At 44.9% G+C, this 121,896-nt stretch overlaps 1 long non-coding RNA gene across 2 annotated transcripts; it reads right to left on the bottom strand.

The window, feature by feature from the left end:
* Positions 1–52,089: 52,089 nt before the first annotated feature.
* On the bottom strand, positions 52,090–121,026 carry LOC109284941 (uncharacterized). 2 transcript variants are annotated; one of them, XR_009459849.1, is made up of 5 exons: positions 120,668–121,026; positions 115,755–115,873; positions 110,119–110,179; positions 53,601–58,692; positions 52,090–53,420 (listed from the first exon to the last, which is right to left on the bottom strand). It is a non-coding gene; the product is annotated as an uncharacterized LOC109284941 (long non-coding RNA). The 2 variants fall into 2 exon arrangements; XR_009459850.1 differs by lacking the exon at positions 120,668–121,026 and adding an exon at positions 116,179–118,817.
* Positions 121,027–121,896: the final 870 nt, after the last annotated feature.

Below are 121,896 nucleotides of genomic sequence, written 5' to 3' on the forward strand. Positions count from 1 at the left end.
CTGGTGTCAGAATGCCCAGTCAGCTTGCCGACCCAGACCAGAGCCTAAAATTTTCAAAGTTTCAATACCGTTTAACTTCAATCTCACAGGGGCGTTATGAGAATTAAACACTGTAAAGTACCTTGAGTTCATGAATTTGTGTAGTGAATGCTGAATAGCTACTTATTACTATGAAAGGATAGCCTGATTATTCAACAGCACAGCTTATATCTCATCATACAATCAATGATATTTTGTCTGAGAGGACTGTAAAATAAAAATCCACAAAAAACAACTGATTTTGAACCATATGGGAATATCCAAGGTCTAAAAATCTGATCAGAATCTTTACTTTATAGTTACATGTGTCAGGTGGTTAAAAAAAGTGTAGTGACATCCTGGCTCTTCATCCAGGTTATATGACACCATCTTCCCTTATCTTAAAGAAATTCCTGCTGGTTAGAACACTAAAAATAAAATAATTTACCTCTAACTCTATAGAAGGAAATTTTCTGAGACGGGGGCTGGAAGGGATATTTTGACTAGTCAAAGAATAAGCATTTTTAAAGGTTAGAATGTTATCAGCCACTTAAAAAAATACAATAGCCCTAGCATGAAGGAAAAGACGAATCCTTTGTTTTCAAGCAAAGATTACATTGTTTTCTTTTCTTTCTTTTTAAATCTTTTTTCTTCCCCCTCTCAAATCTGGACTCTGTAAGAATCAGTTCAAAGCTTGTCTCCCACATCATTGGCTTTATTTCATAAACATCCTCCCTCTTCACATCATCTCTAACTTTGAATATATTTCACCAAATATTTTAAAAGTAAATAATTAGATTATATATACATTGATTATTGTGTGCTGTGGTGGTGAATTAAGCCACAACAGGGTGGAGAGGTGGTTTCTTTTGGCATTTCCAAACAATATTTGACAGCTGATTTCATATTATGAAGATAAACTGCTTCACTAAAGTTCAGGGGTGCGGAAACAGAGAGCTGTATACTTATAACATTAAAAGTTCTAAGATAGCAATGTTACTTCTGACTTGCCAAAAAGAGAAAGTGCATGAGGTAATATTGGGAGTTGAGGAGAGAAAAGGAGATAAAATTCCCAGGGAAGGTGTTCTTTTTGGGTTTTTTACATTCAGGGCGACAGATTCAACCTTGCTGATTTCCTCGTCATCTGTGGAGTGACACCAGGGACAAGTCTGTAATACTTTGCCATGCATTGTAAAAACCTTCATAGAACACTATTGGGGTGGGGGGTTTCAAAAGAAAATACATCTCAGTGCTTAAATTACTAACAGAAATTGCAGCTTGGAATTAACAAGCTATACAAGAAAGGTATTTTGTTTTATTTTTTTAATGTTTTTAGCTTTCCTTGTCTCAGCAGCCCTCCCAAAATTCAGTACTTTGATTCTTATTTGCCTCTCTCAAAAACAGGGTTCCTCGCACCATCTCTCTCCATCTTTCCCATGTCAGATTTCTGTCTTGGTTTTTTATTCCCTTTTGGTCTCTTTGAGCTACATCCTACTACTACTGAAATCAGGGGGAAAGCTTTCAGGGGAGTAAGATGAGAGCCTTTTCTCGATTTCAACTGCCCTGTTTTTTAAAGAGGTTTGAGGTTTTATTTGTGGAATTGGTGTCATCAAGTATGATAATTCTATTGCAACTGTGATCAAGATTTATTATTTCACTTAAGAGTCCTTGCTTCTAGAACCAAAGGCCACTTGTACACACAATGAGGGTTTAGCCCCCTAAATTGAAATGGTGAGTTTTTAATTATGATGGTTAAAAACCCACTGCTTCCATCACCATTATGGTGAGGGGCCCAATTCTTTTTTTTTCCCCTCCGCTGTGGAGCCTGTCCACTTGTCCCACAGCTGGTGGGTGAACTGCCAGGAGGCCAAGCAGCCTCTGGCCTGCAGGGGCCCCTGGTCCTTTCCTCCATGGCAGCGGTGCCCCCCAGGGCTGCCTGGGTAGGCTGCTAGCAGGTAAGTGCTGCCCATGGTGGACTGTTGTCATGGAGAGAAGGTCCAGAGTCCCCCGACAGCTCAGGGCCCACCAGCAACTCGCCCCCAACCATGGAAGAGGCAGGCAGACTCCACAGAAAAAGAAAAGGATCAGGCCCTTCACCACTTTTTTTCTTCCCCCCCTCCCCCCAAGCAGAGCCTGCCCATGCAGCCCCTGAGCTGTAGGGGTCCCCGTCCTTATCTCCTTCTCTCCACAACCTCAGTGCCCCCCAGGCAGGGTGCTAGCTGCACAGGTGATGCCCCAGCTCACAGGCAGCACCCACCAGATCCAACTCTTCCCCAAGCCCGCTGAGCGCTCCTCCCAACATGGGCTTGGGGAAGAGTTGGATCTAGCTTGTGCTGCCTGCGAGCTGGGGCAACACCCGCACAACTAGCACCCTGCCTGGGCAGCCCCAGCGGGCACTGCTGCTGCAAAGGGAAGGACCAGGGTGCTTTGTAGCTCAAGGGCTGCACAGCCCAGCAGCAGCTCACATGGGCAAGCTTCATTGAGGGAAAACAAAAGTGGAGAGGGACCTGATCCTTCCCACTCCCCACCAGAGCCAGGGTCTGAGCTGCCAGCGGGGTCTGAGCTGCAGTGGGCCCAGGACATTCCTTCTATGGCGGCAGCACCCCCCGTGGCCACCCAGGCAGGTGGCTAGTGGGCCCCAGCTCACTGGCTGCCCTGTCTGATTCATCTATTCCCTGAGTATGAGCTGGGGCAGCATCTGCCCACTGGCTGCCCACCTGAGTGGCCCCAGGGGCACTGCCACCATACAGCTCACCCCCAGCCATGGGAAGTGAGGGCAGACTTTGTGGGAGGCGGGGCAGGGTAGAGTCAGGCCCCTCACTGCATCTGCCTTCAGCCTGCCTGAGGACAAATTAAACTACATGTGGATGTGGTTTAGTTTCTAATGTAGCAAGCTCATTTAAATTTGTAAAAACCCCTGCACATGTACAGTGTGATGCAATAAAGCTGCAAAAACGTCCCATTTTTGTCACCTGTATAAGTGCCCAAAGTGTTCACAGGAGACTCCTCACCATTATTTTTGATGAAAAATAAGTTTCTAGGCCCAAATCAAATTAGAAACCCAACTTAAGAACACCCTATAGGCTCAGAAACCAGCAGGCAATTAAATGAACCATGCCAATACAATACACTTTTTAGCCAGTCATTGTTTTTGAATTAACAAAAAAGGAAAAAAGGTCATCTTCAACTAAGCAGCAGCATGAAGGAGAATAAGAGAAGAGAATACAAAGTAGCCAGAATATATGTGCATGTGTGTGCACAAGCACACACACATGGACATACATACATTTCAGGTTTTTAAACAAGGCTTGCCACCCCCTAGAAAATTTAGACGTTTTGATGTGGGGGTAGGGGGGGGAAAATCAAACCAAAAATTTGATTTTAAAATGCTACTGTGGTACATGATAGTAGTTTTAATTTTTTAGTGCTTCCATTTCCCTGTGTTTTCACTCTCTCCACCTCACTGTTGCATTGACTTTGTATTCCATTTTGTTTTCCAAGCATCCATCTTCTTTTTTTTTTTTTTACCACCCAACTGTGCATACTTCAGAATAACATACCCACAGGTACACCTTTTGGTTAGCTTTCTCCATTATAGTACCCAGAGCATCATATCAGATATGTACTCTATAGACTGAATTAGAGCTATTAAACTAGAGCTAGGTGCAGACATTCAAAAATCCCAAGGTGGAATCAATCTAAGTTATGTACTTTTCTTTAAGCGGCGTAGTTTAGATAGGTAGCAAACAGTATAGACATTGGCCCTTTGCCCAAATCTTAGACCGGGTTCTGCCATTTTTAAACCAGTCTGTGTGCTGACCTTCTGTTCTGTTACAGTTATAGACCAGTTTCTTATACTGAACTTCTGTTCTGTTCTGGATATAGACCAGTTTCCAATCACTTACATTGGTAAAAGTATAATGTCTATACCTGGCCTTGCAAATCTACCGAATATCCAGGTTGTCAAGATCTGAAGGGATATCAAGGACTTGCATGGGTAAGAACAGTGGGAAGATCTGGCACTTGGCAAGATTATGACACTTGTTAGATGACAAGAGAATTTGTCCAGATGGAAGGGAGGAAGAAGTGAGCAGGTATTTATGAAGGAGTTTGTAATAATGGGGTTCAGCTCTGGTTACTGGCAGGGAGGAGTGGGGGGAGGGCATAGTGTGGAAAGTCTGTAACTGGTGCAAGGATGAGACCTTAAGCTTTCCCACAAGGTGGTCCAGAAGACAGACAGATAACATAAGGGTCCATGGTGTGGAAGTGCTGCAATAATGTTTATGTTAAAAATGGGCATTTCTCATGAAGAGCACAGGGGCTGCCAAAGAAAACAACAGTTGAAAATAGGGCACTTTGAGAGAATTACCAAAGTTTCAGACCGAGTGCTTCTCTGTGAATTAACTACAGCAGGGTTGGCAAGAAAGAAAGCAGACCTAGGGAAGTAAAATGTGTAGAGACAGCTCAGTAGAACCTACAGGAAAAGCATGGAAGAAAAAGAGAAAAGGCATACCTGAAAACAAGCAGCTTCATCATGCCTTGTTGATCTCAATAAGGGTTTTGCTATTGACTTGAGTAAGAGCACTATGAAATGAAAGAGTGCTCCTGAAAACAGAGAATAAATTAATGAGAGAGAGAGACACACAGAGTCTCATGGGTTAAACAGGAACAAAGAGTGAGAAAGAGTGAAGCCTCACAAAATGAAGTCAGAAACAGAAGAAAAACGATCTCTAAGAATTTGATTACTGCTGTTTTCGTTTGTTTTTATTTGTTAAATTATGCAACCCTCACCCACATCTCCAGGCAAGCACGCACATTGCAGATGGAGTTCATACAATAATAAACCTATATTTTGTGGCATAATTCAAAGACCTCGTTTTCAACTCTGCAATGGATCTTGCCCAATCTGTCCTGCCTCAGTTTCCACTTCTTGCTCAGCTCAAGGTTTTCTTTTTTTGTTTGATAATTGATGCCTGGTTACCTCACCCAAGTGCAGGTCCAAGTAAAACACTCAGCAAGGAAGGAATGACAAGCTACAGGTGAGTCTGAGTCCAAATCCCTTAAAGGGCTAGCCCTGTGTCAAACTGCATTGACTTCAATGTGGCAATGAATCAGGCCCCCATATCTACAAGATGTAGAATACAAAGCAACATTCAGAAACTCTGTAAACAGTTCACATTGATAGAGAGAATGTTTAGTTAGTGTTAGCATGACATTTAGGACTAACGTAATTGGTTGGTGGTCTCTTCTAGGCTAGTCAGCTTTTTCTGTAATGCTTCTCTTTTGACAGCAATTTAAAAAAAATATGAAAACTGAATATTTTGTTAAGCCATTTAATAAAAAGCCTAATTTGTTAAATAGCGTTTTTTAAATGTCAACACTACCTTTAAAGAAAAATAAGAACTAGAGTTGGCTGAAGCCAATGGAGTTTTCCATTTACTTGTGTGAATAAAATATAAAAACATAGGTCTAACAATTAAAAAAAAGGAACTTATTTTTATTAAAAATGATTAATGCTTAGAGAATAAGTCAAAGGCTGGAAAATAAACTATTCAGTGCTATTGGCTACTGGAAAAGTCATTTTTAATAGTTAACCCTCAGAGCTACTCAACAGCTGGAAAAGCAACTTATTTTATTATAGACTTACTGTTAAACTTCATGTAGTTTAGTTTAAAAAATAAAGTTTTAGATCTAAAGTCACTAAATGGCCTTGTGTATTAAGACAAGTTGTAGATATGTCTATACATAGATATAAAGAACCTTTAATGTTAAAAGAAGTGTTAATCAATTGTAATAAAATGACAAATGCTCCAGAGAACTGCTAACATCATTTCTCAGATAATGCTCTTTTAGAGATCACCCTTACCAGGTGCTGAGCATCCCTGAGAAGCACTTGCTGGTATAGGAGGATGTTCCTCTGGAGCACAGGAATAGTAGCATCTTGCATAATTATGCAGCAAGGGCAAGTTTCTTCTGCATTTGCGCAATTACTGAACTGACAAACACTATGCATCTTATAGGATACTGCCCTACTGTGGTAGGTCCATGCCCCAGTGGTGGTCATGATGCCCCCTGTGGCCATGATGCCCCCTGTGCCCAGCTCAGTCTCTATTGGAGCCCTCCCTTGATTGCTTGCCCACCACATCGTGTTCTTACTAGAGGTTGAATAAGGGAGGTTGCCCATGGGCTGTAGAATGAGCCTTAGTCCATTTGTAGCACCACCAGGTCCCTCCTGGACACCCAATAGCATTGATTCAACCCTTAAGCTCAGTGGGCTCTTTTGGCTGATCTGTGCCTCTGCAGGGTGCCTGTAGCTACTTGTCTACCTGTGCCTCTCCAGGGCACCCATAGCCTTAAGGGTTCAATGTGTAGCTCCGTTCCTACCCTATACTACACCCCAAACATTGCAGGTATTCACAGAAGTTTAGGGCAGGAAGGGACCTCGTGAGATCATCAGGTCTCCACTGAGCCTCTAAGTGTTCTCTCTCTTTGATGCTGCATATTTATACAGTCAGCCCCTTGGGTCCTCAGCTCCCTTGGCCCCTTACATAGTCTCCCACTGGGCTTCCAGAGCCTCTAGTCCCACAAGCAGCATGCCTCTTCTGGGATCCTGGACTCTCTAGTCCAGTTTAGCCCCTTCTGGACTTGTGGACCGTCTGGTCCGTTCAGCCCTTCCCTGGGCAAGTGGCCCCTTTGGTCCAGGTCTCAGCCTTTCCCTAGGTTCCCTTGAGGCACAGCAGGGCTCAAGGCTAAACCTCCAATGCCACTTAAATTTAAAAAAAAAAAAGCATCTCAGCCCTCTGGCAGGCACCTCAAACCCTCTTGGGGTTTAAGATAAAACAAAGGCCACTTGCTTGTGAAGTGCCATCTTTCTCCACCCAGGTGACCTACCTCTGCTCCCACACCTGCAGAGTTGCTTACATAAATCCAAGTCCCTTCAGGAGCCCTGCTGGCAGAAGCTCCTCACTTCATGGCTGCTAGGTAAAGACTGCCTGACCAGTTCAGACTCTGGGCTTATTATATAGCTCAACCCTGAGCACTCTGCCAGGCAGGTGAGTCTCAGACATACATTAAAAAAAATCCCAGTTTGAAATCACTTAATTACACCTAATTTGTCCTTGTTGGCAGGAGTGACAACTTCGTGTACCTAGATTAAGGCACTATATGAGACAGACTTTCTTTTTCTAACCTGGTTTTTATTCATATTCATAAATGCAACCGAACCTTGGAAATAAGTTACTTGCTGTGACTGGTGTTTAATGTTAGGAAGTGGCCACTACTGATGAATATGCAATATGATGCATAAAGCAATAACAGTATAAAGCATAAAGCAAGGAATGAAAACAAGGCTCAAATTTTGGGAGGCACATAAGGAAGTTAGGCCACATGCCATTCAGTTCCAGCCCAAGAGCTCATATCATTCCAACTAGTCATTAAATACCCAGGAAATTCTGTGCATCCTAGAGCGAGGTTGCTTAAGTAAAAAATGTTGAATTGATGCTCCTGCATGCTATTAACAGATTCTGGGAGTTATTCTGACCAACTAAACTATTGTAAATCTAAAACAATTCCACTGGCACGTTGTACAAATCAGACTTTCTGGGAAGCATTCTGTGCAACAAATGAAGTGGGTAAGACTATGCTGAAGTTGTGAAAATGTCTCCCTACCGATATGATATATCATGATTTATTCACAAATAGAGCAACAGATAGCAATTTAACCAAATGCACTCATCCTAGGATACATTTTCTGCAGTCATTTAACCCACAATGTAATCACTGTGGTTTGCAGAGTTGCAGGTTGGAGTGTTTGTATATAACATGGTTCAGCATTAAGCAAAACTGATCCATACAAAGAACTCAGCAAATTCACCACAGAGCTTCAGCATCCAGGTCCCTATGTGACTTCTATATCTATCCATAGAAAAGTACAAGGCACATCTAACGGGTTTACCAAAGGCAGAAACTCTCCTTCTAGTGTCTATTTTCATTTCTCCCAGGAACTAATACCATAGTAATGAGCACAGTATAAATAGATACTTCCTAATGCTCTAAAACAGGGCTTTTCATCCTTTTTTAAGGAGTGTATCCCTTCTGGGTACACTTCTGAAGGAGTTGGGGGGGGGGGAGGCTGGCAGTGGCCAGACACAGAGCAGGCAGGGGGGTGAGTTGTGGTGGCCAGATGCAGAGCAGGGGGTGGGGGGGGCGGTGGGTGGACACAGAGCAGGGGTGGCTTGCACATAGCAGCAGCACAGCGTGGTGGATGACACATGTGTAAGCTCTCTTCCCTGTGTCTGGTCAGCCAGGCAGCGCCTGTGTGGCCTGCAGAGGGGAGCCGCTGCCCTTGCACCCCCCCCCCCCCAATTCCTGGGAGGTGGCAGCGTGGTGTAGTGGGTGGCAGCACTCCATCCCTGCCCACCCACATGTACCCCCTAAACCTTTCCCAAGAACTCCCAGAGGTATGTGTACTCCCGGTTGGCAATCCCTGCCCTAAAACTCTTCCACATAACTAAGGAAGAAAAAAAAAACCCTTGGTTTTCTCAAATTTAAGGCCCACTGAACATTCACACACACTTGCTCTGAAACCAAATCTAAAACTTTTCAGGTTCTGCTTTTTTCTTTTTAAGGAACAACAAGGCATTACCATTTCCATTTTAAAATGTATTCCACAAACAATGCTAAAGTAGGGCAAACATTAATTTCAGAAAACCTTTATTGTCTGCATAGTACAGGCTTTCATTTATTTAGAAATATGCTTTTAATTAGATTTCCCATGAAAAACAGTAGTTTAAAATTAAGGAAAACATGGTTTACAAAACTCAAAAGGTATTTTGTGAAACCAGAAACTTGTTTTAAAAAAAGACACAAGAGCTTTTGCTTTTTGAGGTGCCTGTAACATCTCTACTCCAAGGGGCAAACAAATCCAGACCCAACCCTTCCCTTCAGCTTTTCTATGGGTCTGGACTACTGTGGAGTAAAATGACTAAAGGCTACAAAGAAGTGGTTGCTAGTGTTCTCCCTTCACCTGTGTGCAGGTATCTGTGAGATTTCAAACAAGAAACAGAGACAATCAGGCTGTGCTCACATCTATTGTATATATGCTGATGTAAAAATTTGGATCAAAATAGTTATCTAATCACCTGACTTTGAGTGCAGCTTTTCACAGCTTCCCAGAGCTAATGCACCCAAATTTCTGTCAGAACGTAATGCATAAATTTCACATTACAAACAAAGCAGACGAGGTTCTTTGGGTAAATCTGATATCTTTTTTAGACCAACTAAATAGTTGGGAAAAATTTTCTTAGCAAACTTTCAGGTTTAAAAACCCTTCATCAGGCTGAGGACACATCTGCTGTTGGTGTGTGCTCTTCCTGGATGGAATGAATAGTAAAGAAGCCAGAGGCTGGGCTGCATGCAGGAAAGCCAGTCACTGAAAATGTAAATTGAAGAGTCATGGGTGAGAGACATCCTGAGGGGGAGAGGTGGGGAATGAATGTAGCAGGTAAATAGTGGAGCAGTACCTGGTGAGTCAGATGTCAGGCAGGTTATAGTGTGTCATAAATCCGATGTCTATGTTTAGTCCATGAGTTTTTGTATCCATGGAGCTTGATGAAGTGAAGTTCATAGGCTTATGAGCCACATGGAAGAAGAATTCCTCCAGGACTGCACCATCAAACCCTTGCTATCCTTAAGATATATTGATGACATCATCATTTAGACTGAAAGAACTCAATCCAAGATTGCAGGTTATCAGAAAATCAACAATCATCACCCCTCCATCTGACTATCTCTTGAATATTACAGCACCAACATCTCCTTTTAGACACAATTATCAGTATCCAGAATGGTAAAATACAAACCACATTATACAAGACACCCACAGACCAATATACATATCTGCACAGAACCAGCAATCACCCTAAACACACCAAGAAAGCTGTGATATACAGCTAAGACCTCAGATACTACCACATCTGCATTGAGAACACCTTGGATTGCCACCTCACAAATCTTAAAAAGGCTTTCACTCAACAAGGACATTCCTCCAGAGATAGATTGCATGTTTGAAAGAGCCACGTGATACCATGTGAATTATTGCTGCAGTATAGAAGGAAAACCCCCACGATTCATACACTGATGGTTATGACATATTACCCCTCCCTCAAACCAATATGGAAAATCCTCAAACAATTGTAACTCATACTAGAAGGAGACCCAATTCTTAAAGAGATCTTCCCAGAACCACCCACCCTAGCCTTTAAACAACCAAACCTCACTAACCTCATCACCAGAAGCAAACTTCCTATGGCCTAAAACACACCAAATGGATCCAGACCACGACAAGAAACGTAAAACCTGCAAACACATCTCTACCGCCCCCACTATTACTATACCCTATAAGAGAACCATCAGCATTCCTGGATCTTACAGATGCACCTCCAGAAATGTAATATATTTGAACTAACCCACCAAATGCCCTGATGAAAAATATGTAAACGAGACCAAACAACAACTGCACACCAGAATGAACGCACACTGGAAATCTATTAAAGACAAAAATACTCAGTTACCAGTGAGGGCATATTTCTCTCTCCCCCATCTCTCGGGTCTAATACTCAAAGGGTATTTACAACACACTTTTCACAGACAAGTCTATGAACTTCACTTCATCAATCTCCTGGATACAAAAACTCATGGACTAAATGTAGACACTGGATTTATGACACACTATAACCTGCCTGACATCTGACTCACCAAGTACCTCTCCACTATTTACCAGCTACATTCATTTCCCACCCTCACCTCCACAGCCTGTCTCTCACCCACTGACTCTTCAATTTACATTTTCACTGACTGGCTTTCTTGCGTGCGTACCAGCCTCTGGCTTTTTTACTATTCATTCCGTCTATGAAGAGCACACACCACCTGCAGATGCTTCCTCAGCCTGACGAAGAGTTCTTAAACCTGAAAGCTTGCTCAGAAAAAAAATTTCCAACTATTTAGTTGGTCTAATAAATGATACCAGATTTCTCCAAAGAACCTTGTCTGCCTATGTCTTAGACCAACACAGCTACAACCTACACCCCTGTAACATTAAAAACAAATCATTTTCAGTCATTCTTTCCATTTCTGTGATGTGGCTCACTCAGAAACTCTATACAAGACAGCTCACAGCATAACCCCTTCTTTTCTCTTTTTCCACTTCCTGGATATACTTCACTTCTGATCTCCAATCATACACATTTTTTAATAGCTACCATTTTCTAAAGAGCTATTCTGTGTTAGAAAATAAGACTATTTTTCCTAGCACATTCAAGTGCATAATATGCTACATTCTATGTTTCATAAACCCTGGCTTCAAATTTTCTTTGGCTTAAAAATGGAAGCACATCATTTAATACATTAAGCATTTCATTTATTAAAAAAGGAGCTATAAAAGCAAACCAAGGGCTTATGAGGCCTCCCAAGATAAGAAGAGTTAGGATGACACAGTACTTGAACATAACATTACCAAGGAGCAGGTAGGTACTTAATTAATTAATGATTTGGTAGACATTATTCCTTCAGTGCAGTCAATACTGAACCACTATGTAAGCAGCATGTTAAAAGGCCCAGTGCTGGTGTCTTTCCCAGTAGGTACAGTACTAGGGTCCTGATATTTGTGGTTAGTAAAGGTTTCATGACACTTTTACCATTTGCAAGCATTATAATGTAGGCATATTCCCGCATAGCAGGGTAATTCATGCTAGAGATGGTCCTAGGGACAGATAGGAGACATCACATATACCCCCATTCATGATCTCCCATGGGTCACCATGGCCCCCAACACAAAATACGGCCCATATGGTTTCCCTAAATTGCGTGTCTACTGTAGCAGCCTATAGCAGCAATACAGAATTACCAAGGTGCAAGAGCCCTAGCCATTTCCCCTTTTGACCCCCATATGCCTCCAGAATATGGGCATCAGCTCTGGTAGCTCCTGTAGAAAGGTTCTTTGTTTCAGGGTATCCCTCCCAAGTAGCTCATGATGCCACCTGGGGAAAAATTATCTCCAATATGCATGGTGGATCATTACACAGAGCCTTGCATCTGCCATGGTGTTAACAAAGTGCTTGTCCCAGGGGGAAGCCATTACACCCCATGATGGTTTCTCAGCCCTAGTTTGGCCTTCCCTTCTGGGGAATTCTCCTCTTTGCTCAACCACCATGCCTTGATGTTCTAGTCCTGAAGGAAGGGATGCTTCCCTAAGGCTTTCTAAGCCTGGTCTCACTCACTGGTTCACAGTCTAATTACATGTCTTAGGGTTGGGTGGAGGGTGGTACCTGTATATGCTTGTTGGGACTTGGCCTTTCCAGCTTCAGCTCCTTCTTTCTATTGGCTAGTTCCTGTGGTCTAGGCCCATTGCACCAGACCTCATTTCTGGTTCCCTGCCTTGTCCCTACCCTGCTGTGGGCTCCAGGCTCTCCAGCCCTACCCCCTGCCCTGCTCCAGGCTTACTGCTCCCTCAGTATACCTTGTGCCTGCCCCAACAGGGTTTAAGATGATTACGTGCCCTTAGGCCACTAATGGGACCTCCAAACACCACCCCTTATGGTCACCCCAAACCATTGATACAACTTAAGATACAGCAAACAACCACTTAACACAAACCTTCCCTCCTAGGCCAACAAACATCAACCAAAGGAAAATAGTAAGCTACCACTTTTTTTTAAAAATGAAAGGAAAACCTTCTACCCTCATCAGAGTGGGTAAGCAAACACCCAGGGCAGCCCTCCCTGGGTACCAGCATAATCCCCAGGTCTGGTTTATATGCTCCTGTAAGCTCTCAGGGTCTTGCTAGTAGCTCCTTTGCAGCTTTTCTAACCAGGAGCACTTTCACTTGCAACTTGTAGGGCCAGACTACCCCACTTTGACTCAGGGCCTAGGGTCAATACAGATCCCCAACAATGCCTCCTGCTGGTCACCTGCCTCCCTGAGCTGCCACAGGTGTTTTCTGATTGGACTTTCTGGAGAAGCTTCAGGGAGCCCTCTTGCTGCAGGGTTTCTATGAAAGCCCCTTGCTATCACTACTGGCTCCATAGTTGTGTTTCCTCAAGTATGTGCCACCCTTAAGTCTGCACCTGGGGGCTGTCTGACCAACTAGCCCCAGAGTGTGTTCCCCTTCTCAGTAATGGGGTAGGCATCCCATTACACATGGTTATTTGTACCTATGAAGAGAAACTGCTGATTTGGTTTCCAATCTGCTTTGAATTTTCCTTTCTTTTACATGATCTATAAGGCTAAGGATAGACATTCAAAAAGCCTGACCCTGAATTGATTCAATCTTTGCAGTTCAGTCTAACCTGGCTAGGCTGAACTGGTTTGTAACCATACAGACATTCTCTCTGGAGTGATGAAATTCAGGCACATGCCCACAGTGGCTCAGGGTAGAAGCTGGAGGGCACTAGAGCAGCTCTCCCTTCCCTTCTGTAGGGAGCTGAGCTGAGGGGGGCATGGCCAGGCCCTGGCAGCACTCTTTAATTAGGGAGGTCTGCCTGCATGGTTCTAGGCTTTTCTCTACTGGCTGCTTAAGGGGTGGGAGTCTTGCCAACCCTCAGCCCCTAGTTAGCACTTGGCCGGGTGCAGTGCATGCATACATCTGTTGATGATACAGAGCTTTTCAATCTCCCTCCTTGCTTCATCATACTGTTTGTAGCAAGCTGACAGGCAAGCAAGCCAGCTGGGGGCTGATAGTGATAACAGTCCTAGAAAACAATAGCCTCTCTCCATTACTTCAAACTTCTTAAACAGCTTAGCACCTGACCTGTTGATTAGCTTCGAACAGCCCTAAGCAGTCACTGTTCTGTCTGTGTGAACAACAAGATCAGAAGTGCCAACTCCTGCTCCAGAAAAACAAAAAAAATTATAAAATATGGAGAAAAACAGAAAGAAAGTAAAAGAAACTAATGAAGCTCTTCAGTTTTTCTAGTTTTAACTGAACAGCAAAAAAGCCTAACTGCATTAAGCAAAACTTGGCTTAATCCTGCCTTAAGTTTTGGACAGAAGCAAAGTTATAATGTATAATTATAATTTACTTGAACAGTTGCTTTCCATATGGGAAGTAATGGATTTGCCCAGCTGCATCTTGGCAAAGCCTGAACCTACAATTATTCAGGGTAGTACAATTTTGCTGAAATTTTAAAATCCTGCAAAAAGTATCTATGTATTTCTGTAATAGTTCCTGACATTGTTTCTTTTCCTAAGAATAATATATAGTTAATGAGGACTTCTTAATGAGGACTTCCAAACTCACCAGACTTTCAGTGTAACTGACTAAACTTTGTTTTGTAGACTTCCAAAAATGAAATAAACAGGAAGACTGCACTGTTCTCTTTCTACAATGAAAGCAGGATTGCAAGCCAAGAACATTTTTTTTTTTACTAAAAATTTGTAATTTTTTTTTTTACAATCAAAAAATTTTACTGATGTGTTTAGTGTGCATGCACAGCCACACACACACACACACGCACACACACACACACACACACACACACAGAATCCATGGTGGGGTTTGGCCCCATGTTCCCAGAAGGGGAGGTACAGTAGAGGAGTTCCTGATTAGGCTAGCGCAAAAGGAATCTAGGGGTCCTTCAGGCTGGCTTTCTGCTGCCCCAGAGTTCAATGCCTCCAACTCAGCCTGTGCACCCCAGGCTGCTCTGGAGCCACCACGATGTATGCTGAACAGGGAAAAGAGCCACATCCCTCCAGGGTACAAGCAGCAGCTACCTGCTTCAAGGGGACCCGGTGCAGAGCTCGGGTGGGGGGGGAGCCAGGCTTGAGGTACCTGACCCTGATGCTTGGGCACCCCCACAGGAGTCATTGGAGCTTTCCACTTTCAGAATGGCTCTAGCCCTTATAGCCAGAGGTCTGGGACACCCATGCAGAGCCCAGAAATGCCTTAACCCTTCTGCGGTGCTTAAGCTCCAGCATCTGTCCTCTATCCTCAGAGCATTGTTACCTCCCAGGGCATGCTTGGCAGTACCTGCACCATCCTAAAAGACATGCACTCCAAAAGATACACAGGATGGCAACTCAAGAGCCTGTTGGGGATACTTCAAGCCCCACCCCTTGTGCTCAGACATGCACCCTGCCATTCAGACCCCACTTTGCCTTCCCCCTCCTACCTGACATCAAGAATTGAGGAATCCTCCTCTCCCACAAACACACTGCCTAAGCCAGGGGTGGGCAATTAATTTGGCTGGAGGGCCACTTAGGGAGTTTTGGTGAGTGGTTGCAGGCTAGGGTCAGGAGCCGGGGGGAGGGGGGTGGAGAGGCAGGGATTCTGACCCAGCCTGGTGCAGACCTAGCGCAGTGTGGAGTTGGTTTTTTTTTTATCCTATCTGGCCTGGGCCTGTCCTCCCAGCACCCACATCAAGGAGCACTGAACAGGGCAGGTGGACAGGTGGGTAGGGTCTCCACAGAGACTGATCTGGGACCTCAGGAGGTAGGGCATGCTTAGCCAGGTGGGGATGAGATGGAGCCACAGGCAGGCAGGGAGCAGCATTCAGGAGTGGGCAGATGGGCAGGGCCAAAATGAGATAATAGGGTGATAGTGCAGGGCTAGGTCCTGGGGCACAGCCACGATCTGCTCCCCACATCATGGTTCTGCCCTGGGCCCCGGCCCTGCACTGTCTCTACTCTGCAATCCATCATGGTTCTGCCCCGGGCCCCAGCTCTGCTCTGCTCTGCTCTGCCCTGCTCTGCCCTGGCCACAGCCCCAGATGCTCATCCTACTCCCAGGTTTCACTCCATGGAGACCCCACCCACCCACCCATCCACTCTGTTCAGCACCCTTGGCAGTGAGTGCAATATAGATGGGCTGGGGTACTTAGGCAGCATAGCCAGGTCTAGTGCCAGCAACAGCACCAGCAGTGGTAGCCAGAAGGAGCCACCACCATCACTGGGGCTGCTGGGGAGCTGAGTCCTGCTGCCACACTGCCCCAGCCCTGCTGCATACCCAGGGGCAGTGGGACCAGGTGCACACACAAAGACCTGAGGTATGCCCCCATGCCTGAGCTAGGCAGGGTCAAGGAACCCACCAAGAGCCAGATCAAATCCCTCGGAGGGCCGGATTCAGCCTGTGGGATGAATTTTGTCCACCTCTGACCTAAGCATTTCCATTTTTCTGAGGTCCCAGTGAGTAGCAGCAGTGGGAGGAGGGTTGCCAACTTTTCATAAAATTTCAAGATATTAAAATATTGTTACAGACTTTACAGACAAGCCACTTTTAACCCCTTTTTTATAAACTTCCCATAAATTTATGGATGGTTGGCAACCTTGAATAAAAGCAGGAAGCTTTAAGGAGTTTTAAAAGATGATTTTGTATATCCTGTTCTAAATATGGAATCTTAGAGCACACATTTTGAATGAATAGAGTACACATTTTGAATGAACAGACTTGTTTCGCTCTTTCAATTGCTCTGTGAACTGCATCCCAGATTACATCCATGCATTCTATCAGTACCTGATTAGCTGAGAAGCAACCTGGTGCACAGAAGTCACAGAGAATTTGACATACTTTACCGCGCTGTAAATGTGCATTCCAGCATCTCAGAAATAGTCACACCTTTTGTTATATCCTTTTAAAATTTTAAGAGATTAACATTGTAATCTATATATTTAAGAACCTCATCTAGCAGTAATAAAGAATCTTTCCATACCAATTGTCCCTATCCAAGACTAGGAATGCTAATGAACCTCATTGGATTCCCTCCTGTCACGTCAATGTCAAGCACTAGAAGGTTTTTAAAATGAAGAATACTAACAGGTCCAGATGTTTGGCAGGTATATATAGGATCTAAATTGTGTAGTGTGAGATGGAAAAGAGAAGCTATACAGTTTGTCATACTTTCAAAAGATTGATGTGCAAATGACCTAGTTAGAGTATCTAAGACCCTCAAACATGAGTCAAATGTATATCAACTGATAGCTTTCAGAAAGCCAATCTTCCAAATACAGTACATGACTTTTCTCCCTCAGGAGTATCCCACTTTACACACATTTATTTCACCCAATACTATAAGGAAAAGGTTGGGGGGAAGAGTGCTGAAGACGAAAAAAACAATTCACTACAACTCCAACAAGGGAGCATCAAAAGTGGTTCCACAGATGCCCCTATATCCTCCTAGGGAACACTCCAGCCACACAGCCCATAATGTTTTCAGCATCCCAAAGGGAAATTACCTCAGATTTCCTGTGCTCTCATTTGTCTGACATATGTTTTTATTACATTTTATATTGTGAAGTGTTCTGTATTTCATGAAATCCCTCCAAGAAGCAATTTACCACATCATATTACTTTCTGCTATCTTGGTGCATCACCAGAATTTTGAGAAGCAAAACCACAGTGGCCTGGAGAATCCATGAAGGGCACCTGGAAGTAGTAACTCAGCTCAAGACAAGCCAGCATTTGGCGCTGGCAGCGACAATAGTCTCCTCTATTTTATATGAAACGGCCTTTGGGTAAAAGACACAAACAGTCCTGAGGACGAGGACTAGAATCCAAGCAGGAACATATCCCCCAGGTGGGTAAAAGAATTGAATCTGGGTCCTGCACATCCAGGGTGAGTACTTTAACCACTAGGCTGCCATACTAGGGAAGGAAAGCACCCTCACCTGCTTCTCCAGCTGTGTTCTAAAAATAAAGGGAATCCTTATCAATTTTTTGAAAGAAAAGGCATAGGTGCTCACCGTCAGGGAATGGTTCTGGGATGTACTCCTATGTGGATGGAGGCCTTTTCCTTCATCCCTGAGCATGGCATCGGAGGTAGGATTTAAAACTCACCACTGTCCTTGATATTTTTAATTTACCTGCATGTTGAGCATGTCGACTTCTGGCAGCTCCGTGCTCAGCTTGCTGATTCCCTTGGATCCCATTCCAAGGTGCCTGACTCTCCCTGTGCACTATTCAAGGATCCTGGGCACCTCACGCAAGGTTCTGGATTCTACTTTGGGGACCAGGCACCTAACTTTTAGGTGCCTGAAGTCTTGGCTCTGGCTCCTGGTCTATTTTGAAACCCAAACCTGGCCCTTCACATCCAATTACCACCAGCTGGCAATATGAATGAAAGATGTTAGCCCCTAAATAGAAAGCAAGCAACTTGCATTTTCCTTTAAGGTTTCCACTAGCAGCTTTCTGAATCAAATTTACAAGAAAGCAAGCAGTCGCATAAAAAACAAGGTTGTTGATGAAGGGAGAAGAAAAAAAGGAGAAGCATAGAACTGGCAGTAGTATAACAAAGGGTGGGTAAAAGAAGCACCAGCCCTCATACTGATTTAGAAGGGGCACCAGAATGAAGACCCCCAGGGTGCCTGCACCTCCTGCTTTCCAGCACTCAGCAACCCCATTCTGTCCCCCACCACAGTTAGACACCTGCCTTGGGTGTCAAAATTTCTAGTTACGCTTTTGAGAATGGGGGCTCCTCAGGGTTGAAAAAGAAGCTTAGAGGTCCTCTCTTCCCCCCAAAATCACCATCTCACATACACTCTCCTTGAAACGTAAGGGTACCCTATGGTAGCAGCATGTTGGGGCAAAATTCCAAATGCTACATTTCGCTTTCCCCTGAGTGATTTTGAAAGAGTTATATACATTTTAGCATATTTAACTATGAACGGGGAACAACTGCTAGCCTGTTCCATCGGGTGACCTGACTCCTCATCTCACAATTCTACCAGCATTGCATGAACCCCAGTTACTGAACATTTAACCAATAATTTACTTTTGTCCAATTCTTTAAACTAACAGGAGCTCATTTAATTTCTTCCTACCACAAAATAGCAGTCCTCAGCCTTTTCAGAGAACGTGAGAGAAGGAGCTTGTAATTTGGCTGTGGGAAAAAGTCTTTCTGAGATGAACATTAATGTTAAAAACTGTTGGTCTGAGATATAGGGATATAAATTCACAGATATATGCGCACACATATACTCACGTGTTCTAAAAGAAGATGGCTATGATTGTGTATGTTGCCCTCCCCCATGGGCCTGGGAAATGTTATTGACCTGCTATAAGTAGCTTCTACTCCAATGTCCATAGGTATTAGGCTTGGAGGAGAGGTTTAAAAAAGAAAGCGCCCAATTCAGTATGTGACAAGCTGGGAAAGGGGGCAGGTTTTCAATTTGCAGTTCATTAAGGATGGGAGCTGGGAACTGTTTGAGAGAGTGTTGTTAGAGTTTTGTAAAGGAAAGTAGGCCTGGTATGGGATGACTGAGGATTTGCTATAAGTGTTGCTTTGCTTGTTCTTGCTGAATAAGATGGTTGCTGGCAGTTTCCTGCTTAGGATGGGAACAGGGATGGATCTGGAGGGGAACAAGGGAACTTGTGCCACCCTTTGATTCCTGGTCCACTCAAATTTTAAAACCGACTGCCTCACAGTGACAGCAGCACTTCTAGTCAGGCAGTGCCATGGGAGTCAATTGACTTCATGGTTCATTATAATCTATCTGAACCCTCCCGAGCTCTTTATTCCATAGGTGGTGATGACCCTTTAAGTCTTTTTTGATTATCTTGATGTTGTACCAATCAAGCTACTCTTTGTTCGATACTTCTGTTGTCTGCTAGCTGCTCCTGGTAACTAAGCTCCTATTTCACAGTCCTGCAGATTGTTTTCAACACATTCCAAGGAAGTAATATTTCTTGTTTTGCTTCAATCTTAAACTGAATAATGCATATTAGTAAAGTGCCTAGTTTATTTTTAACTGGAGAAAAATATGTGTTGTTTTATAAGTGATGATGCATCTCACCTTCTGCACCCCCCCCCCCATTTTCAAAAATCCCATGAGTGGGGATGGGGGGTGACTGCTAAACCAAAGTTTTTTGTTACGTTCACCTAATCAGGGTCTTAATGTTGCCATATAGGTTCTAATGCTAGTAGACCAGTGTGTTGAAGCCCATTATCTTACAATGCTAGACCCCTCAGAAAAGATGCTGTCCAATCTGTTTTGCACTAGAAACCCCTGAGGGGTACATTCCCCACTCCATAGTGGATGTGTTTTGGACCATATCTTTTAGCCTCCACAGAGGACCTGCAATGTTTCCATGGTTTAAGGACTGGGTCCCCCAGTCTGGCTGGTTTATATGCTTAATTGAGATATGATAATCATACCCAGCTGAGAGTACAGATTCACCTAAATGAAGTTGGGGTGTTGACAGAAAATAAAGTTACAGGCTAATAGAGAAGGATGAAACACCTAGATTATCCAAATGTTGGGGAAGGACCTGTTTCAATGTTTATAGGTAAAGTTTTTTAAAGCCTGTCCCATTTCAGCCACAGTTCATGGCTCCTGGGACTCACAGGGTACTTCCTGCATTGTTATACCTAGGCTCTTAGTCAAAATGATCTCCCTCTTGTACGTGTGCATTCCCAGGAAGATCTCTTGGTCAGAGGCTTGTAAACCACGCTCTCAAGTGCTATGTAAGGAACCAAACCTCTATAGCCTACACTTCTCAAAGTGGCTTATCATCCAGACTGAAGTAATAATATTAACATTAGAAGAATGACAAGAGTACCTAATCCATTGTCAGAGGGAGAGAGAGAAAAGGGGAAGGGGGGGATCATCCCTAATGAAATTTATTTTCAGAAAAGCACACAAAGAATGAAATTATTCCTGTATTCCTAAGCTGCTCTATGAAAGAAAAGTGATGGATCTTTCCATTTTAAGATTTCACAAACACATTTTGAAACAGTGGAATTGTCTTTACTTGTTGCAAGAGAGTAGGCCACATGGTTTTACTGAGGTTGTCACGTAACGGTTGATATGCAAACATTGCAATGTTTACTTGGTTATGATCTTCTGATTTTTCACTTGAAGTCTAAAAGCAGCAGCAGCAGCAGCAAAAATACCATTGAATTTTGAATCCTTGCAAGCAAAATCCAACAAAGATAAGATAAATCAAAGAGTCAGAGTGCCCTCCAGTGGCAATAGAGTATTAATATGGTTTCATTTTAAGGAACACAGTTTTGCTTTTTCATATGAGAAAAAGCAAAACTTACATAGTTTGTCCATTTGTTTACTTGTTATTATACCTAGAAAGCATTCAACCTTGAAGGGCAATCTAAAAAGAGCCTGTTCTTCATATGGACTAGACCAGATAGCTGTATCTGGGGGTCACCTTGTCACACTGAACATAGAAGCAGCTCTGATGTCTCTCAGTGAATCCATGTTGAATAGCTACAACTTACAGGATAGACCCAAAGCAAGCCAGCCTGTCCAGAGGACAGCACTAACCATCAGAGACCTAGACCATTATAATATTGATATTGTTTTTTTGAGTGAGACCAGGATGATGGAGAGGAGGCAGATCATTTAGATTAAGGCTGGCTTTTGGTGAAGATGATCAGTTGAAGAACTGGAAGTTGGCTGGAAGTTGCACTGCTACCAAGAACACATCAGTGATAGACTGATGCACAGGCATATTCCTCTCATCCAGAGGCACCATTAATTAGCATGTATACAACCAACACTGATTAGGGTGGAAAAGAAGATGAAATTTTACCAGAAGATAGACCAGAGCACCCCCCAGACAAGTTCATTGTCCTGAGAGACTTCAGTCAGGGAAGATGTTTTTCAACCTTGTACTGAGTACAGGACAGGCACAGCACCAGAAATGTCAATGCCAGTAGCTATGTTTTACACATGTGCATCAGGCCTGAGCTGGTCATTGAAAATATGGTTTTTGTGGCAAGCAGACAAGAAGACAGCATCATGGACATATCCATAATTCTATCAGTGGCACCTTCTCGACAATATCATTGTGCAGCAGACAGACTTTAATGATATCAGGATCACCCAATGTAAGGAGCTGATTACTGACAAAAATTAGATGATGCATTCCAAACCCATTCTGCAAAAATGCTGCATTATTTCATATGAGTTTCCATAAAACTATATATGTATCATCTGAAATGTGAATGTAATTGCATGAAGTTATGAAAAAAGCCAACCTCTGCTTTGTCAGTCCATGCAGTAGTCCTTCAGGAGGTACTTGAACGTGTTTAAATCAGTAGGTCCAGATGCTCTTCACCCAAGAGTGCTGAGGGAATTGGTAGGGGTCAAAGCAGGGCCCCTGGCATGACTCTATGAGCACTCGTGGGGCACTGGCCAGGTACCAGAGGATTGGAAAAGGGCCAATGTGCTCCCCATTTACAAGAAGGGGAGAAAAGAGGACCCCAGCAATTATAGGCCAGTCAGTCTTACCTCAGTCCTTGGGAAGACCTTTGAGAAAATTATCAAGGAGCATATCTGCAAGAGCCCAGCAGGGGAGGTAATGCTCAGAGGCAACCAACATTGGTTCATTGAGGGCAGGTCTTGCCTGACTAACCTGGTTTCCTTTTATGATCAGGTCACAAAGTCCCTGGACAAGGGTGTTGGGGTAGATGTTGTCTTCCCTAACTTTAAGAAGGCCTTTGACATGGTTTCCCACCACATTCTCTTAAAAAAACTCAGTGACTGTGGCACTGATGCCTACACAGTCAGATGGGTGGCAAATCTGCTAGATGGTTGCAACCAGAGAGTGGTGGTTGACAGGTCATTTTTGACCTGGAGGGATGTGGGCAGTGGAGTCCCCCAGAGCTCAGTCCTGGGGCCTGTACTGTTCAGCATCTTTATCAGCGATGTGGATGTGGGTGTGGAATGCACGCTGTCCAAATCTGTTGATGACACCAAGTTGCAGGGTGAGGTGGGCATGCTGGAGGGAAGGGACAGAATCCAGCTAAATCTAGACAAATTACAGAGGGGGGCAGATGAGAATAGGATGGAATTCAACACAGACAAGTGCAAGGTGCTACATCTAAGGAGAAGGAACCAGCAACACACCTATAGGCTGGGGAACACCCTTCTTGTCAACGCATTGGCAGAAAGGGATCTTGGAGTCATGGTTGACTCCAGGATGAACATGAGCCCCCAATGTGAGGAAGTGGTCAGTAAGGCTAACCACACCTTATCGTGCATCTACAGATGCATCACAAGCACGTCCAGGGAGGTGATCCTTCCCCTCTATGTGGCATTGGTCAGGCCACAGTTGGAGTACTGCATCCAGTTCTGGGTGCCACACTTCAAGAGGGATGTGGCTAGCATTGAGAGGGTCCAGAGGAGGGCCACTTGCATGGTCAAGGGGCAGTGGGGCAGGCCCTATAAAGAGAGGCGAAAGGGCCTGAACCTATTCAGCCTCCACAAAAGAAGGCTGAGAGGGGATCTTGTGGCCATTTACAAACTCACCGGGGGGATCAGCAGGAATTGGCGGAGGCTCTGTTCCCCCAGGCACCACCCGGGGTTACTAGGAATAATGGCCACAAATTGTTAGAAAGAAGGTTCAGGTTGGACATCAGGAGACATTACTTTACAGTTAGGGCTGCCAGGCTCTGGAATGGGCTCCCAAGTAAGGTGGTGCTCTCTCCTACCTTGGGGGTCTTCAAGAGGAGGCTGAACAGATATTTGGCTGGAGTGATATGACCTCGGCACCCGTTCCTGCCTGGGGCAGGGGGTCGGACCTGATGATCTTTTTAAGTCCCTTCTGACCCTAAGCACTATGATACTATGATACCTGTTGATACAATGTGGAGTAACATCTAGGGCAGTGTGTACTGTCACCAAGACTAGTCTGATGCAAATGATGAGGTCATGCAAAAGTTGTTACATAGGAAAAGAATAAGTCAAAATCTTCTTCACCATTCTAATTCCCTTGTCAATCAGCAAGATAACTGGGAAGTTTGTTAGGAAATTTACACTCAACCCTGTCAAATGAAGGACAGCTGATGGCTAGTCAGTGATTCTCAGGTACTGATTACTGTCCCTGTCTGCTCTATTTGCAATGGTAACAGCATTTCAAATACCTGTAGAATACCGGGTCTAATGTTGCTGCTGATGTGCTCTTTAACATATCTCAGACATGATATAACAATGTCTTAAACCTTGAACCAAAATAGAAAATAATCCTGGATGCCCTGAAAACTTTGAAACATGGCTACACTCCAAATACTGACAGTTTGTATCCAGCAAGTTGCTAGGTCCTACTGGACCAGTATCAGCACTGTAACTGTATCAGCCTTCTCAGCAGAACTGTAAAGAACTGAATAAGCTAATGTCAATGCTGACTTGCATATGAGCTCCCCTGTCAAGTCATCACAGCCTCATATTGATGAAAACTGGAGAAAATCTCAACTGCCTGCAATGTTTTGTGGATAAAAATATCTTTCCCAGATAAAAGGCAAATAATCCAGCATTTACACCCAAAATCAGTGTACTGAAAATATTTTTGTAAAATTTCTTTGGAGCTTTCTCCTAGGACTTGCAAGCAACTTGCACTAGGGCAATCTACAAATTCTGTTTAAGCAAATATCTTGAAATCAACACAAATGAGGACACTATAAGCTAAGAAGGCCAATAAATTATCAATTAAATACAGATTTGTTTTAGAATGAGTTTCTTTAAGTTGAGAGCACACTCTCGGACCTTTCAACTCCAAATGACGTTTTCAGTTAAGTTATAAACCACCGATTTAATATATTATCTACTGCCGAAGCTTTCTAAAAGAAGGTAAAAATACCCTCTGTCCCATCTGTATGCAAATTGAACAGTTTATTAGGGATTCCTTCATTGAGAATATGTAAATAAGGGTTTTAGCCACATAGAAATAATTTCCTAGTTCAAACATTATGGTCTGATTTCCCAGAAGCACACTGGAAGCCTAGCAAAAGGAAACACCTTTCATTGCTTTGTCTGCAGCCACAAAACACAACTTAAGGCCACACCTAGATAGGACTGAACTAAATCACTACTGGCATGAACAAAATCTATAGCTATGATAAAAAATGATCAGATAAAGTGTCATCCTGGCATTCTGAAATGTAGTATGTGCCACGCATGAATTTTTTTTTGTTTGTTTTTTTATTTTATTTTTTTGCTTGGCCAAAATCCAGTGTGTCATTTCTTGGTTCATTCATATTTCTTTTAGAACAAAATGGTCTTGATAAGCTGGAGCACAATTATCTGAAATTCCTGTAGTCCAACTGAAAGCCAGTGTCTTAACACTGATAAATCCTTAATCATTTGAACTTAGTCAATGCACCATGTGATTTTGGGGCAATTGAGTTTGTCCTGTATGTCCTGCATGAAACTAATATTTAACTTTGGTAGTTGTTCTAACTATATGGTGCAAGATCACTCTGCAAAATAGTTATGTAAAAGAAAAAATTGAACCTCCTTGTTCAATAGAATTGCAAGTCAGTGGGCGTGTCTACACATGCGCCCGACTGTGCAGTAACTGCCATTACTGCGCAGTCCAGGCAGTGCACAGGTCATTTCTGACCCTACTGCGCAGTAGCATTGGTGTCATAGTTTGTACCTGCTGATGCTATATTGCCATAGCAACAAGCAACTTTAACTTAGCCTGTCACTATGGCAATGTAGCATCTCGTGTAGACGTGCCCAGAGTGGAGCTATTTACTTTCTTGATGTAAACAGTTTATTGTAGTTTCCTACTTTTTCCACCTTCATATAAATGCACTATGAACTGGGAAATGAAAACTGGGCATGGTCATGAGAAAGCCCTTGAGCATACCCTGTAAACAGTTGTTATCTAGTGCTGCTTTCTTGCTTCCACATTCGTTTTGAATGGATACATCACTGTGAGGTGAATGTAACATAAGATACGCTCCTCTTACTCAGTGCTGCTACAATTAAAGCTGTTTTGCGACCCCAAAAAGTCTCAGTTTTACAGGGGAAAACTTTTTACAAAGTTTGGTAAGGAAATCTAAGATAGCACTTCATGATTCCACAGAACATGACAGAATATTTAAAATTACCTTGTACTAAGGATAGGATTTGACTGTATCAGTTATGGCATCAAATGTCTGATTTGGGGTAGCACAGAATTTTCATTTTCTCTATATAGAAAATTCACACTTCTGGGGGAGGAAGGTCACCTTGAAAATTATATCACCAAATTACAGTGGAAGAAGAATGCATAGTCACTTTTTTGCCACAGCATAGATATGTGTCATTATTGAGTGACTCAATGTTTCCTCAAAAGTCAAACAAAAATGGCTTTGAGGGGTCATCATCATGTTCCTCTAGATCCAATTTTATTGAAAATTGCAAAATGCCAGTTAATAGGTAGGTTTCCCAGTACCTGGCAGCTTTAGAGGAGGGACATATGGAACAGTATAGTGAAATGAGCAATAGTAAGAAATTAGTACTTCTACCCTTAGGAAAAGGCTCAAACAATGCTAAAGAAAGAAAACAGGTTTGTTCTCCATACTCATAGCCTCCTCTGGAATCACTGATGCAACACTGGTTAATGAAAAGAATAAAATGAAGAATTTTGAGAAATTCAAAATGAGAATTTTGAGGCTGTTTTGCATATTACAACATCATGACAAATGTACTTGCCCCATGTGAACTTCCACACGACATCATAGTAGTCAATAATAGCTCTTAATTAACCTCAGAAATCCAGATACCTTTACTTTTAAAAATAGTGTAAACCAGGGTAAGTCACTTGCTACCATGTGAATCAAATTGACTAACAGAACTCCCTAACCAAATACCTAAAAGGAGTATTTGGAGTGGGGGAGGGAAACCACTTAGCAGTAGCACAATGAAGTTGATGCAAGTGGGGCAGCCACCACAGAACAGAAAACACTGACACCACACTGTCACCATGTATTCACATCATCACGTCAGCAGCACAGCAGCAGCCAGAAGTCACCACTGCTGCCATGTGTTACAGCTGCCCCAGCTGTATTGTTATGCCTCTCCCACTTGGGTATGTGCTATTCTGTAGCAAACTTCTTGTTATCCAAGCCAAGATTCTCAATGACTTCATTAAGCTTTTTAGACTAGGTACAACAAGTTTTCTTTCTTGAAACAGACTGAATTCCTGCATTGTAATGAAATATTAAGGACTGCAGCTGCTGCTATGTCCCTTGTGTGCCCTGTGTCAGTTGAAGATTACAGGCTGTAATAAATGTCTCCTTTGTGTAGCCTGTAGTGGAAAATGTAAATAGCCCATAACAAGGTTAATTTTTAAAAGACTGATAAAAAAAAGTCAATGACAACATGTTCTGGACTGATGTTCCATTACTTTTTACTTTAAAAAAATATTTGTTTCTTAAAGTATATAAAGTATTGGACCTCATCTCATCCTATGTGATATTTCTAATCCCTCCTGAACCATCGATCTCACTGTCTAATTTTGGTTTATACTCTTATCCTACCTGCACCACAATAAAACTAGTTTTAAAATGGTGTAGGAATATACTATAAACTATCCGAGTTGGGCTCTGTAGCAGGGCCAATGCCCCAGGGGTGGCCATGGCCTGGGGCAAGCACCTCCTACCCGCCCTCCTACCCCACTCCAGCTCCTTAGGGTATCCTCCTGTTTTTATCCTACCTGCCATGCCTTGATTTAACTAATAATACTTAGGGAGGCTGTGCCAGGGTACCAACATGAGCCTCAGTCCCTCTGCTATCTATTGTCTCCTGTGCCTGGCTGGCACCCATCTTGGTTCTCCAACTCTGAGTCATGGCCCCACAGCACAATCCACATCTTAGAGCACAAGCTTCCTTAGGGACAAAAATTGTGGCTCCATCCTCCCCTGTAACCCTGCCCAGGCCTCACAGACATTATTCTAATGATGTTCTGGACCTTCTCATAGGGCCCTCTTCCTTTTTGGCTTTAGCTCACTTTTATTCTGGCTGCAGGCCTCCAGTCACAGCCCATTTCAACTTTCTTGGCTTTAGCCCCCTCCGTATCTCAGTTTCTGGGCCCCTGGCCCCATTCTCAGTCTTGGTTTTGGTCTCCGAGACCCTAGCCCTAGTCTCCAGATCCCTGTCATCCTTGACTTATGCTAGGCTATTCATCATCTGTCCCAGCCCCTTCTGGCATTCCTGGCTCAGGCAAGGCTGTTTCAGGTAAACTCAGCCGTGCACTGGTATCCCTGGCCTAAGGCAGGGCCGCTCATTGCCTAACCCAGCCTTTTGGTACCCCTGGCACAAGCAAGGCTGCTCATACTTTGCCAGCCCCTGACCCTTTCAACTGGGTTCAGCCCTTGAGTCCTTGACTCTGCAGGGCTGTTATCCCCAGCCTCTAAATCAGCCATTTGCAAACTTTGAGCTGAGTCCCGCTTTAAGTTACAAGTTTGTTCAGCCCTTACCTCCTCTGCCCCCTCACCCCAGAGGAGCAGCACAGCCAGGCACAGGGCACCCCTCATCCTAAGAGCTGCTACAACTCGGCTTGGTTCAGCTCAGTAGGACAGACTCCACCAAGCGCGGCTCTAGTGCCTCCTGCCTTGGCCCTGCTGTGGTTTTAGCCTGCACGCCTGCTGCACTGGACTCCGGGAAGTGCAGCAGCCCACTGGCAGAGCCTACCTGGGACTCCCTACCCCTGCAAGGCTGCAGCAGCACTGGCTCCTTGCAAACTTCTTGCCTGCACCCTCCTGCACTGCACACTCCCCCCCCCCCCCCCCACCGCTCCTTCAAAACCCTCCAGGCACACCCTACGCTGTTCTAAATGGCTTCAGCCCCATGCATGCAGCCCACTAGGTCCCAGATCCTGGAAGGGTTGTATACCAGGTACCCCTCAAGCATGCACCTAGCCTCCTATGTGCCCCTTTTAGCCACACCTGGTCTTCCAGTCCCAACCATAACTGCAACACAAACACAAGTACCCAGCTCCAAACTAGAAACCTCCCTCACTATGGATCAGTGTCACCCTGCAAGCCATACTTCACTTCAAGCTCTCATGGGAGGCTTGGGTGACAGCCAGGTTGCCTCCTACAGCCCCTCTCTCCCAGGGGATCCACTCCCTGCAACAGACTGCCCTCTTTACTCCAAACACTGGGCTTATATACCGCTGAACACCACCCCTTCCAATCAGGCGGCTCCTCAGTCACCCACAGGCATTTGTCCTTTGCTTAATGGCCAGTCCACCCTCTGTTGAAGCCCCACTACACTCTCTTCTTCAAGTGACAGGAGCCTCTGGCTCCCTGTCACAGGTTCTTTCAGTAAATAAACTACAAAAGAAATAAAAGGGTATCAGTGCTGCCTGGAGGCCATTGTAGGTGCCTCACACAGTATTGCTCTCTAAGAGGCCTGGGCTAAGATATGAAGAGTAATGCCAGACCCCTGAGCCACAGGCAGACGGAAATTCAGTAATCTGTGGTGAAACCACAAAAACAAGCAGCAAACATCCACTGTATTGTGGCAAACAATGCAACATATTTAGCAACAGCAGGTCTATCAGCTGTAGGCAGTTTCTGGAAATACTTGTTTATTGAACTTGATGTATTTTCAAAACAGAAAAGACAAGAGCACAGAATGACATACAAAGACATAGGCCCCTGGTACACGTTCATTTAATGGCACAATGGGGTCTGATTCCCAGTCCCAATAATTGTGCCCCCAGACATGCCATATGTGCGTGGCTGGACATGTGATTTTAGGGTCAGGGATCAGATCCAAATCATACCATTACTATTTGAAAGTGAGAAGTATGCCCAGGATCGTGGTTCTGAGCTTCCTCTGAACCAGCCAGCTGAAAGCTGAGTGCCTGCATCCCGATGTGGACTGGCACAGTCGTAGGGGTGGGAACAACAATCAGCTGTGCTTGAAGACCACAAAGGTGTCACAACCCAAAGTTGTGGTTTTTGTTTGTGTGTGCTTCGGCACCGCTAAATTATTTTTCCCGCCAAATTATAGTTTCTTTGCATGGTGGAATTCTCTGCTGTGGAGGGGAGCTCCGGATGCAAAAGGCTTTTCCGCCGTTTTGTAGCTTCTTTGCAGGGTGCATTTCTTTGCTGCATACTAGTGATGCACGTTGCAAAGGAGTTCCCGCCATTTGTATTTAGATTCGCGCCACATTATTGGCCGGTTCTAAATGTAGGCACACGTGGCAGCTAGCTATTGGCTTGCTAGCTGTACAAAAGGCTTGGGTAGCTTCCGCCCAAGTCAGAGAGAGAGGAAAAACTGGAGGGCTTTACGAACCCCAGGAGGAGGAGACTTCGCGCTGTGTGAAGATCTCTAAGCAATGTGGACCCTTGTGGACCCAACACGCCTCTCTTAAGCAAGCAATAGAGGCTTAATAACCGAACCCATGGAGCTTTAACAACTCCGGAGGGGGGAACAAAAGAACGAACCGCCTCTAGCCTCTCCCCGTCGCCGAGCGCAATCCTAGACGTATCCCTTTCCTGTAAACCCAATTTTCGAACCCACGGAGCTTAAACAACTCCAGGGCCTGGGAACTGGACGGCCCACGGAGCTTCGACAACTCCGTGGGAAAGAATTGCCGAACCCGCGTAGCCTAAACAACTCCGTGGGAAAGAATTTGTCATAGTCCTCCAATGAGGATTTAAGCGAAGCTGCACCTGGAAAGCTGTCCAGCCTACACCACTACCATCTTTGGGTGTAAGTAAATAATCTTTTGATCAACCACTACGCATTTGTGACTAATTCTAGCTCGCCACCGGTTTTCTCCGACCCCGCGTGCCCGGGCTGCTGGCCACAGCCCGCATGCGCAAAGACGGGCCGCGGATCGCCCCCCACCCCGACTCGCACTTGCCAGCGGGATCGGGGCCCAGCCTGCACATGGTGACGAGGATGGGATAAGGAGAAAACACGCTAGAGCTAGAGTTGGTTCAGAACTGCTCTTGGCGCGATAACCAATGCCAAGTGAAAAGCTTTGAGGAACTTGAGGTGCATATCGCTTACCACCAGGCGGGCGGAACGGGTGAAAGATTTGTGAGCAGACGCCTGTCGCTAAAGAGAGAAGAGGGAATCTCCGAAGACAGAGCCCCGAGAGAGAGGGAAGTGTACTTGCTCCCCACGGCGTTCGGGTGTATAATGAGAGATGAGCGGGTCCTGTTCAAACCCCTCGATACTGTGTCCCTCGCCAGACCCAACCCGGCGGGTGAAACGAACCTGACTTTCACCCGGGAGTGTGCCCGATGCCTACGATATGCTCGGGAGAGTGAAGGACTGGAGCCAATCGGCCGGTTCTCCCCTTGTATGGTAATGCCTAGACTGTGGGGTCGCGAGCTTCCATCCGAGCTCCGCAAAGATCTGGAGATGGAGGAACGCACCGCGGATGAAAGAGTGGCCTTGCGGTATGACAAGGGGGGAGAATGTGGTACAACTTTTTGTACTGTGATGAATCTAATGCAAAAGAACTTAAGTTTGAAAACCCAGCTGCAGATGGCGATCCAAGCAGTCAAAGCAGCGGCTGAGAAAAAAGAGCCTGAAACGCCAGTCCAAGATGGCGCCGAGCAAAAGGGAGTCCGTGTGGAAGAACTGGAAAAGAAGGGTGGAGCTTCTGAAGAACCCACGAGAGTTCGGTCAGCGACTCCGCCCATCGACGCAGCGTCGTCGCTGGCAACCCCGCCTAGCGACGTAGCGTTGTCTCTACCGACCACGCCTTCCTGCCGACGGAGAGAGTCAAGCGGAGGAGTGCATCCGCCCCTCCTGCCTGAAGCAATAACAGCAGCAGTGACTCCCGCGGCAGCAGTTCAGCCTTTAACAACATCAACTCCTGAAGGAGCAGCTTATTCTACAACAACAACTAACCGAGTTGCTACTACTTATTATGCTCGCACCAGAACTGAGTTGCAGGATTTGTGTAGAGCATCAAGCATTCAACCTGAAGAGACTCTAGCTGTATGGTTAGGACATTTAGTCATAGAACTTGGATCCAACCTGCTGAATCAAGAAGAAGCAAGCTTCTTAGTGAGACAAGCTTCGTGGAGTAGAGGACATGTCACTGACATCGACATGATAACATGTAATACTCACTGGCCTATTCCACTGCCAGCGCTTGTTGCAGGACTGATTAGTCAAAAAGCCCACGTATGGCATGCAGGACGGCCAGAATGTACCGGCGCAGAGCATCTTATGCTAGCAATCATCGGCATTTCGTATTGTGCTTGGAACCCGAGAGCATGTGCGCTGGGACTGACATCACTCCAGCGAATAAGACCATGGCCTCACCGTCACTTGCGAGATCCTGGAACCGTTCCACTAACCACTAACAGTTTAGATAGTTGCCTCGAGATTTATGGGCAAAAGAACATCGTCGTCCTTCGGATTCTGCTCAGTCCAATGGTAAATCAACCCGTGAGTAATCTTCTTTGTCAGTTGCCACAACTGCGTATCCTGATGGAGCCAAGATTGTCTCTTGATCAGGACTGTCAACACCCGACCAGACTTCAAGGCACCAGACATCGTGGATCTGATCTTCCACCACTGCCACTGAGAACCCTAGAGAAGCGATACATGTTTGGATTTCTCCTACAGCGTTCCGGACTTAACAAGCGGCAGCTTCGGATTTTAGGGGACGCAGGCCAGTGGCAGTTGGCGTATGAGTTAGGTTTCCATTATTTAGAAAAGCCAGATGATGAATCCTCAACGATTTCATCTAATTGAGCCATAAAAATTGTTTAAGTTTGTTGAATAAGATCATTAATCTGTTTTTGAGAGTTTTTTGTTTACAGATCCGAGATTCAAAGTGCGTGGCAAAGAGGAGCCCTGAGAGGGATGACATCACCGAGAGAAGTGAGGGCCTGACGCACGACTTCGCCACGACACCCACTGAAACCCTGATCGTGCAATTTTGTTATGAATCAGATTATGTGTTTGTGTTAATTATTACTTCTTGATTGTTATGTAACTTAATCCCAGGGCAGTGAATTTTATGTTTGTTTATTTGTTTGTTAGCTTATCTGTTCGTTTGACGACTCACGACAAGGTTCTAGATCATTAGGAGAGTATAGCATAATTTAGCTCTGCTCTCAGCAAGGGGGGATATCACAACCCAAAGTTGTGGTTTTTGTTTGTGTGTGCTTCGGCACCGCTAAATTATTTTTCCCGCCAAATTATAGTTTCTTTGCATGGTGGAATTCTCTGCTGTAGAGGGGAGCTCCGGATGCAAAAGGCTTTTCCGCCGTTTTGTAGCTTCTTTGCAGGGTGCATTTCTTTGCTGCATACTAGTGATGTACGATGCAAAGGAGTTCCCGCCATTTGTATTTAGATTCGCGCCACATTATTGGCCGGTTCTAAATGTAGGCACACGTGGCAGCTAGCTATTGGCTTGCTAGCCGTACAAAAGGCTTGGGTAGCTTCCGCCCAAGTCAGAGAGAGAGGAAAAACTGGAGGACTTTACGAACCCCAGGAGGAGGAGACTTCGCGCTGTGTGAAGATCTCTAAGCAATGTGGACCCTTGTGGACCCAACGCGCCTCTCTTAAGCAGGCAATAGAGGCTTAATAACCGAACCCATGGAGCTTTAACAACTCCGCAGGGGAGAACAAAAGAACGAACCGCCTCTAGCCTCTCCCCGTCACCGAGCGCAATCCTAGACGTATCCCTTTCCTGTAAACCCAATTTTCGAACCCACGGAGCTTAAACAACTCCAGGGCCTGGGAACTGGACGGCCCACGGAGCTTCGACAACTCTGTGAGAAAGAATTGCCGAACCCGCGGAGCCTAAACAACTCCGTGGGAAAGAATTTGTCGTAGTCCTCCAGCGAGGATTTAAGCGAAGCTGCACCTGGAAAGCTGTCCAGCCTACACCACTACCATCTTTGGGTGTAAGTAAATAATCTTTTGATCAACCACTACGCGTTTGTGACTAATTCTAGCTCGCCACCAGTTTTCTCCGACACCGTGTGCCCAGGCTGCTGGCCACAGCCTGCGTGTGCAAAGACAGGCCGCGGATCCCCCCCCCCCCCGACTCACACTTGGCGGCGGGATTGGGGCCCGGCCCGCACAAAAGGATGCAGTGTTTTTTAAAAGTCCTGGCTCATAGGGATCCCAAGATCATGGAATCTCTACCCAATCCCAGGGTCCCTGTGGCTGGGATGTATCAAGTGCCTTGCTCCTCATCTCCCTGGGAGCTGCAGTACAGGTAGGTAACCTTCAGGGTCATGGGGAGCAATGGGGCTCATTACTGCCAAGCTCCAGAATCTGCCTTGTTCCTTAGCCCATGACCCATGCAGGCACCCAGCCACACAGTACCTTGGCTCAACTCATAAACTCCCCTCAAGTTGGCACCTTGAAAACAGCATGGTTCAGTCCCACAAATGGCTGCACTATATGGCTTTCAGCCTGCCCACAAGTGGGGAGCTGTCAACCAAGCCCACTCTTCCACACATTCAATTTAAGGCATAATGGAAATCACTCATAAAAATATAATGCATATTTTATGGAATATTTTTGTGGTTGGTTTCCCATTTAATCACGCCATTAATTCCTTGAATGTGTAGCAGGGTTGCTGTTTATGGTATGATTACCAAGTTAATCATGTCTTATGTATAATGTATGCCAGAGCCCTGGTTTCACATTTAGAAGGGAATAAACTCAATTCTAACTGGAGAGGAGCCTCAAGCCTATTATAACATAGAGGGCATTCTGACAACCTCAGAATGTGTCAGTCTCAGATTGCTCCCAACATGTCATGGCACACCCACTGTCAGCAGGCTGAGTAGTAGGAACTGGCTATATAGGCTCTATAAAACCAAGAAATTCATATTTATAAAAGTAAGCCTCAGAACAGTGTAAAGGAATCAGGTTCGAGAGCAAGGATCTTGCCTTTTCAAAATATTTTGAATCAAACCACTTCCCTGTGCCTCTGTACCTCGTCAGAGCCACGATACAGGCCTATATTCTTTAACATTCCTTAAGAAATACCACATTAAAAATAAAATTTAATTACTAAAATGCAAGAAATAAAAATCAGAATGGAGGGGAAATGTCTCCCCTTTGTAGTCATAGCTCTGAATTTTGGCCTCTAATCCCAAGTAATTTCAATAAATATATTTCCAGATCCTTTTTGGGTATTTTAATGTGTTTTATTGTCAAATAGTGCCCAGTGTTTCAAGAATTTTGGATAAAGAAGGATAAACTGTTCCTCACCCTCTAAGGTAGATGGTATATGTCTGTCTCCTTTCCTGTTTCTTCAGGCCAGCCATATAGAATGTTGAGTGCATATGCATACAGGAGAAGGAGCTGGCTACAGGAAGACAAGGGTAACTCTTGACAAGGAGAGAAAGTCTTCTGGACATGGAGACTGACACTCTCTCTCTCTCTCTCTCTCTCTCTCTCTCTCTCTCTCTCTCTCCCCCCCCCCCCCCCCCCAAGTTATGGCTTGATCATAGAATCATACTATCACAGAAAGCTAGTGTTGGAAGGGACCTCAGGATGTCATCTAATCCAACCCCTTGATCAAAGCAGGACCAGCCCCAACTAGATCATCCCAGACAACGCTTTGTCTAGCCAGGTCTTAAAAACCTTCAAGGATGGAGAGCCCACAACCTCTCTCGGTAACCTGTTCCAGTGTTTTACTACCCTTGTAGTGAGATAATTCTTCCTAATATCTAACCTAAGCTTCCCTTGCTGCAACTTGAGACTATTGTTCCTTGTTCTGTCATCTGCCAGCACTTAGAACAGTCCAGCTCCATCCTCTTTTGAACCTCCCTTCAGGCAGTTGAAGGCTGCTCTTAAATCCCCTCTGAGTCTTCTCTTCTCTAAACTAAATAAGCCCAGTTTCATATGTCATGTGCACCAGCCCCATCACCATCTCCATTGCCCTCCACTGGACACTCTCCAATTTGTCGGCATCCTTTCTGGAGAGAGAGAGAGAGAGAGTGTGTGTAGGTGGGGGAGGGGGAAAACCTGAACACACTACTCCAGATGTGACTTCACCACTTGAGAATAGAGGGGCACTCCTACCAATGCAGCCCACTGTGCTGTTAATCTTCTTGGCAAAAAAGGGCACACTGTTGGCTCCTATTCAGCTTAATCCCCAGGTCCTTTTCTGTAGAGCTGCTGCCCAACCAGTCAGCCCCCAGCCTGTACTGGTGCATGGGATTGTTCTGTCCTAAGTGCAAAACTTTGCACTTATCACTATCAAACCTCATGAGATTCCTTTTGGCCCAATCCTCTAATTTGTCTAGGTCACTCTGAATCCTAGCCCTACCCTCCAGCATATCTACTACTCCCCCCAGCTTGATGTCATCTGAAAACTTGCTGACAGTGGACTTTATGCCATTTTCCAGGTCATTGATGAAGATATGGAACAAAACCAGCCCCAGGTCTGACCCCTGGGGCACTCCACTTGATCCTGGCTGCCAACTAGACATTGAGCCATTGATTACTACCCTCTGAGCCCAATGTTCCAGCCAGTTTTCTATCCACCTTACAGTCCATTCATTCAGCCCATACTTCCTTAGCTTGCCTGGGAGAATGTTGTGGGAGCCTTGCTAAAAATCAAGGTACACCACAACCACTGGTTTCCCTGCATCCACAAAGCCAGTCACCTCATTATAGAAAGTAGTGAGGTCGGTCAGCCATGACTTGCCCTTGGTGAATCCAGGCTGACTGTTCCTAATCACTTTCTTCTCCTCCTTCAAATTCATAGAAATGGATTCCTTGAGGATCTGCTCCATGATTTTTCCAGGGACTGAGGTGAGTCTGACCAGCCTGTAGTTCTCTGGATCCTCCTTTTTCCCTTTCTTAAATATGGGCACTATGTTTGCCATTTTCCAATCATCCAGGACCTCTCCCGATCGCCATGATTTTTCAAAGATGATGGCCAGTGGCTCTGCAGTCACATCAGCCAACTCCCTCAGCACTTTGGGTGTATCCTGTCTAGCCCCATGGACTTGTACACATCCAGTTTTTCTCAATAGTCCCTAACCTGTTCTTTCACCATTGTTGGCTGCTCACCTCCTCCCCAAACTGTGCTACCAGGCACAGGAGTCTGGGAGCTGACCTTGCCTGTGAAGACTGAGGTGAAAAAGGGATTGAGTACTTTCTGCATCCCATCACTAGGTTGCCTCCCCCACTCAGTAAGGGATGCACACTGTCCCTGATCTTCCTCTTGGTACTTGTTACATGCTTGTATAAACCCTTTTTGTTACCCCCTTTACATCCTTTGCTAGCTGCAACTCCAGTTGTGCTTTGGCCTTCCTGACTTCATCCCTGCATTCCTGAACAATACTCTTATACTCCTCCCCAGTTGTTTGTCCAAGTTTCCACTTCTTATAAGCTGCTAAGCCAAGCTGGTCTTCTGCCATACTTGCTAATCTTCCTGCACATCAGGATGGTTTGTTCCTGCACTCTCAGTAAGGCTTTTTTTAAGTATAGCCAGATTTCCTGGACTCCTCTCCTCCTCAGTCTGACTTCCCAGGGGGTCCTGTACATGAGTTCCCTGAGCAAGTTAAAGTCTGCTTTTCTGAACTCCAGGGTCCTTATTCTGCTGCTGTCCATCCTTTCTTTCTTTGGGATTGTGGACTAAATCATCTCATGGCCACTGCTGCCCAAGTTGCCACGTACTAGTACATTCCCCACCGACTCTTCCATGTTTGAGCAGCAGATCAAGAATGTTAGCTTAGAAAATGGTATTTAAAGGTTTGTTTTTTGGGAATTGGCTTATAGGTATATATAAATTCATTAGAACAGTTCAGGATGGGCAGCGAGGGTTAACTGATTTCTAAAAGCTTGAGTCTCACACACATACAGTTTCACAGAGCCCTGGAAGCAGACAGGCTGTCTAATACAACAAGGCCAATGAACACACACAGTCTGAGAAACTGGAGGCATGTACCATACTGTTCCATAACACAAGACAAGGGTGGCACCAGCTAACAAGGCTGCAGAGCAGAGAGGCCCAAGTCTTGGTTTTGGGGGAACAGACCAAATTAGGAGAAGGCCTGAAAAGACCAGATTAGTGTGTGTGCACGTAATGACCTATGCGGACATGTGATGAACACAGAGACCAACCAGCAACAGCCATGGATCAAGAGTCATCAGAGGGTCATCAGGAGGGAAGGAGAATACAAAAGCTAAGACTTGAAAGCAACAAAGGGTACCTCTTCCTCTTCCTGCCCAGGTCCCTCCTTGTCCTCCACCTGGGTGGGTCCATCCTCTCCATCCTTCTCCCCAAGAGGGTCCCTGAGAAGGATCCTGTGACAACTGAAATTATGTCTGTGTGATACAGGTGCTTGCTGAAGGCCCTATGAAGATTAAACCAAGTGTTTTTCTATATTTGTTTAGATATTAAGCTGTATGTTGTTGCTAAGAGCCTAATTAAAGTTTAAGATGTAGTGAGGCCTTGTATAAAGGCCTAGTAAATTTAGCAAAGCCTTGAAGTAGTAAGACCCTGTGGCATAATTAAAATTACCTTATCAAAGGAATGCAAGGATTGTACTGCTAATTGGTCCTAAGGACAGTTGAAGTAAAAGGAATCTGAGTGGCTGTATATTATCAGAACCATTCAGAAGCTTTAAATTGGCTGGAATATCTGGAAACCATTCCAAAGGAAGATACAGCTCTGTGAAAAGGATTAGTTAGCTGTTGCCTGGATCAGTGGGCCCGTGGACCTCGAGGAGCCCAAGGACTGCTCCAGGGTCCTTCCCAGTACCCCTTTGTACAGTGTTGTTCAGGGACGCCTGACTTCGCTGAACTTTGTGGAAAAAGAAGCTTGCCATGTATCAGGCATCAGTGGGGACTGCCAATAAGTTGCCGACATGAATTGCTTTTGTCTGTCATTGTTTGTCTTGTTACTACACGTAGTTGTGTTTTTGTTAAGTCAATAAATCTCTCTTACCTTTCTACCCCCAACCATACTCTCAATCCCGAACCCTCCGCAGGCTGCTGGGCCAGATCCTTATTAAGACTGTGCAAAGCTTCAGCAGCTCTTTCATTTCAATGCTGTTTTGACTCATTTTGAGCTTGGAACAGCAAAACTGAAATGAAATGAAGGGCTTTGAAACAGCTTCAAAATGAAATGAGGCCAGTCAAAACATTTTGAAAGTTCTGAAACATTTCAAATTTCAAAGCAGTCAGTCAACCAGGTGGTGGGAGGCAGGGGAGATCCAGGGCTGCACTCCAAGAGGCTCTGCAGTCCCATGTGGCTCAGCCCAGGAGGGAGCACAGCCCTGGCTCCGTCTGCCTCCCACCACTGGGCTGTGCTCCATTTGGCTCTGCCAGCCCCATGAAGCTCAGCCCAGTGGCAGACAGCGAGCAGAGCTGGCACTATGCTCTGCCTCCTGCCACCAGGTTGAATTCCACAGGGCTGCAAGCCACTAGGAGCTGAGCCTGGTGGTGGAAGCTGAGGCCAGGCTCAGTTCCCCAGGGCTGTGAGCCACTGGGAACTGATCCCAGTGGGGGGAAGTGTCTCCCACCACCAAGCTCAGTTCCCAGCACTGGGGAACTCAGCCTGGCTGGAGGAAGCACCTCTTGCTCCTGGGCTCAGTTTCCAGTGGCTCACAGTGCTGAGCCCGGCAGCAGGAGGCGCTTCCCCCAGCCGGTCTTAGTTCCCCAGTACTGGGATCTGAACTTGGTGGCAGGAGGTGCTTCCTCCAGCTAGGTTTAGTTCCCCAGTGCTGTGAGCCCAGGGCTGTGAAGGTTCTGCTGGACTCCTCCTGGGGGTGCAGGTCCCCAATCTGCCTGCCGGATCACAGGACGCTGCTTCTGCTCCCTGGTTCCTGCTTGTCAGCAGTGTTACGCCTCAGCTCTGTATTCTTGGGCAACCCTGGCACAGGATGCAGTCTGTCTGACTCACAAAGGACTCACCCTCCTCCCTCCCCTCCTCTACCTAAACAAAACTGATTAAGATGCAGTGAGAGACGCACCTAAAACTCTCCAGATAAGGGTGATAAGAGTGAAACAACTGCCCTAGGTCTCATTTACATCCGAGATGGAACCAGATGACCATTCATTTACATGAGAGATGGAAAACAGAAAGCCTGAAGCAGAGACTGCAGTGAATTCTGGGACCAGAGAAGCAGGAGAGCGCTGCATGATGGGGAATCTGTGCTCCCAATGTTAATTAACCCATGTTCACACACACCCAGCTCAGCATTTATCAGACCAGTTCTAATCTGGATTTGCTAAGGACTTTTCTCCCCCCAGACACACACACACAGCTCTAAGTTTAATAGGCATCTCGGGCTGTACATTCCCCGGTCCCACTATGGGAGGCCTATTTAAACTTGATTGACTAAAACTCGGTTGCCGGGTTAGGGAATGCTGAGGCAAGAGACCGAGTCCAAGGGGGTATGGGCAACATTTGAACAATGGTTAAGGGTTCATCACAGCATCCAGCCTGCTGGAGCCCTAATCCCAGGTGTTGTCGTATCTTTCCCGAGACAACTGGTGGGAGTCCTCTCCACAAAAGGTTATGAGCACCCCAATAATTATTTAAGTCTGTTAAAAGACTATAGTAAAATCTGGAAAAGTCATGCTAAGCTGAGGCTTGTGCACAACAAGTAAAAATCCAAAATCCTGATACTGCAAGCTATCTATTGTTCCTGAAGAAACCATGAGATATCCCATCAGGATATCTGCCATCCATAGGAATCTCAAGCTGACTCCCAAGTATTTGGGTTACTCCCTAATCTTAAGTGTTTCCTGATTATCAATCAGTTTCCTGAGATGGTCCAAACCAGATAACCCCTTGTCAATAGAAAAGACAATGATTTACACTACTGAGGGTGCTTCAAAGCAGCTCAACTGAGGGTATAAAAATCTGTAAGTGTGTGTGCTTAAAAAAAGAGAAGAAAAAAAAAAAGAAAGAAGAAGAAGAAGCAGGAGGAAGGAGAAAAAAAGAAGAAGAAAAAAACTCCTGTGCTGACACCATCCCCTGTTGTTCTTGGGACGCTGGAAGAAGAGACCGTCTCTCTCTTCAAGGATTGTGCTACGGACTGTGCCTGTCAGCTTTGCAGCCTGAGTACCGTGGACTCGGTGAGATTCCCAGCGTTCTTTCTTCTTTCTAGGCATAAACTTCTGAACCTGAACTGTATCAGTTAAACTTGAGCTAAGTTTCCCCAAATACTTAGTGAAACCAGGGTCGTATTGTCATTGTTTGTGTTTGTTTTTCTTTTGCATGTCTATTACTACTAGTACTATTATATATTTCATATGCTTAGCAATAAATAACTTTTATAGGCAAACTGGTAGTAATTGGGTATATTTTTCCTTCTCTGCTTCTTTTTCCTCCTGTGCTCTGCAGCAATGCTTCTTTTACCTATGCTAAAGATCCCTGTGAAGCCCAAATTATTGTGGGGTCTGCTCATCAAGAGGCCAAAGATTGGGACGTGCTGAGTTTGAAACACATAAGGGGATCAGCTTGTACAGGCTGATTGACCCAGTTTGACTCAGACGTGCCCTTATGAACTGAATGCTGGCCCATGAGGGTGTCAGCTGGACACCCAGCCGGATTCAGAGGGATTCTGTTTACCTGTGTGCTTGTGTTTGACTGTATTTTATTGTTGCTCTTATGAACTGATTCTTGGCATATGAGGGTGTCAGCCTGTCCATGCTGATCAGCCCGGCCAGATCAGGCGTGTCAGGTTAACTTGTGTATGTGTTTGTGTGTAAGACTGATTTGGTGACTGGAGGAACCCAGTCCCATTGAGATTGAGTCCTGCAAGATAGCTCCACTGGGGGTGAGGGCTTGCAGAAGGGAGAAATACAGCTCCGTATAGTAACACAAGCAGCACATTGACAGAATCACTAAGACCCTAGAAACTATCCCTAATAAATGAGCACACCCCAAAGTAATGGGCAAATTTGGTAACAGCAGCTTGAGGTGCAGTTTCCTATAAGCCCCTGCACCTATCTTCTTGAAACTTAGCAAGCTTTATGCCCACAGAAGGGGCTAACATCTCGGCAAGTTTCATCAGAATCAGGCAAGAAATGATAAAGTTATAGGCTGTTTTGTGCTTCCCCATTATAGCCTATGGGCAAAACATCAAAACAGTGTCAAAACAGCAAAACCGTTTCAACAAAATGGAACAGAACAGTGCTTTTGAAATTAAATGAGACTTGAAATGAAACACAGGTCTGACGAAACAGAAGTCAAAGTGGAATGCTGCTGTTAATCTCTATCCCTGTCCCCTGGGAGAGTCCTCAAAGCCATCATGAACAGAGGGCATAACACTAGCCCACCACCAGCTGCCCCCCCCACTTCAAACAAGGTATCTGATCCTAAATCCAGAGCCAAAAAAGCAGAATATGACCCGTAGTTGGCCACTCCAGCATTTTCACCAGCAAGTTGTCCCCAACACTCTCCAGAAACTTCTTGGATTGCCTACGCACTGCTGTATTGCCCTCCTAGCAGATGTCAGAGTGACTGAAGTCTCCCATGAGAACTAAGGATCTGGAAACTTCTGGAACTTCTCCCATGAGAACCTGTAATCTGAAAACTTCCACTCACTGCCATTGATCAAGAATAACAATTGTGAGCTATTTTATGTTTTATAGTTTCAGTTTTAAAATACTCCAAAATAATTATTGACCTATAATATCTTTATTTATTCTCCCCAGTTAACTAGAATGTATTGCAGTCATTTCTCCTCTTGCTTGCTACTTAGCAGAAAAATGAAGGTGCAGCACAGGTTAAGTTTCACTGGGGGGGTTTTGTTTTGTTTTGTTTTGTTTTTTGTTATTTAAAGAACATTTCTTTTAGCCTTTAGTGTTTCTAATTCTCAGTTTCAGGGAAAAAATTAGATTTTTCTGTACTCTGAAATAACACAAAGGAATATAATATTTATTATTATACAGTTTAGTAAGAAACATTTCCAGCTCTATATTTCCACCAACAGGTGGAGCTAACAATTCTGAATTCAGCATCAGTTAAAGAGTTTATAGCATAAGGTAAATTGAAGATATGGAAAGAATAAAAAATTAAGGAAAGCTATTTTACTGGTTAGCTTCAATAAGTCACGAAGAACATAGAGAATTTGGGATTGTGGAAAAATGGGTGAGATCAAATAGGGATGTACTGAATGTTAAGGGACTGAAATCAGGTGGTTAGACAAGATAGCAAAATGCATCAGAAATAGCAACCATCTAAATCTATAATAACAAAAATATATCACATAGTACTCTGTGTTGTGACACTTTCTGGCTACCATTCCATGTTAATGGCTAATTAAAAAAAGCAAAAGAAAGAGATAAACAAGAAGGGAAAACACTTCAAAAATCTAATATATATATATGTGTGTGTGTGTGTGTGTGTGTGTGTGTGTATGTATGTGTGTATATATATATATATATGTATATATGTATGTGTGTATGTATGTGTGTATGTATGTATGTGTGTGTATGTATGTATGTGTATATATGTATATGTATGTATGTATGTGTGTGTGTATATATATATATAAAATGACATGAGGACAATTCCTGTATTTCTTTCATTCAACTTATTTATTAACTTATATTCTCCTTAAGTAACAAATAAGGATCTAAATAGCAATTTGCATTCACTTCTAATGACACTTCTGACATGAAAAAAAATTGTAGCAATTTATTTGCTGGGATTTTTGCTTTACTGCTATTTATAATTGAAGAAAAAAGCAACAAATCTTTAGGACACATTTGAGGAAAACATGCATAAATAACTACCCTTGCCATATTTCATTTGTTGGAATGCTCTCTCATAATTTATAGAGCCTAGAGGAGCAAATTATTGATCTTTCTGCCTGGTGGAAAATAGCTGAAAAATGTATAGTCTTTCTGGCTCACAGAAAATAGATCTCTGGCACACAAGAGTGTTTTGTGATTTTTAGCAAGTAAAGAGATTCAATAAGTAGCTCTGACAAAAAATTCAGTCAGTCATATCCTCTGCTTAAATAAACTGCCATAGTTGTATGGACATTCAGTTTCACAAGTGCCAGGGCTCTGCAAAGTAAAACAGAGAACTCACAGACTGGTTGTATTTCTGGATCATAGGGCACATCTACATGAGATGCCTAATACAATGTGCATTATCGGTGTACGCCTTCATGCACACGCCCTTAATGCTCATTTAAAATGGCAAAATCAAGCTAAATTTGATACCTGAAAATGCAGGTATCGAGTTTAGGCACGACTAGTTAAAGCTCATTAACGCACATGTAAACATGATCCAGCACCAACTTTAGCACCAGGTCTGCCAAGCCACTAGGGGCACATGGCAGGGCTGCAGGGACTTGGAACTAACTTTAGCACACTAACCTTAGTCCCAAGTTCCTGCACGTGTAGATACCTGCTAAAAATTGCTTAATAAACATTAGTTTAATGAGTATTAAATTTAGTTACACTTAAATGCACTTAAATGCACCCATAGTCATACTTTTGTTCTTCTTTCATTGAGCTTCAGTTTCATAAGGCAAATAAGGGGAACATTAACTGGCCTAGTGATAATTAAAGCATACCCACAGGAGCAATTATTCCCTCTACTCTGGTTAATTTTCATTCACTGAGGTTCACAGCTGCAACAAAATAGGCACACGTATCACATCACTGCAATATGCAAGTGCAAAGTGTTTTTGTCTTTTAGGAGCATTGTTGGTAAAGATTTCTAATAACTGTTAGCAGGACACGGCAATTTCCTTCACAAAAGTGAACATCTACTCAAGGATAGTCTTGCCATTTAGTATCTTACCCCTAGCATCCCATTTTGTGGCAAGCTAAATGAGAAGGATATGACAAAAATCACTCTGGTGACATCTGGAATCGATCTTTCTTTCTGGCCGTGGCTGAGAGACCATGTTGTTCTCATCAGTCAATAACCTCCTCCACATAGAAAAAAGTTGGTTAAACATACTTGTCATGGGCCTTTGAAACTACTGACCAATAAACTGTCTCCTGAAAGCATAAGGAGATTCTCAATTTAGCTGGGTTTTATTGTTATAATTATTTTGAGATGTTGTGGAAGGTATGTTGGACAATTGTTCATATCCAAGAGCTTTCTAATACAAGGTGTTGCTGCAAGATTCCACTATCTTACCATTTGCTGCAAAGTATGTGTGAGGTAGCCAAATGACATAGTGAGATGTTTGAGCTGCATGTTAACAGCACCCAGTTCTTGTATTCATCTTTGTTTTCCCAGTGTTTGGCTGAGATGGGATCTTGATGAGCCTCAGCTGATTGAAAGTTGTTCCAAACACAATAAAGGTGATGTTGATCGCTAGTAAAATACAACTACAGTTACAGATGGAGAATACATACTGTCTTTCCAAGAAGCTGAGTCAGGAGCCCAAGTTGCTTATACACTCTTAGATAAGCACAGTGGCCAGTTATGCTTTTTCCCATACTCCCTTTATCAGATTTCAGTGACTACTCTTTAAGGCAGGGGCGGGCAATTTTTTTGGCTGGAGGGAGGCTTAACAAGGTTTGGTGAGTTTTGGAGAGCTGCATTGGTAGCTCTGCCCCTTGACAGTTTCCCCACCCCCTGGTTGCCATCTTGGAACCCAAAATCCCACCCCTAACCCCTGACATTTGCCTTCAGAAGTCCTTCCCCTCACCCCATGGAAATACTTCTTTAAGGGGGGGTGGGGTTACCACCTTACAACCAGAAAATAAATACATCATACACTAAAAGTCAAACACCTACTATAACATATTTTAATTTTATTACAAAAATATTTTTGTCATGATTTGTGTTTGCATAGTGTATGTAGAGGTGACTGCATAATAACTCAAAAATAAAGTCTTAGTCTTGTATATCATGTTGGGGTGTAGTTGGGAGGGTGTGTGTATGGTGGAGTGTGTGGGGGTATGGGTGTGTATGGTGGGGTGTGTATGTGTATGGTGGGGTGTTTGGGGGATGTGGGGAGGGTTTGTGAGGGGGTGTGACTGTGTGTGTAGGAGGCAATAGGGTATTTTGGGGGTGTATATGTGGGGGGCTTGTTGGGGTTGCGTGTGAGTGTGTGGCATTTGTGGGGTGTGAGGAAGGGTGGGGGGGTGGGGACCCTCCTCACCCACTCCCCCCATGGTGTGCAGCCCCCACAGGCAACAGCAGCAGCAGCAGGCAGGGGCACTTTGTGCTTGTGCCTGGCAGCATGCGGCTCCAGCCAGAGCTGCACATGGGGGCAAGGACTGCAATCTGGCCAGGCCACTTCTATTGCCGGGGCTCCCCTTGGCACACACGCAACTCTTGCACTCGCACACCACTGGAGGGAAGCTCCACATGCTGCAACTGGCTACCTTCATGACTCCCTGCCATACAGGTCCTGGGACTTCACGGGAAGTTGAGGAAAATCCTGGCCCCTGCTTTCCTGTGGAGTTCTGGGACCTGTGCAGTGTGGAGCAGTGAAGGCATCCAGCTCCAGTGCATGGAGCTCCTCCCTGGCGGCGTCCGAGTGTGGGACTTTCACATGTGCAGTGGGGAACCCCAGTAAGAGAGGTGGCTTGGCCAGGCTGTGTACCTCACCTTTACATGTTGTGCAGGCTGAAGCCACAAGCCACTGGGCATAAGTGCCCTGAGCACCCCTGCCTACTGCTGTTGCCATTGCTGCCACTGCCTGCAGGCACTGTGTACCATGGGGGGAATGTTGTGAGGAGGGGCCCTACACCCCTTGCACCCACCCTCAAACCCACACCCTGCCCACCCGAACTCTGCATTGCTCCCGGCCCCAGGGACATAGACTCTGTACGGCTGCCAGCCCCACACTCTGTGCGCCCACCCATCTGCATCTCCCCTGCTGCCCGCACCCCCACTGCTTCCCTACCTGTTACCCAGAGTGGGATGCCAGGGCAGCCAAACAGGTACCATTGTGGCTACAGCAGTGAGTGTCAGCAGCAGCGCTGCCCAGAAACTGCATGCTGGCCATGCCAGGCCCTTCCACTCACAAAGGTGGGAGTTAGGCACAATAGGCTATGGTGGTGGGGGTATATATAGTGGGTGCCTCATTCCCACCATCATGGGTGGAAGAGCTGGGTGCAGTACAATTAGTTGGTGGGCACTACTGGCCAGATGAATGTGCCTGGCAGGCTGGATCCAGCCTGTGGGCTATATTTTGCCCACCCCTACTCTAAGGCAAACATTAGCACAGCTACCCATACCTTTGTAATCTCTATGCTGGATTATTTCTATGATACTTTTTGTGCAGGCCACTCCAATACTTCAGTTTATACAGAATGGAATAGTTTGATTACTAGTGGTAGCCTGTGGGCATCATGACTCTGTTTTCACTTTGGTCCCTTACCTTTTTTATTGCCTATATTAAGCAGTATAAGAAAATGTTGAAGTCCTGCAATCCATGTATCATCATTACATTGATGCCTCTTCTTTCTATAAAGTATGTAGCTATATCCCTGTGCCTGGATGAGATCACCACCTATACAAGAGTTTGAAAAATGCTGTGGTTATGAAAGTGGGCACTAGATATTCACGTGTTTCCCCATTCACACAATCATGTTATCATCCTTCAAAGGATTTTACCTTGAGACTGTCAAATTCATCTGTAGCCTCGCTTTTAGAGATGGGCTCAACCACTTCTGATATGCAGGCTCAGTTAGTGCTACTCATTATACATAATGAGCACTCCAACATTAAACACCAAAAAACAAAACAAACCCTTAAGAAAATCCAGATTACAACATCCTGCTTCCTCAGTAGTACAAGATACTGAGAGCATTATACCCACTACTCTGCTCAAAACACAAGATCACTATAAAATATTAAAGCATGTTCAAGATGTACATGTTAATTTTCAAGATTCTCCAGAGAGCTACCCTCAGATACACCCTGAAGTTTTCTCTATAGAACTATAATGGCATCTCATGAAGGTATGTTCTTCAAGGGTAATAGCTGCGTTAGAACAAGATACAAGACTTTCTCACCAACCTATCCTGTATTAGTTGTAAGGTGTTATTACAGGTAATCTCACTTTGAGAGTATGAGCTTCTCTGAATTCCAAGTTCTGCCAACTCCTGACTGCTTCCCATGTAAAAGGGAAGAGCAATGATCTCTCAAGCTGGTGCTCAAGGCAGATGAGGACAAAAAGTAACTGGACTGCCTTAACTTAACCTTTGTACCACAAGAATACTGCTACAGGTGCTGCTGGTGTTATGGATGGAAGTAAGGATTTAGGAATGCCCAGCTATTTGAACTTCACCATGGTTCTATTTTGTATATTAACTTTTAGACTATTAGTATAAATTTGTGAGGAAGTACAGATGAGTAGTAGGTTCATTACTGTCAAAACCAGAAAAACAACTTTTCCATTGCATTTTTCCCTTTAAGACATCTTGTTTTTGATTCGGTAGCTGCTTGCAAGGAAAAAGATAATGGGGAAGAAAGAGAATGATTGCCAGTCTAGAAATCCACCCTGTATTCTTTCCATTCTGTGTATTAACAAGAATAATTTAGATTCTGCCACCTAAAGCAGCCTTCAACTAACTGATGGGGGGTTCCAAAGAGGATGGGGTTAAACTGTTCTCAGTTGTGGCAGGTGACAGAACAAGAAGTAATGGTCTCAAGTTGCAGCAAGGGAAGTTTAGGTTAGATATTAGGAAAATCTTCTCAATAGAAGTGTAGTAAAACATTGGAGTGGGTTACCCAGGAAGGTTGTAGAATCTCCATCCGTGGTGGTTTTTAAGGCTGGCTAGACAAGGCCTTGTCTGGGATGATCTAATTGGGGATGGTCCTTCTCTGAGCAGGGTGTTGGATTAGATGGCCTCCTGAGGTCCCTCCCAACCCTAACCTTCTATGATTCTATAAAAGAAAGCTCTCTTATGCCATCAATAATGCCTGTGCCATTCAGTTATCTTCAATGAGTTCTTACAGATGTAACTGAGTTTTAAAAAGAAATTCTGTTGATATAACATAAGAAGAGTGAAATAGTAGATAGAACAAAGGCTTGTACAAATCTCTATATTAAATAAAAACAGGAAGTAAGTGATATTATAAAGTGGCCAACAGACAAGAGAAATGCTGTAGAAAGGGTAACCTGATAAGTGGAAGAGCAAGACCATACAAGATGCTAATTATCACCAGGGATCCGGGTTTTCTGTTTCCCATGCAAAAATGGAGAAAACCGTGGCTGGGCAGCACATGCATGGTCCACAGAGGGGCACTACTGCCCTCACCCCCTGACCCTGCTCCTGGGAGTGGGCACAGAGTGAGCAGAGATGGGGGGCTGGCAAATAATCAGGGATCCTAGTTTTCCATGATAAAAAAAAAAAGTCACAAATTCTCTGATAAAAAATCCAAAATCCGTGATAAAAATTAAAGGCCCCCACATGGGCCCCCCCACCCAGCCCTGCTAGTACCCTTCACTCCCCCTGCACAGTCTCCCCAGTCCTGCTTATCAAGTACTCCCATTAGGTACTCCTGGTGGGGCTTTCGCTAACACTTTCCCCTCCCTCAGCTTGGGCAGGTAGGTGGGCAGGCAGAGAGGTGGGGGGAAACAGAGCGCCCCCCCCCGGAGCACAGTGGTGGAGGGGCAAGGGGCAGTGCCAGCCCCCCATCTCAGCTCACTCTGTGCCCACTCCCAGGGTTGGGGGGCGAGGGCAGCAGTGCTTCTCTGCAGGCTATACACAGGCTGCTGAGGGGGAGCTCACATATGGCAGCCACTGCCACCACTGCACCTCGCGCTGTTTGCCTGTGGCTGGTGGTGGGAAAGCCACACAGGATGCAGTGGCAGCCACTGAGTGTGAGCTCCCGCTCCCCACCAGCCAGGCGGGCATGGGCCACTCACAAAGGGGCACTGCTGCCCTCACCCCACTTGCCCTGCTCTGGGGCAATGCAGTGGTGCTGGCATGCAGTGGCCACCACCGCCACAACACTGCTACTGGTGGCTGCCCCCACACCGCACCTCCACTCACATGGTGACGGCCACCAGCACCACTGCACTGCTGCTGCCATGCCCTGTGCCACTTGCCCAGAGCAGGGCTGAGGGCAGCAGTGCCCCTCTATGGGCCTCACTTGCCTGCTTGGCTGGGAGGGGGCTCACATGTGGCAGCCGGCACCACACCACCGCACCCTATGTCCCGTGTGGTTTTCCTGCTGCTGGCCACAGGCAAGTGGAGTGAGGTGCAGCAGCAGTGCTGGCTGCCACATGCAAGCTCTCCCTCCTCACCCCCAGAGGCTGGGCAGCACACATGTGGCCCACAGAGGGACACTGATGCCCTGGCCCCCCTGGCCCTGCTCCTGTGAGTGGGCACAGAGTGAGCTGAGGTTGGGGGCCAGCAGTGCCTCTCACTCCTCTCCCACTATGCTCTGGGGCATGCTCTGTTCCCACCCCCCTCTCCCTGCCTGCCCACCCGCCTGCCTTGGCTGAGGGAGGGGAAAGTGTTGGCGAAAGCCCCACCAGGAGTGCCTGCCAGCCAGCAGGCACTTCATGTCTTCCCCCAACACATCCTGGCTCCCTCAGCTCCCAGCCAACTTCCCCACCAGCCCTGGCCCATAACCCTCAAGCCCCACTTACCTCCAGGAAAAAGAAGGCTGATCCTCCTACCACAACAGCCTCCAGTAAGTGATCGTATCGGGTCCTGTCCTTTCTCCCTTTCCCTTCCCCTCCAAGCAGGGCTGGGTCTTTCCCCCCTTTTGCAAACAGCACTTGCAGGCTGGAACTCAGTCAGCCTGCAAAGCTCTTTGCAAAAGGGGGAAATCCATGGGTTTCCCTGCTAAAAGGGAAAATCTGCATTTTCTCCAATTAAAATGGTTTTCTCCATTTTTCCATGTGAAATGGAAAACCTGGATCCCTGCTGATTATCACCTATGGAGTGCAGAGACCTTAGCAGGGATAAAGTAGATTATAAATGGTATGAAGTCAATGTCTGCATTAAATCTATGGGTCTTAGTGTCCATTAAGCTAATGATTTTTTGTTCCCCAGCCAGTTGTTTGAAGGCATGCTGTACATTTCCTTTGAGCATGAGGTCAGAAAGAGGGTTTTTTTCTGTGACAAATGTTCTCCTACCTGTGTGCTAGTGTCTTTTATCTTTTTTTCTGTGATCATTAATTTTTGGCATAGCTTTTGTCTAGTTTCACATACAGTTTCCCTGAGGGCATTTGGTGCACTGGATGAAGTATATTACATTCTAGGATACACATGTGGGATCTGTGGATTCTGATTGTTTCATTGTCGTGCATGCTGATTGGTATGACAGTAAAGATAAATTGACAGGTTTGCCTTCTTTAAGGCAGAGTTGGGGCCTCATTAGGTGCCTGTTGATCAGCAGGAAGTTTGCTTCTGAAGATGAGTTCAGCGAGGTTGGGGGCTTTCTGGAAGCCAGGAGTAAGGGTACTGGAAATATTTTTCTCAAGGTCTGGTCATTTTCAAGTACAGTCTGCAATTGTTTGATGATCATTCTTGTGTGTGGTAGGTGACCATCAGGGATATACAATCATGGAAGCTTCTTTTGGTACTGTAGCAGATTGCTGTAGGGTATTGGGGTGGCTCTTTTAAAGATATGGTCTATTTCTCTGCTGGAGTGCTTTTGCTAGCTAAAGGCAGTTTTCACTTTGGCGAGGAGATGTCCCAAGTATTCTCAGAGCAGATGCAGTGGGATCTAAGGATCTGACTATAGAGTATAGCTTTTTGGTGTCTTGAGAATGATTGCTATATCTCCCCAACACAATACAAGACATAGTAATTATTATAGTTTTCTAATGTTGATCAGTGCTATAGCAAGGGGAGAGGGGGGAGATGAGTGGGGCAACCTCCCTCAGTCCCAAAGTGAAGGGGCACCAATAGGCACTGCTCATCTGGGGTGGGATGTGGGATGGAGCAGCAAACAACTAATTTGGGGGAGGCAGAGATGGGGGAGAGGGCGGCTCCCACCGCTGCTTGCATTCCTGGGCAAGCATGGGGTGGGTGTGCCCCCCAGATCTGTGCATGGGCTGAGAGTGGGCTGCCGCTGCAGGCTTTGCCCCAGCTGCCAAACTTCCTTGCCACAGTACTGATCTTGATTAATTTTAAACTAGAGAAAGTATTCCTTTATTTCTCTATCAAGTATGGGTTTTAGGCATAGAATCTTGTAAGTAATTTACTCTAATAAGAGTAGTTTCTTAAACTCTCCATTGTAATTAATTTCTACTCCATTTGCCAATTTTTCAGGCATCATAGCACAGAACATCCTATAGTGTATTCATATTTGTTCACAAAGTTGCCATAGATTTAAAATTCAGGGAATATTCCCTGCAGTTTCTTATTTCAACTACATTAAGTCACTCAATATTGTCTCAATTAAAATTTGTATTTTACATTTTAAAAGCATGTTCCGGTTCGGTTATTTTCTCAGGATAAATAGGCTGAAGCAGCTAAACAAGAAGATACACTTTAGCCTAACTTTTATTGACATTTTCGGCCTATATGTTCATAGTTCATCCAGTTGCATTATAACATGATTTTTCCACGTAACAGAAATATGGAAACTTTTCTTTAAATGACCCCCCACCAACCTTAACAAGATTTTTTTTTTTTTAAATATTGGACCCAGACTATCAGGCATGCTGTTGTAATCAAAGTCCCATCCTCCCAGCTCAAAACTTAGGTATTCTTACTAGCCTTCCTTCATCAAGTTATTTGGAATACAAATAGAAAAATAAAAAATCTGGACCCGGCGTCTGCTCTTGTGGAATATAAAAGAAAATTACTATTACCCAGGATCACTCCATGGAAAGTAATTTGGATTGATCTGCTGAGTGCCTCAAGGAAGTTAAGGAAGTTGACAGCTGTTGTTACCATTTGATAATATTTTTGCAAGCTTGTAAACATTTTTAAATTCTGGGGAGCCAGACAAAATTTATGAACTCTCTAGCCTGTGGGGAGTATATGGGTTGGGCCAAGATATATGTCAGCACTAGGTTAGGACAAAAAAAAGGATTTGCATCAGTAAAAAAACAGAAAGGGTTTCAATAAAAAGGGGAAAGAATAGTTATATTTCCAAAACTCTATCCCAAATACCAAAGGAGCAAATCCCTTGATTTCCTTAAGAAAGACTTAGTGAGAATATTTCAACATCTTTTTTACTTCCCCCAAATGTTCAATCACTGATAAAATGACACTTTTGACAACTTGCCAGTTTAAGATTGTTATTGTGGTATTTTTAGGTGACTTCTTACCGCAGACATAACATTTTCATAGTTTTGGCACGGAAAAGAAATCTTGCTCAATTCTCAGCCTACGGGTCAGATCCAGTCTATGAAGTAGCAGCATTAGGCCCACTGGGCTCCCATGGATCAAAAAATTTGGTGGTGGGGAGTGGTAGCAGTATTAATTACTCATCCACTACTGCCAGATTTATGTACCTGTGAGAAACCTGCTGGTCCAGATACCACAGACCTACATGCTAGATCAGGCATGTGGGACTAGGACAGTGTGGGACCTGATCCAGATGTGTGGGGCTGAGCCAAGTTGTTGCAGAGTCTGATCCAGGAATGTGGGGCCAAGGCAAGGCAGTGTGGGGCCCAACCTCATGCCCTGACTCCATGAAGGACCCAGCCCACAAACCAGCCCCATGCCACTCACTTGGCCTGTAGAGCCAAAAGTTTGAGCACCACTGTTCAACACTGAATAGAGATTTGTTTTACTCTCCTTCAACAGCAACAACTATTCTTGTTATGATGATTGCTTTTTTTCTGATCCCAATGCCTCTGGAGTTACTGTAAGAAAAAAGGAAGTTAGATTCAGAAGCAGAGTTTGTTGAGAAGTATATTTCATAATGTATGAACACCTTGGCTAAGTACAGACAGACAAAAAGCCCAAGGCTGAATTGATTGAGTCTTCACAGGTTAATCTAAGCTACAAAGATTAAACTGAGAAACAACTGGACACACATTTACCTTTGAGTCAGAAAATGCAGCCATATGCCTGCAGTGGCTAAGGCCAGAAGCCAGGCAGTGCTAGAGTGCAACCTTCTTGCAGATCCTCTTCCTGCTGCCCTGAGGACTCTGGGATTTGTAGTCCAACAGCAGGAACCTGCAGGTTTGCTCATCACTTCCTCTTCCTGCTTCCAGTTGCCTCTGGGACTTGTAGTCTGAAGTCACAGCCAACAGTAACCCTTTTCAGCTGGGGCAGAAAGCATAGCACAGCACAGGGCTGGAAAGCATACTGGGATGCTGGGGGACTGTGATTTAACTTGAACCAGGAAGGAGTCTGGGACAGAAGTTTCATAAACCAGTTTGACCCAAATCAATTAAACCTGATTCAACCAGATTTATCTCAAACCTGTTTCAGCCATTTTGAAACTGGTTTATGTGCACTGAGCTACTGTTCTGTTACAGGTCTAAACCAGTTTCTGATCACTTAGACCAGTTTGTGTGTAATTTCTGTCCCTAGCCCTTAAGTTTTGTGTTTAGGCTGTAAACTGTGAGCCATGTTAACAATTAGCTGAAAGGACCAAGTATCATAACTAGCTGTTACATACTACTCTACTTTAAAAATTCCCAGAATTCAGCTATTATGGGCATTTCAACATCTCACATTAATAAGCTTTTTCTTTCCCTTGCTATCAGATCAGAGTTTTGGTATATCAGATCCTGTTCATGAACATTTTTTTACAAACGCTGTCATAGCCTAATTGGCTATGTGAAGCAGTCTCAGAAGAATGGAAAGTCAGGAGGCCTGGGAAATGCTGCTTCTGTTGTACCTGACCAAGACAATCAGTATAATCTTAGTTTTGCTAGAATTTAATTGTGGCAGGTTTCTGGTTATCCTGGCATGGATTCTAGGGATAATGTTTTTCAGTACAAAGAGAGAGAATTACATAGCAATGGAGCAATCTCTCTCCAAAGTTTTCCCTAAGGGAACATGTAGTTATACAGTAGCATACTATGGCTGGAAACAGCATTGCTTTGTTCCTCACAACAAAGCCCTGATTAGAACTTGACTTACTACTAGATTAATTCGCTTTTTGTGGGTTTTGTTAGAAAAATGTCAATGACTTCCACTTCACAAGGAACTTTCAGGACTGATTCAATTCATGCTGTGCGCTGACAAACAGTCCTATATGCAACAGATAAACAAAGAACTTTAATACATATTTGAAACTTTTTACCATAATATAAAAAACTTCTGAGGAGTAAACAGCACAAAAAGGTTCCAAAATATTGAATTCTAAGAAGGAAGTTTTATATAAAAATATTTATCAGACTTAGCCTGCATGTTAGAAGACAGGAGATGCAGGAACTACTGTATTACTCTAGAGTGCAGTGAACATTTATTACTGCCTGTGCTGTCACAATAAGTTTCTATGTATGCCTTGATGTGCCACATGGCAGGGAGTTTACTCTTCTGGAGACTGCCTTTAGAGACAGGAAACATGAACCTCTGAGTGGAAGTAACTATAATAGTGATCCTGCTTGGCCATGAGCCTGAAACCATATATTGCATCTCTACAGGTTTCAGTCCACCACCACAGACATCAGTACAGACAAGGAAGGAAGAACTAGGCTATAAAAATGCAGACTCTAAGAAAAGAATTTATAAATAAATGACACTGAATTGGTTGAACATGGATGTAGGCCAGTGCTTGACATCTGGGTGTAAAGTAAGTGTGAATTTGCTTGGGCTGCCTACTTACCCTTCCTGTACAACTACTCGCTTATCCTGTCAACTCCTTCATTACAAGCAGTGATTTTCAAGCTGTTAGCCTATAGGTCAGAAATTTTACTTTATACGATACTTTGGGTCAATTCCTTGCCCTATTCCACTCCCTACATGCCACACCAGTGATGGAAAGAACAGAAAATAGGTAGGCTGTTGGGAATTACTCTTCTGTAAGGGAGTCTAATAAGACTATGTGAAAGACAAGTATTTCTTTGGGTGATATCTTTTATTTAACCATCTACATGGTTGGGATAGAGCTAGACAAGCTTCTGAAAATCTGCCTCTTTCCCATAATTCCTGGACCATCGTGGCTATAATATCACTATGACACTAACAAGGATAGTTAGTCTGGCTGACTCCTAATGTATCCCCATTAATAAAGCAGTTGACTGAATCTTAAGAGAGAAAATTCAACAACTATCATTTGTGGTTATTTGCAAGTTGATTATTTGCTTTTGGTTCCAATGGGTGTGTCTACACAAGATGTTTACTGCATGGTAGCCTAATAACACTGTGCAGTAGCGTGCCAGTCAAAAACCATGCTAATAAGCTACTGTGCAGTGTTATTAGGCTACTGTGCAGTAACCATCATAAAAAAAACTGTGCACTGGCACGACTGCACAGTAACTGTACTTACTGCACATTTACTTAGTATTTCATTCAGTAAGTACTAAACTAAATGTGCAGTAACTAATCACAATGAACATGTAGATGGACCCAATCAGGACCAAAATCTCATGAGCTAAAGCAGTAAATGTGTCCAAACATGATTTTTTAAAAAATTAATAAGATGGCTGGCATTTTTGGCCACACTAAATTTTTAAAAAACTCCTCTTTCCTGTTGGATCCATCTCAAAATAAAAGTCACACTCCAGTTTCTTTTCTCAGATGATTCAGTAGTCCCAAAAGGGGGAGTACGTTTGCTGAAATCACCAGAACTGAGGAACTTTGGAAAGGTTATTAAAGTACTGTAAGTGTGTTTTGCGTTATTAGCAAAAGTAAGTATTTTGTGTGATGTAGCTCAGCTGGATGTCCATTTCTTAATCTAGAACTTCCTGCTAGCAGGCAACACCCCAGTGCACCTGCTTGTGTTAGTTAATAGACACAAAATCCCAAAACTTTGCAGACTGAATCAGATCCAGCAATTTGAGTCTAGATTCCATTTTTTTCCATTCTACCCTCGTATTTAAAAGACATTTAGCCTCTGTCTAACATTAACCCTTCTCAGACTCCTAACCAGAATTACTCCTGTGCCTTGCACATGAGGCTCTGCCCAAGAAAAGCAGCGAGCCTGATCTCCCCCTCCCCCACCCCTCTGAGCCTGTCTACCTGCCTGAGCTGCACGGGGACCCAGTGCTTCCCTCCATGGCTGCGGTGCCCTCTGGGACTGCCCAAGCCAGGTGCCTGTGGGCAGGGGCCAGCTGGGGGTGGCCCACTGCTGCCACAGAGGGAAGCACCAGCCCACCGCCCCCATCCCACCGCAGCCCAGGGACTGCTCTGCCCGCTAGCAACTCGCTCTCCCATCCGCACCAGAAAGGCAGGTAAATCAGCAGGGTGTCTGCACAACACGGGTTTAATCAGCCCTAAATTGAAGCAGTATGTTTTTAAAATCCACTGCTTCAATTTAGGACCCCTGTTTCATCTGCACATGCCCTAATACAGCAGACTGTAGCAATCTCTGGGACAGGGCCTCAAAATTCAGACCCGCTGTCCAATTTTTGTGTGCATATTAAATGATAGCCGCATTGTAGGTCAAGTTATATCATTTAAATGAATGTCTATATGTCCTAAAGTATATATTAAAACACTGAACAAGGCATTTGGGTGAGTTATGGTTTCTGTTGGAACATTAACTTATATTTCACAATAGTGTTGGAGTGATGATGTAGCCATGTTGATCCAGAAAATGTGAGAAACAAGGGTATTTGGGGGGTTCTCTCTTATCTAAGACTCTCTCCCAACCATGCAGATTGTCCATTAAGCTATTTAATCACAATATATTCTTCTTCATGTCTGAGAAAGAAGCAGATGTAGTTTGAGTTAAGTAACAACAGAACAATAACCTGTGTAAAGCTACATAGGTAAATAAAATACAGTCTGCTTAAAGAAAAAGAACAGGACCATAAAATGGACAAAAAGTAATTATCAGGATTAGCTGAAAGACAGGAGAAACAGAAAACCTAATCAGTGGAATAAGATGACCAGTGAGGAGGGAAGAAGGTTGTTATCACCAGTGGAGTGCAGAGATATTGCTAAGTAGATTATAATAATCCATAAAGTCAATTTCTGTGTTTAATCCTTGTTGTTTTAGAGTTATGAATTTTTGTTCCTAGGCCAGTCTTTTGAGGGGGGGTTGTAAATTCCCTTAAACATAAGGATTGTGAGGTCAGAAAGTATGTCATTGTTCATGAAAAGCATTCTCCTACTCACATGCAAGCATTTGTCAATCATCCAGAATGAATGAACACAAGAAAAAGATAAATTTCTTGCTCTATTTGATCATAAGCGTCCAACTTGCAGATTCTAATTGGGTTTAGTTTTGTAATGAACACTTCTGGAGGAGTAGGGTTGGAATGGGTGGGGAAGGGAGCCAAAGTCTTTTTGCCTTTTTTTGTTTTGTACATGTTTTAGTTTAAGAAGTCATCTGATGTCCTAAACTGTGCATTTGCTAAGAGATTCAAGCAAGATGCATGTATTATTATTTTATATATGTAACCCTTCTGCCAGGCACCAGTTGGCAATAACAAGGGCTAGGTTCAATTTTGGCACACTAAATATATCTTACCTTGGCTCCAGCCCCCATCCAAACCACCTGGGAAACACTAAATGAATTACTAGGGTATCCCACATAAACAAAACCCCCTCATTATAAGCAGTATAAACATAAAAACCCAAATTTATTACAGAGAATAAAACAAAACCACAACAAAAACATTAAATATAATTTTATAACACTATTAACTACAAAGTAAAGTCTACACGTGGTACCATCCTGGGGGAGGCTTTACCCATACCCAGGCAGTCTGGGACTTGGGGCTCCCCAGTGGGTAGCTCCAGGGGCCTGCATCCCTATACCTGCCCTGTAGCAATGGGCTGGAGAGGGGGGGCCCACACTGGAGAGTCCTATGAGCTGCTCCATAGGTTCACTACACTGTGGGGAGCTGCTCAAGAGCATGGGTCCTTCTGCAGTGCAAGGGGCTCCATTGTTCCTGGAGAAGTGGTAGAGCATCGACCTCCATGGTGGCTTTGAGGGGTTAACTGCTGCTTTCATCAGCACACCGCACCCCAAACTTCCTAGTCCCGATTCCAGCTCTGCTGGGCAGAAAACTGTAAAAGAGTTTGGAGGAAAAGTCAGGACTATCTTGGTTTGGGGCTAAATTACAACTAGCACCCAGCCACACTGCTTGGTTGGGACATAAACTACAACAAGGACAAAAGGAGGCCCAGGCGTATCCCACTGGGCCTCAACTGGTCAACAAAAGCTGGTCTCACCCTGGCCCAAATCTGCCATTCAAACGTAAGGCTGGGGTTCAGCCACACAGCTAGACTGAAATGAAAAAGCTGTGAAACAGCAAAAAAGGGCCAAGGCCTATGGCTGCAGCCTGGACATCCAGTCTCAGCTATACCACTGTGCTGAGACATTACAAATCCCGAACACAGTGGCCAGTAATTGCCAGGACCCATTCCTGGGCAGTTTTCTCCAGGGATTAATAACCCCATGGCGTTAACCCACTTAAGAAAAAAGGGGGAAAGAGGGAGGAAATAGGAGTCTCAAACTCTGAGACAAACTTTCTCTGAGCCTTTCCCGTCCCATATCTTTTGCTTGCCTCTGCGGTGAAGTGGGGTGGAGGACTCCCCCCATCTCCCATAGGGAACAGGTTTACTGGCTCACAACTCAGCTGTGCAGCTCTTGGCAGCCCCAGGAGAAACAACTAGAAACCTTAGTTGAAGTGTTCTTATATACCTGGTGTGACATCACCTAAGCCTTGTTCAATTACGGAGTGCTGCAGTCCAGCCTCTCTCTTGCTCATCTGCCTGGAGGATCTTCTGCTTTCTCTGGCCCGTAAGGCCAGAGTGTTTTACATGCTTTGCCCAGATACAGACCTTAGCTTTCCATGTGCAGAGCACAGGACCAGAACAACAGAGGCCATCTTGCCCACATAAAACACACACACACAAAAAGCACAATACACAACCCGGTGAGTATGTGGATATTACCTATAAAAGGGACATCTTGCAAAGCAACTGGAGAACATCACATTCTGTGCTTTAATTTTCATTCTTGACACACCTCTCTTTTACACAGATTCCTTATGTATTATTTGAATAAATGAATAGAATGTTTTTTCAGCAAAATTCACAAATCTGGCAGAGAAAATGACTTTTCCCTGTTTTACTTTAAGTGGGACATTTTTACACCTCACGTTTTCACCAATGGGAAGGGGAATACCAACTTTGGACTGACCCAAATTAAATGAAGGTATTTAAACTTGCCCAAAGCTATGCTATGCAACAGATGTTACAAGGACAGAAACCTAAAACACTGAAACTTACATTCCTCATAAGCAAACTGCTCCTTTTTATTGTTGCAGTAGTGTATGCAGATAGCCATAATAAATCTGGAGATAGCAATAATCTGTGTAATAGTCAGACACTGCACAGGTGTGCATCATAAATGTCAGACATGGAAAGACTGCTCCTTAGAGAAAGGCGTTTTATAATCTAAATGCTCTAGACATACATCATTGAAACAAGTTGGATGCCATTGCTCAAAGCAATGCCAAAGTTCTCTACTAACCTCCACAATGCATCTAGTTATCAGCTCTCCTAAAATGGACAGCAGAACATTTGTTTTAAAATCGTGATGGGAAGGGGGAAAAATTATATGGACGTTCAAGTTCTTCTGCAGATTTGAGAGAAAAATTCTTTCTTTTTCAGGGTAGGGGGAAGGGGGAGGAGGCCCTGCTATATTAAAAAAAGTAATTAAATTATTTGATCAAGAAAAAATGCTATGGTTTTCTCAAGGCACAATTTTCAGTGTTCTAGTACACTTTAAAGTCATAAGTGGGTATATCTGCATGTAGGTAGCTAGCTATTAAAACTTCTAGGAAAAAATGCTTATATAGTGCCACTGACAGAATTTAAGGACTTAAAACACAGCAGCCACTTCTATTTTGGACAACTTCTTCCTGGCATTACTGAGGAATTACAACTAAGACATATTTCAGAATAACCCTATTTTACTGTAACAGATACTTCATACGCTTCCACTGGGGGGTGGGGTCATACCATGAGCTGTTTCAGTTTAAGAAAACAGGACAGGAATGAATAAAATCTTCCATGAGATCTGAACCACAAAGGTAATTAGTGCACATCCACTTACACCTCATTGGAAGAGATGGGAGGGGGAAAAAGAATTTAGAGCAAGGCTTTGGCTTTGCCTTCTGCCATGCTGGCCAGTGCTGAGGAACCTGTGCAGACAGCACTGTAGGTGGTTTGCAGCTGCTAGACACCCAATTATTACTCCCCTGGTTTGTTTGGGGTTTTTTTTTGCGGGGGGGGGTAGGGGGTAGAGGGAGGGAATTATCCTTCTGAGCTTTACTAAACTGCCTCTTACTTTGGGACATGGCTTTGAACACAACCCAACCCTTAAGAAGACTGAAATTAGATCCATACAGATCCATAGGCAGAAGATAAAAGACAGTATTTTCCTGCCTCTTGAACTACTCTAGACCAGAATTAGACTAGTTCTGGAGAAGTGTGGGCCAGAAGAAAAGGACAATGGGAAGAGATTTTCAGATCCATCACATTCCCCAAGGTGAGTATATCCCTGTGATAAAATGGTTGGGATAGCTTTGAAGAACTATCTGCCTTTCCCTCCCCACTAGCTGCATCTACTAGATGGGTTTACTCCACAGTAATTCACTGCAAAGTAAATCTGCTATGGGCAGGCACCTACATATGCAGGCATTTAGGAGCAGATTTGCTGCTCCTGGTAGTAGCCTACTCCCACCCCTCTGGCCCTGCACCAGCCCCCTGCAGGGGAAACTGGAGGCTCTGGCCACAGCTGCCTGCAGCTGGGGGGCATCTTTAAAAGCCAGCCCCATGTGCTGCTCACTGGCCTGGAGCAGCCTGCAGCGTGCACAGCCTTCTGTGACTGTCACCAGAGCCGTTGCCCACTGTGCAATGGCTGCTCCACACCTAAGCCCCAGCAGTGATGCCCAGCACCCTGGGTTCCTGCTGGACACCCTGGTTGCCCTGCTTTGCTGCCATGGTGATCACAGCCTGGCCTAAGTCAGTCTCTGCCCTGGCTGCCCCTTCATGCAGTGCAGCTGCATGGCCAGGCTCACCACAGCCCCCTGCCACCATGCTGCTGCAGCCTGGACCCTATGCTACTGCCTGGACCTAGGCAGGGATGACAACAACACATACCTGGACACTACCACCAGTGCCTGGGTCATCTGGAATAACTCCAGCCCCACTACTTGTGGGCCCATTCGGCCAGCCAGGACTGGTGGCTGCACATTGCCCAGAGCACAAGGGATGATGAGCAGTGGCTGGAGTCACTCCAGATGACCTGAGCCACCTTCCAGGAACTCACTGAGCAGCTCCACCCACACCTAGAGTAGCAAGCCTCTCCCCACGGACACCCAGGTAGCCATCGCCCTGCTCAAGCTGGCAAATCTTGCGCTACTTCAGCATGGGCAAGGCGACTACCAGGGAGCCCATCCTGGAAGTCCACAGCACCCTCCAGCACATGCTGGGGCACACCACACTCTGGGTGCATGACTCCCTGGAAAGGTGGTGGGGTTCTGTCCCATGGGCTCCCCCCAGTACATTGGGGCCCTGGACAGGACCCACATCCCTATCACCTGCCCACCCCAGGGCAACTGGCCCTACTACAGCCAGTCAGGCTTTCATTCCATTGTGCTCCAGGCTGTTGTTAACCACTGCAGCATTTTCACCAATGTGAGCACTGGCTGGGCAGGTAGCACCTAGGATGCCTGCATCTTCTGCAACATTGCCCTCCCAGCCCTGACTTCCAGCTAGTTGGGGTGGTGGCCCTGCCCCTCCTCATCAGGGACCCCACCTACCCATTCCTTCCCTGGATCATGCATCCCTACACCAGCCAGTTGGACCCCTGTCACACACACTTCAATCAGTGCCTGGGCTGGAATGGACTGGTGTGCTGGTGGAGTGCATCTTCAGGTGCCTGAAGGGATGCTGGTGCACCCTCACTACCTGCCTTGAGGCCGTGGAGGCCAACATCCCTCAAGTTACTGTTGCAGCATGTATGCAGCATAACATCTACGAGGCCTGGGTGCAGCTCTTCCGCAAGCCCTGAGAAGAGGAGGTGCAGTGAGCGGAGGACACCTGGCACTGGGAGCACCAGCTGTGGCAGCAGCAACAGCAACGGGCCCCACACTGAGGCCCCAGGCCTGCTAGCAGGGGACCAAACACTGGGTGCGAGTGGCAGGGGCTGACCACCTGCTCCTGAACTCCTCACTGTAGGCCACCTGGACAGCTGGCCCCAGCCCCAGCCCCTCTGTACACCCCCAGCACCATGCTCACTGTGGACAGATCTCAGAAAAACACTTTTTTCCCCTACACAAATACATAACCCCCTCCCTTCCCAACAAGAGAGCCCATCCCTGCTCCCTCCCCCACAACAGACCCCGTCCCCCATTCCCTCCCAAATCACAAAGCCCCTTCCTCCTCCCCACGGAGCCCCTACACCACCCACTACACTCACCACCAATAGAGCACCCTCTTCCCTGCACAGACTGTACAATGTGTGCTGTGGCTGCCATACTGAGGTGGGGGGCAGTGAGGTGGGAGTGCCTAGGGGCAGAGCCCAGGGACAAGTGCCCAGCACCCTGGACTCTGGCTGAACTCCCATGGGTGTGGCTGTCACAGCAAGGCCAGTGGGTGTGGGGCTCGCCTGGGGTGATGGTGGGTGCTACTTTGCTCCCCCTCCTGCAGCCAGCAGGCTGGGCCAGCAGGGCTTGCATGTGGCGCTGACCCTACTGCAGGCAGCTCCTGCTCCAGGGCTACATGGAGCAAAGGCAAGGAGTGGGGCACAGCCCAGGTTAGGGGGCTGTGTGAGACCCAAGGCAGGGATCTAGGTAGGGGCACCTAACTGATGTAGGTACTGCTGTACCTCAGCCCAAGCCCAATTGGGGACTTGCTGCTGGGTGTTGGGTGGCTTCCAGGGTGCAGGCAGGGCTGCAGCTGGAGGCTGGGCAGCAGGTGGCAGAAAGGCGACTGCCAGGACCAAGAGCCTGTCCCCAAATGCCTAGTCCACCTGGTTCCTCTCTCAGTTCCTCTCCCACTTGCACGCAAGTTCCTCTGCACACCAGACCCGCAAGTCCACCAGCCACTCCTCTGCCACGGTGACCAGGTGGTCCAGCAGCTGGGTCCAGCCATGGGTCCTCCACTGCTGGAGCCAGTACATATGGAGGGCCCTGGCCGAGGCTGGTGATGACCATGACAGTGCATCTATGCTCTCAGATGGTGCCTCTCCCCTGCGTGCAGCTGCAGGACCTGCACAACCAGGAGAAAGAGGCTGTTTGTGAGAGTTTGCAATATTTCTGAGCTAACATGCACTATACAAGAGGGCTGTGCACTGCCTGGCCTCAAGTTGGGGATTGTGTATGCATGGGTGCCCACGGACTATAAGTCATCTGGGCAGGCCCTGGCACAGGCAGCCATCAGGCAAGCCCCCTGTGTCTGCTCACTCAGCAAGGACAGGTGGGCTGTTGGGTGCTGGCCATAAGTGGCCTCCCTTCTCCACCGGCCTGCCTTCTTCACCCCCTTCCCAGGCCAGGACAGGCCTGGCTCCCATCAGCATCTGCTGCTGTGGCTCCAGACCCACTCTCCCCTCTTCTCCTCCTGTAGGCCAGGCTATGTCCTGCACTGCCATGAGTCCTACAGTGCCCAGGCTCAGGAGGCAAGGATCTCCTGCCCGATTGGGATGCAGAGATGGTGGTGCCCCTGCCCTACCCCCAGGGGGTCTCTCCAGAGAGGCACCCTGGGGTGGCCCTTGCTGAAAGTGTCCTGGGCATGCCATGAGGAGATGTTTGTGTGGACTGATGGGTGTCTGACCCACTATGCCCTGCTGCTGTTGCTCACCATGGTGCTCCGGGCACACCTGAGAATCTGGTGTGGGACCCTGAGGTTCAACGGTGTTGTGGACAAGTCTGTGCTGCTCTTCAATGTCTGCCACTCTGTCTAGAGAGCTACCCATGGCTCCACTACATATCCCTGCCCCCGGCAGCCAAGGATGACTCCACCGCTGGCATTGACACATTCCTCCACATGTGAGAAGCCTGTGCCTGCCAAGTTGAGGGGGCACAGGATTCTCAATAAAGTTTTGCACTGTCTCCCACCTCCCTGCATGCTGTTGGGAGAGGAGGGACTCCAGGGGCCAGGGGGAGTGCAGCTGGGCTGGGTAGGGAGGAGGGGTAGGGGCAGTGGCATGGGAAGGACAGCAGCAGGGACAGGGAGGGACCTTCTCCCAGTGCTGGACTTACTGGCTGGGCGTGGCAGGCATGCCCGGTGGCCTGAGTCTGTCCCTGCTGGTGGTGGGGATGTGCAGCTCCTGGTGGTGTCCTGGAGTGCAGGGAAAAGGCACCTAGCTGCCCAGGCAAAGGCCTCCACCAGAGCCGGAACGGCAGGCACTGGCCCACGCTACCAGAGCTGCTCAACAAGGGGGTGGAAACTACAGTAGGACAGGTTCCTGGCACCTGGAGGGGCCCTTCCCCACTGATGCCTTGTCATGACTGCCAGGCCACAGATGAGGCTCAGGCAGGCTGCCTGTGCTGGAGTACACGGCACAACTCTGGCCAGGGTCCTGGCCAATGAGGACGTGATCCAGCTGCCACATAAAGGGCATGCAATTGCAGGCAGCCCCCAACTGGAGGTTGTGGTCAGTGATAGTGGCCCACTGTGCCCTCAAGGCCTTGACCTTTATGTGGCATTACTGTGCTAACCAGTTGTGCCCGTGTTCCCACATACAGCCAACATGGGTGTTGGAGTGCCTGCTCCAGGCAAACTGGCTAAGGATCTTGGCCTCACCCCACAGCACCACAAGGTCTGCAGTCTCCTCCTGTCATGCACAATGCATGCCCCAGCTTCTGGGGAGGTATGGCGGTACTGGCGGTGGCAGCAGCGCAGCAGCGGTAGTGGGAGCACAGCGGCGGTAAGCAAGGAGCTCCCGCAGATGCACCGGCAGTGGGGGAGGTGGGTAGCAAGCACCGACCAGGGGTTGGCAACCACCCACAGACACGCTGTCGGCGGTGGCCGATGGCAATCACTTACCACCTGCAGATGCCACTGGCAGTGTCAGCAGCAAGGAAGGGGCGGTGGTGAACAGCAACCACCTGGAGGTGCCACCAACTGTGTTGTCTGTGCCTTTCCATAGGGGGTGCACTGCCACACTCAGGGGGTGCACACGCAAGCTAACCAATGCTTGTGCACCTCCTACGCATAACCAATGCCTCCTGGGACCAGTTGTGGCCCTGAGAGGTGGTGTGTGGCACTAGGGACAGCACCAGTCTGGCTCCCTTGACAGCCCAAGCCTCTGTGTAACAGTTTGCATGCTGCCTGGGCAAGTAGGTGCCTGCAGTGCCCAGCACAGGGGCATAGCACAGGACAGGCAGGCAGGCAGCAGGACTGTTCCAGGGACCAGCACTAGGGTCTGGGCAGACTGTTGTGGCTGGCCAGGGGCCACTGGAAAGGGACCTGGTGGCCAAAGGCTGGCTCTAGGTGGTCCAGGATGCTGCTGGGCCTAGGCAGGTGCCTGCAGTTTCCAGTGCAGGGACACAATGTGGGACAGGCAGGCAGGTAGGTGGCAGAGCTATGCTAGGGAACAGCACCAGGAGAAGGCTGCTATGGCTGGCCGGGGTCCACTGGAGTGCAACCTGGTGGCCAGTGGCTAATTGCAGGGGCCCCAGAGTCCCCACAGTTTTTTTAAGGGCCTAGGGCTCTTTGCCTGCCCCAGCCCTGGGGCTGGAAAAGATCCAAGCCCCCTGGCCCTGGGGCTAGCTTGTGGTGGCCCCCCTGGTAGTGAGACTGACTGGGAGCAAATTTGCTCCTGTTTGGCATTTACACGAGTGCTACTACGTAGTAACTATTTGGCACTTAATTTGCTACCTGCATTTGCAGGTATCCATCATCTCTTGCTATGAGAGCATATTCATTGACAGTACATGCCCCAATTTATTAACCATATTGTGTCCAACCTCTATTTTTCAGACAACCCCTACAGATTTTAAAATGAATAACATCCATATCAAGTCAACCTTCTGGTTTTAATTCAATACTTTGATTGAGCTTCATGAATAAACTGGAACAATTCCAGCAACATTACCAAGTAAATTATAAGTGAAGTCTAACCACCTCCGTCAAGTAAGAGTTCTTAAATCATACTTGTAAGCCAACATACAGACTCACTAGCCAAGGAATACAGCCCTTCAGCCAAGGAAGGAAAAATTAAGTCCCAGCTGTAGATCCTTTCACATCCCTTTCCTCAGGGCTTGCTTATTTCTGAAAACATGAACTCCAAACCAGAACAAATGAACTTCAACTGCTGGATAATAACTACCCAAGGCCTTTCCAGCTTCAGCCACTAAAGACAGCATGCAATGAAAGCGCAATCTCCCTCTTTCCTTTTACAAGACTACTCAGATTAGCCACGTGATAGACAAAAATCAGGGTGCTTCCCAGAATGCTTTACATCTTGTCTCATTTCTAACAGACAATCTGTGTAGCAACTTAATAACATGCTTCTTTATCTTCTTGGCCTGGAGAACAAAATTACAAACATGAAACAACTTCAGTTCAATTACAGAAACAATAGGAAGGATCGTAATAACTAACAGCATTTAGAGGTGGTGTTTGACTGGTCAATTATTGCCAAAAATGGTCAAACATTTTAAGCATTCATTTATTAGAACAATGAAGAAAGACTAATTGTCAGTAGGTTAAATACTTGGGCTAATTACAAAAAAAAAAAAGTCAGCTAACTCTTATTGTGGAACAATTAAATTAAATTAAAAATTTGTAATGAATTTTATAACTATCAATATGAGATAAATATAAATTGTCTCTAGTGGGTTACGGAATAGAGAAGATTCCACACAACTGATTTGTTTGATGCACTGGCTGGGGAAATTTTTAGCTAGTTCCACGATTTCACAATGATTACACTCTTAATTCATACAACACAATTTTATTTTAGATTTCTTTGCTATGCATATAACACTGCTTAGCTTTAAGAAATATCACAAACATTAAGAACAAAATAACTACATATATCAGAAACAATGCTCCAAATGCACTTCCTTAAAACAATTACAATTACAACTAGAAGTTAAATTTGAATCAATACTATTATTTTCATGATATACTTACAATCCTAGAATTCCAAGAATCCAAACACCTAAGTATGGTTTCATTCCTCAGTAGTACAATTGAATGGGTTGGCCTCAGTAGTACGGTTCAAAGGGCTGGCCTCAGCAGTACAGTTCAATGGGCTGGGCTCAATACCGATAGGACTAATTCCCCTTCCTTCAGTCCCTTTCGGGCACTCCACAGCTTCAGCGTGAACTAAGAGATTCGTGTTCACGGAGAGGGTGGTTCAGGTGATCAGTCTGATCCGGCCCACACTTGCGATTCTTCCTTCGATGTTCTGCAAGTGAGTAACCTCCAAACTGGGACAGTAGGTTACAGTTTTTATTGAGTGAGTTGCTGTCTTGGGCCCCTCCTACCCAAACCTGTCACTACTCCCAAATTTGGGCTCGGATCTTACTCAACAGATTTCTGCTAGGTTCAGTTTCTTTTGTTGATCATTTTAATTACTTTGGGGAATTTCCACACCACTACAGTGACCCTTCTTTCCAATCCTTTTAAAAGGCTCCTAGGGTTTGATTTCTCGGAATGTGGGATGTTTGCTTAAGGGTCATTTTATGTTAACCTTGTTAAAGGCCTCTAAAGATAAAATTCAAGAGTTAAGACTTTGAGCAAAGTCAGGACCTGCTGCACGTAGGCCAAAACAATGGCCTAGATAAGATGAATCTTGTCTTCTTCCTAAACTGGCTAATGGGCAACTATTACAAACATTCAAACTATTACATTCAATATGACATAAATGTGAATGATATTCCAGACTGATCCATTCTAGACATAGCAACTATTAAAGACAAACGTCAGTTTTAAAAATTCACTTGTGCTAAGCAAGCAGCAAACCAACTGCTTAAGCATTTTGCTATTTGCATTGGGAGATACCTGCAGTCACAGCAGATGGCCAGTAAGAGAAGCTTTTCTATGCTGCTAGTTTTTGTTCCTCCCTCAGCACATAGTAGCTTCTTCACAAGGGCAGACCTAGGGAGACCTAGAGTGCAGTTACACCCCACATGATTCCTGCTCCACCCCAACTTTAAAACCAACTGCCCAGGAGGGGCAGTGGCATTTCTATTCAGGCAGCACTGAGGGAATCAATTGAGTTCATGGCTCATTATAACCTTCTTGATTCCTGCTAATCTTTCTTCACTCCAAATCCACAGGTGTTAACAACCCTTTCTCTTTTTTAATGGTCTTGATGTTCCATTAATTGGGCTATCTTTTCCTCTGTAATGTCACTGTCTTTTAGCCATTTCTGGTAATATCAATTTTGCTGTTTCATAGGCCTGCAGACTGTTTTTAGCTCTACCTAAAAAAATCTTAACTCAGGCATGGTAATGTTAACTCACATGAATATTAACTAAGGAATAACAAAACAACTGGTTTTAACTATTTCTCAAATTTTCTATTACTTAAACATTACATATAATCTAGCAAATTAGTGTGTATTCCTTTGAAACAATATTTGTTTTTTGCTTTGATCTTCAAGTGAATAATATCCTGCTAAGCCCCTGGCATATTATTAAAGCGTCTAATTTCTCTTTAACCAGAGAAAAATGTATGTGTTGTGTACTATGTGATGATGTACCACACTATCTACACCTCCCTTTGCAAAATCCTAGATCTACCCATGCTCCTGCAGCCTCACATAGTTTAGTAGGGAAGGAAAAGGAAGCTAGAAGAGTTTGGGAGATTGACAGCTCATGCCCATGCTAAATGATGACACTGATACAATTATACATTGAATGCCACTACCTATACAAGGGCATTCTTGGCTTCATGGAATAGCTGACAATTTTTGACTGCAGACAAATAATAGGGGGTCAATTGACCAGTCAATTAACATTATATGACCAGTCAGTTTGTAGAGAGAGATATATGTGTTTTGCTTTTTCTATTTACTTTGGGTTAGGAGTATAATAACAATGCTTTGCAAATAGGCTTATTGAGTTAGTAATGTTATTAAAAGTTGTTTGAATGGCTGTATGAATGGAAATGTGAATCCCAAGAGTACTATAGGGCAATGGAAGGGTATTATAGGACAATGGAGCAGGACTGTGAAAAACAAAAAAGAGCTTGAACTGGTCAAGACAGGCTGCAAGGACGTAAGATTCTGCGAACTTCTTCCAACTGATAACAGGATGGTAACATCTACATTTCTACGCTGCTTACATAAGGACATTTTGAAAGGCTTTTGTATCTGCTGTAAGACATGTGGTGATTGGAGAATGATGGAACCTGCCCAGCAGCTGAAGGAGAGTTGCAGTTTTGGTAGTTTGCCATTATTGTGGAAAAGTTGATAAAAACCTGCAGTAAGGACTTCATGGCAGCGCCATTTTACATCAAGGCAAGAACCAGAACCAGACTGCACCTTGGAGAGACATGCCGGCAACCCCTCTCCTAACATCAAGCAGCTGAACTCCTGTTTGACTGGCCATCAAGCATAATCTGGTGATGTGTGAATGAGTCTGTGTGTATGGGTATTAGATAAGGTTGGGATTTTATGAGAAAGAAATATATAGACTCAATAACCTTACCTCTGTTTGAAAGTAATTTAATACTTGGCGCCTTTTGTTGCACTACAAGTTGACTGGCTTGCCAGTTATATTAGGATTTCCAACAGTCTTATGGACCCATTTGGAAACAAAACAGAAAGATTTTGGTTAACATCTTGCATGAAGGAGCTATTCAAATATACCTGTATAAATCATTTTACAATTATAAAAATACTAAGTATTTTATAACCTGCTTTTGAACAGGGGATTGTGATGCAACAGAGAAAGCTGTGGGAAGCATAGCCTTCATTTTCACAACCAGCATGTTGAATGGTAGAATTGTGCTTGGCATTAGAGTTCATAAATAGTGAAACACTTCCTGCACAAAAATGACCACAGAAAAAGTCATGAGGAACCACACTGATTTGGAAGGACCATCACATTGACTTGTGTTGGAAGGGAAGTTAGATCAGCTCTTCAGGATGTAAGAGCCCACAGATGAACTGATGTTATAAATTACATACTATAATTTATGGATGGCGAGACTGAAGAGCAAACTCAAGAAAAACTAAAACCTGAGAACCACAAAAAAGCCTAATAAACAAAACATTACAGCAGCAATTTCAAATTGAACTGAACTAAAGAACAGATTTACAAAAATTAAACCCACCACAAGAAGTCATTATCATTATGTCATGGATATTTCTACATGATAATATCAGAGACACCACAACAACTGAAGCTGGCTTCTAGACAAGTAAGCCTATAGTCCAGCTAAGTGAGGATACATGGAACTGTAGGAAAGACAGGAAACAAGCCAAATCAAACATCAGCTCTGCAAAAACTCCTCTGGAGATGTTATTTTTCAGGAAAAAGAAGCAGAAAAGATTCATATAAAACAAATGGCAGATCAGTAAGAAGCTATGTGAGAAAAGCCAAGAGGAAGTATATAGGTAATATTGCCAAAGAAGCTGAAGTGGCTGCTGAAAGAGGTAACGGTAAAACTCTCTTTCAACTCAGCAAGATCCTAACTGGCAAGTTTACACCAGCTGGAGGGGCTGTCAAGAGCAAACAAGGAAAGATTAACAGGGGAAAAAAAAGTGACAAGTGTTTTTTAGAAATGTTAATGGGACCAAAATCATGAGACACTTTGGCAAAAGAAACCAAATGCCCTGAACCAAACATCCTAACATCTTGTATAACCAAAGTAAAAGACCAAATTAAAAAAAAAAGTTTAAGCTTCATCACAGGGGCACAGAAGGGAATTGGTGAGTTTTTATTCACCAAGGTGCCCCCGGGGGTTACAAGAAATAATGGCCACAAGCTAGCAGATTTAGATTGGACATTAGGAAGAACTTCTTCACAGTTAGAATGGCTAAGGTCTGGAACGGGCTCCCAAGGGAGGTGGTGCTCTCCCCTACCCTGGGGGTCTTCAAGAGGAGGTTAGATGAGTATCTAGCTGGGGTCATCTAGACCCAGCGCTCTTTCCTGCCTATGCAGGGGGTCGGACTCGATGATCTATTGAGATCCCTTCCTACCCTAACATCTATGAATCTATGAATCTATAAATCTATAAACTTACTGTTACAGACAAAGGCAAGGTACAGATGTTACATGTATCACACTTTCAGTGCATGGAATGCACTCTACAGCTGTAACCAAACAGATGTTCGTGGCACACAGAGCACTTTAAAAATGGCAGACTCCACTCTAAGTTAACCCTTGATGGATGTGGTAACAGATTAAAGCACTTCAGTGTCCGGCGTTTTATCAAACCTCTGTGCCAGATCCCATCATGAGTCAAGATAAGTTGAATTCATCCAGCATCCCAGGGCCCCCTCTCTGGATGGCCTGCTAGCTTCAGCTGATGCTCATTTACTCCCAGTGAGCACCGGCCCAGGCCCACCATTGGGCTGTCACAGAGAGGAGACAGAACAGAGACCCCTGGCACATGGGCTCCTCCCAGCTTTCTGGATCAGGTCTTGGGGGACCTGGGGCCCATCCACCAGCACCCAGCTCCTGGTAAAATGAAAAGCCACATATGACCTGAAGCTGTCAGGAGGCTGGGGCGGGAGGAAGAACAAAGCAGTCCTGCTGTGCACCCCTCCCCCAGCTTGCTGTCTTGGGTCTTGGCGGGGGCAGACTGGGCCCATGCAGCTGGGAGCTCTGTTTCTCCCCTACCCCGGTGTCCTGACAGCTGCCTGCAGCTCACAGCCTGCATGGCTATTTCCTGCACTGGGAACTGTGGTTGGAGGAATGAAACCCCTTCCATGCAGACCTGAACCAGCAAGCAGGAGGAGGCCCGGGGGGGGGGGGGGGGGCGGTCTATGAAAGACTTTCTAGGACAATGGCTTTCTAGTCACCAACCACAGGCAACTAAAACACCTGATGAGGTATTAAACTATTTTAAGGAAGAGATTAAGTCTTCTAAAGGGTTATTTTAGGCAGAGTAAAGGAAACAGTCAAAATGAAACCTTCATAGGGAAGACCAATCTGGATTTCTAACCTGAAAATTGTGTTGACTAGATTTTCACCCTTAAAAAAAACCAACAGCAGCAAAACACTTATTGAAGTACCAAAAGGCAAAAACCACCCATCATACACTTTGGATATTTCATGAAAACACTTAAACATCCTCCACCTCAAATCACTTAACAGCTTGAAGTGTTCTTGTATATCAAAAAAATCAGTATAATAATCAAGGTGCAGCTTAAACAGTTAAAATAAACTGCATTTAAACAAAATAGGACTATTGAAAATCTAGCAATTAAGAACCAAGCTATGACTCTTCTATTGAAATGTTATTTACACCTGAACATACAGATTTCTAGCCTGCACACCCACCAAATGTACAGGCATCTGACTCCCTTGACAAGCAAATGCCTTAGAAATACTGGGTGCATCTATATGTGCAATTTAGCAATAAACTCTGGAGCAGTTTGAACTGAAGTAAACTACTCCCAGGCACCGTGTCTACGTGTGTCTGGGACAGCAGCAATATGAGCTGGGGCAGAGCAGTTAATGCCAGGGCCACTACTGCCCTGTTCTGCCCTGCAATCCAGGTGGCAGTGTTGGGCAGCAGAGGGACTGGCTGGGGCAAGGGGCTCCTGAAAGTGCGGAGCCATGTGACTAGGTGGCAAGCAGCAGTCTGGCCCCCCTACTGGCTGGGCTGACTAGGTGCAATTTATGCCTGCAGTCAGCATCTGCATTTAATCACAGTTAATTACTCTACCATAAAATAGTACTGCCTGCAATAGTACTATCTTATGGCAGTGTTAATTAATTTACTGTGGCCTAATAGCATTGCATGTGTAGATAGTTATACTTTACTCTGCAGCTAATTAGTCTACTCCGCAGTAAAACACATGTGTAAATGCGGCCACTAAGTATTAAATGGAATGAATTCACATCCCATTCTAAGATTCCTCAGAGCTCAACAATCCCTTATTTCTAAAATTATCCAGAAAAGATGAAGGACATATTTGAAGCCCATGTTAAGAAAGAAGCCATATCCTCTATCATGGCAGGCAAAGTATTGGGCAGGTAAAGCATCATGCAAAAGGGCTCACCAAAAGCATCCCTTCATCAAGTACTACCCAATGGGCACATCTACACATGTATTTGCTGCAGCACCAGTTTACTCACAGGTAAATTACTTGTGATTAAACAGTGCTGGGCAAGCATCCACATGTGTAGGGAAGCAGGAGCCGATTTGGGCCCCTGCTGCCACCAGGGTGCAGCTAGATGAAACTGACAGCATCCCTCTTTAAAAGGCAGCCCTACTCATTGCTCTCTGGCCAACCACTTCTCTGGCCAGGAGCAGCATGCCTAGTGCAGGGACAACATATGTCAGCACTCTCCTAGCCATCTCTGCCTCCCTGTGCCATAGCTGCTCCAGCCCCTGCCCCTGGCAGCGATGACCAGTGCCCTGGACTCCTACTGGCCACTGCACTGGCTCTGCTGGATCACCACATTGACTGCCACCTTGCTCACAGCTGTCCACCCCTCCTGGCTCCCCCCCACACACACCATCTGCCAGGCCACCAAACTCATTCCCAGGGCTGCCACCATGCACCTGCTGCCTCAACCCCATCCACCTGGCCTGACTCCACCAGGGACACCAGTGATGGGCTCCAGGATGCCACTACCAGGACTGCCTCCACCCTCCTGAGCCTCCAGTCCTGCCACCTCTGGGCCTGCTGGGCCAGCCAGGACTAGTGCCAACATAGCATTCAGCATACCTGGGATAATGAGCAGTGGCTGAAGGCCTTCTGCATGACCCAGACCACCTTCTGGGACCTCCTGTAGCAGCTCCAGCGGAGTGGCAGAATACCAGTATGTGGCCAGACACCCGGCTGGGCCTTGCCTTGCTCAAGCCTACAGCATGTTGGCCACCTGTTTGACATGGGCAAGGCCACCACCGGGGAGGCCAACCTGCAGGTGTGCTGCACCCTCCAGGACATGCTGGGGGACTCTGTACTCCATATTCATGACCCCCTGGCAGTGGTGGCAGGTTCCGTGCCCTGAGAGTCCCCCAGTGCATCAGAGCCCTAGACAGGACTCACATCCCTAATACCTGCCCACCCCATGGAAACCTCCCCTAATACAGCTGGGGGGATTTTCATTCTATGGTGCTCCAGGCAATAACGGACCATTACAGGGCCTTCACACATGTGAGCACTAGCTGAGCAGGCAGTGCCTATGATGCCCATGTCTTCAGGAACTCCAGCCTGCTGGGCCTAGTGGAAAGTGGGCGCTTTACACCAGGGGTGCCAGCCCTGCAGCTGGGCACCATGGTGGTCCCACCCCTCCTCATTGGGGACCCCTCCTACCTACTCCTGCCTTGGCTCACTGGTCACCTGGACCCCCACCAGGCCCATTTTAACTGCTGTCTAGGCTGCACCCACGCCCTGGTGGAGTGCACCTTCAGTCATCTCAAGGGACCTTGGCACACCCACCCTGTCCACCTTGAGACCATCAGGGATAATATCCCCCAGCTCATTGTAGCAGCTTGTAGCAGCCTGTGTGCTGTATAAAATCTGAGAGGCCCAGGGGAAGCTCTTCCAAGAGGCCTGGGCAGAGAAGGCACAGCACGTAGAGGCTGTCTGGCAGTGGGAGCACCACCTATGGTGCCAACCATAGCAGGAGCCCCTCTCCCCACCAGCCAAGGCCCCAGAAGAGCTGTGCACCCTCCACCAGGGACCAGGGCACCAGGTGTGAGAGTTGCTGACCAACTACCTCCTCCAGCACTCCGCACTCTAACCTGCCCACAACACTGTGCACAACCCCCCCACTACGCTCAGCACCACTCTCACTGCAGACACTTCTCACAAGAACAAGTTTTTATTCCCCTCATATCAACCAGAGCCCTTCTCCCCCTTCCCTTGCTGAAATTAAACCCAAAGGTCCCATCAGGACAAGTGAGCACGTGCCTGTTGTGGCATCTCAAAGCAGTTTGAGATGCTACAAGAGGCACCCTGAGAATGAAAAAATGTGCAGTGCAGACTCTAGGTTTGTGGGGGGGGGAGGATATTCAGGGGTCAAAAAAATGAAAAATTAAAAAAAAAACCAGTGCAACTCAGGCTCGGTCAGCATGTGCTGCTGAAAAGCGGACCTGAGCCACCCAGAGACATACTGCAGCTGCCGGTCAGGCTCTGCATGGCAGAATCACTGTGGCTGTCCCCACCCTCCCCTACTCCACCGAGGGCAACTTGCTGCGTGCCAAAGTGTGCATGTCATAGGCATTCCAAGGGGACAAGTAGTGGCAGCACAAGGTGAGTCGCTGCTATTTGTTCCCAGGGAACAAAATGTCCATGCACATCTGAATGCACCCAAAGAGTCCTGTTTAGAGGGTGTTGCCCTACCACTCAGGTCAGACCAATCACTACATTTGGGGTCAGGAAGGTATTTTAGCCCCCAGTCAGACTGGCATAACCTGTTTAGGGATTCTACCTTCCTCTTCCTTGGATCTCTGGAGTGTATTTACCAAACCTTGTAGCAGAAAGCATTGGCAGTGCTGTCATTCCCTACTTTACCCTCTTACAAGGCTCAGTCTTGCCCCCACCCCGCCCCCCAATATTATGGCTCATAGGCTCCATCATCTGTCCCTCAGTCCTGCCCCTGGATCTGAATTGACTCACACATGGCTAGACCAACCCCACATGATGGGCCTGGGATGCACGGGACAAGAGGCTTGCACTCCAGAATCCATGCTACACACTGCATCCCTATCCCACTGGGCCTCAGGATCCCTGCTGAACACAGGGCTTCCCCCTTTCCTCCTGCAGCTGATCCAGGATGCAGACCACATGCAGCACAGTCCCAAATCAGGCAAGGGTGGAGGAGGAGAGTGCCACACGCAGCATGAATCCCAGACTAGCTGAGGCAGGCACTATGTACTGCATGTGCTGGATCCTACATGAGCAGAGTTGGGGAGGGAAGGTATGTAGCTACAATCTGGTCCTTGGACTGGCCTTGTGCTGCTCATCTAGTCTGAAAAGGCAGATGAACTTGACAACCCTGTTATACAACATAAATTTAGTACTAAAACTAACAGTAATAATAAAATATTAAAACAATTAGTTACAAGCAAATCGTTACAAACAAAATGAAAATGGACACTTGGGAGAGTGCAATGTTTGTTATTTATTTGATTACCTCCTGCCTACAAGTAGTCATCCTGGCCAACATAACTCACAAATTAAGGTTTATGCCCAGTCTAAAACATGCAATAGTCCTTAACAAATGCTCAATCACTACAGGCCTCACATAATCACCACCCAATGTTTGATATCCCTTCAATCAATAAGGTAAGAGGATAAAAAAATGAGAGCCAACAACAACCATCTTCAGCATTATCTGTTCGTTTGCTTCTCATTCTTCTCAATCAGATTTCTTCCAGCAATATATTATGAATTCTCAAAAAGCCTCACTCATTGCAAACACAAGGACATTCTATAGCTCAGAGGTGTCAAACTCTGGACCTGAGCTGATTGATCTGGATCAGGACCTGGATGTGGTGGAGCAAGTAACTGTGGTGGGGCAAATGGTACTGTGTCTGCATAGCCATTGCTTGCCCTTTGCTGCCAAGTGCTGTTCCCAACAGGGCCTTATAGCCCTGAATTCTGATATGGCCCACAAGTCCTGACATCCCTGATATAGGTAGTTTAGACTGTAAAACAACATACAGGACCACACCAGAAGAGTCTTCTCATAATGGCCATTCTTCTTGTCAAATTCAATTGTGCTTCTTAGCAGCTACTAATTAACATAGGCATAGTTTAGGAAATCCCCCCTTAGAGTCTTCTGTGTTTTTCAGAAGTCCAAAAGATGCAGGCAAGCTCATTTCTGACATCCATGAAGGACTGGTGCCTCTTGAGACTGAGGGGGCACAATTTGTGGGCAGCAGCGTTGGTGGCAGGGTGGCGAGCAGTGACCGCCTGCAGAAGGCGGCACCAGCAGCCAATCTTAGTGGGGGGCACATGCCCCCCTGTACCCCCTCTATGAGTTGCCTACACTGACATCATATTATTTTATGGGCTTTAGTTCTGTGCTGAACAGTAGCAAATGGTGCCAGGCTTAGGCACATGTAGAGAAGGAGTAAGTGGGCAAGACTTATGTCTTCAGCAGTGGTCCTGGGCTTAGCAGGAGGGCATTACAGACATGACCTAAAGTTTCTGCTGTGCTTTGTGATCAGAGAGAAGTATATGGTCCTAGACAACAGCTACATGGAATTGTAGCTTTGCTTACCCCTTTGAATTTATATTCTAAATATAGTATTTTTAATTATTATCCCACAGGGATTTTTTTGCTAGATAGGTTCCTGTTGGATGTCTTTTCAGAATCTCAAGCTGAAGTCATGATGTGGATGATTAGGTGCAAAAACAACCAAGAAAGGGATGTTGGTCCAGACCCAACTTCATGTCACAGTGAATATAACTCTTTTCTTTTTGCCTTTACTGTATGCCAGCCAGAATTTAGAAATAAACTGTAGAATGATAACAATCAGCTGCTGGTGATAGTTCTGTGTGGATGTGTCATTTCCTACTGCAGCTAACATCTTTCTGAATGTATTTTCAGGCTTGTTCTCAGGTGAAATGTCCTCATTTCCACCAGGATAAATATCTGTGCACTGAAAGTGGTAAAATTCCAACCTCCAGCTAAAGCAGGGTTTTTTTTCTCATTTGTTTGTCCTAAGCAGCATTTATGAATATATAACATTTTTAATTTTACAGTGAGTTATGTGCTACAAACTCACCCTGAGTTTTCCTTCCTGTTTATTTGTTTTGTATGCAGCAAGGCTGTGGGTTCATTACTTCAGGTGTAGCTGTTATTTGAACAGATTTTTTCCTTATAAGTATCCTTATAAGTTCTATGAAAGAAATAAAATATGAATGTGAATACTGCAGGCATTCAAGATGACAAGGAGACACATAGGAGAAAGACAAATACATAAATATGCAACATTGAAAGGACTCGGAAATATTTGATTTCCAGCTTAATTTTTTTTATTGTCTCAATGACAAAAGAGCATATTCTCCTCCCAGTTATACACATGCAATGCCACTGTTGTCACAGGTACAAAAAGAAAAGTTTTGGCCTGCCACACTTAAGTTGCTATAATTATAAATGTTACAGGATCACTTGGACTGGCTCTATACTGAGGAGCTCCTGGGAACTGGTGAAAAAAGAGCCCCTCCAAAGAACTAGTGTCAACAGAGGCTGTAACTGAGGGACCAGCTTGCTGCTGCTAGTCATACTGGTAGAGTTACTAATGGAAAAAACAAACAGCAGGTGCCTCTGATCATTTTGAAAAACGTTTCAGGGGGCTTGACAAAGGTGAGGTATAACATGTCATTGCTCATATGTTATCCAACATATCATCTATGTACATTAGCTAAGATGGTATCTTCTAACAAAAACATGTTAAATAAATGTAGCTATAGTTACTTATATTCCTTGACAATGATTTTTCTTTGGGAAGGAAAAGAGCAGTTTTTTCTCTCGTTGCCTTAAATCTATTTTCAAACAAAATTATATCCAGACACATTTTACTGCCCCTTTACACTACAGTAATGGTGTAAAGTGGCCTGGGTGTGAATGAGACTCAAGCCTGCAGTGGTTTAATCTTTAAAGGAATTATTTTGTATTATTACACATTTTCAAAATCCAAAAGGATCCTCTTTACTTTTTACTCATTATGCCATTCAAATGGTTATAATTGCTGATAAAAGTGTGTCCTAGAATCTCCATGGGTGTGTACAGACATTTTAAGAGGTTAAGGAAAGATTAGATTGATCTAAGACCACCCAATCTAAGGCAACTAGGGATGGTGGGGGGGAGGGGAGGAGGGGGTTGCAAGCACCTTTCCCTCTTCACAAAGTTGGCCTCACAAGGAAAAATTCATTAAGTCTTACTCTTTCTTCTAGGATGGCTTTAAAGTTATAAACATCTTTATGATCAAGTTATTATGAATCTTGGGTTATTATATAGCACAGTGAGTATATGTGTAGATCTGGGTGATTTTTCACTAGGGCTAAGTAGAGATGGACAAAAAGCCTGAGGCTGAATTGATTCAATCTTTGCCAATTACTCAAAGCTGCGTAGATTGAACCAATAAGCAAGTGAACAGACTTTTGATTCTGGAAATGCAGTCACATGCCTGCAGTGGCCAAGGCCAGAAGCCCAGGGGTGCTAGAGCACACCTCCCTGCTTGGCTGGAGCAGACAGCTTGGGCCAAGGCTAACCCACCCACCCTGGGATGCTGGGGGAATGTGAGTTAACTTGAACCTGGAGGGGATCTGGGACTGAAATTCAATAAACAGATTTAACTCTGGGTCTGTATACAGGGGGGTCAGGGGGAAAGGGACTTAATGGTAGGGGTTTACTACAGGACACCCACCCAGGGGGAAGAGCTAGATGGGGAAATCTCAGGTCAGCTCACAGAGGCAGTTAAGTCAAGGGACGTGGTCATCATGGGTGACCTAAACTACCCAGACATCTGCTGGGAAGAGCAGTCAGCCAGGTCTGACGGCTCACCTAGGTTCCTAGCCAAGTTACAGGACCTCCATCTAACCCAGGAGGTGCACAGTCCCACCAGGGGAAATGCCTTGTTGGACCTGGTCCTGACCATGGGTGACAACTGGTGAGTGGACTGTGGGTTCTCGACCACCTGGGCAATAGCAATCATTGCCTACTGGAATTCACCATCCAGTGCAGGGTGTCAAAGGCCTGCAGCAAGGTAGCAGCCTTAGACTTCAGGAGGGTGGATTTCAATGAAGTAAGGAGACTAGTCGGGGAGGCACTGAGGTCCCGGAAGGGAGGGGAGTTGGGAGTCCAGGAAGAGGGTCGTTTCTTAAGGAAATGATCCTCCAAGCCCAAAGGTTGACAATCCCAATGCGGATCAAAGGGGGCAAGAGTGCTCAAAAGCCCCCATGGCTCAATAAAAGCATCCAGGAATGTCTCGCAACCAAAAAGGAGGTGAACACCCAATGGAAGGGAGGGACCATCACCAAGGAGGATTATACCTCGATTGCTCAAGACTGGAAGGGGCCTGTTAGGAAGGCTAAGGCAGAGATGGAACTGGGACTAGCAACCTGGATCAAGAATAACAAGAAATCCTTTTTTAAATACATAGGCGGTAAAAAAAGAAGGTACCAGGTAACATAAGGCCTCTGCAGGATACGCTAGGAAATCTCGTGGTCACACCAGACGACAAAGCTAACCTCTTTAACAATTTCTTTGCCTCCATCTTTTTGAGCAGGGACCAGGGCATCCCCCCTACTGGGATCCCTGATGGACCCAGGGGTGGCACTGCCAGGCCCAGAATCTGTGAGGACCTAGTCAGGGAACTTCTGGTAGGATTAGACATGTTCAAATCAGCAGGTCCTGATGATCTCCACCCCAGAGTGCTGAACAAATTAGCAGAGGTCATTGCGGGACCCCTGGCACAGCTTTACAAGCACTCGTGGTACTCTGATGAGGTGCCGGAGAACTGGAAGAGGGCCAATTTTGGTCCCCATTTTCAAAAAAGGGAGGAAGGAGGACCCAGGAAACTACAGGCCCATTAGTCTTACCATAGTCCTGGGGAAGCTCTTTGAGAAAATTATCCAGGAGCACATCTGCGAGGGACCAGCAGGAGAGATCATGCTTAGGAGCAACCAACATGAGTTCATTCGAGGCAGGTCCTGTCAGACCAACCTGGTGGCCTTCTATGACCAGGTCACAAAATCCTTGGACGCAGGTGTCATGGTGGATGTAGTCTTTCTGGACTTTAGGAAGGCCTTCAACACTGTCTGTCACCCCATTCTCATTAAGAAATGAGATGACTGTGGCATTGATGCCTACATGGTCAGATGGGTCACAAATTGGCTGGAGGGCTGCACCCAGAGAGTGGTGATGGACGGGTCCTTTTCAGCCTGGAGGGATGTGGGCAGTGGGGTCCCCCAGGGCTTGGTCCTCAGGCTTGCACTGTTCAACATCTTCATCAGCGACTTGGATGAGGGGTGAAAAGCACCTTGTTCAAATTCACAGATGACACTAAGATGTGGGGAGAAGTGGGCATGCTGGAGGAGAGGGACAGGCTGCAACTAGATCTAGACAGGTTACAGGGGTGGGCGGATGAGAACAGGATGGGACTCAATACTGACAAGTGCAAGGTACTGCACCTCAGGAAGAAGAGCCAGCAGCATACCTACAGGCTGGGGAACTCCCTTCTCATCAGCACAGAGGCAGAAAAGGATCTTCGAGTCACTATTGATTCCAAAATGAACATGAGCAGCCAATGTGAGGACATGGTCAGGAAGGTTAACCACACCTTGTCATGCATCCACAGATGCATCATGAGCAGGTCCAAGGAGGCGATCCTCCTCCTCTATGCGACATTGGTCAGGCCGCAGTTGGAGTATTGTGTCGAGTTCTGGGTGCCACACTTCAGGAGGGATGTGGCCAGCATCGAGAGGGTCCAGAGGATGGCCACTTGCATGACTGTGGGCAGCAAAGCAGGCCCTACGAGAAGAGGCTACGGAACCTGAACCTGTTCAGCCTCCGGAAGAGAAGGCTGAGAGGAGATCTGGTGGCCATCTACAAACTGGCCAAGGGGGACCAGCAGGCTATGGGAGAGTCCCTGTTCCCTTGAGCACCACCAGGAGTAATGAGGAATAAAGGCCATAAGTTGACCAAGAATAGATACAGGCTAGATATCAGGAAGCACTACTTCACAATCAGGGTGGCTAGGATCTGGAACCAACTTCCAAGGGAAGTGGTGCTCGCTCCTACCCTGGGGATCTTTAAAAGGAGGCTGGATAATCACCTATGGGAGGTCAGATGTGATGATCTGCTCGGGTCCCTTCTGACCCTACCAACTATGAAAACTTAAATCAGTTAAGTCTGATACTACATCCATCCAAGTTTATCTTAAACGAGTTTTGGCCATTTTGAAAGTGGTTTATATGCACTGCACTTCTGTGATGTTATAGATTTGAACTGGTTTCTTATTACTTATACCAATTTATACGTAATTTCTGTCCCTAGCCTAGTAGTTCATTCACCAATAAATAAGTTCTTTATTTTCCTAAAAATATTGGGAATTTTCAGTCTACTGTGCCACATATTATCGGTTGAAAAAAATATTTTCCCAGACTAGGGTCGCAAAGTGGAGGAGAAGGAGTTGGTAGAGTGGATATTACTGGTTGCATAATAATATGTACCAGCCTCCCAAAATAAAGCCCTCACCGCTATTCTTATGAATGCTCAAAGTAACACTCTGATTGATAGCAACAATCTATCCTGTTAATACATTTCCATTGATATATCAAACTTAAAAATACATTGAAACAGGAAGAGGGAAATAAAATGCTTTCCATCCTATAGAGTCATTCTCTCTCTCTCTCTCTCTCAGATGGGGACAGCTTCAATAGGAGAGATTAAGAGTAATTCAATCCAGCATACACAGTTGTCTGATGGGTTCAAATTGCAGCAGGCAAACGAAGGATTTCAACCTGTCTTCTACATCCTGGAGAAGTGTCCTTACCATGGGCAAACTGAATAAATGGGACACAGCAACCAGCTCTACCACCACCTAGATATGAAATCTAAAATGTTCCATTTTGTGTTGACTGGAGTATTATATTTGATCTAAAACATTCTTTTTAGTTTTATTTGTTGAAAATAAGTGGTTTGAAGTGGTTTGGATCAAGTCAAAACTTTTTTGTTGATTTCCCACTCTACCTCCTTCCCTGTTTAGCCAACTGTAAGGTCCACACCTAGGCAAACTAAGTTAGATTTGGTGCCCATTTTTTACATGATTTAACCTCCCCCTATCCACCCAGAACATCTGTATATACCCTGTGTATGAACAACTGAGGACTGCTCAAGTTCAACACCACCTTACTGACGCATCCTTAGCTAAAATATACAGTAAGTGTAATTTTGATGCATTTTTATATCAAACACATACAGTTACGAGTAGGAGTTTAACCAACTTGAGGAGGCAGTCAGCCAATTTTGCAGGCAGTTCACAGGGCCAACTTCCATTTTCAAGGGCTTATCATGGCTGGGTCTCTCCCACATGCCTCTGCTTGGCAAAGGGGTCCTGGTGGTCACTTCCAGGGTTTACCATGTAGAATTCATAAATTTTCTCCCAAATTAAGTTTACTCTTAGTTTCTAATTGTAGATAGCGCAAAGCTGTTTTCAGTTTTATTGTTCTCATAACTAGCAACCTACCCAAATCATGATCATGTGAATTTCACAGGAAAAAATAACTTACTAAAAATAAAATGCTGTCTCCCCAGTGGGAGCCTGCCTAGGGGAAAGCAGAGGGAGGCCATGGCACAGAGGTGAGCAAGATAGCTGCTGCCCCTGCCCCTCACCACTGATTGTCTGAGAAGGCTGTCTGTTATGAGACCTCACCCCCCACAGCTGATTGGTGGAGAGGGGCAGGGCTGCATGACAGGGCTGCAACCGTTCACCCAGTACTGTAACTGGGAGGCAGTAAAATGAGCAAGATGCTGATCTCCATCATCCCACTCCTTTTCCGTACAACCTAGAAGCCTTGGTCAAAGCAGGCACAGTTCTGTGCCCTGTAGCTTATCTGGTGGAGAGGGGATGTGACAAGGACACTCAGGGTGATTCCCAGGAAGCCTACCTGATGTAATTCATATGCAAGAAGCCTATCCCCCCAGTAGCAGCAGCCCCAGGTCACACTGTTACAGCAGCAGCCACAGGAGTAGCAGCTGCTGCTTGTGTAGAGGACAGGGATAGGTAAGTCTTCATCCCCCTCTCCCAATCCTATTCTCTAGAGGTCTAAATAATTCCCTTCCCCCACTCTCCCTCCAGGCACTGAAGGAGCTTGCTATGCCTTTGGCTACTGTACAGGTAGTTATTCCCCCTGATTAGCTTAATATTGAACAGAAACAATAATAGTAAAGTTATGATGGTATAGGCTTGAAAACAAGCTGTGCTCTCCCACTGGATATCCTGGATTAAAGGATTGGCAGCTTTGTTAAAATCTGTGCTACTGTACCTTTGCTGCTACTGCTATTGGTGTTAGATGATAAGAAACCCACACTGGCCTTTGTTCAAAATCTGCATAAAGCCTTAGAAGGAACATCCACACCCTAGTGCAGGAGTAGGCAACCCCCAGCAGAGGTGCCAGAGCATGGCATGGGAAGGCATTTTGCTTGGCCCTTCATGGCTCCCCTGCCATCGACCCCTGCCATGCCAACATCTTACAAGTTGAGGTTGTGGGTGTTTTTGGCATTTTGCCAAAGGTTATACTGTGCGAGTAAGTGCCCAAGGGTAAGTAATATCACCCTAACAATGTATTGGCAGCTGGTTCATCCTGTAGTGCTAAAACTCTATAACAAGAGGCTACTAAGAAGGTGTCTACACTGCAGTGCAGACCTAGCTAGGGTACAGAAAGCAGCAAGCTTATTTACCCTGCTTCTCAGGAGCATTATGCCATGACAGTGAAGTTAAACTGCTTCTGGCATGCCACTTAACTCAGCTACCTGTAAATGGCATCACAACCTACACTGTGGACATTCCCTATGTAAAATACCTGCTGCTTAAGGCTAGGGACAGACATTGCACATAAACCAGTTTCAGTGATCAGAAACTGGTTTAAACCTGTAACAGAACAGATATTCAGTACACATAAACCAGTTTGAAAATGGCTAAAACAGGTTTGAGATAAACCTGGTTGAATGTAGTATCAGACTTAACTGATTTGGCTCAAACAAGTTTATGCAATGTCTGTCCCAGGCCCCTTGCTAGTTTAAGATAAATCAGACACCCCCAACATCCCGGCATGCTCTCTGGGCTGGGCAGGGCAGGGCTCTCTGCTCCACAGTAGGGCTGGCCCCTCCCCTCTGCTCCCAGGCTGCAGCTCTAGCAACACTGCAGGCTGCTCCCCACCCACCACCACTCCCTGCTAAACAGGAAATCCCCCCTTCCTCTGCCTTGTGGAGAGGTGTCTGTGTATTAGCTAAGAGACCACATGCTGGCTATGGTCTGTGCTGAATCGACAGGTAAACTCAACAGGCAGGATCAACAGGTAGCTGGTAATGTCCCTCTGTTGTTTTCTTAACAGGGTGATAAACACTGAGTTAGGGGTGATGAACACTGTTATCAATTCCCTGCAGGGCTAATCAGTGTCCTGCCAGGGCCTGACCTTGCCCCTGTTCAGCTCAGTGCTATGGAGGGCTACTTTAGTGCCCCCCGGCTTCTAGCTTGAGCCACTGCAGGCATGTGCCTGCATTTCTGGGATGTCTGTCCAGTTACAAAACTGATTTAGCCTAGCCAGATTAGACTAACCTGCAAAGATTGAATCAATTCAGGCTCAAGCTTTTGAATGTCTGTCCCTAGCCAAAGGGCCTAAAATTATACAATTATTTTCCTATATTTGTATGTAAGATACTAACAATGCATATTTTACTCATTCTACATTAATTACATTCTTATACATTTGCATGTTGTCTAGTTCCTATAATGTTTCTCTCTGAGTATCTCTAGAAGACCTTCACTAGAAACAACCCTTCCAGAATCACTCCCAGAATTAATATAAGACTTTGTGCATTTGAGCCAGGATATTTAGTAGTTATACTATGTGTAAACATGGAGCCTGACAGGATGTAATCAAGGAAGCTGGTAGTTCATTACATTAACATGGTAATTCAAGGCTCTCAGAAAATCAAAGACAAGTCGTCGTTTCCTTAAACTTCCTTTTGACCTTTTCTCTGGCATACTGTCTTGCTTTATGTCCTCTAAATAGTCTTAGATTTTTCTTGATACACATCCAAAATATTTTCCTTTGAACTCCCTCAGCAGCAAGCACTCCCCTGCAGAATCTTGTATTATCTCATTTTTTCCTTGTTTTCCTTGACATTCAGTAATCAGCAGAACTGGCCTGGGATCAAATAACAGTGTCAGGGTTCAGTACCCACATCACTACCCAGTGTTCCTGCTGGCATCATAGGATGGAATCTAGGATAGACTTTCCTTAAGTGCATGCCATGTTTGAGTGTCAGACAGCATATTTATTGCTGCTGTTCTGACATGTTACTTCCATTTTTGACCAGGAAATTCTCACATAGCCCTGGAAAAAGGTTTTCAGACTGAAACTGATGAAGTGAAAAGTGAACAGAAATAGGTGCAAAAAGAAGTAGCTGAATTTTTGAAGATTTTGAAGTCATTGCGACTTCTAGTGGGCAAGACTGTGACTAACTTTTATACAAATTCACAGCCTAGGGCACTGTCCCTGTACCCATCCCAGTCAACACCTTTTACTTTTCATAACGGGAACATTCAACACTAACTCTATGGCTGGTTCATTCTGAAAACCTAAATGCTGAGGTCTGCTCTTTAGATATAGGCAACCCCCACTTAATGCAGTTTTGCTTACCGCGGTTTCGCTATAGCACTCATTTAAAATACATACTGTACCTAGTTTCACTTAGCACACAGAGCATTTTGTTATAATGCTCAATGTGGTGGGTAGGGAAAAGCAGTGGCAGCAGCAATGGTAGTGTCACTGTCAAGTTGAATCAGTGAGTGGCAGCCGGCAAGGCCCAGGGCAGGGTGGCAGGAGCCCGTGTTCTGTTCTGGCACATGGTGCTGGAGCAGGTGGGGCGGAGTGGTGGTGAGAAGGGATGGGCGGGGGACCAGGCAGTGTAATCATGGAGCCCGAGCTGGCAGGGCCCAGGGCAGGGTGGCAGGAGCCTGGGGTCTGCTTCAGCATGTGGTGCTACAGCAGCCGGCAGGCAGGGAGGAGCGGTGGTGGTGGTGAGAAGGGTCAGGTAGGGGGCGTGAGCACAGGGCCCGGGCCAACAGGGAGGCAAAAGCACGGGGCCCAAGGCCACTGCTGGTAGGAGTACAGGGCCTGGACTGGTGCGAGCCAGCGCTCAAGTACCCATGCATAGTGTCCCCTGCCCCAGGCCACAGTGGGGCCAAGTCTGCAGAGCCCCCCATCCCTGGCCTGCAGCCTGTGACCCATTCCATTCCAGATATGCACTCACCCGCAGGACACAGACACGATCCTGAGCTTTCTCCCATTCTGGCCATAGCCCCGCTGCCTTCTTGCCATTAATCCCTGGGCGGGTTGGTCCCCAACTCAGGCCACACAGGTGGGATGGCTGGGGCCGTGCACATGTGCGCTGGTGGCCAGCAGGTGCGGGCCAGCAGGGGCCATTGCAGTGGTGGAACAATGAGGCTGAGAGGAGCCAATGCCCTCCCTGGCAGAGCCTGCACAGTGCCTTGCTAGGAGCATCAGGGCCAGGGCCAGCAGGAGTACAGGGCCAGGGCTGGCAGGTGGTGCAAAATCAATTATATTTATTTACATTAAACCATATGGGAAAACGGGTTTCACTTAATGCTGTTTCGCCTAGCACTCGGTTTTTCCAGAACCAATTAAGAGCGCTAAGCCGGGGTTGCCTGTAGTCTTGTTCATAGCCCTATTTAAAAGTGTCAAGAATCATATAATGTAGTAATTCTAATGAGGATCAATTTATATGTTAAAGGATTATTATTCTATATATACATAAAATATCAGTTATCTGAGGTCAGAATAGTATGCAACTGAAAGAGTATGAGAACCTATAGGTTAATGAGCTGATGTTTTTCTTTTTCATTTGCCAAGAAATAAAGTTTATTTAGTACAGTTTAGATATTGACATGATATGCCTTTTCTAATCTGTATAAAGATCCCACTGGAAGCCAAGTTATTCTACTGAAACTGGTCACAGAAAGCAGAAGAAAATGCTTAGTCTCTATCTTCATTCATACTGCTGTTACAATAATCTCTCTCTTGCATGCATAGTATATAGTTATATGCATACATTAACTATATGTTAATAATCAACCTGTGGGAGCTGTTTCATCTTGGTATTGTCATATGAATAATTTGACAAAATGAAAACTAAGGATACTGCTGTAGGGAAGAGAACTCACTGGAGAAGATTAAAAGATTAACATGAAAGATCAAGAAATATTTATAGTTTAGCCCCCCCTACCCCCCAGTAGCATCTCCTGGTCACCTCACCCCTGCAAGCACCCCCACCCCCCAGGCAGTATCTCCTGGCCACCCCACTCCTCCTGGCCCTGGTGCTGCCAGCCTGTGTCAAACATATAGCCTGCAGGCTAGATCTGGCCCACAGAGCCCTATCTAACCCACAGTGCTGCTGTGGATCTCAGTCCAGCCCTGCATAAAGTGTATGACCTGCACACAGGCCAGTGTGGGGGCTGGATGGACCTGACATACACACTGAACACAGGGCCAGTCCAGGGTTGGTCTGGCACTCATGCCAGACCAACCCTGAAAAGTGGACCCAGGACCAGTCCAAATTGGAGCCACAGACCAGCTACAAACCAGTAGGTCAGGAGTGAGGGGCACTGGGTCAGGACTGGCCAATATTTACAAATGGGTCCTACTACAAAAAGGGTTGAGAACCTCTGAGATAAGGTATTGAACTCCAGAGTAGAGGGATGATGATTAGTTGTGTTTATTTCTATCACAGCAGTGCTCAAAGTGTCCAGGCAGTATCAAAAGTCAATGTGCTGCTGTAAATATCCAGTGCTCCACAAAGTTATAGCAAGACATAGCCTTGCCCTCTTAGGCTGTCTGTTCAAAAGGATATGCTGCCTGTGAGTGTACATTGCAATAGAAATGGAAAGAGGTGGGTATCAGTAATAAACAGGGATCTGGATTTTCTGTTTGCTGTGGAAAAACACAGCTTTTCTCACTTGAAGGAGAAAACCATGGATTTTCTCCTTTAAAGGAGAAAAACATATATTTTCCTTGCTAAAGGAGAAAAACCACTGAAAACAGCCATTTTCCCCTTGATGGCTGTCAGCCTTACAGCCTGCAAGGGGTTGCTTGGGATCAGGGGGAGGGCAACTGAAGGCAGGGGCACCATGTGCATGTGCACATAGGCAGGATGTTAAAAGCAGCCCCAGCAGCTGGATGCAGGTAAGTCTATGTGGGGTGAGGGTAGGAGCATTAGGGCTTGAGGACCGTCTGGGGGAGGTGAGGGTGTGTGGCAGGGGTGTGTGGAGAGGATAGATGTGAAGGGAGGCAGGTGTTTGCCAATGCTGGGGAAAGGTATCCAGACACTGGGGCTGTGGCAGGACAGGGGAGGGTTGGGGGAGGTGCCTGCCCCTCCACTGGGGGAAGGAGGCAGGGGGAGCCTTCAGGGGTGACAGGGAGTTGTATGGCTGGGCTGGCAGCACCAGGGCCAGGAGAAGTGGGGTGGCCAGGAGATACTGCCTGGGGGGTGGGGGTGCTTGCAGGGGTGAGGTGGCCAGGAGATGCTACTGGGGGGTGTGGGGGGGGGTGGGATGCCATGGCCAAGCCACTTGGCACAGTGTGGGAGCCTCAGCCCAGGGTGGCGGGTGCCACAGACCTCCCCTCCTCCTTCCCCCAGCCCACACTGGGGCCAGATGCACCCTGCCACTACCTACACAAGTCCGAGCCACTGCAGCTGGCATACTCTGGCTTGGGTAATACAGGGACAGTTAGGGACCCGCTGTGGCAGGGCTGGGGGGGGAGGGGGCTGTAGTTCAGAATTGAGGGACACTGACAGGGATGGGGGGCCGTGGGTTGGGAGTGGAGACACCAGCAGAGCTACGGGGCTATGGGTTGAGAGAGAGGGGCACTGACATGGCCTGCAGGAATGCAGGACTGTGGGTCAGGAGTGAGGGGCACTGGCATGGCTTGGGGGCTGTGGGTTGGGAGTGAAGGGGCAATAGCATGGGCAGAGTTGCTCAGCATCATAAAGCAGCAGGGAGAACAGCTGCAGCTGGACCAGCTTCCTGGAGAGTGAAGGGGGCAGGGAGAGCTCTGATTTCCATGATTTAAAAAGCCCAAAGTCAAATGTCAAAATATATAGATATTTAGAATTTATTTTATTAAAATGATTGAGGCATTGATAGGTTTCCAAATTGCTTTAAAACTGTAGCTATATCAATAAAACATTGTGTTAAATTGATACATATACACACGTGTGTGGGGGGGGGTGGCATTTCATTTTAATTGCAGAAAAAAATGGATTGGGGGATGTTAATCAGAGAATTTGGTATTTTTATCACAGAATTTGCAGTTTTTAAACAGAGAAAACAAGGATCCCTGTAAGCATTACTTATGTAAAATAACTAGGTGCAGAACTTTTTGGGGTGCAGACAGAAGTTCAGCTCCCAGCTGTAACACAGAAAGTTTTATGCAAAGTACTCTTAGTTACATTACCCCAGACCAAGCAGAAGTCCAGTGTTGGTTCCAGGGAGGAGGAGAATGTAGCTGGGGCTGGGAGCCTACAGCCAGGTTCCATAGCAATGGCCAGGCTCCCTGTTTTCAGAATGGGAGGGGGAAAGGCAGCAGAAGGAGCTCATTTGCAGGGCTCCCCAGCTGGTGCTGATGGGTGGGGTGGGTAAATTGGATCTCAGGGAGGGTGGGGGAGGGTTTCTAATATACTTGCCCTACCCTCCAGGTGAACTAAAAAAACCCCAGGCTGAACTCCCTCTGCTCCTTTTTCCCCCTCCCATTCTGAAAACAGCAATAGGCTGGGCGCTCTGCAGATACAAGTTATAGAAAAAGCCACATTTTGAAACATCTTCATTTGATACCTCATGTTATGAGGGGTCAGATTTTCACCCCATTGACCATTTTTGAGGCTGTCTGCAGCTATGAACTTGTGTTTGGTCACAGCTATAAACTGCTCTCTGTGGCCAGGTCAGGTGAAAATTGTCACTTCTGTCTGCAACCTTGATGGCAGTAGCATAACTGAGGAGGGGCTATCAGGGTGCCATACCCAATAACTGCCTTTGGGGATGAGGGTACAAAAATAGCTGTAGCCACAGTCTGCCCAACTGTGCCACTACCATCAGCACCCTAGGCATAGAGTCAAAGAAGAAGAGTCTAATGTATATGGCACCATCTAGAAGAGCAGCTCTATGCTCACGGCAACTGTAGCACACAGCAGAACTGGTGGCCAGGGCGCTGATGGTAGTGGCACAGTTGGTCAGACTGTGGCTGCAGCTATTTTTGTACCCTCATCCCCAAAGGCAGTTATTGGGTATGGCACCCTGATAGCCCCTTCTCAATTATGCTACTGCCATCAAGGTTGCAGACAGAAGTGACAATTTTCACCTGATCTGGCCACAGAAAGCAGTTCCAGATCATCGCTATCCAAACCAGCCCATACAAATGATAATCTAAACTCTATGAAAGACTGCCATCACCCCTGACAACACAGACATAACACCCTAACTTGCCACAGGTAAAACAAGGGAACCAGGTCAGCCAATGTCCTGCCTGTATGAAATGTCATCAATATATGCTTAAAAGGTCCCAGATAGAGGGCCATTCCCCCCCACTAGAACGGAAGGCAAAAACACCCACAGTCTTTACCAAATCTGACCATGGGGTAAAATTCTTTCCTGACCCCAAATAGTGTGATCGGTCTGACTGTGAGCAGAGGGGCAAGACCCTCTGGCCAAGAATTGCAGAAGCATTGCCACACCCCAGTCAAAGTCCTCAGCCTTGGCTCTGGGCAGGCTTTAAAACACCCTGACACATATAGAAGAAAATGGGAGTGGGTGTGGGGAAGACAACCAGCAAAGCCCAAAAGCATGGGAAATAACCATGCTAAGACACAGGCATAGCTACAGCTATATCATCCCTAACCAATGGCTGTCCAACCTCTTTTTGAACAGTTCCAGTTATGGACAGTTTCTTCCTATTCCACTGCCCCACTGTTGTCACAGTGAAGTTGTTGTTCCATATATCCAATCTAAGCTTACTTTGCTGCAACTGCAAGCTACTGGTCTGCGTCCTCCTCTTGGCAGCAAGAGATAAAAGGTGCATTCCCTCTTTTTTATAGCAGCCCTTCAAGTATCTGAAGATGGCTATCATGTCCTCTCCAAAGCAACTTTTCTGCAAGTTGAACATGCCTAGGTCCTTCAGCCTCTCCTTGTATTGTAACAGAAACCCCCTTTGTACATTACCCTTCTGGACATGGATATAACAGAAGTCCCTTTTTGCCTACACCTCCCCACCCCCCATTTTGTGCATTTCTTTTCCTTCTAGGTATTGGCAGAGACCTAGCACACTTGTTGCATGGGTGTGGCAAGGCTCAGAGCAAGCCAGAAAGCTGATGTGGCTTTCTGCAGGAGAAACCTAGAAACTACATCTACATATCAATTAAGCTCAATGTCACTAAAGAAAACAAAAGAACTAAAATATCCACTGCAAACACTGTAAATATATCCTGGTGCTAACTCACTATCCCCAGTAGCCTTTGATCCTTACTACCTCATTGCATTTTTATATATTTCTCTCAGTGCATTTTTATATTTCATCTGTCTCGTCTTTACCATGGCATTTTGTATTTTATATGTTATATTTTTAAACCCATGAGTGAATTTGGGTTTATGGTGATCACTATGTAATTAAATGACAATAGCCTAGCCAAAGGAACTTAACAAGCCATTTTAAACTAATCAAGCCAAGGAACTGATTCCCAGAACTGAGCCACTCATCCTATGGACTATTCCTGTAACCCATGACAATATAGCTATTAAGTCAATAAGTCAAGGGTGGACTCCTGAAACTTCAGGTACCAGCAGGCATAGACCTCTGTGACTAACAGCTGTCATATACTACTCAAAACCCATGTGGGACAGTGATCTCCAGATTGGGCAGCCAAGATGATGCTGAGGGATCACACAAGTCTGCCAGAAAGGGATAAAAAGCAGTGAAGCGTGACCCTCAGGGGCACCTTCTCCTCCAGCATCCTGACCTACCGAGACAGAAGGACAAGCAGGTGACCCCCCTTCTGGAGAAGACATTGCCTTGATGGTCAGCTTCCTTCAACAGCAGGCTCCAGTGCCTCAGATAGGTAGATACCAGTGCACTCATAATCACTACAGTAGCTACTACACACTATACTACATGAGTTTGAATGACATGGGTTTGTGTGTGTGTGTGTGTGTGTGTGTGTGTGTGTGTGTGTGTGTGTGTGTGTGTGTGTACACATTAAGGTGACCAGTACCACCCATAAGTCAAAGTTTGCATTTATGATTTTATTGGTAACTTCACATCCCATCCAATAAACTAGAATTTATTATGATCCCGTGAGTTGGTCCTTTGTAGCCAACAGTATGACTTGCTGTTGATCATCTTTATTGTGTACCTCTGGATTCTCTCTAACTTATCCATGTCCTTTTTAAAATGTGAAGCCCAGAATTACATACAGTACTCCAGATGAGGAATAACCAGTGCCAAGTACAGAGTCACTATCACCTCCTGTATCTTGCACCTAATGCTTCTATTGATGCATCCCAAAACCACATTTGCCTTTTGAGTGACTGCATCACACTGCAGACTCATATCAAGTCTATGGTCTACCAAGACACAAAAGTCCTTTTTCTATAGTGCTGCCATCCAGCCAGTTGTCACCCATTTTATATCTGTGGGTTTTTTTATTATTCCTTCCAAGGTGTAGTACTTTGCATTTGTCCCCATTGAACTTCATCCTGTTAGCTCTAGCCTGACTTCCAGCCTGTCGAGATCTTTCTGAATTGCACTCTCAACCTCCAATGTGTTTGCAGTCCTTCCTAGTTTCATGTTACCCACATACTTTCTCAAGAAACTTTCCATGTCAGCATACAAAATTGTTAATAAACAAGTTGAACAGCACAGAGCTGAGGACAGACCCCTGTGGGACTCCACTTTAAAACCTGCCATTCTGACATGGACCTGTTAATTATTACCCTTTCCTTGCAGCTATAGATACAGTTATCTATCTACCTTGTTGTAGTTTTATCCAGCCCACATTTCTCCAATTTGTTTATGAAAAGGTCATGTGGGACCTTAACAAAATCCTTGCTGAAGTCCAGATATGGTGCATCTACAGCATTACCTTCATCCACCGAAGTAGTTACTGTGTCAAAAAAGGAGATCAGGTTTGTTTGACAAAATTTGTTTTTCATAAATCCATGCTGGCTGCTTGTGATCAGCCCTTCCTCCTCCAGATGCTTGCAAATGGCATTCCTTAGGATATGCTCCAGTAACTTTTCAGGTATTGAGTTGAGGATAATCCATCTGTAGTTCCCCAGGACCTCTCCTTTTTGCCTTTAAGGTGGGGCACTACATTGACCCTTTTCCAGCCCTCTAGTACCTGGTCCATCTTCCACAACTACATAAAGATCATTGCCAAGAGCTCTGAGATCTCTGCCAGTTCCTTCAGGACCACGGGATGAAGCTCATCCAGCCCTGCTGACTTGAATTCATTCAGACCCATAGAGCTCTATGACAGTTTATTTTGTTATCTCCTCCCTCAGTTTGCCACCTTCCATATCTAGATAAACCTTATTAGGTATTTGGCTGAAGCTTAATTTTTTATTTATTTTTTTTTGTGAAGACTGAGACAAAGTAGCTGTTGAGTAGCTACATCTTCTTTGCATCTCCAGTTAGGATTTCCCCCTGCCTTGTTAACAGAAGACCCACAGCTTCATTGGCCGTTATTTTCTGGCCGATATACTTATAGAACCTCTTTGGCCAGGTGCAGCTCATTCTCTATCTTTACCTTCCTGATTTAGTCCCTGCAGATTCTTGTTATTTCCTGGTATACTTCCTTTGTGGCCTGCCCATTCTTCCATTGCCTGTATTATTTCATTTTGCATTTGAGGCAATTTAGAAGCTCCTGGTGCAGCCACATTGGTCTCCTCCCATTCTTCATGTGCTTCCATCATTTTCGGACATTTTTTTGTTGGGCTTCCAATACTGTACCCCTTAAAAGCTCCCAGCCCTCCTGGGTACCTTTATCCTTCAATTTATTCCCCGATGACACCATGCTTATTAGCTCCTTGAGTTGGATAAAATCTGCCTTTTTGAAATCTAGCATCCTAATATTGCTGACTTCATTTTTCCCTGTCTCAGGGCCTTGAATTACATCATTTTGTGATGCTTTTCTCCCAAGTTACCCATCACTTCACATCCTCCACCAGTTCCTTCCCTGTTGGTCAGGACAAGACACAAGATGAATGATTCCCTAGTGTATCCTTCACTTTCTGGAACAGAAAGTTGTCCTCCACACAAGTTAGGAACCAGCTGGACATTTTATGTTTGGTTGCATTGTTCTTCCAGCAGATGTCCAGAAAACTGAAGTCTCCCATCAGTACCATCCCATATCTTTTGGACAGATTTTTTTACCTGGTTGAAGAGTGCCTCATCTACCTCCTCTTCCTGATTAGGTGGCCCATAATAAATCACCAACATTATATCAGTGTCACACCTTTCATCTTCATCCAAATGCATTCTGCTTTGCTTTCTTCTTCTTCCTGAACCATGGAACAAGTGTACATATTTCTGACATACCAGGTAACACCACCACCTTTTCTCCCAACCTTGTCCTTCTGAAACGGAGTGTAACCCCCCATGCTGTCCCAACAAGAGCTGTCCCACCAGGTCTCATTGATGCCAATCAGATCATAGTTCTTTTCACAGGCTGCAGCTATCAAATCATCTTTTTCATTCCCCATACTTCTCACATTTGTGCATCAGATGTATTTTGCATTTTGACTTCCTCACATCCTTTTTGTACCACTTGTTGCAGCCATGTAGCTCTCTGGCCCTTTCCCAGAGTGGAGTTACTTTAGTCCTTTCCCCTCTAGGCTATTCTCTGGTGTTGGAGGGTTTTGATCACCATCCACGGTGGAACCTAGTTTCAAGCCCTCCTTACTAGGTTGGGTAGACAACACCCAAAGATGCTCTTCTCCATTCTTGTCAGATGGATCCCATCTCTTGCTAGCAGTCCTCCTCCCAACAGCATCTGCCCACTGTCAAAGCAGCCAAACCTTCACATCAACAACACCAACTCAGCCATGCATTCACTTCCAGGATATGACAGTTTCTGCCTGGACCCTTGCCTTCCATGGAAAGAATAGATGAGAATACCACTTGCGATCCAAGCTCTTTAATCCTCATACCAAGAGCCTCATAGCCATATTATTTGATTTATATGCTGTCTCATGCCTATAATAGGCAGTGAAAGGCATGAGACTTCTCAATATAGGACACTTGCATTTAATATTAATATAAACACATGCTTTAACATGCACACTCATTTCAAGTAGGGACAATGGAAAATGTTATTTGCCTTTGCTTTGCAAAGGCTGATTTTTTATTGAAAGCAAGTATTAGACTGTTCAAAAAAAAAAAAAGGAAACAGACTTGCAGCAAGAGACATTTGAAGCTTCATAGTGATAAACAATAAAAGTAAAGCAACATTTTGGGTTCACTGTAAAATCTGAATATGGCAATAGCTGAATGAGTTAAATATGACAGAAACATACCACCATTCAAAGAGAACCAGACTAGGATTGGAAATTCTTGCTATGGGTCCCTGAAGAGCAGAACTGGATTGTCATTGCATTGAAGGCAGAACAATTTGAAGACTATTCAAAGAATCTAAAAACCATAAGTCTTCTGGTACCATGGGTTTCCTCATTTAATGGTGAAGAGTGACTAGATTAATTTCTGTGTTGACATGACAGCTGTTTACATCTGATTGTTAGGTGTTTACACAATAAATAAATCCAAAGTATATTTAAATTTAACTGTTCTGCTGTGCTCAGCACTTTGGAACATAAATACTCATTGACATCTAAAGATTAAGATTTGTTAAATGCTGCCTACATGTATGTTGACTTAACTCCCACCATAGCCAGTGCAAGATACAGATTATGTCTGAAAACAGAACTTGTTTTTTTGGCAAATCTGCAATTGTTGATAGCTATCCCAGCAAAATTATACCATGAAAGGGGGAAAAATCTGCAATCTTTTCTCTGACTTCCATGGTAGTTTTGTATGAGTAAGGCCTGAAGACCTAATTTCCCATGTATAGAATCTAATCATTGGAAGGTAGTCTTAAAATCCATCTCCCCACCACCAGTGTGAGAAGGAAAGCAATGCCAGAGGGGCAAGCAGTCTTTGCCTCTTGCTCCTCATCTGCCCCACCACCACTTGCCACCCCAATCTATCTATCCTCTGTGCCTTCCCCACCCCAGCCACTTGATCCCCCTGCTGCTTACCCCCTCAGCCCTGCCCCTCCCCATGGTTGGTTACCCTATACGGTGACTCTTGCTCTATCCCCAACCTGGCCGGGCAGCAGCCCGGACTCCAGTCCCAGCTCAGCAGCAGCATACATAGGCCTGGCCCCAGCCTTGGTCAAGTATCAGCAGTTCCAGCCCCTGCCCTGGCTCCTGCTGGGCAGTAATGATGGCAGAAGCTCCAGCCCCAACCCAGAGCAGACAACAGCTCTGGCTCTGGCCCCAAACCTGAGCCACAGTTACCACTGTCACCTGTCCCGGACTGATACATGAATCCAGGATGAGGCTCCCCACACCCCGCCATGGTTAATGGAAGGGAAAAAAAACCTCATCTGAGATTCAATTAAATATGGTACTCCCCCACTATACCCAGAGCCATCACTGAGGGCCACACTTACTCTGAGTGAACACTGTAAAAGGAAGTGGGGAGGAAATGGAGTTCTGGTGTGTATTTTGCAGAATATATACTAGTACTTGAAGAATCTGCAATGAGTTCAGTTCCAAACTAATAAGTTTGAAGGTAATCGCTTATTATCCACCAGAACATGCTACAGATACTAAACTGTACATATCTGGAGCAAAACCAGTGACCAGGTATTTAAGGAAGAAAATTATAATAGAACACTCAGGGCCAAGATCCTCTATGAAGGGCAGTGTGTGTAACTGTCTCAGTTTCATTTTCCAAAATTTTTCAATCTACAACATTAGCAATATTCATATCTTCCCTTTCCTGTTCTGTTATAGCAATTAATAAAAATACTGTATTTCACAGACAGACTTATTTCCCAAAATCTCAAGGTAATATGACTACTGCTGGTTAAAAAAAATTCATCCAAGTGACCTTCTGAGAGAATTAGGCTTTCAACTAAAAACTTTTGGGTTTTTCACAAAAAAAGAAAAGCCTTTCAACTGTTTTTAATTTTTTCTTAATTACATTTGTTTTTAATACATACTTAAAAGCCCAAGATAAGTCGCTGTTCCCCCTTGTTAGATAGGAAAGGGCACAAGATAAGGGACTTAAACTACAACTACACAGATTCAGGTCAAGTCTCAGGAAAAACTTCCTAACTGGAAGAGTAGGACAATGGAACAAGCTGTCTTGAGAAGTTGTGGAATCTTCTTTAGCAAAGACTGGGATGACTGAGTAACAGCAAATCCTACATTTTTGCAGGGGGTTGAACTAGGTAACCTTCAAGGTTCCCATAACAGAACATACCTGAAGGGTGGCCTCAAGGGCCTGGCCTGCAAGGACATCCTGCATTTCCCTGTTCTCCTTTAAAATCCTGCCCTCAACCCCCCTGCCCATGGTTCACTTACCTGCCATGCCTTACTGAAATAAAGGGCATTTGTACAATTTCTTATGCCACAGCGCTGAGTACTTTTTAAAGTGCCCAGCATTGCAGTGCATGCAGTTGTATAAGCAGTGAAATACATGTCAGTGCAGATAAAATGGTGGTGGCATGCTTTTGAACTAAAACATCTTTTTGAACTAAAATATCTAAAAGATGTTTTAGTTCAAAAATGCACTGCCACCAAGTTCTGCATGCTGATGCACATTTTGCCGTTTATACAACTGCACATGATGCAGAGCAGCATGTGCCAAATGGACTTAATTAACCAAGTCTGCTCTGACCTGCCAGATCTCCACCACGTCATAGGATGGAAAGGTATGTGTATAACTGCCAAAGTCTCTGGGGGAAGTTACCAATGTTCTTAAACTAAAAAAGGCAGCTTGGTGGTACTGCTCCCTAATCAACCTCCATTCCCTGGCTGTGGCCCCTCCCTACTCAGGCTCCTGTCCTTCACAAAAAGAGAAGAATAAAAAAGAAAAAGAGAAAACTAGGGGTTGCTGGACACTCTGCTCTGCAGCCTGCTGGTCTCCACTCACAGCCACTCCTAGTCCACCAGTTGTTATAAACTAAACAGAAAACAGAACTCATGGACTGGGTTAAACAGTCCTTGGCAGAAAGCTCAACCCCCTATGGCACACAAGAGCTGTCCTTAATTAAATCCTTAGTCTTTCAAGAGCACTTGCTTGATCTCTCTGCAGGCAAAAGCTCTTCCTGATAGACTTATAGTTCCTCTCCTCTCACTATAGAGAGCTCTGTCCTTCTCTGCAGCCAGACCCAAAGAGTCCTTCTGCCCTGGAGGAGAGTCTATATACAGGTCAGTGCCTCCCTGCTGGTCAGCTGATCTGGCTGCCTGTTCACAGGGCCCAAGTGCTGCCAGTCTCACAATCAGCCATTCAGTGGTCTGTTGCTAACAGTCTGCAGGAAATAAGTCCATAACCCAGGGACAGCCAACTCTCATTAGACACTCTCTCCACTCACCAGTAGCATGCAGTTTGCTCTTTCTTACTAGGCTGGGTGCTTATCCTGGCAGCTCTGCTGCTTTGGCTGTCCCTGGCTAAGACTGCTTTCTACTGCAGGTAATCACCCTTCACCCCTCAAACCACAAAGGTTCTAGATATAAGGTGGTCTTGCCAGTTTTTCTATCCTTGCTCTCCTTTCCCAATAATAGGGTAAGAGATCTGTTTTAGAATGAACTACTGGGTTCAGAAGATTCTCCATGCTTGAACAAAGGACGTACTTACGGTTGTTTTTACTCTTGCAAACCTATATTTAAGGATACTTGCAGAGGCAGGCAATAGGACAGAGCAGAGGGGATGATTACTTTACGCCGGCTCTAGGCGGCAGCTGCTACTCTGCACAGTTCCCCTGGCCCTGGAGTGTTTTGATTTTGGGGATGTGATAGCCTGCGCCGGGCTCTGCGCAAGTTAGATTTCTTGCTAGAGTGGAGGAATTCTTCATAATTTAAGAATGTACAGCTTATATAGTCTGGACTAAATAACATTATTTTGAACTGGGGATTTGGTTATCTCAAGCTAAGAATTTGGGGATGAGTCGTGATCTAACACACTTGGTGTTTACTACATTCTACTGTATTACAGCATTCTACTATCTAGGTTCATGGTTCGGTCATGCTCACAGAGCAAAAAAGCTATGTGTTGTTTTACTAGCTTACTATAAAGTCAGCATACAAAACTCTTGCTATGAGCATTAAGCAAAGCTCTTACTATTACAAGATCCCTGTTGCAGTCCCTTTCCTATGATTCTATGAGTTATCAATAATTCAAAATCTCATAATCTTAAGTACATGTGGATCAATCTAACAAAGCCCAGGAGGGGGTCATGGGGTGTGTGCAGGGGCAGAGAGGTTGTTGCTAAAGACCACTACATGAAGCCAGAGAACAGCATCAGTTATTACATACTTGAATATATGAAGAAAACACTTGTCTTTTGGGACCACCAATTTGGGAGGTATATGATGGGGCTCTCAATCAGCTAGTAATAGAGTACCTAAAATGTTTCTAAAATTATACATTATAATCTATTAACAAAGAGCTATTATACTTACCACAAGGTAAGTCTATTTTAGACCTCATTATAAAGCTGGACTGGAAGATCATGGTTGCCTAAGAACCAGTTATCATGACCTGATTTTACTCAGCATGGGCAAACAGAGGAGAGTCCCAACTAGTAGTATGTATACGTGGTGCTTGAAAACTGCTATTTTTTTAAGCTGAGGAAAACTAGAAGGAAAATGTATTGGGAAGAAAACTTTAGACAGGAAAATACTAATGAAAATTGGGAAGTCTAAATTTTTATTAGGAGAACAAAAAGCCACAATAAGGGAAGAGGACCACCATGGGTAAACCCCACATTGGTTCAGAGGAGAAGTTACGCTTTAGACTAATGAAGGTTATTAGAATAAATACAGGAGTAATGCATGAAATTTAATAGCCTGGGATATACAGAAGATCAGACTCAATGTCCTTCTGTCTTTAAGATTTATATCTATCCTGCTCATGAACGACTCATGCCCCCCGGAAGCTGGGGCGCATGGCTGCACTGGTGGCAGCGGGAGCCTAGCAGCAGTAAGCGAGGGAGCTCCCACAGACACTGCCAGCCCTGTCAGTGGTGGTGGGAGGGGTGGGGAGCACTGACCAGGGCTCGGTGACCACCCACAGGTGCTGCCAGCAGTGGCAGCAGCAGCCAGGGGCGATCATGGACCACCCACAGATGCCATCGGTGGTTTTGTCAGTGGGGTGGCGAATGACGACTGCCCTCAGGTGCCGCCGACAGCACTGGCAGCACATTTTCTCAGGGGGTGCATGTGCACCCGCATGCACCCCCTACACGCCGCCCCTGATGCCGCTAGTGAGGATGCATAAATACTAAGAACTCAGTAACAGGCTTGCAGTACAACTGCATTCACAGTAAAGTAACTTGGGGACAGATTCTCCTACAAATTTCCCTCAACTCCTATTGGGTACAGTGGAGCTAAGAACGAAAAAATCTTTAAGATCTGGGCCAGGGCATCTCTGTCTGACCATACAGACATTTAAACCAATGAAAAACAGAACTTTGAAGATTCCTTAAAGGTTTTTGTGAAACTCATTTACATCTTAAAACAACTATAAAAAAAATGCATTCTGGAAAGATATTTAAACACACTGGAATAACATATACATTTGCTTTTTCGCTTTCCTTTCCCTCTTTTAACCATTGCTTGGTATCTTGTTGGCTTCTTGTACCTGACCAAATGGTTATGATATTTCATTTCAAACTGCTAAATTAAATATATGACTAAAATTGTACTGAATTGAGTATGAAGAGCACTTGGGTATGGTAGGATGATGGAATTTGTTTAACTTACTTGCTAAATAAAGCACAGTCATGGCTTTGTACATATCCTTCCCTTATGAAATGTTGACTTTGTTCTACCACTCTCATTTGGCACCTCATTAGTTGGGCAGTTCAAGGATTTCTCTCTTACCACTTTCTCCATTGGAAAAAGAGCTGGTTTACTAAACTGACAGTGCTAGATGTATAAGTCTATGTATAGCTCCCTTTTTAAGCAAAGGAGAATTTTTATATGCAACTCTGGCAATACCTGCAATGACTCATTTCACAGTCACTCTGCATCAAGACAACACTATTCTCTCTTCCTGATTGGTTTCCTGAAAATCTCTTTACATCAAGGTGTCAAACATATGGCTCACAGGCCAGATTTGGCCCACATAGCTAGTTCATCTAAGCTACCAAGCTAGCAGTGGACTACTGGAAATTTGGGGTGTAGTCAGCAGTAGACATGGCCTGTTGCAAAATATGGAGTGCTATGACCCTGGTGAACATAGATCTTAGCATCAGGCAAGCGAGGACTCTGCTGACACACCTCTTGCTTGCCCTGTGACCACCTGGTCCACCACCTGTTGGGCACTTCTGTGGCCACTTGCCCCTCTGCCACTATAGTGTCAACCACCATGGTAACTGCTACCACTGTTGAGGGGACCACCACCACTGGACTATGGCGTAGGCCAGATCCTGTCTGTGGATCCATTTGGCATCTGACCTAGGGCCCCAGGTAAATTTGACATCTCTGCTTTACGTCTTAAGCAGTTTAAATTCCTTTGTGTTAAATGGTTATTTGAAAATTAACGGCGGAACAGTGAGGAGCAAAACAAAAGTTACACAGTAGAGAGGCAGTGCTCACAACTCCATAGCTGAGTTGGTACTAGAATTTGCATGTCAAGAGGAAAAAAATCAATTGATTTCAAAACACAATTCCAGAATAGGCTCTCTGTATTTCATATGTGAGCAAATTCATCTTCATGAATTTTCTAGGGATGTTTCAAAGATTTAGCAAGTTAAAAGCTGTTAAAACACACCCTCCTCCTCATCCTCTGCAGAAGTATCCTTCTCTATCTCCACTATCCAGCACTTAAGGAAAAGGAAGTACCATTACTACTCTACTTACTCCCTTCCACACCCTCTCCAGCTATATAGAACAGGTCCCATAAGGGAAAGCTCAGCAGTGTCATTCTGTGTGACTTCAGTTTAAGGGCTGAAAGTCTGGCCAGCCCCTATATAGACAGAAAAATAAAGGAAGAACCTTCAGCGCTCTCCTTTTCTGTTTTGCCTTTACATCACTAGCAGCTTTTTAGAGACCACTGCCTACCTTATGACCAACATTGTTTAATTGTTTCCTTGTACTTGTGTATCTTTCTGCATGAGCCTGTACCAAGACAAGCATAGCAAAACATAGCAAAACTTTAATCCTGTTTCATTCAGGCTCAAAGTTAGGGCAAGTTAGCTAACTTGCGATGCTGCAAGCTCATGCAGTTAGATTACAACAGTTGATACACAGTGGGTGCATCTACATGTGCGCTGTACTCCATAGTAAACTAATTAGCTCCTCAGTAAAGCGTCACACATGCACTGGTATTAGGGTGCAGTAAATTAATTAAATCCATTGTAAGATAGTACCATCGAGGACAATACCATCTTACAGCCGAATAATTTAATACACTAAAATGTATATGTGGACACGGATCATGGGTGTAAATTGTGTCTGGTCAGTCCAGCCAGCCAGGGGCCTTCTCCAACATGGCTCAGATTGCTGCTGTCCCAGGTGCACATGTAGACGCTGCACCTGGGAGCAGTCTCCTTTGTCTCAAACAGGTCCAGAGTGTATTGTGTCACAATTGCACAAGTAGATGCACCAACTCTGAGCAGCCACTACTGTTCTGTTTTTAAAGCAACTAAAAAGGAATTTTGTCCATACCCTTAGATTGTAGGTACAGAGTCTATTTTTTTTTGTTCTGTTTAACACAATGGGGTCCCAGACAATGTCTAGGACTCTTAAGGCAATAGTAATAAAAACAATCTCTCCACAACTTGACAATCATAATGGCTGACCAGAACTGAGTTTTCAGCTGTGTTTTTTAATAAAGCAGCTCTATAGTATATAAGTAATGCATCAAAGCTATAGCGTTTCCTTATTTTCATCAAACCATGAACATTTCTGGATTCTTTTTATGTTTCATAGATTTCATAGCTATTAGGGCTGGAAGGGACCTCGGAAGATCATTGAGTCCAGCCCCCTGCCCAAAGGGCAGGAAGTCAGCTGGGGTCATAGGATCCCAGCAAGATAAGCATCCAGTTTGCTCTTGAAGGTGTTCAATGTAGGCGCTTGAACTACCTCCGGTGGCAGGCTGTTCCAGACCTTGGGGGCTCGGACAGTAAAGAAATTCTTCCTTATGTCTAGCCTGAAATGGTCTTGTAATAGTTTATGACCGTTCGACCTAGTCGTCATCCCTAGGGGCGCTCTGGTGAACAAACGTTTCCCCAGATACTGGTGGTCACCCCTGATAAACTTATAGGTGGCCATCAGATCACCCCTGAGCCTGCGCTTTTCCTGGCTAAAGAACCCCAGGGCTCTCAGCCTGTCATCGTAGGGTCTGCTTCCCTGACCTCTGATCATGCGCGTGGCTCTTCTCTGGACTCTCTCAAGCTTCTCCACATCCTTTTTGAATTGTGGAGCCCAAAACTGGACGCAGTACTCCAGTTTAATGTAGAGCAAAGTACAAACTCTCATTAAGCTAACCAACCTCCTATTCAACATGCCCATTGTCATAAGACTTCAGTAAAGTCAAAATAGTCATTACATTATTATGCAGTTGTAAGTCTGGGGATTCTTTCTCTGAAAAATCAAACATTTACAGAGGATTTTATATATTCCCTACAAACGTTGATCCTAAATCACCAAGTTTATGGACACCCAGAGGAACAAGCTGCTCTGTACATTTTTCCAAACTGATTTTATATTTTTTTCTGAAAGAGACTGCACAGTGCATTTAAGAATCCTGACTTCCCTAAAAGAGGCCTTTAGAGGCTTAACTATAAGATATTTTATAGTCTGAGGTGAGCAAATGGCTCAAATCAGGCAATGGGAGGTAATTATTAGAAATTATTTTAATCCATTGGACATTTCAGTGACCTACTTGTTTTCCTTAGCTGTCATTTACTCCTTTCTCTGCCACTACCCCCTTTCCATGAAGATACTATCCATTCATTTTTGTTTTATTTTCAAAGACAAAATATATCCCTACTTCAACTGTATGTTAGCTGGGGAGCGTCACATTATAAACTAGTTTCAGTTGACTGCAACCAAAAAGCCTTTTGTCAAAGGTCAGCTATGGCACTAGTACCTGCAGGTGTTAGTGCCATAGCTAGTCTATCATTCATGTAGGCTTTATTAAATAAAGGAAAAATATCTGTTCCAACATCCATCAGAAAAGTGTAAGACTTCATAAAGCCTAAAGTCCAAGGGAAATAGGAAGATATTTTATAGCTAATTTTCCACTCAGCTTTCTAGTAAGGTGAAGAAAGATGGCATATGTCCTTCCGCCAGTCTTACCCGTTCCCCTGCCTTACCTCCTGCTCTACAGAATCTACTGGGTGGAACGCTTCCAAGATAACAGCCAAGTTTCCTTTTTACATGACAGTGGTATTGTCTTGGCTCAGACTGACACCTCCTCTTATGAATCAGATGCGATTAAATCCAAGGTTTTTAAAAAGCTCCAAGGTCCAACTCCACTAAAGGTGTTGACCACTTTCAATTCTCATAAAAATCACTTAGAACTTCAAATGCTCAGTGGGCTTTCAGTCCTGTTTCACTACTAACGTCATTTGCTTCCCTTGTGCTTATACATTTTCCATTGCCATGAATAAAAATGGCACATTTTTATAATGTACTATAAAATTGATTTTTAAATATGCTCACACTGAAGAAAATGGTTTGATTTCCACTGACTGCATACCACTGAACTGTGCTTAATGGACATCTATCTGCCTACTGTCCTGTTTCTTTGTAAACAAGTGAGTAAAATAATACTTCATCCCATGTTGGTTAAAGGAAAAACTAACTTGAACCCACTGGGCCAGATCCTGTGTTTAACAAGTGGACAGGATATGACCCAGGGGGGTTAAGGACTTGTGGGGAAAGGGAGGGGAACCTAGGCAGATTGAAACAGAATCAAACTTTAGGGCCTAAGTCTATTTAAATGTATACATAGAATAAGATCTGCTCCATTGCCTTTATTTATCTGATAAAGTTTAGATTGGTGCTAGTGAAGAGAAGTATATTAAATACCTGGGTGGTTTTTTTTTTATGATGCAGGATGGAGATCTGAGACTCAGGAGCATCTTTCTATAGATATCCTTTCACACCTGCAAAAGTCCACAGGACAAATAAGAAGCCAGAGTAGCCTATTTGATTGGAGGTAAATACTTTGTAACCTTAACAAGTTTTTGTAACCTATACAATCCCAGTTGGTGTGAATTTATAGTTAGCCATACTTGACTCCCACCAGAGCCTGAGCCTGGACATCTTTCAGAAGCACTGTAAGACTTTCCTATTTGGGCAGGTATTTAGCACAAAAAAACTAGGCTGATATTGTTTAAAGGGGCCGTGATATGGCAATGCTTGCCCCAGGGAGGAGGCTCCATGGCCCCATCTGGCAGCATGGGCCCTGTTCCTGTAGTGAGGGGCCAAGAGCGGGGTGCAGGGCCCCATCCAGCAGTAGGCCAAGCAAAGGCAGCACAGGGCCCAGTCATTGCACGTGGTGTCTGATCCAGCCCATAGATGGGTCCACACCACGCATGTGGCTTCCTGCACCAAAAGTTTAAGCACCCCTGCTTTAGATGCTGCCTAAGCCCATGGGTAGAGATGGTCACTGCTTACAGATAGTTTAATTTCCATCTAGGGTCCTAATCATATTAAGGATTATAGCAAGTGCTTAATTTATGCATTTTGAATAATTCTATCAACTCCAACAGGGCAACTCAGTGCATAAAGTTAAGCATGTCCAGAAGTCTTTACAGGACTTCGATGTGATTTAAGACAGCACAACACCTAAGGGAACATTCACAAGGAAAACGGAGGAAGAAGAGAAGCATAAATTATGCAGTTCCCTCAGCTATTAAATGTGCAGAATGCAACAGTTTCAAAGCAATTAAAAGCTTTTTACTACTTTTGTAAGTAATGAATAATCCTTTCCCAGTTGCTACTCAGTACAGGCATCAACTATTTGGCAGATTTCATATAGTAGTTTTGCATGCACCTTGAGGAAGGGTTTGAAAGGAAGAAATCTGTTGGCCAGAGGGAGTAGTTATGGGTGGCAGCAGGGAAGGAAGTGAGATGTTTTTGGAAGAAGTAACTGAGGCTAGGTCACTGAGGACAAAGGGTGATGACAGGAGAGACCAGAGAAGTTACATCCAGATCAAATGCAGGTTTTCATTTTTGAGCGCCTTCTCAAATCATATGTAAAAATAATGAACTTTTCTGTATCGTTTTATCTTAACCTATACCAGTCTGTGATTTAATAGACAGGAGAGCAGAGTAGAAGTCAACATTCCTGAATTATATTTCCTGATGCCACAATCTTATTTATGAGCTTAGATAGACTGATTGTTGTGGTAAATCAGCTGAGCTAAAGCAGTTTGAGATCCTGAAACAGCAGTAGATATTTGCTACTGTGCTGGCAGTTGAAATAGTTTGCTTGAGGCAGATACACCTAAAATATGTACTTATTGGTGTCTAACCACAGCATACATCTGGGAACCGTTTTTAAACATATTTCTAATTCCATTATCAAGCCCTGTGATTCTGAACACCATTTCACTATGGAAATCAAGAGGAATTTTGCCATTGACTTCAACAGGAGCATGATGAGGCTGAATGTATTTTTTGTTTCATATATGCATGAATACATAGGCAACAGCACATGATAGGTCTTACATTGCTAAAACATTATTACAGCCATATGATTTTGCAAGTTTTGACATTGGAAGCCAAGTGCTTTTAATCACCTGAAGAGAACATAAATCTCCAAGAATTTATCTAATTTCTAATTCCTGTTACACTGGCAGGAATATTCATTAAAATAGGTGGCTACACAGCACAACCTCCTAAGTTTCAGTGTATGCTAATAGAACAAGAATTTACATTTCTTCAAGTTATTTTACTGAAGCAACATCAGTTAGCAGTTAAAATAAATATGTATGGAATATTTATCAGATGGGATGAAGGGCAGTGATCATGTAATGAAAAGGTGTGTCATGTTTTCTTGCAAAGCTAGAGCATTAGTGGACAACTTTCTATAAAGCTGCTGCCAAAGGAGAGAATTGTTCCATTGGTATAAGTAGTAGGTGAGGTCTGCATAACAGCATCGAAAGTCCTTGGTTCAGACTGTTAATGAGTGATGGTAAGTGAGAAAGGGTCGCCCATGGGGAACATTGCAAAAATACATTTGTATTATTCCACACTTCCCCAATTCAACACAGTCCTTGTTGAATAATAATGTACAAGGTAATTTTCAGTCGGTGGTTACTTGGCTTTAATCCCAGATTCATTATTCAAATAATACTCTGCCTGCACCAGGAATCCAGGAATGGGGCATATTGCAGGTAAATTTTCAGCTGAATGTCTAGGTTTGGTACAACTTAGTCCATGAGGTGTTTGCACTTAACAAGGCCCACTTGTAGCAAGCAAAAAGTAGCCAATTACATTTGTTCCATTATATTTAGATGTAAAACTAAAAATGTTTAAAATCTGACAATAAAAGTAGTATTTCAAGATCATGTATGATAACAAATTTCTATTAGGAATAACCATTTATGTTAGCTTGCAGTTGTTATTTACCTAGTTTAATTTTGATTTTATGCTGTATATAAAACAAACAAAACCCTTTACTAAGGGCCCATTCCAGTACATTTCCACATGACACAAAGCAAACTTTTTAAACAGGCGCTTGAAATCCAGCATACTTTGCATTGTTATGCTTTAATCGATAACATCTTATGGTCTTTGAGTCACTGTTGACCTGTTTTGTGGAGGGAAGCAGGCTGGGAATCTCTCCAGGGATATAATTGTTTAAATCCTTGAGGAATCTCTTAGCCAGCTAGAGAGGGAGCTGTGGAATAAAGGGATACAGTTCCAAATGCTCTCCCTTTACAGATCTGAAAGCACAGCCTTTACTATGAGATCAACCAGAACATGAATCCATCTCAGAAGGATTTTTAAAATTATTTTTTTTTAATATTTGTTAAATAACTTCACCTTGCCTTCTTCAACTACTCTTACTGCTTACATGCAGGTCCAACAGTTTTCAGCACAAATTTTTGTTCACCAGCTTTTACAATTTATACATATTTTAAACAAGTCCATAATGTGTACTTGCTATCTATGTGCAACAGTAATGCAATTAGGGGTGGGCTAGATGGGCACCAGCATCACTTCAATTAAAGCAATTTAAATTATCATGCTTTGATGATTATTTTTTCCTCTGTCACATCTGAAAGATTTAAAATAAAACTCCACTATTCTGCAGACACAGAGAATTTAAAATAATACCTTTTTAATGTGCTGGACCAACTGCTGGATTTGTTCACCTTCACCTGTTCTTCTGAATATTCTAATGTAGAAATAAAAAGAATGAATTGGGAGAATTAAACTCTATTGGATAGTTTAAAATAAACACAAGAACTACAGTACAGTTTTCACTAATAGAACAGAGGATCCAAACCAGAACAGATTAGCAATCCTAAATAGTGTGTATTGGGAGGAGGAGGAGCAGAAGGGGGAATAGTGAGCTTTCTTTTCATTTTACAAGTAAGTTAAAAGTTGCCCACATGCAACATAAGAAAAATATGTTTATTCATTTGGAAAAGATCTGCCCTCTTCTCCTTAGTTTTATACAGCATGCTTAGTAAGTTGTTATTATGGGGAAATGGCACTTAAAATATAAGCATGCTTCAGCTAATGATGTCCTACTCTTTCAATAATTCCTAATAAATGCATGGGTCTACCAATCAGAAAATACAGCTCAGAACCATATTATGATCTTTTGTTGCATGCTTTGTCACTGCTTTTTTATTATGAATATTAAGCCCTACCATGTGTCTTGATTTATGTGGATACTCACAGAAGCAGATTTGCATTAGTTCTGCAAAAGTTACCTGAGTGTACGAATATTATTCTATTATGCTGTTTTATATTAGGGGTATGTGCTCTTCTGTAGTATAATGAGATGTTTCTTCATTTAAAAACAATTTTATATGACATAAATGCATATATCATTTAAAGATAACTTTAAAGGTTACACCAACCTAAACAAACTGCCCTTCTGGTGCTCCCCCTAAGTCAGCTCTAGGGGTGGGTGCCCCTCTAGCCCACCCCTAATTACCTTACTGTTGTATATAGATGATACATGCAACATATTCAGGACACTTAAAATACCTGAGCTTATATATATCATGTTTATAGACACCATTGTTTTCATTGCACATCTCATACCAGTAGACTTTAAGGGCACGTCCAGATGAGCACACACGTGCCTCTTGCCTTGTCTGAAACCCCTTTGAGACAGGACAAGAGGTACATGTGGGAATGAAAAAAAAATGTTCTTTGCGCTACAAGTTTGCAGCATAGGGAGAAAATTAGACCCTTGGATATCCAGGGTCTGAAAAAACAGCTCCACAGAATAGCAGAGCAAGGCACAGTCCCAGACCGTGTCTGGAGCCAGCAGGAGTCAGTCCTCCAGAAGATGCTCTGGTTTCAATCCCCAGTGCTCCTGCTGCCCCGGCGCTGTCCATGGTAAGTAGGCGAATGGGGGTGGGGTGGGGAGGGGTATGAGGGGTGGCAGGGGGATGTAGGTGGGGTTTGGGAGTGGCACAGAGGGATGTCCCTGGAGCTGCGTGGGGGGCAAGTGGCTGGAGCAGGCTCGGAGGAACCTGGCCCAACCAGCGCAGCTTGCTAGTCTGGCTTTGCACTGGAGTGGGTCACGTGGCTCTAGGAGGCGCACACAGGAGCCATGCCTTCTGGAGCTGTGCGACCCACTCCTGTGCAAAGCTGAACTAGAAAGCCACATGGGGCTGAGCCAGGTCCCGGCACGCGTCACCTCCCCACAGGCACAGCGCACCGCACCAGGTCCTGCTGCCATGGACCCGGCCCAGCCAGACAGCAGAGGGGTCCCAAGGGTGGCAGGACCTATCTGGGCCCGGCGTGCAGTCCCCAAGAGCTGGGAGCTACAGCAGCAGGCTCAGAGTGCTCCACTCCCACTGCTGCTGTGAAAGGTAAGTTATGGGCCCTGGGCGGGTGGGCTGTAGCCCTCCAGGGGGGAGCTGGAACCCTGGGCAGGGGGGCTGTGGCTGTGGCCTTGTAGGTGGGCAGTCCATGTGCTGTGTGGGGGAGCTGCACCCTGTGGGGTCCAGGGGACCCACCCCTCCTGAGCAGCCCCTCGACAAGGTCCCCCACACCCAGTCCCCCCAGCAACTGCCCCACACCCACCCACACACCAACCCACATCCCTCCACACATACACACCCGCCTTGCCCCACACCCCTTCCCACCCCCTTCCTGCAAACACCACATTACCCCATCACACACCCATAATGTGCAAAGAAAACCAAAAGCACACATCAACACATATAGGTATTTAGAATTTATTTTATTGTGATGATAGAGACACTGGTAGGCTTCCAAATTGTTTTAACATTATAAATATACCAATAAAGTATTGCCCAACTGATCACTGGCTCTCTCTCGCGTGTGCGTGTGTAGTCTTTTGTTTTAATTGTGGAAAAACATGGATTTGGGGGTATTTTTAAAAATGGATTTGGGGTGCTGCTTCAGCAGTCCAGCTGGTACAAGGTGTAGTGTCCCCAGGTATCCAGTGGCCAGGCCCCAGAAGCTCCTGAGAGTGAGTAGCCCTAAGCTGCTTCCCAGGGCAGGTTTTTGTACTGCTGGGGCCAGGACAAGGCAGCTTTTTATACTGCTGGGGACAGCACAGGTGCTGGCCCGAGGCTTTAGCTTCCCCAGGCTCCTGATCTGGGAGGAGCCAGGCAGGGTTATTTTGCCAAAAGTAGCACAATTTGCTCCACAATAAAGTGCATGTCTAAGCATGTGCACCGAGACAAGAAGCCCCGGCTCAAATCTGCACTGCTTCTATTTGAGCTGCTGCAAGTGCATGTGCTTGCATGTGTGGACGCGCCCTAACAGGCTGTAGGATTTTCATATCTTTGTACTGCTTGGCAGCACCCTGCTTGGCAAGACCACCCTGCCTGTGGTTTTTCTTAAAAGCTTTCGAGGAAGAAAGCCAGGATTCATCATAAGATGCTCAGGAATATGATTGAGTCATCAGATAGGAACTTTGTGCAGAGTGTAATTAATTTACAGACACTAGCAGTAAATGACCCTGGCTCTATAAAGTTCTTGTACAAGGAACATAATGAGTTCAAACGTGTTAAAACAACAGCCGCTTGTTTCTGCTGTGATTGTAAATGCGTGTTCATTAACAAATGTTATCTTTTCCTTGTGAACACAAAGCCTTTATGATAAGGGCCCAGGACTCAAATCAAAATTATTATTAAGTTTAACCATTTTTTATTATACATCTGGAAGTATATTTGACTCATTTTGTTTAACTCTTGAGTAAAATATTTATTTTATCCTTATTATGTGTTCCATACTGTTATACCTGCCACATAACAAGAATTCATGGTAGTAAGAAAAAAAGGTCATTGGTCCAGTGATAAATAGTATTAATGCTTTGTTTGTAAAGACAATAAATTGATTGCTCACATGGCCTAAGGGAAGTAGTAAGCTGATAATTTCTTTATGATTTTTCATTGACATTTCCACATAAAAAATTATGATAGCTGGCATTCTTGTTTGCAGTATTTGAAAAAGCTAGTAGTTGAATGAAGAGGATGACCAATTTGCCCTTTCATCACTTGTCTCAGTTAGGGTTCTAGTCATGCTAGTGGGGCATTTTGGAAAGGCAAATGTGAATGAAGTCAGAAGTCATGCTACTATTGATAACATTACAATCCAAGAACACAGACTCCACTACCTTTACTGCAGTTTTTTATTTATACTATTTAGGAGTTGGGCTAAAAAATTATTTTTGATGTCCTGATTTTTACCTTATCTTGAAGGTATTTTATTTTAATGACTGGCATAATTGAAAACATATATCACACATGTCACCTTGTAAAGCCTCTGATTTAAACACTGTCACATCATGAATCACTGTGTGGCTGACTTTGATCATTACTGTCCTTTTATCTACAGTGTTGTGGGTTACAGGTACTGTATTCTAAAACCAAATCACTTCATTCTAATTTCTTTTATATTAAACAAATCAATTTATTTTTTTACTCCATCTTGTAGCATCAGAGCCTTTCATACATTAAAGCTGAGCAAATATATATTAGATATATAAAATTGCTCTCTCCAAAAACAAATTAAAATAGTGAAATGAATGTTTTATAATATAGCAATACATAATATGTAAGTGTGCATTCCTTTCACTGTGCTTTGACATCTTTCAGACTCTGGTACTCTACAGGGTATCCTATGGGGCTTGCACTTCACTCACTTCTATGGGGCTTCTCTAGTTCTAGATAGCAGTACTCCAGAAATAGGGCATGTCTACACAAGACTTTATTCTGCACAGTAGCCTAATCTACTGCAGGAAAGTGTCAGTGTCTACATGTGTACACCAATTACTGTGCCCTAAATTAGTCCACTTCAGAGTTATCTACTACCTGCCCACCTATCCCATTCCCAGATGTTGCTCCACACCTGCCTGTCCTGTTACCAAATGCCATTCCCCATTCACCTGCAGCCCCATTTGCGTGGCCAAGCGTATTCTGTCTGCAGAGGTCCCAGGCTGATCTCCCTGGAGACCTTGCCCACCCACTCTGTCCAGTGGCCCAGTGATGGGTGTGTGGCAAATGTGCTGGTGTGCCTGGGCAGCAGGGCCAGGTCTGGTGGCAGCAACAGACAGCCGCCACCAGCACCAAAGCTGCCAAGAAGCAGAGTCTGGTCACTGTGCCACCCCAGCCCCAGGCTGGGAGTGGCTGAAGGACCTGCAATAGGCTGGAAAAAAAAAATTCCTTGGTGGGCCGAATTTGACCCATGAGCCATATTTTCCTCACCTCTGACCCAACTTTATGGTCATTATGATTAAACTTTACTGTGGATGCAGAGACAGGCCATGCAAATCCCTGAAATTGTAAATGACCAAATCCTAAAAGTAGCAATCATTGACACCAAATTGATTGCAGTGTAATGGTGCCCACCTTTGCTAACCAGGATATGAAAATCCACAATTCTAGGCCCATCTCTCTCCAGTGTGATTTGAACCCTAACCTCATTCACCATAGGACTATGGTTACTCACCAGACCACAGGCTGGGCAGGATTAAGCAAGGCCTTCTGTTGAAGCTAGGCCCTTGAACAGTCAAAAGAGTGATGAGGCCCCTTGTACTGCAGAAGGACCCATGCTCTCTAGCAGCTTTCCCTGATGCAGTGCAACCTATAGACTGCGTCTTGTAGTTAGTGATGTTTTACATTGCATTTGCTGTTTTCTTCTGTTTTCTGTCATAAATCAGTCTTTTGTGTTTACACTGCTTGCGAGGAGGGGATTGTGTTTCTGCAGGACACCCTAGTAATTCATTTAGTGTTTCCCAAGTGGTCTGGGTAGGGGCACAAACCAAGGTAAAATATATTTAGTACCCCGAAATTGAACCCAGCCCTTGTTGCTGCTGACCGGTGCCCAGCAGAAGGCAAACAAACAAACAAACAAACAAGCCATGAATCACTGCTACTATCTGAAAACGCAAGTGATGTCCCCTAGATTCCAAGATATATTGGTAAGAGCATGTTGTATTCTCATGTACAGGTACCAGTACTCTCTTCCAGTTCTTCCCAAGGCTTCTCCTTTGTGACCAGTGTAAGTTTCATTTAGTCAGAGTTGAGCAATAGCCAGTTTGTCCTTATCCATGCCCAAGACTGTAAAACATTAGCCAAGTGTAGAACCCATAGCATCTATGGCCTCAAAGAGAAAACCTATTTTCAAAGTAAAGCACATGCACACATGTTGTGGTGAAAACCATAGCTGGTGGTTTCTTCCAATAATTTGTCCTAAGTGAAAAAAGCTGCTCACAAAAGTCTAAGTTCAGGAAATCAGCAACAGATACTTACATTGGTAACAATGAAAGAGTTCTGGTCCTTATTTGTAAGCTTCCTTTGTGGACTTCCAGGAATTTTTCATGCTTTGGGCATTTTGGTATTTCTGCACACTGCAGTATAGATGCCATTTCCTGCAGGATTGATACGAAAGAGATGGGACATAAACTACAACTGTCACAAGTTGCCAATCAAAATATGCAAGTCATAAAGGTTGTATCGGTCAGTGAAAGTCTATTTAATATTGTTGCTTGCGTTGGCTACAAATGTCCAACTCAGGATCCTTAAAATTCTGGTTTATTAGGCAGATTGAAACACTGTAATGAAGTCAAATCATAAACCTTGGGGTTGGTCCCTCCCCCCCCCCCCACACACACACACACACACACACACACACACACACAGACAGACAGTAGCGAGTTACAGGAGTTGGGTATACCTATCCCACAGGCGCTGGAGTCTGCCGTCAATGGCCAGTCAAGGCTTCTTTCAGCGTGGTGTTATCCTCCAGAAGGGGGTTGCCAACTGGTCCTTCTGGCTGGACAGGTCAGGTGCTGGTCAAGTTGGAGCTCAAGAGGGCGCCACTGAGGGTCACTTTTCACTGCTTTTTATCTGTCCTTGGCAGACTTTAGTGACTCCCCAGTTTTCAGGTTTGCCCAATCCAGGGGTCATTGACCCTCGTGGGACTTCCCCCTTGGTGGCTACTGGATGGCAACTGTCAACCCCAGGGGTCGTCCGCATGTACGTGCAGGTTTGGGAGTCCGTTGATGAATTTTGCATCCGGCTCTGGGAGCGGTTGATCTGGAGATATTCAGCCCCAAAAGTTTGTCCCCGGCATTGATTAACTCAAATCAGGGCTTCTAGCCCTTGAACAGTGTAGTTTAGAAAATTCCCGGTTGCTACATTGTCTCCTATTGATTTCTCCCGTTGGTTGATCTGCGGTTTCCCTAGGTGTTAATTGCTGCCTGCTACTGTGTTATGCATTCAATCACTGATTCACTCGCTCTTTCAGGGGCCTGCCTGATACAGGGAAGCGGCAGTTTGACTCCTGCCCTTGTTAACATTGTTACAGAGTATAACTTACTTCTAAAACTAAAAGGGTGTAGGTTCTAAAACTAAAACACATTTAGTTAAAAGGTGAAAAGTAGAAAATATAAGCTACAAGAGTAATGCCATGGCACACAAATAGATAAAAATACTAAAATACAAGGAGAGATACAAAATACACACATACAAACTTTAACACACAATTCCTTATCCTATCATGAAAGAAAGAGGGAGGAAGGAAGAAAAGGTAGAAGAGGAGAAACATATCCAAAGAAGGGAAAGCAAATGCAGGCAAGAGGAAAAGGGGGCTTTCTGATACACTTGCTAATACTGTTTTGTGTCCTTTCCATTAGCAGATAAATACATGATGTTATAAATAAAATATAACATCAGCATTTTGCTAAGTTCCCAGCGCTATAACAACTTTATATATTAATTTTATGTTCTCAGAAGTACACCTGTTGTATGTCTCTTATTTTGGTCAGATTTATAAAACAATTTTGAGACCAGGTGGGTTCGTGCATAAATATCCTGTCCATCTTTTTATTTCCTATCAAACCATGCCCTCTTTTCTAAGCTATCCATCCCACTGTAGTTCTCATGCACAGAAAATAAATTGGTGTATTTGAAATTGGAGCCACCTGGAAAAGGTTTATTTGCATTTCAGAACTGACGAAAGTCATAATTATTTCAACTATAGGTCTGACAATATGATGTTGCACTGAATTCTGAGTGAAAGCTGCAAAGCACCTACTGATTCCTCTTTGGATAAGAAGAGTTGTCTGCTTATTTTTCTGTTTTAGAATAATATATAAGATTCCTTGCTACCATGTGTCTAAAATTTGTGGTTGGAATATGTCTGTGCTGAGACTAGTTTAAAATCACAGGATGCAACATTTTCATTGGAATCAGGTTCCTATTTTTCTGTATTGCTGCAGTGATTTCAGTGATAATGACTTCAATGTGTGTGTCTGTAGCTTTGAATAGCTTCTCATCTATTTAAAATTCACTATGCATATTTTTATTTTACTTCAGGTCCTTCAGAAGAAATCAGCAAGAAAAGTCACTTATAAGAGAAGTTAGTATAGTTCAGTTGTGGTTTACGTTAAGATAAGACAATAAAGATATGTAGTACGTCACTAAAAACCAATGTGTAGTACAATACACTGGTCTGATCACTTTAGATCACAAAACGTAGATGCATCAACTGTAACCTAAATCCTATGCAAAAACCTATAGTTGTGGATAAAGTAGCAACCTGCTCTGTGATTTAGGATCATTTGATATGAAAACCTGCTAGGTACAAACATAGAGTGAAGGAAAAAGTGAACACAAAGAACTTCCCTACGACACTCCTTGATTTGTCTGGGAAGCAAGCACAATGATAAGTCTTCACATTTGTCTAATAAAGACCCTATGTGAAACTAATGCCACTCAAGTCCCACTCTCCTCAAAGGGGTAGAGAGGAGGTGGTTCAAACAGACAGAGTTAGAACTCTGTTAGTATAACATCTCCAGGAACTACCGCCAGTGTATTATTGCAGCATCCTGTATACATAGTTCTGCCTTATGAAATGGTTAGTGTCTTTGGGTGTGTGTAGATGAAATGGGGGCCCTAAATTGAACTGGTGGGTTTTAAAAAAAACTCTGCTTCAATTTAGGGCCGATTAAACCTCTGTGTCGTGCACACACCCCATTGACTTACCTACCTCTCTGGTGGGGAGGGGAGGGCAAGCCGCTGGTGGACAGAGAGGACCCTGGGCTGCAGGTGAGGGGGGTGATTCCCTCTGCAGCAATGGTGGTGCCCCCCCCAGGTGGCACCAACCTGCAGGCACCTGGCTCAGGCAGTCCCAGGGGGCACCACAGCCGTGAAGGAAGGTACTGGGCCCCTGCACAGCTCAGACAGGCAGGCAGGCTCCCGGAGGCGGGGGAAAAGATCAGGCTCATCACTTTCCTTGGGCGGAGCTTGCTTTCCCAGGCTGCCTCCAGAGCTGTATGGAGCCCAGTGCTTTGCTCCGTGGCTGTAGGAGCAGCAAACTAAAACTCCTCAGAGGAGTTCTAATTTGTGGTGCCCCTAGTCATTTAAGGCACATTATGCCACCCAATTTCCTACAGCAACTGGAATTAGTGCGCAATACACTGCGCCAACACCAGTAAGCAAGACAAAAGCATTTAGCCCTCTTTAAAGTGTTGTGCACACACGCCCCGTTTCATCTACACACAACCTTTAATTTTACTGCATTCAGCCTTCCAGGGGCAAAAGGTTTATGACATTAGGTATGTGTACACATGAGCTTGAATGCACTTATTTTAATGTTCATTAAAGCATCACTTAAAGCATGCTATTTAGTTAATGTGCATTAAAATAATCTAATACACATTAAGAATCACTTAAAAACCATGGGAACTTTTACACATGCTCCAGAGGTGCGAGGGGTAGTGATTTAATTAGCGTGGCTAATAATTTCTTCAAGAGAAAGGGGCTCTGCTGGCTTGACTTTGGGAGAGTTCAGCGGTGGGGCCCATTAGGACCTCAGCCAGAGTCACCAAGTACAGGCCAAGTGCTCGCGCACTTCCCTGTAAGGAGAGGGGAGGGGGAGCTTCAGGGAGTCAAAGGAGTCTGGTATGCCAGAGGACAGTGATCCAACTTGAATTGATAGGGTAATCTGGTAAGGGAAGTCAATTCACCATTCTAACCTAAATTGATTATCCTTTTTTAGACTAGGTTCCACCATTTTTAGACTAGTCTATGCACACTGAACTTCTGTATAGTTCTAATCTTAGACTGATTTCTGATCACTTAGATCAGTTTGTGTGTAATGTCTGTACCCAACCTTGGAATCAGGAAGTTGCTGGCATAGTATGAGCCTCCTAGAAATGAACAAGTGACCTATGTTAATAGCCAGGTTGGGGAAGGTAGTTAAGCCTGCCTAGAGAGCATGGCTTTGGTCTTCAGTCTTCCCAGGTACAGGAGAGTGGTTGAGTCCCCCAGGTAAGAAGGCCATGCATACCAAGCTGAGAGGCAAATGAAAGTGGCCCTGATGAGTAGGGTCAGAGCAAGAGGCTACATTCAGGCTCTTGAAATGGTCTGTGGATTTAAGGTGTAGGGTAAGAACAGGTTAATGTTCTGGCATTACCTTGTGTGCATTTATTCTTACATCTCCATTTGTATCTCAACCTACGGTTACTGGTTTCTTATGCTTGTTCTGTTTTTTATAATAAACCCCTTTTGTTGTTTGTTTCCTTACTGGCTGCCTGTGGAACAAATGACTTCTGAGCAGGTGATTCTCCAGGTTGACCCTCTCACCAGAGGGGTAGCCCTACAATTTCTTCTTTCATAACCCAAAAGTACTTGGGGTCAGCAGAGGGCCCTCATTTCAGCTGCAGAATCTAGATACAAGGGCAGAGGACCTCAGGGCAATCTAATTCTGTTCCTTGCAGTAAGTGGAGTGAAACTCAGGGCTCCCCTCCAGACAGGTTTGTGAAAGGGAAACAGACACTTCTAGTGATCCCAAATATTTGGAGTTTAACCAAAAAAAATCATCCAGCAGATTCTATCCCATTACTGATAACGGACTTCCAAGTGACACACACACCCCCTCACCCTTCCTTTATTTTCTGATATCTCTGTGATGAATATGTACAAGTTAGATTTTATTGGAAGGAAAATCTAACTGCTCACTAAAGTGCAGTAGAACTGTTTCTATAAAAACCTGTTTTGAGTAGTACTGTAGTGGGCTTGAGGGGTTGTTTAGTTCAAAAGCCTTTAGACTTTGCACAGTTCTTTATTTCCTGGACACACTTGCCTCTTAGAAATCATTACCAGTGTAAATAAAGCACTCTATAGCATAACTTAACATAGCCTATACAGGGTGTACTCACAGTCCTGAGTTTCCCCATAGTCCTGAGAGGGTGCCTCTGGCTCACTGCTGCTTCCTCTGCACTGTAGTCTTCCTTCTCTGCCTAGCTCCTCTCTCCCATGGTAGTACAACTACTTCCAACATCACAGCCTTAGAGCTCGTTCCAGACCCTGAGAAGTAACCTCACTCTTCTTTCCTCCCTGCCTCTCCCAATCATCTGTCTGTCTCTCAGCTCTTTTCCCTGGGAGCCTTTTAAGGTCCTGTGGCCAGCCAATAATCTGAATCAGGTGATCCAGTCCTCCTAGGCAGCCTGCGATCAATGCCTATTGCCTGCAGCTTGGGTGTAGCCCTTGCAAGACTGCAGAATTCTACAGCTAAATGTGTGCAGTCTGCTGCAATCACCTGCTAGCCAGCCTGCTACTGGCACTTATACAAAAGCTGACAAAAATAAAAGATTTATTCTATGTTTTAGAACAGAAAGGGCTTGTAAACTATGTGGCTATCAGCTTCCTAGTCTCTATGTTACATAGCTGAAACTCAAAAAAAAAAGAGTCTTTTAAAGCCCATTTCATTCATATTCAAAGAAATCCTTATACAGCTATAATTTTGCTCATTTCTATTGTGTGTAGTGTGCATGCTTGCTGCCTGGGTCAGTCCTTATACCCATCATGCAAGTACCTGAATTTTTCTCCAACTACAGTGTGATCTCCATCATGTAAATAAGCTTTTATTTGTCGATTATATAGACAGCTGCTAAGAGAACACTGTTGAATTAACAGATGTACTTGAATAGAACTTTTAATGCCCTCTAGTGTTTCTTGTTTGCAAATGAGAATTTAGACTGTGAAAAAAACTGTTAGCATACTTGATTAGTTGGGGCATATCATGCTGCATAGGAGTTTCAGTAAAAAAAAAACCCTAAACTTATGTGGGCTATGAAATATTTTCAAAGCTTAAATGCTAAGAAACCAATTGTAGTGAGACAGTTTGATTTGTAGTGTGCTGTCCCAATAATATATACAGCCAAGGCTCCATCTGTTCTATAATACCCCAGACAAAATGACTGACACTCATTTAATACATCTGAACTTCTGTGACAACTTAATTTAGACTCAACATTTAAAGTATTTAATGCCTCATCCAAAATGACTGAAGACATTACTGTAGCCCGTTTCGTTAATTTTGAAAATACAGCCACTGCTCCACATTTTAAATGTTTTTTATATGTCACATCTTTGTGTATTGACAACA

The sequence above is a fragment of the Alligator mississippiensis genome, chromosome 2, assembly GCF_030867095.1.
Source record: "Alligator mississippiensis isolate rAllMis1 chromosome 2, rAllMis1, whole genome shotgun sequence".
Taxonomy (NCBI): domain Eukaryota; kingdom Metazoa; phylum Chordata; order Crocodylia; family Alligatoridae; genus Alligator; species Alligator mississippiensis.